Source organism: Ovis aries, chromosome 17 (assembly GCF_016772045.2).
Source record: "Ovis aries strain OAR_USU_Benz2616 breed Rambouillet chromosome 17, ARS-UI_Ramb_v3.0, whole genome shotgun sequence".
NCBI lineage: Eukaryota > Metazoa > Chordata > Mammalia > Artiodactyla > Bovidae > Ovis > Ovis aries.
This window is the reverse complement of record NC_056070.1, coordinates 35,915,278-36,059,456: the sequence shown is the minus strand read 5'-3', so window position 1 is coordinate 36,059,456 and position 144,179 is coordinate 35,915,278. Positions and strand designations below refer to the sequence as shown.

The following is a 144,179-nucleotide window of genomic DNA, read 5'->3' as shown; positions in this document are numbered from 1 at the left end:
GACAAAATAGACCTTAAAGAGTACATGAGATAAGGAAGGACACTACATAATGATCAAGGGATCAATCCAAGAGGAAGACACAAGAATTGTAAATATTTATGCACCCAGTATAGGAGCACCTCAATACATAAGACAAATACTAACAGACATAAAAGGAGAAACTGACAGTAACACAATAATAGTAGGAGACTTTAACACCGCATTCACACCAATGGACAGGTCATCAAAACAGAAAATTAATAAGGAAACACAAGTCTTAGAAGAGATGGATCTCATTGATATCTTCAGGACATTCCATCCAAATGCAGAAGAACACACCTTCTTTTCAAGTGCACATAGAACATTCTCCAGAATAGACCATCAGTTCAGTTCAGTTCAGTCACTCAATTGTGTCCGACTCTTGCGACCCCATGAATCACAGCACACCAGGCCTCCCTGTCCATCACCATCGCCCAGAGTTCACTCAGACTCATGTTCATCAAGTCCGTGATGCCATCCAGCCATCTCATCCTCTGTCGTCCCTTTCTCCTACTACCCCCAATCCCTCCCAGCATCAGAGTCTTTTCCAATGAGTCAACTCTTCACATGAGATGGCCAAAGGACTGGAGTTTCAGCTTCAGCATCATTCCCTCCAAAGAAATCCCAGGGTTGATCTCCTTCAGAATGGACTGGTTGGATCTCCTTGCAGTCCAAGGGACTCTCAAGAGTCTTCTCCAACACCACAGTTCAAAGGCATCAATTCTTCGGCGCTCAGCCTTCTTCACAGTCCAACTCTCACATCCATACACGACCACAGGGAAAACCATAGCCTTGACTAGATGGACCTTAGTCGGCAAAGTAATGTCCCTGCTTTTGAATATGCTATCTAGGTTGGTCATAACTTTCCTTCCAAGGAGTAAGTGTCTTTTAATTTCATGGCTGCAGTCACCATCTTTGGTGATTTTGGAGCCCCCCAAAAATAAAGTATGACACTGTTTCTACTGTTTCCCCGTCTATTTCAATGACCTGATGGGACCGGATGCCATGATCTTCATTTTCTGAATGTTGAGCTTTAAGCCAACTTTTTCACTCTCCTCGTTCACTTTCATCAAGAGGCTTTTTAGCTCTCTTCACTTTCTGCCATAAGGGTGGTGTCATCTGCATATCTGAGGTTATTGATATTTCTCCCAGCAATCTTGATTCCAGCTTGTGTTTCTTCCAGCCCAGCATTTCTCATGATGTACTCTGCATATAAGTTAAATAAGCAGGGTGACAATATACAGCCTTGACGGACTCCTTTTCCTATTTGGAACCAGTCTGTTGTTCCATGTCCAGTTCTAACTGTTGCTTCCTGACCTGCATACAGATTTCTCAAGAGGCAGGTTAGGTGGTCTGGTGTTCCCATCTCTTTCAGAATTTTCCACAGTTTATTGTGATCCACACAGTCAAAGGCTTTGGCATAGTCAATAAAGCAGAAACAGATGTTATTCTGGAACTCTCTTGCTTTTCCATGATCCAGCGGATGTTGGCAATTTGATCTCTGGTTCCTCTGCCTTTTCGAAAACCAGCTTGAACATCAGGAAGTTCATGGTTTACGTATTGCTGAAGCCTGGCTTGGAGAATTTTGAGCATTACTTTACTAGCATGTGAGATGAGTGCAATTGTGCGGTAGTTTGAGCATTCTTTGGCGTTGCCTTTCTTTGGGATTGGAATGAAAACTGATTTTTTCCAGTCCTGTGGCCAATAGACCATATCGGGTCACAAATCAAGCCTCTGTAAATTTAAGAAAATTGAAATCATATCAAGCACCTTCTCTGACCACAACGCTATGAAACTAGATATCAATTACAAGAAAAAAACTCTAAGAAACACAAGCACATGGAGATTAAACAACACATTTCTAAATAACCAACAGGTTACTGAAGAAATCCATAGGGAAATCAAAAAAATTCTAGAAACAAATGACAATGAGAACACAACAACTCAAAACTTATCGGATGCAGCAAAAGCAGTTCTAAGAGGGAAGTTTATAGCAATACAATCCTACCTCAAGAAACAAGAAAAACATCGAATGGACAACCTAATTTTACACCTAAAATAACTGGAAAAAATAAGGAAAAACCCCAAAATTAGTAGAAGGAAAGAAATCATAAAGATCCGAGCAGAAATAAATGAAAAAGAAATAAAAGAAACAATAGTAAAGATTAATAAAACTAAAAGCTGGTTCTTTGAGAAGATAAACAAAATTGACAAACCCTTAGCCAGACTTATCAAGAAATAAAGAGAGAATCAAATCAACAAAATTAGAAATGAAAAAGGAGAGGTCACAACAGACAACGCAGAAATACAAAGGATTATAAGAGAATATTATAAACAACTGTATGGCAATAAAATAGATAACCTGAAAGATATGGACAGATTCTTAGAGAAATTCAATCTTCCAAGCCTGAACCAGGAAGAAATTGAAATTATAGACAACCAAATTACAAGCACTGAAATTGAAGATGTGATCAAAAATCTTCCCCCCCAAAAAAAAAACCCAAGACCAGATGATTTCACAGAATTATATCAAACATTTAGAGAAGAGCTAATACCTATCCTTCTAAAACTCTCAAAAAATTGCAGAGGAAGGAACACTTCCAAATTCATTCTATGATACCACCATCACCTTGATACCAAAATCAGACAAAGACTCACACACAAAAGAAAACTATAAGCCAATATCACTGATGATAGATGCAAAAACTCTCAACAAAATTTTAGCAAACATAATTCAGCAACACATCAAAAAGTTCATATGCCATGATCAAGTTGGGTTTATTCCAGGGATGCAAGAATTCTTCAATATACAGAAATCAATCAATGTGATACACCATATTAACAAATTGAAAGATAAAAACCATACGATCATCTTCATAGATGGATAAAAAGCCTTTGACAAAATTCAGCACCTATGTATGATTAAAAACTCTTCAAAAAATGGGCATAGAAGGAATCTACCTCAACATAGTAAAAGCTATATATGATAAGCCTACAGCAAACATTCTCAGTGGTGAAAAACTGAAAGCATTCCCCCTAAGATCAGGAACAAGACAAGGATGTCCACTTTCACCACTATTATTCAACATAGTTCTGGAAGTTTTAACTAGAAGGAAAAGAAATAAAAGGAATCCAGATAGGAAAGGAAGTAAAACTCTCACCGTATGCAGATGACATGATATTGTATATAGAAAGCCCTAAAGAGAATATCAGAAAATTACTAAAGCTAATCAGTGAATTTAACAAAGTTGCAGGATACAAAATCAATACACATAAATCACTTGCATTTCTATATATTAACAATGAAAAATCAGAAAGAGCAATTAAGGAATCAATCCCATTCACTATTGCAACAAAAAGAATTAAATATCTAGGAATAAACTTACCTAAGGAGATGAAAGAACTGTACACAGAAAATTATAAGACACCAATGAAAGAAATCAAAGGTGACATAAACAGATGGAGAGAGATTCCATGTTCCCAGATAGGAAGAATCAATATTGTGAAAATGACTATACTACCAAATGCAATCTACAGATTCAGTGCTGCTGCTGTTGCTAAGTCACTTCAGTTGTGTCCAACTCTGTGTGACCCCATAGACTGCAGCACACCAGACTCCCCCATCCCTGGGATTCTCCAGGCAAGAACTCTGGAGTGGGTTGCCATTTCCTTCTCCAATGCATGAAAGTGAAAAGTGAAAGTGAAGTCACTCAGTCATGTCTGGCTCTTAGTGACCACATGACCACAGCCTACCAGTCTCCTCTGTCCATGGGATTTTCCAGGCAAGAGTACTGGAGTGGGGTGCCATTGCCTTTTCCAACAGATTCAGTGCAATCCCTATCAAATTACCAATGGCATTTTCACAGAACTAGAACAAAAAATTTCACAATTCATGTGGAAACACAAAAGACCGTGAATAGCCAAAGCAGTCTTGAGAAAGAAGACTGGAGCTGGAGGAATCAACCTTCCTGACTTCAGGTCATACTACAAAGCTATAGTCATCAAGACAGTATGGTACCAACACAAAAACAGAAATATAGACCAATGGAACAAGATAGAAAGCCCAGAAATATATCCATCACATATCGGTACCTTATTTTTGACAAAAGAGGCAAGAATATACAGTGGGGCAAAGACAGCCTCTTCAGTAAGTGGTGCTGCAAAAACTGTACAGCTACATGTAAAAGAGTAAAATTAGAACACTTCCTAATATCATACACAAAGATAAACTCAAAATGGATTAAAGACCTAAATGTAAGAACAGAAACTGAAACTATAAAACTCTTAGAGGAAAGCATAGGCAGAACATTCAATGACATAAATCAAATCAAGATCCTCTATGACCCACCTCCTAGAGTAACAGAAGTAAAAGCAAAAGTAAATAAGTGGGACCTGATTAAACTTAAAAGCTTTTGTACAGCAAAGAAAACTATAAGCAAGATGAAAACAAAACCCTCAGAATGGGAGAAAATAATAGCAAATGAAACAACTGACAAAGGATTAATTTCCAAAATATACAAGCAGCTCGTAGAACTCAATATCAGAAAAACAAACAACCTAATCAAAAAGTGGGGGAAAGACCTAAACAGACATTTCTCCAAAGAAGACATACAGATGGCTAACAAACACATAAAGAGATGCTCAACATCACTCATTATTCAATTCAGTTCAGTCAGTTCAGTCAGTTCATTTCAGTCGCTCAGTCGTGTCTGACTCTTTGCGACCCCATGAATCACAGCACGCCAGGCTTCCTTGTCCATCACCAGCTCCTGGAGTTCACTCACTCACGTCCATTGAGTCAGTGATGCGATCCAGCCATCTCATCCTCTGACGTCCCCTTCTCCTCCTGCCCCCAATCCCTCCCAGCATCAGAGTCTTTTACTCATTATTAGAGAGATGCAAATCAAAGTTACAATGAGATATCACTTCACACCGGTCAGAAAAGTGTGCAAACAATAAATGCTGGAGAAGGTGTGGAGAAAAGGGAACACTCTTGCACTGTTGACGGGAATGTAAATTGATTCAGCCACTATGGAAGACAGTATGGATATTCCTTTAAAAACTAGGAATAAAGCCACCATATGGCCCAGCAATCCCACTCCTAGTCACATAACCTGAGGAAACCAAAATTGAAAGAGACACATGTATCCCATTGTTCATCGCAGCACTATTTACAATAGCTAGAACATGGATGCAACCTAGATGTCCACTGACAGATGAATGGATAAAAAAGTTGTGGCATATATACACAATGGAATATTACTCAATATTACTCCAAAAGGAACACTTTGAATCAATTCTAATGAGGTGGATGAAACTAGAACTTATTATACAGAGTGAAGTGAGTCAGAAAGAGAAAGATAAATATCATATTCTAGCACAAATATACAGAATCTAGAAAAATGGTACTGAAGAATTTATTTACAGGGCATCACTGGAGAAATAGACATAGAGAATAGACTTACAGACATGGGAAGAGGGGAGGAGAGGGTGAAATGTATGGAAAGAGTCACATGGAAACTTATATTACCATATGTAAAACAGCCAATGGGAATTTGCTGTATGGCTCAGGAAACTCAAACAGGGACTCTGTATCAACCTAGAGGGATGGCATGGGGAGGCAAATGGGAGGGAGTTTCAAAAGGGAGGGGATATATGTATACCTATGACTGATTCATGTTCAGCTTTGACAGAAAATAACAAAATTCTGTAAAGCAATTACCCTTCAATTAAAAAAATAACTAAATTAAAAACAAGTACTGTGCCAGCATTTGTTATACCAAAGTCCCTACCATATGAATTACATATATATATATACATATGTAAAAAATTTTTAATGTAAAATCTTTCTAAAAGAAAAACAGATTTATGAGAGAAAATACAAGAAGTAAATAACTTAAATTGGATTTCAGAAGTACCTCTTTGGGACTTCTGTAGGATAAAGATTTGACAGATAATAGGGGATGTAGAGTGGCTTTGGAAGATAGAAGAGATTGCACAAGAGATAAGAGATTTTTTTCACATATGAAACTGAAAGTAGGCCACAGCGACTAAGAGTGCAAAGGATAAATGACAGAAGATACACAGGGACATACCATCTACCACAGGGACATACACAGGGTCTTGTACAAATGCTTGTAAAATATATATTTGTATTCCCAAGACAGTGGGAGGCATCAACATTTTTTCATCAAGGTAGTGGCATGACTTTGACAAAAGTATGGAGTCATATGCTGTAGTTAAAATATGGAAGTTGATTTGATTATGTCAGGTTCAATTGATAAATTGTGAGAAGCTGGTAGGAATGGTAAAGAAGAAATTAGAAGAATCAAGATGTATTTTATGGAAGAACAGTGGAAAATTTGAAAACAGTAATTTTTAAAATGCTATTTCATTATTGAAAATCAGTAGTAGTTGATAACAAGTTTGATAAAAATCTTTTCTAGCAATTATTACATTTTTCTGACCTTCACAAATTTATTTTATTAAAATATATATGACACATTATTTCTTTAAAACTTATAAAAATAATCTTCAAGGTCATCTAGTCCAATGCCCACAACTTAAAAAAGATAAAAAGGTAGATCTAGCTCATTGCTTTTTAGTACTGTGCTTAGTCGCTCAGTTGTGTCCAACTCTTTACAATCCCATGGACTGCAGCCCACCAGGCTCCTCTGTCTATGGGGATTCTCCAGACAAGAATACTGTAGTGAGTGGTCATGCCCTCTTCCAGGAGATCTTTCTGACTCAGGGACCAAACCCAGGTCTTCCACCTTGCAGGCAGATTCTTTACCACCTGAGCCACTCTATTTAAATCTGGAAAATTATAACACCTGAATATTCTGACTTTTAGTGAAATAAAATCTGCCTCTTAATTTTTATTTAAAGCAACTTAATTAATGATTAAGATAAGTAATGTTCACTTGAACTTTCTTAAATGTCAAATCTTGCGCACATGTTTTAAAATGTTTGGTCTTCTTTGTTGTTGCTAATGTGACAACCTAGAATGATATTCTAAAATTCAAAGCAATCACTTTTCCTGTCCTCATTTAGTTTTCTTCAATTTTGACACTTTTACTGACAAAAGTTTATAAAAATCCATCACTGACTCATCTACTCCTTATAAATTTAAATATTAGATTATCTACAAGTGATCTACTACTATTTATATCCTACTTCTCAAACAATTTAATGGGCAATAGTAAAATCGTTGTACAACTCTGTGTTTCGTTTAGTCTGTGTTCTCTTTCAGTTTCTTTTTTATTGTTTCACTTTTAATCCAAATGTTTTCCATCAGTCTTCCCTTCTTATTCTTTAGTTGTTGTGTTCAACTTTTTAACGAACACCTGGACTGGAGCTCACCAGACTCCTCTGTTCATGGGATTTCCCAGGCAAGAATGCTGAAGTGGGTTGCCATTTCCTTCTCCAGGGGATCTTCCCACCCAGAGACTGAACTGGCAGGCAGATTCTTTACCACTGAGCCACCAGGGATGATAGATACACTCTGGACATAGCATATTACCTTATTTAACATGTTTATTCATTGCTAATTACAACCCATTCTTCAGTGGTATATTCCATTCTTTTGCCATATTCTGTCAGTATTTTTGCCTTAGGATATATTTAAATCCACCAGATGGTCAATTCTGAAATCAGATTGATTATGTTCTTTGCATCCAAAGATATAGAAGATCTATACAGTGAGAGGGAAAAAAAAAAAAAAGACCTGGAGCTGACTGTGGTTCAGATCATGAACTCCTTATTACAAAATTTGTGTATTTGTGTGATTATACAGAAGAGGTGACAAATAGATTCAAGGTATTAGATCTGATAGACAGAATGCCTGATGGAGATTTGCAACATTTGTACAGGAGGCAGTCACCAAAATCAACCCAAAGGAAAAGATAAGCAAGAAGGCAAAGTGGTTGTCTGAGGGGGTTTTACAAATAGTTGAGGAAAGAAGAAAAGTGAAAGGCAAGGGACAAGGGGAAAGATATACCCAGCTGCATGCAGAGTTTCAGAGAAGAGCAAGGAGGAAAAGAAGGCTTTCTGAAATGAACGATCCAAAGAAATACAGGGGAAAATTGAATGGAAAGGACAAGAGATCAAGAAAATTGTAAATATCAAGGGAATATTTCATGCAATAATGGGCATGATAAAGGATAGAAACAGTAAGGACCCAACAGACACAGAACAGGACATAGATTAGGAAGAGGTGGCAAGAATGCACAGAAGAACTATACAAGAAGAGTCTTAATGCCCAAATAACCATAATCATGTGATCACTCACCTAGAGCAGGACATCTAGAGTACAAAGTCAAATGGGCCTTAGGAAGCATTACTACGAACAAAGCTAGTGAAGGTTACAGAATTCTAGCAGAGGTAACGAAAATCCTAAGAGATGATGCTGTTTAAAGTCCTGCATTCAACATGTCAGCAAATTTGGAAAACTTAGCTGTGGCCGCAGGATTGGAAAAGGTCAATTTTCATCACAATTTCAAAGAATAGCAATGCCAAAGAATGTTCAAACTACCATACAATTGCACTCATTTCACATGGTAGCAAGGTCTTGCTCAAAATCCTTCAAGCTATGTTTCATTAGTACATGAACTGAGAACTTCCAGATGTACAAGCTGGGTTTTGAAGAGGCAGAGAAACCAGAGATCAAGTTGTCTACATTCACTGGATCATGAAGAAAGCAAGGGAATTTCAGAAAAATGTTTATTTCTGATTCATTCACTACACTACTGTCTTTGATTCTCCATCTTTGGCTGCAAAGAATATAATCAATCTGATTTCAGTCAGGAAGCAACAGTTAGAACTGGACATGGAGCAACAGACTGGTTCCAAATAGGAAAAGGAGTACGTCAAGGCTGTATATTGTCACCCTGCTTATTTAACTTCTATGCAGAGTACATCATGAGAAACGCTGGGCTAGAAAAGGCACAAGCCGGAATCAGGATTGCCAGGAGAAATATCAATAACATCAGATATGCAGATGATACCACCCTTATGGTAGAACGTGAAGAGGAGCTAAAAAGCCTCTTGATGTAAGTGAAAGAGGAAAGTGAAAAAGTTAAAGCTCAACATTCAGAAAATGAAGATCACAGCATCTGGTCCCATCACTTCATGGGAAATAGATGGGGAAACAGTAGAAACAGTGTCAGACTTTATTTTGGGGGTTCCAAAATCACTGCAGATGGTGATTGCAGCCAAGAAATTAAAAGACGTTTACTCCTTGGAAGTAAAGTTATGACCAACCTAGATAGCATATTCAAAAGCAGGGACATTACTTTGCCAACAAAGGTCCGTCTAGTCAAGGCTATGGTTTTTCCAGTGGTCATGTATGGATGTGAGAGTTGGACTGTGAAGAAAGCTGAGCACCGAAGAATTGATGCTTTTGAACTGTGGTTTTGGAGAAGACTCTTGAGAGTCCCTTGGACTGCAAGGAGATCCAACCAGTCCATTCTAAAGGAGATCAGTCCTGGGTGATCATTGGAAGGACTGATGCTAAAGCTGAAACTCCAATACTTTGTCCACCTCATGTGAAGAGTTGACTCATTGGAAAAGACTCCTGATGCTGGGAGGGATTGGGGGCAGGAGGTGAAGGGGATGACAGAGGATAAGATGGCTGGATGGCATCACCAACTCGATGGACATGAGTTTGAGTAAACTCCTGGAGTTGGTGATGGACAGGGAGGCCTGGAGTGCTGCAATTCATGGGGTCTCAAAGAGTCAGACACAACTGAGTGACAGAACTGAACTGAATTTCTTTGATTGTGTGATTCACAACAAACCACGGGAAATTCTTAAAGAAACGGGAATGCTAGACACCTCATCTTTTTCCTATGGGTCAGGAAGCAACAGTTAGAACCAGTTCAAATTCAGTCTTGAATGTTCATTGCAAGGACTGATGCTGAAGAGAGGGAGAGGGTGAGATGATTTGGGAGAATGGCACGGAAACATGTATAATATCATGTAAGAAATGAATCGCCAGTCTAGGTTTGATGCAGGATACAGGATGCTTGGGGCTGGTGCACTGGGATGACCCAGAGAGATGGTAAGGGAAGGGAGGTGGGAGGGGGGTTCAGGATTGGGAACATGTGTACACTCATGGCAGATTCATGTTGATGTATGGCAAAACCAATACAGTATTGTAAAGTAAAATAAAGTAAAAAATAAATAAATAAAGTTCCAATACTTTGGCCACTTGATGCAAAGAGCCAATTCATTGGAAAAGGCCTCAATGCTGGAAAAAGATTTAAGGCAGAAGAAGAGAACAACAGAGAATGAGATGATTAAATAGCATCACTGCTGATTCAATGAACATGAATTTGAGCAAACTCCAGAAAATAGTAGAGGACAGAGGAACCTCGCATGCTGCAGTGCAGGGGGTTGAAAGAATCAGACATGGCTTAACTACTGAACAACAACAACAACAAAGACTTAAATGACGAATAGAAAGTCATGATATAAACGTTTAGATTATCTCACTGAGGATTTGCTATTCCTGTTGAGATGTCATCTGGAATTTTCTTTTTTGGTCACTGTTAAAATGTGGCAGATGCATTTTTGTCCCCTACACCACAATATATTTTTTTTAAGTTCTCCTCTATCTGACTAGAGTGATACTAATTCTGAACTAACAACCATGCTTTGGGGTCATCACAATACTAGAAGAGCTTTAAAGGCAGTACTATGAGCCTTCTAAAAAAAAAATTCCATTCTTCATTTTTCCTTATTATAAGAAACTTGATATTTATAGAGCAGAAAAATAAAGTTAAAATGTTCGGTTTTTCAAGGTCCTAGAAGGCTAGCTACTTAACATTTTAGGACAATCATTTCTGCTATTATTTGACTGAAAATCTTCTATCATAACCTAACACTCTTCTATTGTTGGGGAACAATAAGCTCCCTCATTGTTTCCTCACTGATCATGATTTCCCATGTAGTGTGTGACCAAGACATGCAGTCCTGTGCAGGGTAGGGTTTCATTGAGACATTAAGAGAGGCCAGTTGGCTGACTTCCGTCTGTACACTCTGATCTTTCTCATTTGCCCTCTCCTTGGCTACCTGCCTGGAGGACAGATGGGTTGACCAGAAGGGGAACAGCCAGATTACAACTGTGAGGGGAAACAATCATATGCTAAAAATGGTAGAGAAGGATGGATATGTCATTTCTGAACTATTTTCTTTCATAGTTACTATTTCGCTAGGAAAATAAACCCTCATGTAGGTAAATGAATTAACTTGTATATTTGTTACAATGCAGCCAAAAGCACTGACCAACTTGCTCACTATTCTCCACATAGCCTGGCAGATGATAAACAAAGTTTTAAATTTATCAAGTTAGCAATATATCTTAAGGCCCAGGGGTTAAGTATCTGCCTGTCAATACAGGGGACACAAGTTCAATTCCCAGTCCAGGAAGCAACTAAGCCTATGAGCTGAAACTATTGAGCCTGCGCTCCAGAGTCCATGAGCTGCAACTACTGAACCCACATGCTGTAACTACTGAAGCCTGGGTGCCGAGAGCCTGTGCTCCACAATGAAAGAAGCCACTGCAATGAGCAGCCTGGGCACCACACCTAGAGTGGAGATCCTGCTCACTGCAACTAGGGAAAGCCCGCATGCAGCACTGAAGACCCAGCACAGCAAAAATAGATAAATACATATTTTTAAAGTATTAAAAATAATCATATGTCTTATATTGCTCAGATTAAGAATAAATAATATCCTGTGCTCTTCAGCCCTCCATCTTCCCACTCTGTTTTTCATTTATCACTGCTTGCAGCAAGGAAAGTTTAATCACAGCAGGTAGTTTCAGTATAAAACAAAGTTCTAAATTCTGTAAGAAACACAAACTATATTTAATATATATTTAAGAATTTAAATGCTTCCCTGATAGCTCAGTTGGTAATGAATTCACCTGCAATGCCAGAGACCCTGGCTCAATTCCTGGGTCAGGAAGATCGCTGGAGAAGGGATAGGCTACCCACCCCACTCCAATATTCTTGGGCTTCCCCTGTGGCTCAGCTGGTAGAGTCTATCTGCAGTGTGGGAGACCTGGGTTCAATCCCTGGGGTGGGAAGATCCGCTAGAGAAGGGCATGGCAATCCACTCCAGTATTCTCTGCCTGGAGAATTCCATGGACTGTATAGTCCATGGGGTCACAAAGAATCAGACACAACTAAAAGACTTTCACGTTCACATTCAAGGTATTAAAAGATATCAACTTTAGACAAAATGTCTAGGTAGAAAACACTGTTAATGACCATTTCATGCACAGAAATGAAAACTATATTATGCTTGGTTGGTGCATATTCTTAAGCAAGCTGGTTAAAGTTTCTATCCTTCTGCATCCTCATCTGTAAAATGCTAATAATATTTATATTACCATAATTTCATAATTAAAGCTCAGTAAGTAGTATATGTCAACTTTTTAATATGTTTTCAGACATAGGTATTATTAAACACAGAATATTTGCTAGAGAGCCCAGCTTTGCCCTGGGAGCAGAGGATTAATTTAATTTTTGTACAATTAATCTCTTGCAGGCTGATAAGTCTCCAAGGTGGGAGTTTTTTTCTATAGATGATATTAAAATCTATCTTTATTGAGTGTGCTACTATGAAAAAGAGGTAAGCAAAATATGGGGTATATTTTACCTAACTCTAGAGCTATGCAGAGAAGGGAAATCACGAAGGAAAAAAATAGAGGCTATAGAGAGAAGATCACTTGCTTGAAACTGTAGTATGCTGCATGCTTCCTAAGTTGATTTCCATTTGCATCCCTGCCTGACAGCTTCTAGAGTCTGTAAGGCCCAGAAAATAACTACTTTTCTCTTCAGCTCTTATAGGTAGAGTTCTTGGTGTGTATATACTTAGTCGCTCAGTGTGTCTGATTCTTTGTGACCCCATGGACTGTGGTCGACCAGGCTCCTTTACCATGGGGATTCTCCAGGCAAGAATAAAACTGGAGTAGGTTGCCATGCCCTCCTCCAGGGGATCTTCCCAACCCCTGGATTGAACCCGTCTCCCACATCCAAGCAGAGTCTTTTCAGTCTAAGCTGCCAGGGAACCCCAAGAAGATTGGAGTGGGTAGCCTATCCCTTCTCAGGGGATCTTCCCAACTCAGGGATTGGATTGGAATCTCCTGCAATGCAGGCAGATTCTTTACCAGCTAAGCTACCAGGGAAGCCCTTGGTGTGTATTAGGAACTGCTCTTTGCATGCACTTACTCAAAATGTAAAATGTAGAAATAAAAACAGAATTCTTTTTTCATTTATTTTTGGGGTTTTGTTGTTGTTGTTGTTGTTGTTGTTGTTGTTGTTGTTGTTGTTGTTTTGCAATACTGTATGGATATGGGGATTTTCTACAATATCACTGAAGTCTAATCTCTGGCTCCACAGTATTCAGAGGCTGTTGTGTTGACAGTTATAGTGATTGTATCTTTCATCTTGATGAACACAAAGTCAGTAAATTTTTAAGCTCAGAAGTTTCTATGGTGTTTTCTGATACCTTCTTACTTGTGCCTCAGGTAGAAGGTCCTCTGCACGTCCATTTTTTAAAAATATTTTCATTTTATTTGGATAATTGCTTTACAATGTTGTGTTTGTCTCTGCAGCAGAACAATGTGAATCTCATATATATACACATATCTCACCCTTTCACCCTCCATCCCTCCCTTCTATGTTGTCACAGAGCACTGGTCTAGGATCCCTGTATTATACAGCAGCTTCCCACTAGCTATCTGTTTTACACATGGTAGTATATGTACATATATATATATATATATATATATATATATATATATACACATACATGTTAATGCTACTTTCTCAACTCTTACAACCCTCTCCTTCCCATGCTGTGCCCTCAAGTTCATTCTCTATGTCTATGTCTCTATTCCTGCCCTTCAAATAATTTCATCAGTGTGATTTTTTTAGATTTCATCAGTTCAGTTCAGTTCAGTCGCTCAGTCTTGTCTGACTCTTTGCGACCCCAGGCCTCCCTGTCCATCACCAACTCCCAGAGTTCACTCAAACTCATGTCCATCCAGTCAGTGATGCCATCCAGCCATCTCATCCTCTGTTGTCCCCTTCTCCTCCTGCCCCCAATCCCTACCAGCATCAGAGTCTTTTCCAATGAGTCAACTCTTCACATGAGGTGGTCAAAGTACTGGAGTTTCAACTTTAGCATCATTCCTTCCAAAGAACACCCAGGAATGATCTCCTTTAGAATGGACTGGTTGGATCTCCTTGCAGTCCAAGGGACTCTCAAGAGTCTTCTTCAACACCACAATTCAAAAGCATCAATTCTTCAGCAGAGGAACCAAAGATCAAATTGCCAACATCCACTGGATCATCGAAAAAGCAAGAAAGTTCCAGAAAAATATCTATTTCTGCTCTACTGACTATGCCAAGCCTTTGACAGTGTGGATCACAACAACTGTAAAAAATTCTGAAAGAGATGGGAATACCAGACCACCTGACCTGCCTCTTGAGAAATCTGTATGCAGGTCAGGAAGCAACAGTTAGAATTGGACATGGAACAACAGACTGGTTCCAAATAGCAAAAGGAGTATGTCAAGGCTGTATATTGTCACCCTGCTTATTTAACGTCTATGCCGAGTATGTCATGAGAAATGCTGGGCTAGAGGAAGCAGAAGCTGGAATCAAGATTGCTGGGAGAAATATCAATAACCTCAGATATGCAGATGACACCACCCTTATGGCAGAAAGTGAAGATAAACTAAAGAGCCTCTTGATGAAAGTGAAAGGGGAGAGTGAAAATGTTAGCTTCAATCTCAACTATTCAAAAAACAAAGATCATAGCATCTGGTCCCATCACTTCATGGCAAATAAATGGGAAAACAGTGGCAGACTTTAATTTTGGGGAGGGGTCCAAAGTCACTGCAGATGGTGATTGCAGCCATGAAGTTAAAAGATACTTACTCCTTAGAAGGAAAGTTATGACCAACTTAGACAGCATATTCAAAAGCAGAGACATTACTTTGCCAACAAAGGTTCATCTAGTCAAAGCTATGGTTTTTCCAGTAGTCATGTATGGATGTGAGAGTTGGAATATAAAGAAAGCTGAGCACGGAAGAATTCATGCTTTTGAACTGTGTTGTTGGAGAAGGCTTTTGAGAGTCCGTTGGACTTCAAGGAGATCCAACGAGTCCATCCAGCACTCAGGAGATCAGTCCTGAGTGTTCATTGGAAGGACTGATGTTGAAGCTGAAACTCCAATACTTTGGCCACCTGATGTGAAGAACTGGCTCATTTGAAAAGACCTTGATGCTGGGAAATATTGAAGGTGGGAGGAGAAGCAGACGACAGAGGATGAGATGGTTGAATGACATCACTGACTCAACAGGCAGGAATTAGTGTAAACTCCGGGAGTTGGTGATGAACACAGAGGCCTGGCATGCTGTAGTCCATGGGGTCACAAAGAGTCGGAAACGACTGAGCAACTGAACTGAACTGAAAGCTGTTTTTATGTAGAGGGATCCCCAACCTCTGCATTTAATGCCTGAGTATCTGAGGTGGAACTGATGTAATAATGATGGATATAAAGTGCACAATAAGTGCTTTAATCACCCCAAAACCATCCTCCACCCATGATCAATAGATAAATTGTCTTCCATGAAACTAGTCCCTACTGCCAGAAAGGTTAGGCACTTCTGTTTATTAAATGGACACTCTAAAATTTTTATAGTTCTGCTCCTCCACTACTTAGCCTGACATGCTCACTTTATCTAGAACAACTGCTTTTTATCTAATAAACAAGCATATTTTGATTCTAAAGAGATGTTTCTTTAGTGAATGAAAGCTGCCATGGATTCAACTAAAGGTAAATCAGAGATCCAGAAGGGCTTTTCTGCTACAAATTTCTCTGTGATGAGAAGACATTAACCTCTAAAATGCATCTCTCTGTTCCTACTGGTATTCTTACCACCCTGGTATAACCTTCTCCCAAATTCTGCTAGGATTGGTCTATGTGATCAGGAAACTAATAGAAGTGCTAAAGAGTCAGGTTATAAGGACTGTAGGGAGTTCTCTTGCGGATTCCTTGTTTGCTTATGCTCTTATTCTCTCTCTTTCTTTCCTCACTCACTCTGGGGAGACAAGCATCCCCATTGTGTAAGCAACCCATAGAAAGGTCCATACAGCAAGGAATCCAAACTCCTTGTGCTCAGACCTCTGAATGAGTTTGGAGAAGTGCCTTCAGGAGTGTATTGTCCCACAGATAAATTAAATGTAACACATGACAGACACTAAGTCAGAACCACCCACTAAGTTATGTTGGGATTCTTGAGCCTCAGAGAGTGTGTGAAATAATACACAATTTCCCTAACTGTTAAGGTGCTTTGTTACACAATAGATATCAAATAGAACATATAGATACGAAAATAGATACATGTTTATGTATACACATGTGTGCATATATATACGCATATATATTTACGTTTAACTTTGACAAATATTGCTGATTAAATTTTTTAAGTATTTAAAATTAACACTGATTTCAGCGCAACAGTGGAATAATGATCATATGCCTTAAAGTAACTTAAAGTATAAACACTTACTGCCATCTATTGGTGATTTTAATGACTTGCATGTTTATTTAGTGATGCTTACATTTTTTAGTATGAGCTATATTTGAAATGGGGCTTTCCAGGTGGTTCAGTGGTAAAGAATCTGCCTACTGATGCAGGAGATGCGAGTTTAATCCTGGGCAAGCAGGACCACTTGAAGGAGGAAATGACAACCCACTCTAGTATTCTTGTCTGGAAAATCCCATGGACAGAGGAGCCTGGAGGGCTATAGTACGTGGGGTCACAAAGAGTCAGACACGACTAAGCATGCACATAGGTGAAATACACAGATATATATTCAAATTCTTGGATATCAGCTGTTCTATACTGCAGAGTATTTTGTAATTCATATTATCTAGTTAGAGAAAAACTTATCTTAAGAAAAATATAAATGGGTTAGGTTGCTCAGTCGTGTCCAACTTTTGCAACCCCGTAGACTGTAGCCCATCAGGCTCCTCTGTCCATGGGATTCTCTAAGCAAGAATACCGGAGTGAGGAGCCATTCCCTTCTCTAGGCGATCCTTCTGACCCAGGGCTTGAACCCAGATCTCCTGCATTGCAGACAGAGTCTTTACTGTCTGAGCCACCAGGGAAGCCCCTAAGGAAAATATACATTTGTTATAATGCCAAAACTTCTTTAAAAGTCTTTTTTGCTACACATATTTATATTTTAAGTTCAAAGTCTCCTTAAAGTGTTTACTTTTATGACTTAATAACTTATTTTATGCCAATAATAAATGCAAATTTATTTTCAACATGGTTTTAGTGTAAAGTGCATTGCATTTTCCCCTTAAGGTTTGATCAGCTGACAATGGCTATGAGTAATGAAGAGCTGGTTCATTAACTAAATTGCATTATTCTAAGCAACTTTTAATTAATGGATTTTTATTGAATAAATTGAAATATAATTTATGACTTATGGTATTTATAAATTTCTAATAAGAACACTTAAGTACAAAAATATAAAGTTCACATTAACCATTGAAAAAATACTAGGTAACTCTCAAAACTGAAGATAACGAAACAGAAAAGCATCCGAACTCCCATTACATTCCATGCCTCAACTGTCTTAAGTAATAGAAATCAATGATCAATTTTCACCAAAATTTCATGCAAAACTCTTATCTTTTAGAATAACTGCTCTGATGACAACGGTTAAATGTTTATATTTCATAGTATCAAGTTTCTCTCAGCTGCTGTTTTTCTCCACACAATTTATCTTCTATATTTTTTATTCTGTACATTGTTTATCTCATTTTGAATAGTTGCTAAGTGTTTAATAATCATGATAATGAATTCTCAGAAAGAACAAAGCCGGATATAAAGAAGATGATAGATAGATAGCTATTCCTCTTGCTTTTTTGGGTTTCCCTTGTGGCTCAGCTGGTAAAGAATCTGCCTGCAATGTGGAAGACCTGGGTTCAATTCCTGGGTTAGGAAGATCCCCTGGAGAAGGGAAAGGCTACCCACTCCAGTATTCTGGCCTGGATCCCAAAGAGTCAGACATGACTGAGCAACTTTCACTCCACTTTCACTTTTCACTTTCCTCTGGCAATGATTAGAACAAAAAGTCTAAAAACAATATTAAGTCCAATTCAAGCAGATTGAATTTTTTCTCTTGTCAGGCTGACTTCTACCTATAAATTTGTCTGTCCCAGTAGGCTAGTCACTGTAGATAATTGGTTAGTGTGCTATTTCCAGGCTGAGTAGAACAGTTATGTTACTAAAAGCATTTTTTATAGGCAGTATATTGATATTTGCATAATTTAAGAAAAAATGAATCTTCGTTAGTACTTTTTATCTATGTATTTCCTATTCAATATTTTGATCACTTACTCCTGTGTAGATGACCGGACAAAAAATCTCTTTCATAAGAAAGAATTTGTCTGTATGAGCTTCACATACAGTGCAATGCAGCACATTCATTTTCCTAAAGTCCCTTTTTAGTGCATAAGATGAGGGAGAGTTAGTGAGGAGAAGGAAATGGTAAACCCACTCTAGTATTCTTGCCTGGAGAATCCCATGGACAGAGGAACCTGGTGGACTGCTGTCCATGGGGTCACACAGAGTCGAACATGACTGAAGCGACTTAGCATGCATGCATGCATTGGAGAAGGAAATGGCAACTCACTCCAGTATTTTTGCCTGGAGAATCCCAGGGGCAGAAGAGCCTGGTTGGCTGCCATCTATGGAGTCACACAGAGTCGGACACAACTGAAACAACTTACTAGCAGCAGCAGCAGAGTTGGTGAAGGATATGAAAATGTTGATTGAGAAGAAATTTATGAGGATCCAGTTGACATTATCTTGCTTTTTACTTACACTTTTTGCCAACTAATGGCAATTGCGGCTGAATGAGTCAGAAAGAAATTAGCAAAAACTAGAAGATAATTTCATAATGTACAATGAGCAATTTTCTATGATGGCTCTTTTATAAATGTGGGGTAATACACAAATTTGTCCACAAAGGACACTTCATTCTCCTGTTTATAATTAATTTTGACTTTGTTAACAAATATTTTCTTGCAATTATACTGACCTTACAAATTTGTGTTTCAAAAGCTGGTAGAAATATTTTAACAATAGTTTATTTTGTACTTATCAGTTGCCAAAGAGCACAAATATAGCCATTTTTTATGTAATATTGGTTTTCTAAAATGTCTTATGTTCAAATAAAATGTGAAAATAATTAACTATAATACATATTTTACTACAAATTATACAAAAGGGTACAAAATTTTATAAAAAGAAATCAGTAGAAATATATATACAGTCTACATATTGTATCAGTCTTCATACTTAGTGACTCAACTTGATCAACCACCTTGATACCAGTAATACATCTAATCTTTTAGTTTTTTCTAACTATTATTACCATGTACTGTCAACTATTATGTATGTAGAATAAAAAATAGTTAAAAATTGATGTTAACTATGGAAATCACAATTCTAAATTGTATTAATTATTTAATTACTAATAGGTCAACCTGTGCCACAAACAAATATCTGCATAATGAATGCCTTAGTACATTGAACACATCAGCCATTAATTGCCTAGAACATGATGAGCCTGCTTAATATATTCCAGTAGAAATGGAATCTGGTGTTCCAGGGAAACAGACTAACTATGAAGATGGAGTTACAAGAATCTTTGGCAGCATGGAAGATGTCTTGTGATCATGAAAGCAAAAGCAAAAAAAGCTAAAAGAGATGATGGAAAAAAAGAAGACAAGTATAAAATAAATGCATTTAGAAAGTGTAAATGAAAGAGAGATGTTCCCAAAACATATTGTTATATATCTCAATCTGTGAATCCTATGGGGTAAAGACTTGTTAGGTGAGTGGAAGGACTAGAGAATGTCACTGAAACCAGTTTATGGGCTGAGTTCTTTGGAAGTGAACTGGTTTCTGGGCACTTACTTGTTCATTCAGTCCTCCATTATTTAATTCAACGAGTATATATTTAGCACTTTTCGTATTCTAGACACAGTTCTAGAGTACACAGTACTGAGTATTCCACAGTGAACAAAATATATATCTGCCCTCCTTGAGTTTGATGTTTGGTTAGGTATTGCTTCTGCGCTGCAAGAGTTTCATTGTCAGATGTGATTTATGCTTACCTTACAAAGGATATTCGCCCATGGGGGTGGGCTTAGGTGCAGTATCCACTTCTGAACAACAATCCACTCCTGACTGATACTTGAAGATTGGTCTCTAAACTCAGTTAAATTAGTTACAATATTTATTTTTCTTTGAGATTCCTAATAGTATAGCACCTTAGTGTTCTGCTTGTCAATTTAGTTTGGGGTCTCTTTTTGTAACAAGTCACCTTCAGGCAGATTGTTCCCCAAATTAATAAGACTGACATTTTCGCTTTATGAATGTCTCTGTATTACTATAGCTTGCCCGTATTTTTCTCCTGGTAATGACTTTGATCTCAGAACAGATGGTAGCTAGGAGAGGATCAGAAGAATGATGAGCTTCAATATTTTCATAGTTGCCCTGATGGCCCTTGTTACATAAAAACCCCACCCTCACAGTAAAAGAATTTTCACCTTGAGGAAATGAGGAGAGAGACTCTTTAGTATAAAGTCTTGGAAAGACCTGGGTGTATAGCTTCCCCAGTTATAGGATTATTCTCCTCTGTTTCTGATTCCCTTGACCTAATGACATGATAGGACTATAGAAAGTCTAAAGATAAAACTTCCAGAATCATCTGGGTATATAGGCTCTTGCCTCTATCTCATAAACCTAAATTTAGTAATACTGACAATATTGAACTTTACCACGAAACAGGTGAATTATGAAATATACCCAACCTTCTGCTTTTCAACACCCTCCAACACCACCATTCTGTGTTCTGGGTCATGGCTTGCTACAAAGTACCAACCACTTTTCCCCATATGATGTGGGTAAGATGCACTGTCTGCTCTTTCTCGGGACTTCCATAAGACTCATGTGACACCCTTGTTTGCCTACGACAAGCCCAAACACAGACCTTTTCCCTTCTGCCTGAACATGCTGACAAGGTCAGACACAGATTGCCAAACTCCCTGTATTTTGATGAACAATTAACTGATATTAGAACTTTTACCCCTGAAACAAAAGAGACACAGAGATGAACATCTCCTATAACTAACCAGGACTTCCTCTTTTTGCAAGGCAATTCCAACTGTAAACCACAACACATGTAATGTCTCTATTCTTCCCATAAACAGTAAGCTGAAACCACCTGCTGATACACTGTCATCTCAGATCTGAGGCGCTCTCTCTATTGCAATAGCCAGAAAGAGATCAAAGTCTTTACCTATTTGATTTTCATCTTTGACATGTATTTAGACCAAGGTCTATTGTCCTGTATCAGCTGTGGATGTTAAAGATAATTTTTAGTGAACATCAATAATCATGTACTACTCCAATAACGATAAGATATGACTAATCCAATGAGATCATCTGTAACTGCATCTAGGCTGTGCTGTATGTTTATGGCTAGACCCAATGGCTGCAGAAGGACAAATATACTTCCATTATTTAAGCATTATCACCCGCACCCGTGCTTCTTTTAGAATATTACTAATCTCTATATTGTTTATCTTAATGGTGCTGTTTTTCTTCTACATCCCTCAGATAACCCTTTTTTATTTTAAAAAGAAATCTTGTTTATGCCTGAATTTCACTTCAAACACAGCTACCACAGGGGTTTATCCACCCTCATCCATAGGCAGTATTTAGTGGAAAAACACAATAGAGAACTCTCTCCTCATTTTTGCAAATTGCATGAGAAATTGGTTTATCTGGTCTTTAGCAACCTAAGACTAAATACAGAAATGATTTAAGCAACAGGAATACAAAATTGTGAGGGTTTTTTTTTCCCTGATAGCACTGAGGCTATTGACCTGGAACCTGAATTTTTCTATTGTATTATCATTGAGGCAAACAGAAGTGAGAAACACACTCTAACATATTTACACTCAGCTGTCATCAAGTTTCCACAGAGCACCCTCTCTCCTCTGTGTTAAAGTGTTCTAGGTTCTGAGAGACTGCAGGGAAGGTTTTGGGTGTTTCATCCCCACAACGGACTAGCAGTTTCCCATCCCACACAGTGCCTACATGATTAAGTTTATATAATCATTAAGGAGCTATTCTTTTATAACCACTCTTTCTAAAGAGATGGTTTTGAAAGTAAAATGATAAAATATGTGTATTCTACATATAAATAGTGCCTTCCCAGCAAATATTAGTTCTATTGACGCTGCATGCACACACAACATTTTACTTTTACAATCAAAATAAGAGCTTTGCTGTCATTAGCTTTGTTTTATCTATGCTTTTAAACATTCCAGGTAGCATGTGTTTTCCTCCACTTTAATGTTCTCCCCAAAAGGTCATTTAATATTAATAAATTATATCCATAGGGCAAAGGGAGAGATATTTCCTTTGAATTATTAGCCCATGTTTATCCAAGTCACATTCAGATGCAGTCCTTTCTACAAGTCATTGACATTTCAGGATAAATGAGATAACACATTTCAACGAATACGGGGAAAGTCAATTCACCAGAGGCTAGAGTGAGGGATTATGGGGAAATTCATTTTCCTTGCCTGTTGCCCTTCATTAACAAAAATGAGAAACTGAGATCATTAAAGAGCTGGTTGAAAATTAAAGAGGAAAATAACACTTACCAATAAAGCAACTCTCAAGGAATAATAATAGGATAAATAATGTAATACTCTGTAGGCCTATTTCTTCTAATTCCCATTAAAGCACAAATCTTGGCACTGATAATTCTAGGAAGATTTTTAGAAGGACAACTACTGATTGATATTTTAGCTAACATGTCTTTTGAATTCAGGCATATTTGCCTTATATTTTAAAGAACATGTTGAGAAAATATGATAAAATATACACTGTTTCTCAGGAAGTAAACTCAAGAGAAAGGGCTTTTCAGAATATAATACTACCAATCACTTTTATCTTATAATCTTGTAATATCAACATACAGGGAGAGAGGACTAGTGAATAAAATATGTTTTGTGCCTTCAAGTCACAAGAGAATAACCTGCCTTTCGTCATTTGGTTGAGATCTTGCCCAATAAATTGCAAATCCTCATCCTTTGTTATGTTCTTGCAAAGTCTAAAAACAGGATAAAACAACTGAAAGCTTCAGTATTGTTCTAAACCATAAAGCCTAGTGAATTCCTTCTAGTAGCACAGGTCACAATAACAAGATTTGAGCGACAGGTTTTAGAAAACTCTATAAATTAAATTAATAGACAATTTTAGCATACTTTTAATGCATGATAATTAATGACAACACTTTATAAGATTAACACTGATCAGTAAATAATTATCATATTTTGCACATCTTATGTGTTTTCTGACATTCATGTTTCAGTATGACAATAAATGATGTTGCTACTCAAATTCCTCAGCATTAATAAATGTATCTAGACATTTTTGAAGTAAAAGTAATGCTTACAAAAGGAACAAATAAAAAGGAGCACATTGCAGATTTAATTAGGATTTTTTAAGTAACTCAAAGAATACCTGTAAATGTATTATTGAGTAGTTTAACAAAAGACTTTAATTAGAATGAAAGAAGAAAGTGTGTTAGTCGGGGCTTCCCTGGTGGCTCAGACAGTAAAGAATCTGCCTGCAATGTGAGAGACCCAGGTTCGATCCCTGGATTGGGAAGATCCCTTACAGAAAGGAATGGCAACCTACTTCAGTATTCTTGACTGGGAAATCCCATGAATGAAGAAAGAATAAGACATTAATTGAAGTCAGAATAAATAGAGTTGTTTTGAATAAGACCTAGTTAATGAAAAAAGTTATAAAAATGCATATTATTTTTATATAATGTATATTATTTTATATAAAAATGTATATTGTTTTTATATAATATACAGAAAGAAGAACCCAAAGTACATTCATTTAAAATTTTTCTATCACTGTCCAGGAAACAGAAAGATAAATAGGTAGTTAAGGACCCAGTAGCTGAGTACTTGAAAATGCCCCAGGAAGAGTTCAGTGCTATAGATGAACCTATTCCAGGGCAGAAATAATAGAGATGCAGACATAGAGAATGAACATGTAGACACAGTTGAGGGGAACCGGAGGGTGGAACAAATTAGGAGACTAAGCTTGACATAGATACTCTACCATGTGTAAAACTGATAGCTAGTGGGGAGCTGCTGTACAGCACAGGGAGCCTAGTTTGGTGCTTTGTGGCGACATAGAGTGGTAGAATGCAGGAGGATGAGGGTGGTCCAAGAGGGAGGGGATATAAATATGTGTAAGGATGAGCCGTGAAGAGATACCCCACGCCCAACCAAGGTAAGAGAAACCCAAGTAAGATGGTAGGTGTTGCAAGAGGGCGTCAGAGGGCAGACACACTGAAACCATAATCACAGAAAACTAGTCAATCTAATCACACTAGGACCACAGCCTTGTCTAACTCAATGAAACCAAGCCATGCCTGCGGGGCCACCCAAGACATGACCAAGGTGGGTCGTGGTGGAGAGGCCTGACAGAACGTGGTCCACTGGAGAAGGGAATGGCAAGCCACTTCAGTATTCTTGCCTTGAGAACCCCATGAACAGTATGAAAAGGCAAAATGATAGGATACCAAAAGAGGAACTCCCCAGGTCATTAGGTGCCCAATATGCTACTGGAGCTCAGTGAAGAAATAACTCCAGAAAGAATGAAGGGATGGAGCCAAAGCAAAAACAATACCCAGTTGTGGATGTGACTGGTGATAAAAGCAAGATCCAATGCTGTAAAGAGCAATATTGAATAGGAACCTGGAATGTCAGCTCCATGAATCAAGGCAAATTGGAAGTGGTCAAACAAGGGATGGCAAGGGTGAACATCGACATTCTAGGAATCAGCGAACTAAAATGGACTGGAGTGGGTGAATTTAACTCAGATGACCATTATATCTACTACTGCGGGCAGGAATCCCTCAGAAGAAATGGAGTAGCCATCATGGGCAACAAAAGAGTCCGAAATGCAGTACTTGGATGCAATCTCAAAAACGACAGAATGATCTCTGTTCACCTCCAAGGCAAACCATTCAATATCATGGTAATCCAAGTCTATGCCCCAACCAGTAATTCTAAAAAAACTGAAGTTGAACTGTTTTATGAAGACCTACAAGACCTTTTAGAACTAACACTCAAAAAAGATGTCCTTTTCATTCTAGGCGACTGGAATGCAAAAGTCGGAAGTCAAGAAATACCTGGAGTGACAGGCAAATTTGGCCTAGGAATGCAGAATGAAGCAGGGCAAAGACTAATAGAGTTTTGCCAAGAAAATGCACTGGTCATAGCAAACACCCTCTTCCAACAACACAAGAGAAGACTCTCTACACATGGACCTCACCAGATGGTCAACACCGAAATCAGATTGATTATATTCTTTGCAGCCAAAGATGGAGAAGCTCCATACAGTTAACAAAAACAAGACCAGGAGCTGACTGTGGCTCAGATCGTGAACTCCTTATTACCAAATTCAGACTCAAATTGAAGAAAGTAGGGAAAACCGCTAGACCATTCAGGTATGACCTAAATCAAATCCCTTATGATTATACAGTGGAAGTGAGAAATAGATTTAAGGGCCTAGATCTGATAGATAGAGTGCCTGATGAACTATGGAATGAGGTTTGTGACATTGTACGGGAGACAGGGATCAAGACCATCGCCATGGAAAAGAAATGCAAAAAAGCAAAATGGCTGTCTGGGGAGGCCTTACAAATAGCTGTGAAAAGAAGAGAAGCAAAAAACAAAGGAGAACAGGAAAGATATAAGCATCTGAATGCAGAGTTCCAAAGAATAGCAAGAAGAGATAAGAAAGCCTTCCTCAGCGATCAATGCAAAGAAATAGAGGAAAACAACAGAATGGGAAAGACTAGAAATCTCTTCAAGAAAACGAGAGATACCAAGGGAACATTTCATGCACAGATGGGCTTGATAAAGGACAGAAATGGTCTGGACCTAACAGAAGCAGAAGATATTAAGAAGAGGTGGCAAGAATACATGGAAGAACTGTACAAAAAAGATCTTCATGACCCAGATGATCATGATGATGTGATTACTAATCTAGAGCCAGACATCTTGGAATGTGAAGTCAAGTGGGCCTTAGAAAGCATCACTATGAACAAAGCTAGTGGAGGTGATGGAATTCCAGTTGAGCTGTTTCAAATCTTGAAAGATGATGCTGTGAAAGTGCTGCACTCAATATGCCAGCAAGTTTGGAAAACTCAGCAGTGGCCACAGGACTGGAAAAGGTCAGCTTTCATTCCAATTCCAAAGAAAAGCAATGCTAAAGAATGCTCAGACTACCACACAATTGCACTCATCTCACATGATAGTAAAGTAATGCTCAAAATTCTCCAAGCCAGACTTCAGCAATACGTGAACCGTGAACTCCCTGATGTTCAAGCTGGTTTTTGAAAAGGCAGAGGAACCAGAGATCAAATTGCCAACATCCGCTGGATCATTGAAAAAGCAAGAGAGTTCCAGAAAAACATCTATTTCTGCTTTCTTGACTATGCCAAAGCCTTTGATTGGGTGGATCACAATAAACTGTGGACAATTCTGAAAGAGATGGGAATAACAGACCACCTAACCTGCCTCTTGAGAAATCTGTATGCAGGTCAGGAAGCAACAGTCAGAACTGGACATAGAACAACAGACTGGTTCCAAATAGGAAAAGGAGTACGTCAAGGCTGTATATTGTCATCCTGCTTATTTAACTTATATGCAGAGTACATCATGAGAAACGCTGAACTGGAAGAAGCACAAGCTGGAATCAAGATTGCCGGGAGAAATATCAATCACCTCAGATATGCAGATGACACCACCCTTATGGCAGAAAGTAAAGAGGAGCTAAAAAGCCTCTTGATGAAAGTGAAAGAGGAGAGTGAAAATGTTGCCTTAAAGCTCAACATTCAGAAAACGAAGATCATGGCATCCGGTCCCATCACTTCATGGGAAATAGATGGGGAAACAGTAGAAACAGTGTCAGACTTTATTGTTTGGGGCTCCAAAATCACTGCAGATGGTGACTTCAGCCATGAGATTAAAAGACACTTACTCCTTGAAAGAAAAGTTGTGACCAACCTAGATAGCATATTCAAAAGCAGGGACATTATTTTGCTGACTAAGGTCCATCTAGTCAAGGCTATGGTTTTTCCAGTGGTCATGTATGGATGTGAGAGTTGGACTGTGAAGAAGGCTGAGCACCAAAGAATTGATGCTTTTGAACTGTGGTGTTGGAGAAGACTCTTGAGAGTCCCTTGGACTGCAATGAGATCCAATCAGTCCATTCTGAAGGAGATCAGCCCTGAGGTTTCTTTGGAAGGAATGATGCTAAAGCTGAAACTCCAGTACTTTGGCCACCTCATGCGAAGAGTTGACTCATTGGAAAAGACTCTGATGCTGGGAAGGATTGGGGGCAGGAGGAGAAGGGGACGACCGAGGATGAGATGGCTGGATGGCATCATGGACTCGATGGACGTGAGTCTGAGTGAACTCCGGGAGTTGGTGATGGACAGGGAGGCCTGGCGTGCTGGGATTCATGGGGTCTCAAAGAGTCGGACACTACTGAGTGACTGAACTGACTGAAGGATGAGTCACTTCATTGTACAATAGAAACTAACACAAAATTGTAAAGCAAATATGTTCTAATTACATATATATGTAATATATATGTGTATATATTATGTAAATATATGTATATATTATGTAAATATATATATATATTTAAAAACCTGGATAGGATTTGTTTTCTCTTCAATTGCCACATCTTTCTGATCACTCCTATCCTCTGAAGTCAAATTTCTTGAATACAGAATACCTGAATATAGAATGGGTTGTCCCTAATTTGATGTCTTCAAAAGGCATTTCCTGAACATCTAACCTATTATAGGAGAAAGAAATGGCAACCCACTCCAGTATTCTTGCCTGGAGAATCCCAGGGACAGAGGAGCCTGGTGGGCTTCCATCTATGGGGTTGCGCAGAGTCAGACATGACTGAAGCGATTTAGCAGCAGCAGCAACCTATTATAAACCAGGCAATGACAAAAAACAAATGGATACAAATCAAAAATAATTTTGTAATTTCAGGGTTTCTAAATATTAAAATATAAATAATTAGAACTGGCATATATATGTATACATATGAACACATGTGTGCTATACATGTGTTTATAGCATGTGTATGTGTATTCTCATTAAATCACTGATGATGCACCAAGAAGTATCCAGAGAAGTATATTCGCCTGGAGATCTGTCTGCCTCCCAGAGCGGCAGATTAACCAGCATATTTACTTTTGTAAATTCTTTTAAGTTTTTTGAAAGATCAATTATGAGAACACGTACATGAAATTTTAAAAACCAGAACTGAATTTTTGAATAACAAATGTAGATAATGAGAATAGAGAAATTCCTTTCAGTTTAAGGATGAAGCTCAAGTATTGGTTGTTACATTCAACCCTTAACCAGCTGGATTTTATAGACTGATCCCTGGAACAGAAAGTGTAGCTTCTCAGGTGGGCTGTGCGCAAGTAAAGGAAGTATCTCCACTCTTATTTCTTAAATAAGCAGAAGATGAACAATGCCTTGAGCTCAATTAATCATTATAAACATAAACATGATAGAAATCATTTGAAGTAGCTTCCAAGGTAAATTTCAAAAGTATAAATGCCAGTTTAAAAGTGTTTTCTATATAAGAGAGAAGAATGAGGAAAACTCAAAGCCAAGTAGATTTAAACGTTTTTTAATTAAAAAAATTTTTATTTTAAATTGGAGTACAGTTGATTTACAATGTTATGTTAATTTCAGATGTACAGCAAAGTGATTCAGCCATACAAATACACGTATTAATTCCTTTTCAGATTATTTTCCCATGTAGGTTAATTCAGAATATTAAGTAGAGCTTTATGTACTATATAGTTCCTTGTTGATGATCTATTTTATATATAATTGTGAGTATATCCTAACCCCAGACTCCTAATTTATCTCTTTCCTCTTAAGTTTCTTTTCTAAGTCTGTGGGTCTGATTCTGTTTAATAAATTAGTTTATTTATATATCATTTATATATATTTCTCAGATCCCACATATAAGTGTATCATATATGTCTTTGTCTGATTTATTTCCGTTAGTATGATAATATCTAGATCCATCCATGTAACTGCAAATGGCATTGCTTTATTCCTTTTATGGCTGAGTAATATTCATTTTGTATACTTATACCACATCTTCTTTATCCATTCCTCTGTTGATGGACATTTAGGTTGCTCCCTTGTCTTGGCTATTGCAGATAGTGCTTCTGTGAGCATTGGGGTGCATATATCTTTCTGAATTAAGACTTTCTCTGGGTATATAACTAGGAGTGGGATTGCTGGATAACACGGTAGCTCTATTTTTAGTTTTTCAAGGAACTTTCCTACTGTTCTCCATAGTGGATGTACCAATTTACATTGCCACCTACAGTATAGGAGGGTTCACTTTTATCAATATCCACACTAAGATTTATTGTTGGTAGACATTTTGATGACAGCCATTCTGCCAGTGTGAAGTGATACCTCATTTGCAATTGTGATTTGCATTTCTCTTATAATTAGCAATGGTGAACATATTTTCATGTGCCTTTAGGTCGTTTGTATGTCTTCATTTGAGAAATATCTATTTACATCTGCCCATTTTTTGATCAGGCTTTTTTTTTCTTTTTCTTTTCTTTTTTTTTTTTTTTTTTTTGCTTTTTGTTTGTTTTTGATATTGAGCTGCATGAGCTCTTTCAATATTTTAGAGATAAATCCCTTATCCAGTGTATCATTTGCAAATATTCTGTACCATTCTGTGGGGTGTGCTTTTGTTTTACGGTTTTCTTTGCTGTGCAAAAGTTTTTAATTAAGTTCCATTTCTTTATTCTTGTTTTCATTTTAATTACTCTAAGTTGTTGTCATTGTTCAGTCACTAAGTCATGTATGACATTTTACAACTCCATAGACTGCTGCATACCAGGCTCCTCTGTCCTTCACTATATCCCAGAGTTTGCTCAAATTCATGTCTATTGAGTTGGTGATATTATCTAATCATCTTATCCTCTGCTGCCCCTTCTCTTTTTATCTTTCCCAGTATCAGAATCTTTTCCAATGAGTTGAATCTTTGCCTCCGGTTGCAAAAATATTGGAGCTTCAATGTGAGTCCTTCCAATGCATATTCAGGGTTGATTTCCTTTGGGACTGACTAGATTGATCTCCTTGCAGTCCAAGGGACTATTAAGAGTATTCTTCAGCATCACAATTCAAAAACATCAGTTCTTCAACACTTCTGTGTGTGCTTGCCACTTCTTAATCTATTCTGCATCTGTTAGATCCTTACTGCTCCTGTCATTTATTGTGACCATTCTTGCATGAAATTTTCCCTTGATAGCTACAATTTTCTTGACACTTCAAGAAAGTGTCAAGAAAAAATTATCCTGCCTTTCCCATTCTATTTTTATCCTGTATTTATTTGCATTGTTCATTTAAGAAAGCCTTCCTAGCTCTCCTTACTATTCCCTAGAACTCTGCATACAGTTGAGTATATCTTTTACTTTCTCCCTTGATATTTGCTTGTCCTCTTTCCTCAGCTATTTGTAAAGCCTCCTCAGATGACCATTTTGCCTTCTTGAATTTCTTTTTCTTTGAGATAGTTTTGGTCAGTTTTTCCTCTACAGTGTTATGAACCTCAATCCATAGTTTTCCAGGAACTCTCTATACAAGATCTAATCCCTTGAATCTATTTGTCACTTTCACTGTATAATTGTAAGGGATTTGATATAAGTCACACCTGAATGGCCCAGTGATGTTCCCTACTTTCTTCAATATAAGCCTGAATTTTGTAACAAGGAGCTCAAGATCTAAGCCACAGTGAGTCCCAGGTGTTATTTTTGCTGACTATATAGAGCTACTCCACCATCAGCTGCAAGGAATATAATCAATCATATTTCAGTATTGACCCTCTGGTGATGTCCATGTGTAGAATCATCACTTTTGTTGTTGGAAAATGGTGTTTGCTATGATCAACATGTTCTCTTGGCAAGACTCTGTTAGCCTTTGCCCTGTTTCATTTTGTATTCCAAGGCCAAACTTACCTGTTACTCCAGGTATCTCTTGACTTCCTACTTTTGCATTCTAATCCCTTATGTTGAAATAGACATCTTTTTTTGGTGTTAGTTCTAGAAGGCCTTGTAGGTCTTCACAGAACCAGTCAACTTCAGCTTCTTCAGTATTTTTGGTTGGGGCATAGACTTAGATTACTGTGATGTTGAATGCTTTGCCTTGGAAACCAGTCAAAATTGTGTCATTTTTTTTAGGTTGCACCCAAATACTGCATTTCAAACTCTTTTGTTGACTATGAGGGCTACCCCACTTCTTCTAAGGGATTATTCCCCAAGTCCAGTTCAGTTCAGTTCACTCAGTTGTGTCTGACTCTTTGCAACCCCATGAATCGCAGCACGCCAGGCCTCCCTGTCCATCACCAACTCCCGGAGTTCACTCAGACTCACGTCCAGCGAGTCAGTGATGTCATCCAGCCATCTCATCCTCTGTCATCCCCTCCTCCTCCTGCCCCCAGTCCCTCCCAGAATCAGAGTCTTTTCCAATGAGTCAACTCTTCACCATCTTGTCCTGGCATTCTGTTTGGTTGGGGGCCTTTGGTACTGGCTCAGTCACATCATTTCAATAGCTTCTTTTCTGTCTGGTATGACAGGATGTTGCAGAATCTTCTTGTACATTTTCTAAAACAAACTTTCAGTCAGTCATCCCCTAAGTTATATTTGGAGACACCACCATTTTTCAAAGGGATGTTCATTGAAACTTAAATGGCATTTTCAGGTGATATAGCTAGTCATATGCTTTAACACACAATATAACATGATTAAACTCAGGATCAGAGTGTGTTACTTATTATTTTCTATTATAATCTTAATTTCCCTTTTCTCATTCCTTAACCTGACTCAAAGAAAAACTACGGATAAGAGATACATGAGATAACAGAGTTTCTGGTTTGTTTTATTGTATATTACATATACAATAATCTGAGAACAAAAATATTAAAGTTACAACAATATGATTAATGATAAGCATTTCCTTTGCATGTGTATTCAGTTAGAAATATGAGATTAAATAATCTTTGGAATGACTTGTAAATTTTATGTGATATACATATATATGATATGCTTATGTTATATATATGATATGCTGCTACTGCTACTGCTAAGTCACTTCAGTCATGTCCAACTCTGTGCAACTCCATAGACAGCAGCCCACCAGGCTTCACCATCCCTGGGACTCTCCAGGCAAGAACACCGGAGTGGGTTGCCATTTCCTTCTCCAATGCATGACACTGAAAAGTGAAAGTGAAGTCACTGAGTCGTGTCCAACTCTCAGCGACCCCATGGACTGAAGCCCACCAGGCTCCTCCATCTATGGGATTTTCCAGGCAAGAGTACTGGAGTGGGGTGCCATTGCCTTCTCTGATATATGATATATATGATATGATATATATATATGATATGATATGGATACATATGTATATCTCTCAACTTTTATTTTTACTTAAAATATGTAACTAGAGATCTGTATCTGTTAAGAGCAGAGCGAGTTAGTTCATATTTAACTGACTCTCTCAAAAGTGAAAACTATAAATGTTCAATAAATGAATAAAATTATCTGAAAGAAATAAAAGGTAAATAAATGAAGCCATTCTATAACGGAAAACTGATTATTGATAGACAAGAACGGTGAGTTTGGTTTTCTAAGTGTTTTGGCCTTTAGTCTGAGAATGGGTTACATTTGGCACTTTGGCTAGAGACAGATATTATTTCTCATGTGAAGGAAAGAAGGTATATTTACAGATAACCTCAACACTGAACAATAAGAGGGTACTTTTGTAAAGGAATGAGCTAAGATAAATTGTCCCAAATTCTACGTATAAATTATTTCAAAATTTTCCTTTAGGAGAAAAAAGAAAACTGCTATATTGGTGTCATCCCTCAAATGTCAGCAATATTCACAATGTTCAGAATAAAAACCAGCATTTCTTGACAAACAAATATACAGAAAAACATAACACACTGTGAAAAGAAAAAATAATCAAGGGAGAACACATCTGAGATGAGGCAAATTAAGCACTGCTTAATTAGTTATTATAGCACTGCTTAGTGATAACATGGAAAAACTGCTAATAACAAATGAAAATATAAGAAATAAGCCTAGAAACATAAACTATAGAAGAAACCAAATGGAAATTACAATATTAAAGAAAAAACATATTTTAAGAATAATGGAATTAATTAACTGTCTAATTGTGATAAAAAGGAAAATCAATAAACTTGGAGAGATATATCAATAGATATTATACAATATAAACAGTGAAAAATGCTTTAAAAGAAATAAATAAAAATTAGGAACTGGTGGGAAAATCTTAGAACATTTAGTGTATATATGATGAGGGTCACAAAAGCGAATTCAGAAAAAATATTTGAAAAAATAATGACATAATTTTTCAAATTTGTTGACAGGTATAAAAGTACTGATTCAAGAAGTACTAAAAAAGAAAAAGAAAAAAAGAAGTACTTGCTTCATGAACAGCAAGAAAGAATATGAAGAAAACCATGCTGAGGCACATTAGTGTCAAACAGTTGAAAATCAACATATAAATATCTTGTAAGAAACCACTGAAAAAGCATATTTTGCATACAGTCAAAAACTATTCAAATGATCACTCACCCACTCACCATGCTAACGGGAATTATGAAACTCAGAAATGCAGTGGAACAACATCTTTAAATGCTGGAAATAGAAAGGCAACTGAGAATTCTAAACTGAACAAAAATATCTTTCAAAATTGAAGGCAAAATACATTTTCAGATAATAAAATCTAAGATAATTTGGTGACAGAAATGCTGAAGAAAGTTATGATCATTTTACTTGTAGTTGTATTACTGTGATTTTATTTTCACAGTTGCTGTTTTCTGTGAAAAATTGTTTATCTTTTATTACTTATTTTTATTATTTGTTATATTATTATTCTCTTTATCTGTTATCTTTTATTATTTTTAGATATTTTTCTTGGGTAAAACATTCTATGATTGGTGGAATTCTTAGCAATCTCTGAGCAATATGAATGCTATGGCATGTAAGGCAATTTGTATATTACATCTAATACCAATGGTGAAGTGCTCAGCCCACTCAGCCCCTGAGTGTTAACTCAATAATCTCACCTCAGAGTATGGATCCCTGAACCACACTTGGTAATAAAATAAGATTAGATTTCTTATAAGCAGTACATTTATTTTGTGAGTGCTCTCAGAAGACCAGTGAGGGAAATAAAGTAAGGTGAGAGGAGAAAAGCAAGGCAAAAAATGGGATCTCAGTTGGAGACTTTGTTTCCACTTCAAGACTCTGGAGCACAAAATGCACCACTTATTCAGTCTCACCTTGAGGCAAGGGAGTTGGCTTACTACACCATGCCACTTATTCATTGACTGAGGTTAAAGATGTGATGTTGCGTCTGGTGTGAATACGATGGGGAAGAACCTCTAGGGGGGAATTAGTCAACTATGGATGAAGCATCTGGCTCTTGTATTAAAAAAATACAAGCACAATTTTTTAAGCCTGACTATAAGAAATTATACAGCCTTTCCCTTACAGGCCTCATGGGAGAAAATTGCCCTCCAAATACCACTTTCATATCATCGTGGTAAATGATTAAGTTGACTGTTATTCCATTCTGGTTTATCAGTTTAATGGCCTATTCTGACAGTTGTCAGCTCAGTGCTTTCTACAGTTCAGCTGAGTTTCTGCCAATGAGTACATCCACCAGCTAAATGGAATCTGGGTGAGATGTCTAGGAGTGTCTACATAGCCATTTTCTGCTGTGTTTATTCACTCTGGTTAATGCATCACTTTTGAAATGACTGTTTCTTTTGTCTTCTTAAGTTCTACCACCTCAAATTTACCTGTTAAATAAAGCTAACATATGTGATTTTCTTTTCTGAAATCATTATTTCTGTGCTACTCCAGGTGAATTCTGCTCTCCACTCTTTCCACCCGGCAGGAGTTTCCCCCAGGAAAAGACCTTCGATGGTTTGTTACAAAAGGTCATGTGACGAAAGGGCTTCCCAGATGGCTCAAGGAGATGTGGTTGAACCCCTGGGTTGGGAAGATCCCTTGGAGCAGGAAATGGCAACCCATTCCAGTATTCTTGTCTGGGAAATCCCACGGACAGAGGGGACTGGCAGGCTACAGTCCATGGGGTCACAAAGAGTCGGACATGACTTAGCATGTGGTGAAGGCTTCCCAACACTCTTCAAAACATTATCAGAACCTCCTACCGACCTGTGAATTCATGTGTGCAAACTCCTCCCGCTTTTAGAGTCTATAGACAGATTGTCTTCCCACAATTCCAGTGAAAGCTTGTTGGCTATTTTTTAGCTTTACTGTTTTCAGATTCCCTGTTCCTTATTTCAGCTTCCAAATGAATTTTTACATTATGCAAATTTTGTAGCTGTCAGTAATTTGTCTTCACTTTGGAGCTTCTGTGAAACCATATCACTTATCTTTACTGTACATGTCCATAAAGTTTTAGCTTCACTACCTTAGTAATTCCATCAGCTTTAAAGGAGAGATTTTAAAACATTGTATTTTCCCCCAGAATTTCCCTTGTCTTCTGTTTTGGTCCCTGAGGTTTAAAAAAAATTTTTTTTATTATTTAGGAGGCCAGTGTTCATAAGCGAATTATCTAAAATTAAAAATCAGTATTTACCACCGACATAATCCTGGGATTGTATGAATATAATAAGTGCAAATACTCCTAAATAAGATTAATATATGGACTTGAATTATCTGTACCTATTCAGTGGAATATATTCTTTATGAAAATGCAATTATTATCTAGTTTTAATCCCAATTCTAGTCCTTGCCCATACACCTAATTTTTAAGAACTAATAATTTTCTTTCTATTCTCCAAACGTTATCCCAATATCTCTTATCTTCAGACCTCAGCTAAAGGAGAATTAGATTCTCCCTCTGTCTGAAAAATCCTATCCTAGTCTCCCTTTTCCTAAGCTTTCCAATCTTAGTAGGATCTCAGTTACATTTGAATTTCAAACAAATAAATATATTTTAGTATAAAAATGTTCCATGCGACATTTCACATAAATACATTCTAAAATTTTATTTGTATTTTTTCTGAAATTCTAATTTAACAGGGCATCTGGTATTGTTACTTGCTGAATCTGGCAAGCTTTACCTTTTTTTTAACCATTGAAAATGCATTAAAGACTCAGCTTAGAAGTCACCCACTCAAAAAGACCTGGTCTGAATTTCAAAGTTGAGTTACAGGTCTCTTTGTGTGTAACTCTAAATATATATGCAAATATTCAGACAGTGTCTACTGGATGAATCACCAATACATGTTTACACATAATTTTTTTAAAACTTAAGATTCTGAATATATGGCCATAATTTAATAAAAAGATAGTACAGTGAGGTTACATATAATATTTTATAAACATGGGATTTAATCTAAATTCAGAGTTTTAAAAATAACCATATTTATTCTTTTATTAAATTAAAAGCATAATATTTTCTTGTCCTACAGCTGAACATACTCAAAAACAGGCAATTCTCCTCAGTCAGAAAACCAGGATTTTCCAGCCACTGACACATTTTAATATATCCAATACTGATATCACCCATACTGTGTTTTCACGAGTATAAATTCTCATTCACAAGCAGAAAATAGTCATAAACTTCATAACAAGTGGTCTAGGAGCTAAAGCAATGAGAACAGAGGAGTACCACAAATAATCGTTATTGGCAATCTAATTCAATTCCATATTTCTTTAAGTCATCACTGATTTAAGTTTGTTTTCATTTGAATTGGACAACATTTTTCTACCACAGGAGAAAATTTTCAAGGTTCAATGATTCCTTGAAAAGCAAACATAGCCAATTTTCCCTGAAACCTGATTTTCCACAAGCATACTTTCAGTTGTGCACCTTTTATTGTCAATATATTTATACACAGATGAAGACAAATGAAGTCATATGTATTTTATGTTAAAAACAAACAAACAAACAAAAATCAAGCTCCTTCATATATTGAGAAGAAAAGCAATGATTACTGCAATGTCACTTTTAAATTTTGTTTTCCAATCACCTTTTCTGAGTGAATAAAGCCCTGAGCTGAGTAGTGTTATAAGTTGTTATATTATATTGTCTGTGGGATTGCCATTGTTCAGTCCCTCAGTCCTCTCAGACACTTTGCAATGCTATGGACTGAAGCGTGCCAAACTTCCATGTCCTTCACCATCTCCAGGAACTTGCTCAAACTCATGTCCATTGAGTAGGTGATGCCATCCAACCATCTTGACCTCCTCTCCTCCTGCCTTCAATCTTTCCCAGAATCAGGGTCTTTTCAAATGAGTCAGTTCTTCTTATCAGGTGGCCAAAGTATTGGAGCTTCAGCTTCAGCATCAGTCCTTCCAGTGAATATTCAGGGTTGATTTCCTTTAGGACTGACTGGTGGGATAAAGTTTCTTAATTGTATTGAAGCTACAATGATATGCTTAGGGGGAAAACAGTAATGTAAATTCTACTAAAGTGTTTCTGAGTTTGATTTCCACTTAATCTTGAATACTGAAAAAGTATTTCGTGGATTAAGGGGAAGGTGGATCTAAAAGGAATTCCAGAATAAGGTATGTTACCATACATCCCGCCATGGGAAAAATGATACTGTCAAATGCTGAGGAAACCACCACCAAGAGACAAGTGCAATGAACAGGAACATCCTCTCTCAGAGAACAAGCTGCTGCCTTTAGGTAGGAATTTTTGGAAGCATGGGAGGTCAAAGATTGATGGCCTTTCAAAAACTTGAGTGAGACAACATTAGGTGTCAAATTTTGATAAGATTGCTGCTGGGTTGGAACTTTGAAGGTGTGTTATGGGACTGGGCCCATTTCTAATTACTCGACTGTTTAAAGTAAAAGGTTGTCACCGATTGGTTTGCTTGTAAAAAAAAAACCAAAAAAAAAAAAAAACTTGTCATCAATTGGATTAAAATCCAATATGGGTGACTGCATGATAAATAGTTATAGAATAATTAGTCTTTCCTTAGGGCTGTGGTAATATTTTATTCTCAGTTTCTTTTTTCAGTTTTGCACAGCCAAAGTCAAAGGAGTCAAGGATTGCCCATGACTTCACTACTATTGTTAAAAGGAGGTTTCAACAACTGCTGACAAATATTTTTCAGTTTGAGCATTAGTCAGCATGATTTCATTCCAATTTTTTCTTTAAATCACTTTTTAAATTTTATTTTTATTTTGGACTATAATTGATTTACAATGTTGTGTTAGTTTTAGGTGTACAACGAAGTGTTTCAGTTATATATATATTCAGATTCTGTTCCCATATGGGTTACTTTTTGAATTATCTATTGAGAAAATACCCAGAAGCATTTAAGATTCTGGACAACAAATTTCAAAGCTCTAAGGCAACCATAATAGAATTATAAGAAAATAATAAAAGATTCTGGGACTATGACCCAAGACTTTGTTTGCCTGACAGAAAGCGAGACCCAAAGGCATCCTGTCTAATATAACTGGGTTTCCATTTCTCTAAACTGACATGTAGACTATTTCACATTACTGGTTCACATGAATTATTACCAGTAGAATAGACTCTCCTTTGAACAAAAGAATGAAAATCCAAGAAGAATCTATTGTTCATAGCAACTTTAATGAATAAATTCAAATGGTTTGTACTGCCCTAAAACTTGGGCTCTGCTGTTTGTTCACTATGTCAGCCAAGAGATGGACACGTTCTAAATGACCACTCTCATTAACAAAATTAATACCATTAAATGTTTGTTCCACTAGTGGTAACTTGTATCCCTAGAAAGAGTGATATTAATTTAGATTCTTAATGAAGCATCATCTTCTTAGGGTACTGGGACGACATTCACTTTAAACTGTCTATTTGCCAGACCAGTATACAATCAGTCATGACTCTAAGTTTGTCACTGAAAAGTCTGATTTCTGTACAGAGAAGAGAATCCAAAAGGTGGAATGGTTATCTTTTCAGCCACAGTGATCTTATTCCTAGTTGTTGACATGACAAGCATTATTATATCTTTCTTCATTAGTATATCAACTACCACAAATATTATTATCACTAATGTTAGTATAACTTTCTGACAATTTAGAGAAACACCCACAGATTTCAAAAGGCTAAGTCTTTTGGGGGAATTCGTCTACTTTAACAAAGACATCATACTGCTGCTGCTGCTGCTAAGTCACTTCAGTCATGTGACTCTGTGCGACCCCATAGATGGCAGCCCACCAGGCTCCCCCGTCCCTGGGATTCTCCAGGCAAGAATACTGGAGTGGGTTTCCATTTCCTTCTCCAACGCATGAAAGTGAAAAGTGACAGTGAAGTCACTCAGTCATGTCCAACTCTTCGCGACCACATGGACTGTAGCCCACCAGGCTCCTCTATCCATGGGATTTTCCAGGCAAGAGTACTGGAGAGGGGTGCTATCGCCTTCTCCGAAGACATCATGGACAACATTAATAAAGGCATCTATTTATTATTCATTAGTATATTTATTATTTAAATTTTCTGGGGTTTATATTATTGAATAAAATCTTGCAAACTCCATTTTCTAAAGAAAAAATGGGAGTTATAAATCTGGATCCAACCAGGTTATACAGCCACTGAGTAGTTTAAACATAGAATAGTGAGAGTGAAGTCACTCAGTCGAGTCTGACTCTTTGCGACCCCATGGACTGTAGCCTACCAGGCTCCTCCCACCGTGGGATTCTCCAGGCAAGAGTACTGGAGTGGGTTGCCATTTCCTTCTCCAGGGGATCTTCCCGACCCAGGGATCGAACTCAGGTATCCCACATTCCAGGCAGACGCTTTAACCTCTGAGCCACCAGGGAAGCAAAGTTTAATATAAATAATTATTCATCTGTAGAATAGAAGAGTAACTGAAAAGACAGACAGATGTTACAAAATATGGTAGGGCTAAAGGAGATTATCAGAATACTGTAACACAGGCCTGTATTACAAGGCATCTGAACTGGAAGTGGTCATTATAATTGACAAGTAATTGTAACTGGCAGTGTTGTTGGAAATATGGTCATTGTAATTAGGCAGAAATGTAACATCACCAAGTGCCTGCACACACACCACCACTGTGTCCCACAGGTGCACTGCTCATGGACTTGTGCGGCAGGACCAAGGTAAACAAAACAGGAATTGAGACCAGAAACACTTTCACCTGTAATGTCCTTTCAGCGCCCTCTACTGGACGCAGCCTAACATCAGGCTCACTCTATGGAGGAAATGCCTAGCCAAGTCCATTTTCATAGAGCAGATGATGAAGGGAGAATTGGAGCCGAGAGACAATAAACAGATGGCTACCAGGGGAAAACATATAAAATCTATTCATATAAATTAGAGTTAAAGACATTGTCAGTTAACGGAGAAAATTATTTTAGAAACCACCTTTCTAGTGAAATACAATAACTAGTTGATCAAAAAGTTTTAAGAATTTCAAATACATAAAAGAAAACTAAATTTTAAAAATAGAAAAACTATGCATGGTTTTATAGTTATAAAAATGGAAAATGCAAGAAAATTATTACAATTAGAGAGAGTACAGCAAGTTATCTAAATTTAAGGTCAATATACACAAAATCTATTGTCTTTCAAAATGTCAGCAAAGGGCATCTAGAATTTTACAAAATACAATTTTAAAAAGCAATCAAAAATGTCCCATGTAAACATTGCTCTGAAATAGCTGTGAAATTCTTATATAACAAAAATCATACAACATAAGGAAGTGTAATTAAATGGAAACCTATATCACAGTCACACAGAAACATTCTGTATCACTGAAAAGCAGTACTCTTTTCAAATATTTCATAATTAAAATTCATTTCCAATAAACATTACCAAGTGTTTTTCAGAGATCCAGATTCTAAAATATGTGCATATATACATGCACACACTTATGGATGTGCTCTGCTGTGCTGTGCTTCGTCACTCAGTTGTGTCCAGCTCTTTGTGACCCCATGGAAACTGTAACACACCAGGCTCTTCTGCTGCGGGAATTGTCCAGCAAGAATGCTGGAGTGGGTTTCCGTGCCCTCCTCCACAGGATCTTCCCAACCCAGGGATTGACCCCAGGTCTTCTGCATTGCAGGCGGATTCCTGACTGTCTATCATCTGAGCCACCAGGAAAGCCCATGAATACTGGAGTAGGTAGCCTATCCCTGCTACCAGGGAAGTTCTATGTGTGTGTGTGTGTGTGTGTGTGTGTGTGTGTGTGTGTGTGTAATTGCTTAGGATAGCCAAGGGAATTATAAAGAGAAACAAGGTAGAAAACTGATTAATCAAATATCAAAACACGAAAATTATTATAACTTAGACACTGTGAGGAATTCACAGAGTTATTTGTACAATGATTTTAAAAAATAGGTCATTGAAACATAGCAATTAGCCCAGATCAGAACTCACACGCACATTTGCAGTGTGGTATTTGGCATGTGCAGCATTACTTGTCAATTAGAAAAGTGAATGTCTTCAATGCATGGTCCATATGGGACAGAAAAAATGAAACTTAATGGTTCATTGCCCTCTACCATGTTATGCTGCTAACAAAAAGTCTGATACTTCTTCATTGATGGCTGCATTCTTCTGTCAATATTTATTTTCAGTTTTTTCCTTTAGATACTTCCTTTGGATACTTTCTAAGGCTTACATCGGTGAAAACTCACAAGTATACCTGTAATTGTGATTATTCTAGTTTATCACTGGTTGAGGCTTTTTCTGACAATTTATAGTTTCCTTGGCTCTGACAATTTGACAGCACTGTGACTTTGATTCTTTTTCCCACTCCATTTTTTCTGTTGCCCTCTTTGGGACCTTTAGTAGATAATCATTAAACTTTCCTTTAAGATTAGTCTTCCACTTTTTGATATGTCCTCTTTCTTGTTCTTTTATTTATGTTTTGTAGATCCCTTAAAATGTCATATACAGCCTTTCCACTGATGGTCTCTTTAAAATTATTTCAATTTCTTCCTTGTTCTCTAGATATTCAATTCTCTATCATTTTGGGCTGAATAATCATCTAAACCTCTGATAAAAATATGGAATTTAATTTTCTATTCTACTGTCTTTATTCATTAAGCAAATATCTATGTAGTGACTGCAATTGTCCAGACATTTTTCTGGGACCTCAGGATATGTTAGTACAATATGACATGGTCATTCTCTTCATAAAAGTTAAAAATCTAAACTCCTTAATAATACTGCTACCTCCAGGTTTAATTCCTCAACTTTTTACCTTTGTTTTTCTCTTCTATTCTTTTTGGTTTATTCAGTTTTAAACTTGTTACCAAACCAAACTTGAGTCATTTGCCAGATGCACAGCAAAGCCAGTCTACTGACACCAGCCTGCTGTGCAGAGAAGTGCAGCATTCACTGCGGCGTTTATTGACAAGCAAGGAGAATAGGCAGCTCATGCTCAAAAGACCGGAACTCCAAGATGGCTTCCAGGGAAGGGGTTTTAGTGTGAGGGAGAGTGCGGTGGAGTGCATGATCAGCTACTGCTCAGTTCTCTGGTTGATGTTGAGGGTGATGTTTCAGAAATCTCAATCATCAACCTTCTGATTCTAACTAGTCTAGGGTCTACATGCTGGTGGGAAGCATGCAGTTAGCTTCTTCCATCTTGTGAGAGCTGGGCCTTTTTCAAATAACTCAAAGATATGGCTCAGGACATTATCTGTAGCCCTGAAAGAGGGACTGAAAGTTCTTCACTGTTTTATGGTTTAACTATTATTATTTTGTCTTGCTTGACTGTTTTTCATTGTTTCTGTGGTTGCTCACTTCTCTGACTAAATTTTTTTTTCTTTGAAACTTAGGGAAGGTCTAGGAAGCTAAAACTTTTCTATTAATACAAACAAGATGGGGGAGGGGAGGGCAAAAGGCAGGGTTCTGTCTCTGCGAATATCATTCAGGGTCCTGCTCAGTTTCAAACTAAACATTGGATTTTTGTCATATTTAAGATGAAAGAAATTGACTGATTTCCTAGGTGTTGAGTAGATCCATTTCCTGAATCTAACTCATTTTAAAGAAAGAATACAAAATAAGACTCCATGTATGCAGGTAGTAGGAGAGGGCAGTGGCACCCCACTCCACCACTCTTGCCTGGAAAATCCCATGGATGGAGGAGCCTGGTAGGCTGCAGTCCATAGGGTCACGAAGAGTCAGACACGACTGAGCGACTTCACTTTCACTTTTCACTTTCATAAATTGGAGAAGGAAATGGCAACCCACTCCAGTGGTCTTGCCTGGAGAATCCCAGGGACGGGGGAGCCTGGTGGGCTGCCGTCTATGGGGTCGCATGGAGTCGGACACGACTGAAGCGACTTAGCAGCAGCAGCAGCATGCAGGTAGTGCACATCACCTGGTGGGCTTACATTTAGGATTCAAAGACAGAAAATGAAAAGGTAGACTATGTACAGTTTGTAATATCAAGTATGGAGGTCTTATTCTGGGTCACCAAAACCAGCACTAAAATCTATCATTTCCCTCCAAACAACTGGTTTCATGTTTTAGATAGGACATGCAGGAAGATTATGCAACTATAAAATGAAATATTGCCATTTGCATCAATATGGATAGACATAGAGAATATCATACTAAGTGAAGTGACAGAGAATGACAAATATCATGATATTACTTATATGTGAATCTAAACAGTAATGCAAATGAATTTATCTACAAAACAGAAACATACTCTCAGGTATAGAAAACATAGCTGTGAGTTTATCATGAATGACTATTATGTTGAGGTATATTTCCTCTATCACCTCTTTGTTGAGAATTCCGATGAGGGTATGCTCATAAGATGCTTCTTCTGCATCTATTAAGATGATCCTATGATTTTTATCCTTCATTTTGTTAATGTGGAGTATCACATTGATTGATTTTCTGATGTTGATCCTTGCATTTCTGGAAAAAATTCTATTGACCAGGGAATATGATCCTTCTAATGCATTATTGAGTTCAGTTTGCTAAAATTTTGTTGAGAATTTTGCATCCATGTTCATCAGGGATATTAACCAGTAAGTTTCTTCTTTGTAGTATCTTTGTCTAGTTTTTGTATCAGGGTGATGGTGGTCTCATAGAATGAGTTTGAAGTGCTCCCTCTTCATTTTTGGGGGAATCACTTAGGAAGTAAAATGGCAACCCACTCCAGTACCCTTGCCTGGAAAATCCCATGGATGGAGGAGCCTGGTAGGCTATAATGCATGGGATCACAAAGAGTTGGACACGACTGAGTGACTTCACTTTCAGGAAGTAAAAATGTTAGCTCTTCTTTAAATGTTCTGCATACTTCACCTATGAAGCCATTTAGTTGTGAACTTTGATGCTGGTCATAGCAAACACCCTTTTCCAACAAACAGAGATGGCTCTACACATGGCTATCAACAGGTAGTCATGACAAAAAATAATCATCATAATAATTTTGTTCTTTGCAGCCAGAGCAGGAGAAGCACTGTACAGCCAGTAAAAACAAGACCCAGAGTTGCCTGTGGCTCAGATCATGAGCTCCTTATTGTAAATTTAGGCTTAAATTGAAGAAAGTAGGAGAAACCACTGGGCCATTCAAGTATGACCTAAAAAAAAAAAATCCCTTATGATAATTCAGTGGAGGTGATGAATACATTCAAGGGATTAGATCTGATGGACAGATTGCCTGAAGAGCTATGGATGGATGTTCATAACATTGTACAGGAGGCAATGACCAAAATTGTCTCAAAGAAAAAGAAATACAAGAAGGGGAAGTGGCTATCTGAGGAGGCTTTACAAATAGCTGAGGAAAGAAGATAAGTGAAACGTAAGGGAGATATACCAAATTGAACCCAGGGATCCAGAGATCAAAAAGAGATAAGAAGCCCTTCTAAACAATGTAAAGAAATGGAAGAAAATAATAGAATGAGAAAGACTAGGGATCTCTTCAAGAAAATTGGAGATGTCAAGGCAACACTTCAGGCAAGAATAAGCATCATCAAGGACAGAAAAGAACTAAAAGAAGCATAAAGGATTAAGGTGGCAAGAATATTCAGAAGAACTATACAATAATGATCTTAACAACCAAGATAATCACAATGGTGTGGTCACTCACCAAGAGCTGGACATCCTGGAGGGTGAAGTCAAGCGGATCATAGGAAGCATCAGCATCAACAAAGGTAGTGAAGGTGACAGAATTCTAGCTGAGCTACTTAAAATCCTAAAAGATGATGCTGTTAAAGTGCTGCACTCAATATGCCAGCAAATTTGAGAAACTCAGTAGTGGCCATAAGACTAGAGAAGGTCAGTTTTCATTTCAACCCAAAAGAAGAGCAATGCCAAATGATGTTCAAACTACCATATGACTGCACTCATTTCACATGTTAGCAAAGTTATGCTCAAAATTCTTCAAGCTAAACTTCAGCAGTATATGAACCAAGAACTTCCAGATGTACATGCTAGGTTTCACAGAGCCAGAGGAACAAAAGTTTAGTTGCCAACATTCGTTGCATCAGGGAGAAAGCACAGGAATTCCAGGAAATCATCTATTTCTACTTCATTGACTATGCTAAAGCTTTTGACTGTGTCGATCACAACAAACTGTGGGAAAATTTTCAAGGTACCAGACCACCTGACCTGCCTCCTGAGAAACCTGTACGCAGGTCAAGAAGCAACAGTCAGGACCGGACGTGGAACAATTGACTGGTCAAAACTGAGAAAGGAGTACAACAAGGCTTCATATAGTCACCCTGCTTATTTAACTTATATGCAGAGTAGCATATGAAAAATGATGGGCTGGATGAATCATAAGCTGGAAACAAGATTGCTGGGAGAAATATCAACAACCTCAGATATGCAGATGATACCACTCTAATGACAGAAAGTGAAGCGGAACCAAAGAGCATCTTGATGAAGGAGAAAGAGGAGAGCGGAAAAACTGGCTTGAAACTCAACATTTAAAAAAAAAAAAAAACTGAAAGGAAAACACCAATACAGTATACTAACACATATATATGGAATTTAGAAAGATGGTAATGACGACCCTGTATGCAAGACAGCAAAAAAGACACAGATGTGTATAACGGACTTTTGGACTCAGAGGGAGAGGGTGGAATGATTTGGGAGAATGGCATTCTAACATGTATACTATCATGTATCGAATCGCCAGTCTATGTCTGACGCAGGATACAGCATGCTTGGGGCTGGTGCATGGGGATGACCCAGAGAGGTGTTATGGGGAGGGAGGTGGGAGGGGGTTCATGTTTGGGAACGCATGTAAGAATTAAAGATTTTAAAATTTAAAAAATAAATTAATTAATTTTAAAAAAATAATAAAAAATTAAAAAAATTAAAAATAAATAAATAAATAAACTGAGATTTTGGTGTCCGGTCCCATCACTTCATGGTAAATAGAAGGGGGAAAAGTGGAGACAGTGATAGATTTATTTTCTTGCGCTCTGAAATCACTGTGGATGATGACTGCAGCCATGAAATTAAAAGAAGCTTGCTCCTTAGAAAGAAAGCTATGATCAACCTATGCAGCATATTAAAAAGCAGAGATATCACTTTGCTGACAAAAGTCTGTACAGTCACAACTCTGGTTTTTCCTTTAGTCATGCACTACTGATGTGAGAGTCGGTCCATAAAGAAGGCTGAATGCCAAAGAATCAATGCTTCCAAATTCTTGCGCTGGAGAAGTCTCTTGAGAGTCCCTGAGACTGCAAGAAGATAAAATCAGTCAACCCTAAAGCAAATAAACTCAGAATATTCATTGGAAGGACCATTGCTGAAGCTGAAGCTTTAATGTTTTGGCCTCCTGATGCAAAGAGCTGATTCACTGGAAAAGATCCTGATCCTGGGAAATATTGAAGGCAAAAGGAGAAGGGGGTAGCAGATGATGGGATGACTAGACAGCATCACTGAATCAATGGGCATGGATTTGAGCAAATTCCAAGAGATAGTGGAGGACAAAGGAGCTTTGTGTTCTACAGTTCATGAGTCACAAATAGTTGGACATGACTTAACAATGAAACAACAACAAACATTTCAGCTATGAAGCCATCTGGGTTTGAACTTTAATTTTGGGGGGAGTTTGTTTTATATTTTTCTGATTCTATTTCATTCCTATTAATTGGTTTGTCAAGATTTTCTATTTCTCACTCATTCAGTCATGGGAGAGTGTATGTTTCTAAGAATTCATCCATTTCTTTTGTATTTTCCAATTTGTTGGTTTATAACTCTTTATAGCAGTTTTTTTATTACACTTATGTGGTTTCAGCTGTAACTTCTATTTTATTTCTAATTTTATTTGGGTCCTCTCTTTTCCTTATGAGTCTTGTCAAAGGTTCATCAATTTTGTTTCCTTTTTGAAAAAAAGCTCTTAGTTTTGTTGATCTTTTTGATTGTGTTTTTAGTCTCTATATCACAAAATCTATGGCACACAGAAAAAGCTATTCTAAAAGAAGCTATTCTAAGGGAAGCTATTCTGTTCTAATTAAGTTTATAGAAATACAGGATTACACCAAGAAATGAGGAACATCTCAAGTAAACAGCCTGACTTTCCATCTAAAGGAGTTAGAAAATAAGAGCAAACTAAGTGGCTTACAAAACAGAAAGTTATTTTCCTACAAGATCTCACAGGCTAGAACAAAATCAAGGTTTCAGCAGGGAGCCGAAGCAGTCCTTGGAGCATGTCTCCATGGAGCAGCACACTGGTGCCTTCTCCATGTCATCAGGCAGTCTTCCCTCTGTGTTCTTCTCTGTTCCAATCTCCTCCTCCAATAAGGACACCAGTCATGAAGGATAAAGACTCAACCTAGTGACCTAATTTTAACTTAATTATCTCTTTAAAGGTCCTTTCTCCAAAAAGAGTCACATTCTGAAGTACTAGGGGTTAGAACTTCAGCAGATGGATCTGGAGATAAGGAGGGGGCGTGCACAATTCATCCCATAACAGAAAGAAATCTGTCTCATCTTAAAAGGAATAGAATGTCCCCCAGCCTGCAGGGGGTGGTCTGTGGGAGGTCAATGGCGGCCTCTCAGAGGACATGTGGGAGAAGGGGGTGGGAGGGGGAAGCAGGGGCTTGGTGGTTGGAGGGCAACCACCAGATGTCAAAGAAAAAAAATTATAATAACAACAACGACAAAAGGAATAGAAGAAGGCACAAAGGAGAAAACAGATATGAAAAATAAAGATTAGACATTTCAGTATGTCACAAAATTTTGAAATACAAAATAAATGGGATAAATGTGTGAAGCTAGTATCCTTATAAACTATTCATACAAATATTTTAAAAAGAAATACAATATTTCCAGTAAGAAAAACACGGACAATTCACAAAGAAGGTGGCAGCTGAACAACCATGTAAAAATTTGTTACCTTCACTCGTAATCAATAATATTAAAGATACTTTTTTTTGCCTTTCAAACGAGAAAAACATTTAAATGATACCACTATATGCTGCAGAGAGAGCATGAGCTCAACTATGATGCTTTAAACTAGTTATAAAACTATTTTCAAAAGCAGCTTAGTAGTATGTATCCAAATCTATAAATTATGAAGCTATATTTTTAACTCATAACCCCAATTTTGGATATTTAGTCTATGAAAACCACAAAAAATAGGTTAGAAGCCATACTCAATGCATTATTTAAAACAGAGTCTTCAGTTCAGTTCAGTCGCTCAGTTGTGTCCGACTCTTTGCGACCCCATGAATCACAGCACGCCAGGCCTCCCTGTCCATCACCATCTCCTGGAGTTCACTTAGACTCACGTTCATCGAGTCAGTGATGCCATCCAGCCATCTCATCCTCGGTTGTCCCCTTCTCCTCCTGCCCCCAATCCCTCCCAGCATCAGAGTCTTTTCCAGTGAGTCAACTCTTCAGATGAGGTGGCCAAAGTACTGGAGTTTCAGCTTTAGCATCATTCCTTCCAAAGAAATCCCAGGGCTGATCTCCTTCAGAATGGACTGGTTGGATCTCACTGTAGTCCAAGGGACTCTCAAGAGTCTTCTCCAACACCACAGTTCAAAAGCATCAATTCTTCGGCGCTCAGCCTTTACAGTCCAACTCTCACATCCATACATGACCACAGGAAAAACCATAGCCTTGACTAGACGGACCTTAGTGGCCAAAGGAATGTCTCTGCTTTTGAATATACTATCTAGATTGGTCATAACTTTTCTTCCAAGGAGTAAGCGTCTTTTAATTTCATGGCTTAACTATCCACTAATAGGGAAATAGAGCATCTGCTTTGTAGGCCATTATGCAACCACTGAAAGTGATAACAGGGAAGAAGCAGGACAGAAAATGGTAACAGGGAAGAACGTAAACAAAGATTTTTGGTCTCAGCTGGAGTCTGTGCGGTGCTGAGTGCTGTTCTCTTTGTGACTCCATGGACTGGAGCCCACCAGACACCTCTGTCCATGCAGATTCTCCAGGCAAGAAAACTGGAGTGGGTTGCCATGCCCTCCTCCAGGGGACCTTCCCAACCCAGGGATCAAACCCAGGTCTCCCACGTCGCAGGTGGATTCTTTACTCTCTGAGCCACCAGGGAAGCCCTGCTGGAATCTAGCTGTAGCCTAATGCTTTCCAGAGTTCTGAAGTACAACTCACACCAAAAGAGTTGGCCCCACCTTGACACAAGAAAACAGCTTTTCATGTCTTCACAGAAGCTGGTTGGCTACTACCAGACCAGGACAAGGCTGCTTTCTTTCAGCCGATGGCAATTCCCTGGGGAACAGGATAGTTGGGCAGTATTAAGGAGCTGACACTCAGGATCTCAGAGACACATGCACTGGTCCATGAAAAGGGACATGGGCAGGGCATCCATGGTACCAATAGCTAGCATCTACCATGCCTTGGCATCACATCCTTCTCTTAACTCTCACCAAGGAAGTATAAAGAGAGGGCAAATGTGAAATATCAATAACATACTAATCTTACACACAATGTGGGGACCGGAGCCCCTGGGAAGATGACCCAAGAAGAGACCCAAAGGTAACAGACCACCAACACGGAGACTTTTGCTTCCGTGTGACATAAATGTTTGTTACATATTATTTTCATGTTAGACTGTGATTATAATATAAGCTCCAGGAGGATGGGGATTTTTGTCTGCTATTTACACTTTCTCCCCCTTAAACATTATTATAACACCTATTAACAATCAATAAATACTGATTGAATAAATTAATTCTTAAACACTGAAAAAAATGCTAGTTTTACAGAAACACAGTAAATAAAGGAAAAACAACCTATGTTGAGAGTTCTAGAATTGCAAAACGCAGACTCACGTGGCATAGATGACATGAGTTTTATCTTCACTCAAGACTCTAAGAATCCTAAACTAGCTGAATTTGACACTTTTACATTCAACATCTTTCCACCCTCAGTAAAAAACATTACTTAATATTCCACTCTGTAACTGTAGTCAAAAATATTCACAGTTGGAATTCTAAACAATTCTATACGTAAGACTGAAAGTGTTGCCTACAATGGAAACTTGATATCTTTACTGTTTTCATATAAAGTATAGTAACATATAGCAATGAAAAAATTCAGTATTTTATTGAGTTGAGGCATAACATAAAATACATAAAGTTTTTAAAATGTTTAAGACAAAATACTATTATCATAGCACAAAAGTTAATGAAATATCCTACAATGGTAGCAAAAATGTATAAAGTTCTTTTCTTAATTTAATTAAGTCTCCAAAAGTAGAAATTAAAAAATAATCTTTAAAGAGCTTTATGTAGTTCCGTATAATGTTCATTTTTGTCTTCACATCTAGAAAGCCTTCCTGTGTGATGAGGTGACTGTTAAAATATTATATATTTATTTGGCTTTTAGAACCTATAAAACAATCTTTGAGCTATGACCATAATTTGTATTCTGGTATGATTTGATAGGAACAGATGGAAGAGAATCAGGACAGTAATGAGAGATTTAAACCTAGCTGGTAAAAAAAAAAAAAAATACTTTGAGTATTTTATTGTCTATGAAGAGATGAGGGAGCTTACCAGCCTGTATCCCCTTTCCTAGTAGTCAAGAGGCCTCAGTATTACCAGTGTTCAGCCCACTTATAAGTAAGTCAGATACCGATATATCACAATCTATTCAGTGTAGCAAGTGAATTGAAATGCCTTGATTAAAACAAAACAAAACAAAATGTCAATCAGCATAAGCAATAATGGCAAGAGATGTCTCAAAGGGAAATGAAACACACCTCGTGATTCTTGGCCATGCCTTTTCAGGTACACGACCATTGCTCCATTTCTTCCCATAGCATATCCTCCAAAACTCAGAGGGGAGCTATCAGGCAAGATATGAAGTCAGTTGTTTAGCATTAAATCATCAGAGCCAGGAATTAGGAGGTTATAACTAAGAGCCCTGTATAACCCCCAACTTTAAAAAAAACTCACCTCTGCTGACTAAATTCACATTACTGAAAAACAACAAATGAAAATCTAAGACAGTAAGCAAACAGTATAGTAGATAGCTTTAGAAAAACCTTTAATGTGTTGCTTTGAACAATTCTATGAAACAAATATGTACTGCAATTATATTTTCTATTAACCCATTATTTCATTATGAAATTCTTCATTCAGGGTTCAAAGGTTCTAGGAGTATCAGTGATGCCAAAAATCTAAGAAAATCTGACCAAGTCATAGCTGCTTGCAAAATTTTTTCAGTTTTTTCAAAAAAAAAAAAAAGAATCTCTTCAGCATTTGGACAAGGGAAGGTATGCTACATAGTGATGGCCTTTTCATTTTTATTTTTATTTTATTGGCAGTTCAGTTGGTTTTGACAACATTTATTGAGCACCTACTATGTACCAGGCACAGTACTAGATGCTGGAAACATGAAGATGAATAAGACATGGTCCCTGTCCCCAAGGAGCCTACAGTCTCTTGGAGGCAAACCAGTAGCGCAAAGACAGAGTTTATTCTAAAACAGACCAAAAAAAATGTCAGTAATGTAGTTCATTTGGGGCCTTTAAATACAAGGGCATATCATTGTTTGTAATGTCAAGGCAAACAATTAAAATGAAGACCATTTTCATGTGATAAAACAGTAAAATCATTAAGACCTAACTCTGAAAGATTCACATGATAAAGGTAGTTAATACTTAAAATTTACACCATAGGTTTTCAAGTATTTCATACTAAGAAATATTATTGCCCACAGTTGTGCTATAGTCAAAGCCATAATTCCAGGTTGCTGACTCATTCACATCTCAGCATGCTGGGGCTCAGTTTCTCACTGAGCTTATGAATTAGAATGGCTAATTCTTCAGTTGCTTGGCTCTTGTCCTCCAAAAGTTCATAACGAAGGCTGGAGATATCTTGCTTGATTTCCTTTAATTCACCTATAGTGTTTGTATTAAAAAGCATATGATTGGTCATTTGCTCTTTGGATTTAGGAAGAAAAAAAAAAAAGGAGTGAAATTCATACAACATGAATACATTCATCTCATAATGTCTCCGACATAGTTATTTTGGATTTTTTTTTTCCTTTAAAATGTTTAAGAAATGCTTTGCCTTTAAAAATGCACTGACTTTGGAAAAAGCTATAACAGTAGTCCAACTGTGTTTTAAAAGTTTTTTGTCCTGGTTCAACCAATTTTTAACACAAGGTGATTTATCTGTTGGGGCTTCCCAGGTAGCAGATTTATCTGTTAACTAGTAATCTATAATCAGGATATAATCTATAATCAGGGTATCCCCTTTCTGTCTTCAGGGAGTTCCTCTGGTTCCCTGAGTGTTAAGAGTTGACACTTTTATAGATCATCTCCCATTGCTAGGCTAGAATGGAATCCTATTAAATTGAAACTTTACTAAAAATGAATCAATCTATTTATTAGGCAAATACTCACATGGAAGCAGTATATTTGAGGTCAAGTTTGAAGTAAGGGAAAGGAAGGAAAAAGAGTAAGTGTTTTTCTTAGGGAAGCCGATGGTAATGACTATGGAGTCAAGGACACAGTTTGTGTGGTACAAGCAATGGTGAAATTAAGAAGCTTAGATGTGATACCACTGGCAAGGCTTACACACACAGAAGACTATAGGAAACTTCTGGCTATTAAAACACAACTGTCCCCATAATTTAGCTTGGCAATATTTTGAGAATATGTAGATTACAATTAAAAACTGGATTCTCTTGCAAAGAACTGAAATGTAGATAAGTCATTGACCTTGAAAAGTAACCTTTGGGGCATGAACTTATCTTGAATCCCAGAAATGATTCTTCAAATCATTGGCATTTTAACAGCATTTTATAATAGAATCACATGTAAAATATACCTTTCATGATATTTCCTGGTATCTTTATGATGCTTTAAAGTATAATCCATACTCTTTGATTATATTTAAAAGACAGAAACTTTTAAGTAATCCTAACTCTTCTTCAAGAATACACACAAAAGTTATTGATTCTTTTCATGGCAAAAAAAAAAAAAAAAAAAGTGGAGGTGCTTTTCCTTTCACATATGGCAACAGAGAGGAAATAAACTGATCAAATTTGAAACCAAAAGTCTTCCGTGAAAGAAATGGATTCTCACACCATTTACTATCATAATTGGACCATAAGCTAGTGAGCTTCCTCTTGCCTTCCTACTACCATATCCCTCTTCCTTGTTTTTGAGTTATGGGAAGCCTACACACCAAGTGCTATATTTACCAATACAGGAAACATATTTATTAAATAAGGAGGTTACGTTATATGACACACTCTTTTAGTTAGAACTTCGTCCAAAACTCTAAATTCCCTTTAATTCATTAATTCATTTTCCTCTCTTGTGTAAAAGGACTTAGAAGACGAGTGCTTTTTTCTGAAGTTGTCATGGTGTCCCAATTCCCCACTTCACTTAATTTTTTTTTTGTTGTTTTCAGGGAGGTTATGGCACCAGGGAGGTTAAGGTTTCTGCTTTCTAAACTAAAACTCAATTTCAGTTCTGTCTCTGAGACTGTTTCTGGTGACCATGATTGGATTTTTTGCTGATTCCCAAACATACACTCTTAGATTTCTGTGCTACAAACACATATGGTATTGACTCAGATTTGCAAGGGATTTCTTGCATTAATCAAGTAATGGCTTCAGAGTTCATCAACAGTTTAGTTTAGCCCTTTCTTAAAAGTATAAATAGATCTAACATCATCTCATTGGTGTTGAAAGTTGTAGCTTTCATTAATTTTTTTTTTTTTAAATTTTTGGCTGTGCTGGAAGGCATGCAGGATCTTAGTTCCTCAACTATGATTGGAACACTTGCCCCCTGCAGGGAAGCAAGAAGTCCCAACCACAGAACCACCAGGGAATTCCCTTTAGTTTCCATTTTTAGGGTAACTTATTTTTCCCTGACTGATTTCTTTCCAACCATGGCCCTGTGGTTTGGCTTACATCCCAGCACTTGATGAAAGGTTTTATAGTCCAGACAGATGCGAAGCCTAGGATATACCTGGAAAATAGGTACGTTTAAGTAAGGTGCCAAGAAAAAAGTGAAAAGCAAAAGAGAAACACCATATGACAAAAATGGGTTACAGATTTCTTTCTGGACAACAAGTGAAAATTTTTCTGCAAAAATGTTTGAGCTAACTCTTATTTTACCTGCATCACTGGAAAAATGGTAACACTCAGCTCACTGAAACAGAACTGAAACTACAGACTACTCATGTTACAGGGAATAAAAACTCCCAGCAAGATGATACACTTTACACTCTAAGAATCAGTTAGAGCACTCTGTAGTGACAAATTGTCTCTGACTGACATTTTAAATAACTGTTTATTTTAAGAGGTAGAACTTTAGAAATAAAACATAAGATTTTCCTATCAATCCTGGAAGAACTCAGTTAACCGAGACTGGATTTTTAAAAGTATCCTTCAATATGAAGTTTTCCACTGTTCATTAAATTAGTTGTAAAACGATATTTTTTAAGTTTAAGATGCTTACCTTCATTAACTTCATCATTTTCTTTGTCTACTTGTGCTTTCAAAACATATCGCTTTATAAGTCTTTTCATTATTTGCTGTTGGGCCAAAAAAAAATTATATCACCAATGATACATATAAGTAATCTGAAATCTTATTTTCCAAAGAGCTTTACATACCAGTAAAGAATTCAGAGAAGAGAAACTGTACTAATGAAAGACTCACCCAGATTTCAGAACTTAATCCCTTTTCACCTGTACTGAGTTTTTCTGCATAATCCACAACACTCCCTTGTCCCACCCTTCACCTCCACCCCCTCACCACCAGCCACCCTATTGCAGGAATGCAAGAAGCTTTACAAGAAAAGCTGAGTTGAAAGACTTCAATTCATGATTTTCTTTCATCTAATGATTTCTCTATACAATATTATCATCTATAGACACTACCGTATTGTTTTAAAAATCTATAAACATATGCTCAATACAGAGAATTTGGAGAGTAAAGAGAACAAAAAATAAACAAAACTCATCAATTATTCCACCATCCAAAGATAATCACTGTTGTTATTTTAGTGCATGTTTTTCCAACATCTTTTTTTAATTTTGTATATAAACTAATTACTATATGTATTATGTTTTCTAAATACCACATATTGTTATATTATGTTTTCCTTTCACAGCAATATATACTGCGAATATATTTCAAATTCAATAAATGCTCTTACAAGATAATTTCTTATGCATATGGAAAAAATTAAATTGGAGCCCTACTTCACAGAAGCACACAAAAGTGAATCCCATGTGCATCTTAAATATGAAAAGCAAAGCTTTTAAATCATTTAAAAGAAAGCACAGAAGAACATATTTATAAATTCAGTGCACAACTGGATGTTTCCAAACAAGATTAAAAATTCTAATGGAGTAGAAAAGATTGATAAACTCAACTTCATTACAATGAAAACTTCAGTTTATAAAGATACCAGAAAGAAAGCAAGCTACACACTGGGAGAAAATATTGATAATACTTACAACCTGTAAAGAATTTGGATCCAAGTTATATGAAGAGCTTTAATAAGAAAAACTCAAATAATCCAACAGGGAATTGGGCAAAAAACAAACAGGCACTTCACTGAAATGGAATTGTGAATGGTCAACAAGCACATGAAAACAATCTCAAAATGTCTTCTTTAGGGAAATACAAATTACAATTAAAAGAGATACAGGGGCGTGGGGGAAAGGAGAGTTGGATGAAGGCAGTCAAATGGGACAAACTTCCAGTTATAACGTAAGTAAGTACTAGGTATGTATGCACAGCACAATAATTAATGCTGCAGTACATTATATATGAAAGTTGGTAAGGGAGTAAATCTGAAGAGTTCTCATCCCAAGAAAAGACACTTTTTTTCTATTTCTTTAATTTTGTATCTATCTGAGATCGTGGATGTTCACTGAACTTACTATGATAATCATTTGATTATGTACATAAGTCAAATCATTATGCTGCATACCTTAACCTTATACAGTGCTGTATGTCAATTATATCTCAATAAAGCCAGAAAAAGGAAAAACATGATACAATTTTATATCTAAAAAGGGAAAAATTAATAGATCTTACAAAGCCAAGTGTTGGAAAGGATGTGGATCAATGGAACTTTTGTACTTTACTGGCATGAGTATAAGTAGGTCATTTTGAAAAAAAAATCAGCATTATCTTTTTCTTGAAATACAGTTGATGTACAATATGCTACTAGCTTCAGGTGTACAATAAAGTGATTTAATATTGGTTATTAAAAAATGGTTCTCTTTCCCTGTGCCATACAACATATCTTGGCAGCTTATTTTATACATGATAGTTTGTACCTCTTAATCCCCTACCAATTTGTTATTATCTTTAAAAACTGAACACTTGCATATCCTTTTACCCAGAAAGTCCACTTCTTGGTACAGGGCCTAGAGAAACTCTGCACATGTGGACCAAGAGACAGACATAGACAAGGTTTATAGAAACCTTATCTGAGACACAGAAACCTGGAAACAATCCAAACAAATACCAAACAGACAAATCATGGTATATTACACAATGTAATGCCATTGCGCTCACCAATGAAATTAGTTAGTGGAATTAATGAACCAGAGCCACACACAACAGTACAGATGAATCTTAGAAGCATAAATGTTGAATACAAAATTTAAGCTACAGACTTCATTAAGTATGAAATTATTCTCATAAAGTTTACTCAATAACAAATCCACATAACGCATTTTTCACATAATAGGGCTTCCCTGGCGGCTCAGTGGCAAAGAGTTAAAGAATCCACCTGCTAATGCAGAGACTCGAGTTCGATCACTGGGTCACGAAGATTCCCCTGGAGAAGGAAATGGCAACCGACTCCAGTATTCTTACCTGGAAAATCCCATGGACAGAGGAGCCTGGCGGGCTACAGTCCATGGGGTCGCAAAGAATCAGACACAACTTAGCAACTAAACAACATATATGCAGTAAGCCTATATTTGAAAAGAAAACCAAAGCAAGAGGGTGAGAAACCCAAATTTCAGGATACTGATTACACCTTAGGTAGAGGCAAGGGTGTGGCCTCGGGAGGAGCAGCCGAGCCGATTCGGTTCTCTCTCTCTGGGAGGTGGTGGCTTCCTAGGTAAATGTATAGTTATACGTCATAACTGACTCTGTGTTGCACACATTCTTGTGCATATCTCATAAATCACATTAAAAAGGTAATAAAGGAAAAATGTCTGAACTGAAATGCAGATATAGTGAGGGTGGCAAATATACCTCAGTTTTAAGACAGTAAAAATCATAAACTGATGTGCCCACTAGATGCCAAGGTCATGTTAAAAGGAGACATGCCGGATAATTCAAAATGTCTGTCTCAAACTGAGAAGGAATCCACACTATCAAGAAGGAAAAGCCCATTTCATCAGTCATAAAATATACATAAAATGTGTTGAGTTGTGTGGAATCGGAACCTCAGGACAGACTCACGGCTGGGTGGATCTCAGCCAGGACTCATTCATTCACTCACCAAATATTTAGCTCTGTGCCAGGTACCAGGTGGCAAGAATATACAGAAGAACTATACAAAAAAGATCATCATGACCCACATAACTACAATGGTGTGATCACACTCACCGAGAGCCAGACAGCTCATCCTGGAGTATGAAGTCAATTGGGCCTTTGTTCATCACTACAAACAAAGCTAGTGGAGATGATGGAATTCCAGTTGAGACATTTCAAATCCTGAAAGATGATGCTGTGAAAGTGCTGCACTCAATATGCCAGCAAATTTGGAAAACTCAGCAGTGGCCACAGGACTGCAAAATGTCAGTTTTCATTCCAATCCCAAAGAAAGGCAATGCCAAAGAATGTCCAAACTACTGCACAACTGCACTCACCTCACACACTAGCAAAGTAATGCTCAAAATTTTCCAAGCCAGGCTTCAACAGTACGTGAACCATGAACTTCCAGATTTCAAGCAGGATTTAGAAAAGGCAGAGGAATCAGAGATTAAATTGCCAACATCCATTGCATCATCAAAAAAGCAAGAGAGTTACAGAAAAAACATCTACTTCTGCTTTATTGACTATGCCAAAGCCTTTCACTGTGTATCACAAAAAACTGTAGAAAATTCTTAAAGAAATGGGAATACCAGATCACCTGACCTGCCTCCTGAGAAATCTGTACTCAGGTCAAGAAGAAACAATGAGAACTGGACATGGAACAAGAGACTGGTTCCAAATTGGGAAAGGAGTACGTCAAGGCTGTATGTTGTCACCCTACTTATTTAACTTATATGCAGGATATATCATGCAAAATGCCAGGCTGGATGAAGCACAAGCTGAAATCAAGATTGCCAGGAAAAGCATCAATAACCTCAGGTACACAGATGACCCCATCCTTATGGCAGAAAGTGAAGAAGCACTAAAGAGTCTCTTGACGAAAGTGAAAGAGGAGAGTGAAAAAGTTGGCTTAAACTCAACATTCAGGAAACTAAGATCAAGGCATCCGGTCCCATCACTTCATGGCAAATAGATAGGGAAACAATGAAAACAGTGACAGACTTTATTTTGGGGGGCTCCAAAACTGCTGCAGATTGTGACTGCAGCCATGAAATGAAAAGACACTTGCTCCTTGGAAGAAAAGCTATGACCTACCTAGACGGCATATTAATAAACAGAGACATTACTTTGCCAACAAAGGTCCATCTAATCGAAGATACAGTTTTTACAGTAGTCATGTACAGATGTGAGAGTTGGACTATAAAGAAAGCTGAGTGCCGAAGAATTGATGCTTTTGAACTGTGGTGTTGGAGAAGACTCTTGAGAGTCCCTTGGACTGTAAGGAGACCCAATCAGTCCATTCTAAAGGAGGTCAGTCCTGAATATTCATTGGAAGGATTGATGTTGAAGCTGAAACTACAATATTTTGGCCACCTGATGCAAAGAACTGGCTCATTTGAAAAGACCCTGATGTTGGGAAAGACTGAAGGCAGGAGAAGGGGACAACACAGGATGAGATGGCATCACTGACTCGATGGAGGTGAGTTTGAGTAAGCTCCAGGAGTTGGTGACGGCCAGGGAAGCCTGGCGTGCTGCATTCCATGGGGTTGCAAAGAGTCGGACATGACTGTGCAACTGAACTGAACTGTGTTTGGTGCCATACTAGACACTGCAGCTGCAACAGGGAACATAATCACTGCTCCAATGAAACTTCACCAGAATTCACTATGATGCCTCAACGTATCAGGGATGTGATTCAGTTTAGGGGACAATGTAGGCATAGACTTATAAAAAGAAAAAACAAATGTTTATCAGTTCAAAGCAGCTTCAAAGGCAGTAATACAAATCAGTGGGAAAGAAAAGACTACTCAGCAAATAGCTCTGGGACAATAGATCATCCTTACAGGGAAGTTAAAAAGATAAGCCATAAGGAAAAGGTTGATAAATCTAACCATATCAAGACAGTTTATAATCTTCATACAAGGAAGGATACCAGATAACATGTCATCTTATGTCAAATGGGATTTTTCCTGTTGTTCTAGAATTGCTGATAAACCCAAAACTGATGACAAAGGATGATAAGTACCCCATGGTCTAAGACCATGTTGCCACCTGCAGTTGGAGCCAGCTACCTCCCCTCAGAGAATCTCTAGACCAGTTCCAAACCTACCAACTTGCCTGGACTTGAATGTGTTTGAATTATTTACAAGCTACGGAATCTTGGTGACAATCTGTGTAGTGGAAATGTTAGAATATCTTATAAAAGGCAATAAAAGTAAATTACATAGAAGGTGCTCAATTAATATAACTATTATTCCTTATTAGCATTTATGCTTCTTTTACAAAGTCTTTATTAACCAATAAATAATGCTGGGACTGCAGGCAAGGATCATGAAACTTCTGAGCAATATGTAAAAGTATCATTTAAAATATTATCTCTACTAGATTTCCAATGGAGCCTTTAATCTAAGCTAGTATCAAAAATTAAATTGGTCATTAAGTGAATCATCTTCTTTCCCTTTTGGTTAAATTGCTAACTAATGCAAGGGAAGTCTATAAATTAACTTCCACATTCCACAGGCCTCCTGGAATTACCCATATATCGCTGTATGAGGCTGTGAGTCACTCTTTAAGGGAGACATTGTAACTTTATTCAGTGGACCATGGATATTCTCTGTCCAGGGTATGGAAAGTTTGGTGGTAGTTACCTCAAACATTATCTCCTGCAAACAAAGTTAAGTTCATTTCTCAGTCCTCCATTAAGACTGGAAGAAGGAATGAGATTTGGATGGTTGGATATTTGCTATGCCTTGCCTTTCCAAAAGGCATCAAAGCTTTTCCTTTTATTTGCTTATTTTTTTACTAATTCAAGTTCAATTACAATTGGTGGGACTTTCCTGGTGCTCCTGTGGTTTGGAATTCACCTTCCAATACTGGGACATGGGTCTGATCCCTGGTTGGGGAACTAAGATCCCACACACCTTGGAGCAACTGAGTCCACGTGCCGCAACTACTGAGCCTGTGTGCCACAACTAGAGAGTCTGTGTGCCACAACGAAAGATCCCGTATGCTGAAACTAAGACCTGATGCAGCCAAATAAATATTTAAAAAGTCAACTAACAATTGTTAAGTACTCTATCAGACATCTTTACGTTCATCTTCTCATTTACTCCTAGAGAGAAGCCAAAATTGATTGATACCAGCCAAAACTGATTGACATCCATGCATGTGTCTGTATGCATAGATCCATACATCTATAAAGTATGAATATAAAGTAACAAGACAGGTTTGGACAAACACAAAGAACCTGGAAGTAGAGAGCAGCATTTAGGGGAGGCAAGTGAAGTGAAGTCGCTCAGTTGTGTTCGACTCTTTGCGACCCCATAGACTGTCGCCTACCAGGTTCCTCTGTCCATGGGATTTTCCAGGCAAGAGTACTGGAGTGGGTTGCCATTTCCTTCTCCAGAGGATCTTCCCGACCCAGGGATCGAACCCGGGTCTCCCACATTGTAGGCAGACGCTTTACCGTCTGAGCCACCAGGGAAGGGGGAGGGAAAGGACCTTGTAAATCATGTGTTTTTCATTTGTCATACCACTTATTGTGACATACCCTGACATACCATTGTGCAGCCTCTGAATAAATCACAGCGTCTGTGATTCAGACCCTGCTACTTTTTCCAGACAGCTGGTTTAGTCTATTTTGGGACAACTGTAGCTGTTAAAAAATTCCTTTGTATTGAGCCAAAAGTCTGCTTCACTGTACTTTCTTAACTACTGGTCCAAGTTTTGTTCTTTGGAGAAACGGAGAGCAGATCTGCGTCTTCTTCTACTTAATCAACTGTCACTTCCTCTGCGTTTCCCTGGGTCCCCATACCATTTTATTTACATCTCACCTATACCATGTGGCCATATCCCAGGGCTGTGTGAAGGTCCATCTACTTTTTCTTTCCTTCCCTTCCTCTCCATCTCTGTGCTGCCCTTCCATTCCAGTGGAGAGATCACTGAAGCCATGGATCATATATCTCTATAGTCTTAAAACTTAGGACCATGCATAACAGAGGATATCTTGAATGTGCCATGAAGCTTAAAATGAGTGCCCCTTTGTGCCATGTGCTTCCAGTAAAAATCAAGCCCTCATGGATCAGACCGTAGACAAGCATGCAGAGTAAAAACAGCCTAACACTCTCTGGGCCAAGGCTGTTCCCAAGCCAAAGAGGGCTGGGAAAGCAGAACTGCCACAGAAGAGAGTGGAGAGAAGTCACAAGAGCCTACAGGCCAGCTCTTGTGGCAGAGTCTTAAAATATACTCCCATTTCTCAAAGTCAAATTAGAATAGCTAAGTACTTTTAACTTGAATAGCACAGGTATTCATGAGAAGAATTTAATTATAGCTATCTCTCTAAATCTTTATGTTCTGGAGCTGGAGCTGAAGCTGAAGCTCCAATACTTGGGCCACCTGATGTGAAGAGCCAACTCATTGGAAAAGACCCTGACGCTAGGAAAGATTGAAGGCAGGAGGAGAGGGGGGCAACAGAGGATGAGATGGTTGGATGGTACCACTGACTCACTGGACATGAGTTTGAGCAAGCTCAAGGAGATGGTGAAGGACAGGGAAGCCTGGCGTGCTGCAGTCCATGGGGGTCGAAAGGAGTTGGACATGACTTAGTGACTGAACAACAACAAGCCCTCCAAGTCTCTATGCTCTCCAGAAAAATCATTCCCAGTTTCACAAAAAATTGCTTTATATACATAAAAAATTCCAGCAGGCTATTAATAATTAATGTTAATATAAATAATACTGTCCTTGATCAGGGCATTTTTAAACATTTCCTTTGCTGCCCCTTGAGACACATCTGAATGTGAATGCGTTTTTGTAGTAATTGTCTTGGAGAAGAAACATTCATTCGAATGTAAAACATGTAAGGTGATGACCTGACTGGTGATGGTCACATGTTTTTTTTGAGGGTGGCTGTGACTATTTTTATTTGTTTATTCTTGGTTACACTGTCTTTGCTGCTGCCTGCAGGCTTTCTCTCCTTCTGGTGAGTGGGCTTCTCATTGCAGTGGCTTCTCATTATGAAGCACGGCCTTAGGGGCATGGGTCTCAGAAGTTGTGGCACACAGGCTAAGTTGCTCCATGGAATCTTCCCGGACCTGGGGTTGAACCCACGTCCCCTTCATTGGCAGGCGGATTCTTATCTGGCTGTGACTATTTTTTAAAAAATGTGAAGTCAGATGGCACTGAGCTTTGTTAATACGGTGCGATTAGCTGAGTTCCGTAATGAGAAAGTAACAAAGCATTTCTGTGTATCTTATAAACTAATTATAAAAATAAATTTTAGAGGTATTTCAAAAATATTCTAATCTGTGATAGAATGACTAGAATTCAGTTCAGTTCAGTCACTCAGTCATGTCCGACTCTTTGAGACCCCATGAATCACAGCACGCCAGGCCTCCCTGTCCCTCACCAACTCCCAGAGTTCACCCAAACCCAAGTCCATCGAGTTGGTGATGCCATCCAGCCATCTCATCCTTGGTTGTCCCCTTCTCCTCCTGCCCCCAATCCCTCCCAGCATCAGAGTCTTTTCCAATGAGTCAACTCTTCGCATGAGGTGGCCAAAGTACTGGAGTTTCAGCTTTAGCATCATTCCTTCCAAAGAAATCCCAGGACTGATCTCCTTTAGAATGGACTGGTTGGATCTCCTTGCAGTCCAAGGGACTCTCAAGAGTCTTCTCCAACACCACAGTTCAAAAGCATCAATTGTTTGGCACTCAGCCTTGAACAATATGACTAGAATTAGTGTATTCTAAAAGTCACCCTTTTGAAGGAAAACTCCCCATTTAGCAGATTAAGATCTGGAATTTCCTTAAGGTGAGTCGTATAATCACACTACATGAAACAAAAATTCCTGGTGAAACAAATACACTAGTTATTATCACTCCAGGAGTTCTTAACAGGTAGACTTTATTCTAAATATAGTCAAGACATTTATATGAAGCTTGGTATGTATATAGCTAAGTGAGATCTCTTCCCTTAGTTTCTCTTTTTTCTACTATCACTTTTGGGGAGCTACAGAAGATTATACCACAGGCAGAGGGAATTCACCTCCGTAGAAAATACAAAAGGTACAGGATTCTGGAGTCTCCAGGGATTTAGCAAGAATCATTTCCCATAAAAGCACAGCAATTTTCAATGTGACAATAAACTCAGACATTTCTCCACTTATAATCACTCAAAAGCTATAAGCAAAACAGGAAACAGAAACACTAACTCCTTCATTAATGAGACTCAGAGGAACCCATTTTTTTTTTAGAAAGGTTATGTAAAGGTCAAATGGGGATGTGGAGGCATGCCAAGAGCAGACATTCGTGGCTGAAGACTTCCCCTGACCTTTGATACCAAGTCTTCCAGAAGCTTAGAATATAGGGCTAAAAGGAAAACTGTAAAGAAAAGTTGTATTTGCTAGAAGTACTTTGTCAGTGAGGTGGAGAGTCTGCCATGTGAACAATCATTCAGTGCTATTCTCGACAAGGGAAAATAAAGAATAAATTGAACTCACATACACAACCGTGTGTGTCCATGTGTGCTAAGTTGCATCTGACTCTTTGCAACCACATGAACTGTAAGCCCATCAGGCTCCTCTGTTCATGGGATTCACCAGGCAAGAATAATGGAGTGGGTTGCCATGCTCTTCTCCAGAGGATCCTCCCGACCCAGGGATCAAACCCGCGTCTCTTATGTCTACCTGCATTGGCAGGTGGGTTCTTCACCATCAGCACCACCTGGGAAGCCCCACACGATCCTGTACCTAAAGGCAAATGCCTATTAGCTTGGGATGGGGTCCTGGAATTCTCTGACCCCACTCCAACTTCCTGAAAGCAGTTGGTCTGAGAGGAACTTACTTCATTCAAGACTGAGTAATAGCAAGAAATCTACAGAATCTCTGTACTAAGACAGTCCAAGAAAAAGGATAAAACAAACAGCAAATAAAGAACACACACTAGAAAGTGTGAAAGAAAAGATGAAAACATATAATGTCATTACTAATATATAATCTTTTAAAACTAGGAGCTGATCCTGTCTTGAACCAAGAGCACAAGGAAAATACAGTCAGCCAAAGGAGGAAATTATATTTTTAAGTTTGAAAATCTCAGGAAGAAGAGGAAGAAAACATTAAAATCATCACAGAAATAAAAGATATATTTGAAGCAGTGCATATGAAGATAGACAGGAATAAAAGACAGGATGAGAAAAAAGGAGCCAAAGGGAGAAATGGATAAAAAAAATTTCAAAAGACATAGAGGAAAAGAGATGCTGCAGGCTTCTGATTGGTCTCTTTGAAGAGACTCAAATAATGGAATGGAAAAAATATTTCAAAATATAGTTCAAGGAAATTATTTAGAAATAAAAGGCATGTACTTGAATGTACAGACTAAAAAGACATACTCCATGCCAGAAAAAATGCATACAGATCCAATCTATGGAACAATCAAGTTGTTGGATTTAAAAGGTAAAGAAAATGTGGGCATTCATATCAAAATCTCAGGTCAAAGGAAGAAGCATATGAGAAAAACCATCAGGTTGCCTTCAGATTTTCCATACCAACATTCCATTCTCAGAGCAGCAGAGCAACGTAGATAAATACATAGAGAAAATAAAGTCATTATCAAAGAACTTCACAGCTGGTCAATACGAATATACAGAAAGTAGAAAACAGTTTAGGACATGAAATAACTCGGAGAACATAGTTCCCATGAGCTCTTTTTGAAGAAACTGGTGGAAGACAAATGACCTGACAAAGAGATGAACGGAAAATTAAGGCTAAAAGACAACTGGGGAGTACTGACTCTGTTTAACTAAAGGACTAAAACTTAGGCAAATGGGGATTACAATCCTACAAGGTAGTGGAAAGGATCAGAAAATATCCACCTCCCCCCTCCAGGTATATCACTGGAACATAAGAACTTTTTGAGCTGAAGGCAATTAAGAAGCAAAAACACAGAAAGAGCTCTCTGCCTTCCTCCCATCTGCTCAAGCTGCTGCTGCTGCTAAGTCGATTCAGTCGTGTCCGATTCTGTGCGACCCCATAGACAGCAGCCCACCAGGCTCCTCTGTCCCTGGGATTCTCCAGGCAAGAATACTGGAGTGGGCTGCCAAAGAGCAGGACATAAATTTCCCTTCATGAAGGTCTTCCCCATCCCGCCTCTTTCCCATACCAAGAGGAAGAGAACAACCATCATCACTAGCGACAGACAGGTAGCTCAGAGATGGGTCTGCACAAACACAAACCTCACTCTTCCGTTAATCTCCCCACATATTTACCTTCCCATAATTTACCACCCCTGGGAGCACAAATCTCTCTTCGTCTCGTCACCTCTCCACAAATTCATTGCCCCTTTTAGGATGGTATCTAAGTCCCAAATTCTAACTACCCCTTTGAGTTATTCAAAACTGAGTTCTCCCATGTGTTGGCATTTTGAACACATAAATAAAACTATCTTTTTTTCTCCTGTAAACCTGCCTTTTGTCAGTTTAATTTACAGGCCCCAGCTACTGAATCTAATGGGGAGAGGAAAGATTTTATGCCCTACCCGTGCAATTCTAATATTTAAGTAGCAAAAGCTGGGAGGAGGAGGGGGGAAATGGTGAAAGATAAATACACTGATTTTTTTCATATTTTACCTTGAAATTTATAAACCAAGTAAACAGATACAGGTATGTGCACAGCACCAAGACAAATAATATAATTCATTTCAGCAGAGACTGCCAATTCTCTTCCCTTGATTTTTAGCTCAGTACATGGAGACTAGGAATTAAGACTCATTTCCCAGCTTCTACTGCAGATATGTTGTTTGAGTAACTTTACTGAATCTCCTTAGAGGATCGAGGCATCTTTCTTCTCTATCATTGTCTGACTATATTTTGAAATGCAGAAATAATAGTCAGAGCTCTGGTAGCTTTCTTGGACCACAGATCATGTTCAACTGAAAGCCAATCATGACAGGGTAACATGACAGAAACAGCCTGGGTCTGTGACAGTGGCAGATAGATAGCAGCCCTGGAAGGGCCACCTCCGGAGTTCTTGAATAGAAGAAGGAAACACATTTCTATGTTCTTTTAGCTTATGCAGTGGTTGGTATTTGGTGGTTTTCTGTGATTTGCACCAGCTAAAATTGCACTCATCTCACATGCTAGCAAAGTAATACTCAAAATAGGCTTCAGCAATACGTGAACCGTGAACTTCCTGATGTTCAAGCTGGTTTTCGAAAAGGCAGAGGAACCAGAGATCAAATTGCCAACATCCGCTGGATCGTGGAAAAAGCAAGAGAGTTCCAGAAAACATCTATGTCTGCTTTATCGACTATGCCAAAGCCTTTGACTGTGTGGATCACAATCAACTGCGGAAAATTCTGAAAGAGATGGCAATACCAGACCACCTAACCTGCCTCTTGAGAAATCTGTATGCAGGTCAGGAAGCAACAGTTAGAACTGGACATGGAACAACAGACTGGTTCCAAATAGGAAAAGGAGTACATCAAGGCTGTATATTGTCACCCTGCTTATTTAACTTACATGCAGAGTACATCATGAGAAACGGTGGACTGGAAGAAATACAAGCTGGAATCAAGATTGCCGGGAGAAATATCAATAACCTCAGGTATGCAGATGACACCACACTTATGGCAGAAAGTGAAGAGGAGCTAAAAAGCCTCTTGATGAAAGTGAAAGAGGAGAGTGAAAAAGTTGGCTTAAAGCTCAACATTCAGAAAACAAAGATCATGGCATCCGGTCCCATCACTCCATGGGAAATAGATGGGAAACAGTGGAAACAGTGTCAGACTTTATTTTGGGGGGCTCCAAAATCACTGCAGATGGTGACTGCAGCCATGAAATTAAAAGACGCTCACTCCTTGGAAGAAAAGTTATGACCAACCTAGATAGTATATTCCAAAGCAGAGACATTACTTTCCGACTAAGGTCCATCTAGTCAAGGCTATGTTTTTTCCAGCAGTCACGTATGGATGTGAGAGTTGGACTGTGAAGAAGGCTGAGCGCTGAAGAATTGATGCTTTTGAACTGTGGTGTTGGAGAAGACTCTTGAGAGTCCCTTGGACTGCAAGGAGATCCAACCAGTCCATTCTGAAGGAAATCAACCCTGGGATTTCTTTGGAAGGAATGATGCTAAAGCTGAAACTCCAGTACTTTGGCCACCTCATGCGAAGAGTTGACTCATTGGAAAAGACTTTGATGCTGGGAGGGATTGGGGGCAGGAGAAGAAGGGGACGACAGAGGATGAGATGGCTGGATGGCATCACTGACTCGACGGACGTGAATCTGAGTGAACTCTGGAAGTTGGTGATGGACAGGGAGGCCTGGTGTGCTGCAATTCATGGGGTTGCAAACAGTCGGACAGACTGAGAGACTGAACTGACTGAACTGAATCGTAATTAATATAACACTCTGAGGAGTACTTTAAAATGATACTGGGCACAGGAATGAAAATCGGAACAAATGGAAAGGTAAAAATATTCTTAAAAAGTAAGACACAACATTATAAAGGAGTCAATTCTTCCTAAGTGAACACCATCCCAATAAAAATATCGATGAATATTTTGCAAACTAGACAATCTGACTCTAAAGTTTAAATAGAAAAATAAGAATAATCAGGAAAATTATGTAAAATAAAAATCTTAAAGTAAGGATATATGTATGTGTTTCTCTATATTCTGTTTTATTCTGTTTTAAACTATAATAATTAAAACAATGTGGTCCTATAGAATACTGAAGTCTGAGAAATAAATCTAAGTATACAAAGGAATTTAGTAAATGATTAAAGTGATATTTCAAATCAATAGAAAATATAGATTATTCAACACACCCAGCTGTATGATCATCTGGGAAAAAAATATATCAGGATCCCCACCCACACACTGCATAAAAATGTATTCTACACAGGTTAAATGTTATGATTTAAAAACTGAAACAGGAGAGTACCAAGGAAAATGTAGGTAAAAATATCCCCATATGGGAGCAGAGCATTTGAAACAGGACACAAAATCTGAAGCCATAAAAATTTTGTAAAGTTGACCACACATAATTTTCAAAATCTGGGGGGGAAAAAAAATATATATATATATATGTGTGTGTGTGTGTGTGTGTGTGTGTGTGTGTGTGTGTGTGTGTAGTAAAAAGACACACACAAAAAAAACTGGGGAGGTTACTTACTACAGTATTGCTTGTAATGGTTACATTATATTCCATTAAGTCGATGTATTTATCAGTCTTCTACTGATAGAATTAGAGCAAATACTGGCAATATGATACAAAGAGAGCAAACATTTCTATCAATAGAAGGCTGATAAATTAAATACATCCATATAATGGAATATATTGTAACATTACAAAAGGCTTCCCTCATAGCTCAGTCAGTAAAATCTGCCTGCAATGCAGGAGACCCAGGTTCAATTCCTGGGTGGGGAAGATCCCCTGGAGAAGGAAATGGCAACTCACTTCAGTGTTTTTGCCTGGAGAATCCCACCGACAGAGGAACCTGGCGGGCTACAGTCCATAGTGTCACAAGAGTCAGAGACAATTTAGCGACTAAACCACCACCATTTACCCAAGTGAGGCTTTGGCAGTCAGTGTGCTAAGCAATTCTGTAGAATATGCCGCTTCCAAGAAAATCTTATGAAGAGGACCATACCCTTTAACTGATATTATCATTTATTATAAACTCTTTGATCCTCATTCTTGTGATCTTGTACTCAGCAGCAATCTAAGGCTTTGGTAGTCAAAATGTCAACCAGATGAGAAGGACTATACCCTCTTCTGAGTTAGAAAACAGTGCTGAAATGTCACATTCAATATCACAGTGCAATAAATATTTTGTTAAGTAGTACTGATGCAACAGTGTAGCCTAAGATTCCATTTGAAAAACAGATTACGTGCAGAAATCTACCAGGTTTTTGCACTGTGAGAACATTATTTTCCTAATATGCCGAATCTCCCACTGCTTTCTCCAGCTCAAGGTATATGAAAGTGACCTTTGGAAAATTGTGGCAACACTTTGCTTTCAATATCACAAACGTAGTCTTCTTCTAAAGAAAAGAAAGAAGAAGAACTTGGACTCTGATTTCTAAAGTGCTCTCCAAATAGCATACCATTTTCTCTGTTCCGTTTTGACCTCATAGTACATAGGAAGTGTACACAATTCTACTCACTATTCACACACACACAAGTACATGCAAGCACACACACAGATAACCAGCACAGAGACATGTATGGAACTATGTTCAGATAAAGATAAATGTCGGTGAATGCTTACCTGATAACGTGTTGGCTGATTGAGAATGCTGTTAAAACTGTGTGATTCAAAAACTCTTGAGTTAGACTGAGTGAAGAGGTTTAACTAGGAAAAAATACAATTAACCTAGTAAATTAGAATACATTTATTTGGAAATCATAAATACAATCTACTTTATTCTCCTTGATAACATTTCTGCAGTCAACATTTCCGAGGGACGTTTTGTGGAAGCTGAGTTGATTTCCAAAGGCAAAAATTAATGTGAATAACGTGCTCACATTTATCAAAATACTGGCAGAATGTCCTGTAAGAAAACTATTGAAAAAATATATTATTTAAAATTTTTTCTTGAAAAAACTTTTTTTTTTTAAGTTGGCTGGTGTTAAACAATAGTTCCTGGGGTCCTTGTATACTTTGTCAAAACGCCTTCATGGATTTGGGAAGAAGGTACATGAACCAACTCCGTCTGCTTGAGCCTGATTCCTCTTCTACATCTGAACAGAAACACACTACATGTTCAGATGGTATCATCTGGCAAAACAGGACCAGAACAACATGTCTCGCTAAGTGTCTTGGTCTTAGGCTGTGTCAGTTTCACCACTTTGAACAGAACTGGACTCAAGTATTTGGTTTTCCTTTCTAAGGTTTAACTTTTGAGTGGGTAGAAACAGCAAGCAAGAAGAGAAGCTCCTTACTGTCTACCCTTCATGTACGTGAACAGGGCCTGCATTTTATTTGCAGATATGCTACTACCTATAAGGTGTGATTCAAAGGCAGGTCCCTTTATCCAAAAATACGTACTCACTCAGGAAGAGGCGGGATACTAGAAGGGTAGGAAATGGCACTAATAGGCAATGATTCTCTTGATTTTGTCCTCTTTTCAATAGTGGCAGGAAAAAAACTTCGGGGAACAAAGTTAATTCTATTTTGCCGCTAAAGGTCAGTCTGTCGACTAGCAGGGCTTCCCTGGTGTTAATTCTCCTACTTTGCCACTAGAGGGCAGTCTCTGTTGACACGTAGAGCTTCCCTGGTATTAATTCTCCTATTTTGCCACTAGAGGTCAGTCTCTGATTGTTGACTGCGGTTAGCTGTAAAAGATTGATTTCTTGAGTCTCTTCCCTGTCTTCTAAAAAAGAAAAACAGAAACATAATTTCTCCAATTTTTTTTTTTAACTAAACTCAGGACACAGAGATTATCTATGATGATTAATAAGATTAAAGAGATAAAGGCAGCTCCATGTACAACTTAAAAAATATAATCAAAATGGCAGTTTTTAACCCGCTATGGGGAAATGGGGAGGCTAAGCAGCATGGCTCCTGAGAAATCTGTGCTCAACCTTCCTTCTGTCTCCAGCAACTGCCCTGAGGAAAGCTATTCTTCCTGCCAGTGGTACCATGCAGGCAGGAGAGGACACTCTGAACAGAGAATATCACCTGTTCCCCTCACATCCCTGCAAGCAAGCTGCTTTAAAGCAAACAAACAAACAGGGGTCTAGGTGGCCACATGCCATCTGAATGTGCTCTCTTCAGCCTCTTCGTGTTTCTCCCCTTCTGCATTATGACAATATGAGGAATGAAGTCAGTGAAAGTCAGAAGTTAGTGAAATCAGTTGCCTACAGAAAGAAAACTTGAAGGTGTGACATGCTAGAGCTGAGTTCCCATGCTTGAACAACTTCCTTTTCAAATAATAAAGCCTCAGAGAATAACAGTCAAATCCTCAGAGTAACAAAATCCATTTCAGCAGTAGCAAGAGTCACCCAGGATGGCAATTAGAGCCCAACTCCTTTAAGAGACCAGCTAAGCTGCAGCCAAAGGCGTGGCCTGTGGGGAGGAACAAGGGCAGAAACCAAGCCAGAGCCTCAGCTTCTGAGCAGGAGGTAGCCAGGTCCAGCAGAAAGAGCTAGACTTTGATGCTGGAAAACAGGAACTGCACAACTGCCCTACACTGGCAAGCCCCTGTGACCTTGCATGAGTGAGTTATAATGACTTCAGCTGTCTTATCTATAAAATGGGAGTAATAATAATACCTACCTTACAGCGTTGCATGAGGTTCAAATGTACGGCAAAGCACTTTGTAAACTGTGAATGAGGAAGGGCACTGATATTTGTTGAGGATGAAATTCTGTACATCTCATAGCATCCTCACAGTAATGCTATGAAGTTTTCTCTTTCAGGTGAGACTATTACGGTTCAGAGTGATGAAATGAGTTGTCCATGTTACTTTCTAATAAGCCAGAATTCAAACCCAGGTCTAATGCCAAGGCTCTCTTCCTTACATTATGCTGCTTTTCACTGTATATAACGAGGTATTATTTGAAGTCACAGCCAATCACTGTCATGCAACTTAATATCCTTAAGAGCCCATATTCAGGTCAAACAAAGAGGGTTTAAAAGGCTACATTCTTAAAGAGTAAGATGAAGGGTATTACAAACCTCGGAAATGCACATCGCTTTTAAAAAGTAAGACATTAAATTGTGCTAATCCCATCTTTACCCTCAGCATCAACTGAAAAAATATATATACACTTTATGGAGGTAACACTGCTATCTTGAGGGCTCCCAGGCTATTATAGCTACAGACCATTTTCACAACTTTCAGGCGAAATTGTTCTGTAACCCCATACATTTGGTCTTATCTGTTTCACCACCTATTATTTGAGGTTCTGCCCATATCCTTCTGTCTCCTATGCCAATTCTATCTCTGAAAATAAAGTTCATGATAATAAAGTGCTAGTGTGAAACTCATCTTTGTTAAAATTAAAGTATGACTCAACCAGGACAACTCAAATACAAGCCATTCTTGATTATTTATAAAAGGGAGTTTTAATGGTTAATACATGAGGGTGTTCTAAGCCTGCATCAACTTTATGATATTAAAGGAAAAAAAGATTATTTAGCTCAATAATGGATTTCTACAAATAAGAAGAATATGGTGGTGGTGAACTATATATACAACCAACAGAAAAATTTAAGACTAGAAATATGTAACTTAGAATAACAGCTGAGAAGCATGGAAAACACACAGAAACAAATATTTTCTGACAGTAACTTTTAACAAGTTAAAGAAGTTTTTTGTTTGTTTTTATTTTGGTAGTTTACATGAAACTCTGACTGAAAACAGAGCATAGACTAAGTGACTTCTTGGAACGTTATGAATATTTTAAGTATTAGTCTATGAAGGACTATGGAATGGACAGTTACTTTCAACATCTTCTAAGTTCATGCACCAGACAAACATCAAAAGACAAGGAGCATTTATCTTCAGGTCTCAGTAAGCTTTTGATACCTACCCTGGACTTTGAGTTACCAATTCCCATTTCTATATCCTTCTGTAGTCTTCTCCTTCTGCATTTGGAAAAGTTAATGATCCGCATGATGAAATAAACAAATGACTTTGGACTAGGAACCAGACTGAAGGGTGGAGGTAATGTTTTCCCATCATCAAAGTAAGATAACCAAAGTTTCGAGCGAGCAAACTTCCATTCTACATCACTGTCATCCTGTGTCACAAAAATAGAAAAAATATGACAACTGATTTTAAAAACTAAAGATTCTAGTGATTTATTCCAGTAGGGCCTTACAATGAACCTACATTATGCTTTGAAACAGAAAAAGTGGTATATGTACATTTATCTGCATATAATCTCTATTGGGCTATATAATATTCCAAGCATCGCTCTCACGATACTTTTTTTTAAATTTTTCTCTTCCATATTCCTCTGTCTGTACCCACTGAAATTTAACCAGAATTTTCTGTCTCCCATTCAAAAATAAAAATAAAACAAAGCAAAAAGCACAAGAAAAATTCAGGGTCAAGGAAGGATGAAAAGATTAATTTTTCTCCCCCCACCCAATTCTACATATTCAACAATATTTCCCCACTTTCCCTCCTCATCCACACCCATCCAAGCCAGACTGTAGATATATCATACTACACTCCAAGAGCAAAGAAGATAAATGGCAGTATTCAAATGAACTGCACTTTGGAGTTATGTGTCTTCAAAGGTCACATAAGGCCCTCAGTGGCCTATTCCTGTCTTACAGGGCCTTTCGTTCTCAGTGCTGCCCCCTGGTGGTGGGCATAACCATTCTAACCGGTAGACAGGTGGAGAGAAGAAATAAAGAGCTGGTCCATGGGTGGAAGAAGTTGGCTCAGCCATTTCATCCTGCCCAGTCTACCATTACCACACTGAAGCAGGTGTTCAGAGCACCACAGTTTTCATCTCTGGAGGATCTAACTTCTTCTTTGAGAACACTAACTTACATACTTCTGAAACACAGAGGCTCAGTGGACTTAACAAACAGCAAAGTACTAAAAAGATACAGTACGCTAAACTGGAGGAGATCAGAAAACATACACAGTGATGAAGAAAGGTACCAAATCAAGCGCAATCCAAAGCAAAAATAGATTTCTAGAATACTAAAAAGTCTGACTGCACCAAGACCATCATTAACGTTTGACAGACATCTACTAAGTCCTCTACCATGATCTTTCAGATGGTTCTGAGAGAAGGCAGCATAAGGGTAAACTCCGCTGTGCTCCTAGAAGACACTGGAAGGTGCATTACCACCTATCCAGACGGAAACCACAGAGAAGGGTCCTGCTTGGTGTTAAGCCTCTTTGTAGACAAGGGCAGGATGTCCACCACAGGACACAAAAGCAGACGCGGTGTGCTAGTAGAATGAATTGGTAAGGACAGACACTGTGGGTAGAAAGCAGGCTTACCTCAATCTCTTGATATGAGCTATTAATCATAGCAATGAGCATGTTGAGTAAAACAACGACCATAGTTACATTATATATTCCATATAGAACATATCCTATATTCTCTATGAATTTGTGATCATACTTGAGCACAACAGAAGTGACTTCAGACAATCCAAATATTGACCAAAACAAAGTCTTGAAACTTTCTTCTACACTGTTGAAAGAATAAGGTACACGGTAAATAAATGAACAGTTTTCAGTGTGAAAAAGTCAAAAGTAAAAATAAGTTATGGTCTGAATACTGAACAGATATAAAATGCTATTGTAAATATTATCATAATATCCCAAGTATAATTATTTGGGGTTTCCCTGGTGGCTCAGTGATAAAGAATCCGCCTGCCAATGCATAAGACATGAGTTTGATCCCTGGGTCAGGAAGATCCTCTGGAGGCAGAAATGGCAACCCACTCTGGTATTCTTGCCTGGAAAATCCCATAGACAGAGGAACTTGGTGGGCTACAGTCCATGGGGTCACAAAAGAGTCTAAAATGACTTAGTGACTGAACAATAACACAGTTATTTTATTATGATACTTAATAGAAATTTTTCTCGCAACTTTTTAGAAACTGGTGATTAAATGATGCTGATATCTAGTTTTTCCAGGAGTTATTATCAAGAGAAAATTTTCTGAGCTTGGCAGGTGAAAACAGAAGTAATGCCCTGATACCCATTCCTTTCTCCTAAAAGGATGGAAGTTTGGGGTTTGATTTTGCAGGTGATTTGGAATTTCAAATCAGGTTTTCTGGAACAGACCAAAACAGGGATTAAAATTATATATCCACTTCAAAAAAATTATGTACAAACGTATTCCTTGCAACATGGCAGTAGGGAAGAATGAAAACTACCAAAATATCCATCAACAGGAAAGTGGATAAAGAATTCTGGTACATCCACAAACAGCTATGCAGCCACTGGGGGAAAAACAGATCTAGCTTCATGTGTTTATACAAAATGATATCCAAGATATATTATTAGTGAAAAAATGACATTCAGCAAGTCTGAAATAGTTCACCATTTAAATAAAAAGAAGGGTATACAAATACTTATATTCTTGTTTATGTAAAAAATACCTCTGAAAGCATTCGAAAGAAATCATTGCCTCTGGACCTAAAGTGAAAGTGTTAGTTGCTCAGTTGTGTCCGATTCTTTGCAACCCCATGGACTGTAGCCCATCAGGCCTCCTCTGTCCATGGATTTCTCTAGGCAAGAATACTGGAGTGGGTTGCCATTTCCTTCTCCAGTGGATCTTCCTGACTCAGGGATGAAACCTGGGTCTCCTGCTTTGCAGGTAGATTCTTTACCATCTGAGCCACCAATTACTCCTCTGGACCTAAGGAGAACTAAGAAACCAGGATCCAAGGCTGAGGAAGGGAACAGGCTGTAGATACTGCTCTACATAGATTTTTCACCACAAGAATATATCATCTACCTAAAAACTATACTTCAGTAGAAGTGAAGAGATGGCAACAAAATTAAGGGTTCTGATTCTTTTCTCTTAATATATATAATCTACTTCCTGATTCTTCCAACACAGCAATTAGCAAGTAAGCCCTCACAGACTAATTTGCATGCTTGGATCCCTTAAATGAATCTTGCCTGAATTTGGCTGGTTTTGTCATATACCCAAGCAGTAATCACTGATCTGTGAACTATAAGAATCATCCTTAAACAGCTATACATGTAGAATTTCATTAAAAAGGAGAGTTCAAAAGTAAGTCCCCTTTTTGAAGTAATATGTATGGAAATAAATTTTAAAATTTACAAATTTTAAAATTTGTTAGATTCTAAATAACAATTTTATAGTTTTGTGGGTTTTAATGCTACCTTATTGATTCATTCATTCAACAAACATTGATGGAGCGTCTGATATGTTTCAATAATCGTATTAGACCCTGGGGGCAGAGGGTTGAGTAGAAAGTTTTCTATTCCTGTAGAGTTACTCTCGATTATGAAACATTTGATGGTGAAAACTAAGAAAAGCTATAGTCTCTTTTTCCCTGCCATGAACTTAACAACATCACAACATGCCCCCACCCCTTCTCTTGGTCCTTTGCAAACCTTCTCGCCTCTGACACTGGGAATATAGATTCCCAAGAATCCATACATGTGCGGAGAGGGGGAGCGTGAAAAGGAGAGGACACAGGCAGCTCCTGGCTCCTACTATGAGCAAGAGCCTTTGTACAAATCATCTTCCATGTCCTCCCAAAGGCCTGACTCAAACCTTATTGTGCTCATTTTAAAAACAAGGAAACTAACACTGAGAAATGTGAAGATAATTAATCAAAAGACCACAGCTAGAAAAGAGCAGGCGCTGCATTCGCATCCAGGTCTGCCTGATTTCCAGCCCATGTTCCTTCCACCCTACCGTGCGGCCAGGCCCTCACACGGAGCGGTGACGCCAAGTGTCGTGTATAGAGTGAGTCCTCCCACAGGCCCAAGGGGTGCCACTTGTGCGGGACCTCTCTGGTCCTTTCCCGTATGGGTTCAAACGGAACTTGTTTTTCATTACAATAAAGTGAGTTTCAGTTCTCTTTCACCCCTATTATCGGCTCTATAATAACTACTTGGAAAAATTAATTCCAAAACCATTTAGATGCCTGGAAGGGCTTGATACTCTCTCTTAGTTTACAGGAAAGTCAATGAAGGTCTAGTTCATTTCCCGCTGTGGCACTCCAGGGGACGGAGGGTACAAAGGCAGGCAGGGGAGATTTCTGGTCTCCTCACCTGGAAGGACCACAGTGCAGACAGACGGCCTGCCTTCCTGACCACTGCACAGCAACAGGTGAGGCAGGGTCTGGCAATGTGGACGTCTCCATGCTGAGGGAACTTACAGGGACAATACCTAAGAGGAGTGAGTGCAGGGTGACTTCATGGAAAAGGGGAGCCTGCAGTGCGGACGCTGCAGGACCAAAGGAAGGAGGCGGTGCTACTCTACAGCGGGCTGCACAGCATCAGCTGTAACTTCCTCTTCTTCCTCAACTCCCTGCACTGATTAATGACACACGAAAATAAAAGCCAACGCTCCTTGTTTTTAAAATAACAGGAATGGGTACAAAATGATGAAACTAAATTTAATGTCATAAATAATGTAAGAAATATCCAGTATTAAACATTTGCTACCCAATTCTCTTAAAATAGAGAGTTTCATCTAGGATTTTACCAAATTTTGATCTATTCTGTGATCAAACATTCTCTAAACTCAAAGAAATGTAATCTCACACAAGTACTGTTTCTGCTTTTGTTTTGTTTTTTTCTCCCCATCCCCCCCCTTTTTTTTTTTTTGAGGTAGAGTTGATGTACAACATTATATAAGTTTCAGGTGTACAGCACAGTGATTCATGATTTTTAAAGGATATGTTCCATTTATAGTTATGATGGAATATTGGCTATGTTCTCTGTGCTGGTCAGTACATCCTTAAGCCTATCTTACTCCCAGCAGTTAGGACTTCCTACTCTCGCGCCCCTACACTGCCCCATAACCGGTTTGTTGTTATATTCACTAGTTTGCTCTATTTTTTAGATTCCACATATAAGTGCTATCATACAGTTTGTCTTTCTCTGTCTGACTTATTTTACTTAATGACTCCAAGTCCACCCACATTGTTGCAAATGACAAAATTTCATTCTTTCTTATGCCTGAGTAGTATTTTTTAATATAAATTTATTTATTTTAATTGGAGGTTAATTACTTTATACTATTGTATTGGTTTTGCCACACATCAACATGAATCCACCACAAGTATACACGTGTTCCCCATCCTGAACGCCCCTCCCTCCTCCCTCCCCGTACCATCCCTCTGGGTCGTCTCAGTGCACCAGCCACACACACACACCCCACCTCTCTATCCATTCATCTGTGGATGGAGACTTAGGTTGCTTCTATATCTTGGAAATTGTAAATAATGACTCTATGAACATTGGGATGCACGTATCTTTCTGAATTCGTGTTTTTGTTTTTTTCAGCTATATACCCAGGAGTGGCACTGCTGAGTCATATGGCAATTCCACTTTTTTAAAGAAACCTCTATATTGTTTTCCATAGTGGCTGCACCAATTTACGTTCCCACCAACAGTGCATGAGGGTTCCCTTTATTCCATATACTGGCCAGCATTTGCTATTTGAGGCACTAACTGTTTTAATGGATTTGTCATACTCTTAAAAGCATCTTCATTACAATTATTGAAAACAATTTTTTTTACTTCATCTAAACTTGTTAGCATTTCTGTTAATCATACTTTTTTTAGTAAAATGTTTTACTTACGTGGTAAAAGCAGCATTGACTTTAGCCCCAAGGTAGTAAGAATACAATATGAACATGCCAATCATAAAGGCAAGAAACACCATAATAAAGAGGACCATGAACTTGAATATGTCCTTTACAGTCCTTCCCAGAGAGATCTGCAAGGGGCCGAAGCTCTCATTCGCCGGGAGGATATAGGCGATTCGAGAAAAGCTGAGCACAACAGCTATGGCATAGAGGCCTTCAGATATGATCTGAGGGTCAGAAGGGAGCCATTTATCTCTGGCTACAAGAAGAAAGAGAGAGATTAAAAATGGAACTTTCTATTCACGGCTAACTACACAAAATACCTTAAACAGGATCTGACTTGTAGGTAGGTGGTTATTATCTCAGTTGAAACTGCTCCACGTTTAATTAACTGTCCAGACACTATTTTTCATATTAAACTAGAAACACATGAATTGTACATTCATGTGGTTTCTTTTAATGGAAGAAACACTATTAGAAAGATACAAAACAGACTTCACATTGAGCAGAAACAGAATGAAGTACAAAAGAAAAAAAGAGCTGAAAATGCTTCATTAAGTTCACATTGTGTCCACGATGACAAAACAACTGATTTGATTGGTTTGTCCCCCCAGTTACCAGGTTTATCGACCAGGCATTTTATCATGCTATAGGCTCAGTTGGCACACATGTTCTTTTCCATATTTCATGGGGAAACTAGTTCATCTAACAGCTTATGCAAGTAAAATGTCGTATTACAAAAAGTGAGAATGTCACTGAATCACAATAGTGCTGTCAGCATCATGTCTAAGCAACATAGCTGGTCCCTGGAAAGTATAAAATGCTACTGAAGTGCAAAAATCTTGGAGACAGATTCTAAATGAGGACCCCCAACACGCTTTTCAAGGTCACTTCCATAAGTTCACAGCAGACAACTGGATACTCATTTCTCTGGAAGATCACCTAAACACTGTGTCGTTAATTCTGTGCAAACTGGGTCACTCCCAGAAGGAAGGTGCATTGCACAAACTTCTGACAACAACAAAAATGAACACTTATTGGATGTTTAATACGTAGCAGACACTATGCTTTCAATGACCTTATGGATTTGAGGTAGTCACTCTCTTCTTAAAGATACAGAAATCAAGGCTTAGGTTAAAAACTTGATCAAAATCATCATAAGGAGTGAAGCCTAATTCACAGATTCCCCTTCACAGTCATAAACACACATGAGTAAATTTAAATAAAGAGGTACTGAACTAGTCGTGATATCTGTTACGCACAAATGCAATCCAAGCTAATTCCTTAATTATAAATGGTATTCATTTATTCATTTGATCTGGCTTCACTGGTATATAAAAACCTTTGCTTGGTGACAATAAGAGATAATATGTTTACATTTCACAGTCTGTAAAACATTAATATCTTCATTTATTTATTTATGTATTTAAAACCTTTTAATTTTATACTGGAGTATAAAAATCAAGTGTTGTGACAGTTCCAGGAGGTCAGCAAAGGGATGCAGTCATACATCTACATGCATCCATTCTCCCCCCAACTCCCCTCCCCTCTAGGCTGCCATATAACATTGAACAGAGTTCCCTGTGCTATACAGAATGTCCTTGGTGGTCATGCATACACCTTCATCTTAGAGCAGGCACCCAGTCTTCTTCAACAATGTTAACATGCTGCTGGTATGCATCACGATGTACTTATAAAGAGTCATTCCTCACAGTCAGAACGCATTTAAACTCTACGCCTAACTTTCCTTATCTGTAAAATGAGGCTTATATACTAACTGCTAAAGTCTTTTCCAGGTTTAAGATTTTGCAGCTATATGAAAATTAGCTCATCGCAGCTCCCGTTAGGCCTTAAGGGAAGGGAGGCTAACACTGTTTTACATCGGTGTGCAGTGGGCAGGGATGGCATCAGTGTCTGTGCAAACTGAAGGTCCCTGGTATCTCCCTGCTCTCATAACCTAGAGAAGGCTGGCAGGAACTCCACCCCATGGTGTCCTGAGAAGCACAACATCCTCCCCAGCAATTCTGCTGGTTCTGTGAAGCTTACATGCTCATCGTCACTTTAGCTCCTATTTCCTGCCTCTGCTGAATTTTTGCGCATTTCTGTTACAGCAGTTTTTAGCACTTTTTATTATTTTATCTCCTCTAACCCAAGCTCTCAGGGACTCATCTTTCACATTAAGCAGTTTATCAAGCTATTTTCTCCCCCTCATTACGACAATTCCATGTCCTAAGAATATTTAAGAGTAACTATGTTCTTTGGCTTAAAGGTGATTTTCTTCCACCTTGAAATACCTCCTTTTTCTAGATGTGAAAACTGAGGCACAGAGAAGTAAATTAATTTGAACAAGGTCACACAGCAAGGGAGGGTCGGTGTCTTGATATGAATCCAGTTTTATACAGCTCTAAAGTTCATGCTGTCTCTACTCTCTATACTTTCAACATGCATTTCATATTAAACATACCCTTCAGGGGCATTTCCTTCCAAGATGTGGTTCCAATACCTTCTCCTGAGACATAAGAGGACTCTGCGCCTGATAACTTACCGTAAGTGAAATACTGTATCTCTGGTGGTAGCGTAACTTCACTGAGGTCACTCTCTTGAACATAACTGTCCACATACTGTTGTGCCTTTGTTGCCTGAAGGAAAGCCAGGAATCTGGCCGTGAAAGCAGCAATGAAGATAGAGAGCATGCCAAAGTCCAGGACGTTCCACAACTGCAAAATGTACTCCCTGGGTCCTTCCAGCCAGAGCTCCTTGCACTCAGACCACATCATTCCTGCCAGAACACACACATGTTACAGACAAGAGTTTATATCTTGGACTGAGAAGCTAAGAGTCCCCACCTATAAAATGCCCCATGTGTAAAGCACGCCATTAAGTACCATAAAGCACTGACCTGACTATAGCCCATAGAAGTGCTGGGCAGAGTTACATGAAAGAAGCTTTGACTAAAGCAATGATTCACTCCACCAAGTTAGATTTTGGTGAAATATAGTTATAAATGTGGCACCAGAAACGGTGCTACGCTTATGGGGGTAGGGAAGGAGGGAGGGAGGGAAATAAGAAAGGCTCTTCAAGTCAAATGATTTTGCCCCATGAAACACATGGAGGAAAGGAGAAAATTCATCTTTATAAAATGGTTAATTATCAAATAATGGTGATTACTGGAGAAATAAGCCCTTAATTGAGAAACCTACTATACACTTTTAACAAGAACAGTTTTCAGTCATCCAGGAACACTTCCCTCATTCCTCTACCCTCTTGTCTCATCTCAGCTTCATGATGAAAAGGTGAGGAATTCTTGGAAAATTAAGCAGGAGGCCCTATGGCATTATGAAGACACTGAAAGCAGAAAATATTCTGGGGAAAGAGGACAAAATATTTCAATTTAACAACTGTTTCCAGATGGCGCCAGTGGTAAAGAACCTGCCTACCAATGCAGGAGGCGTAAGAGATGAGGGTTTGATCCTTGGGTCGGGAAGATCCCCTGGAGAAAGGTATTATCCTTGCCTGGAGAATCCCATGGACAGAGGAGCCTACCAGTCCACAGGGTGGCACAGAGTCGGACAGGACTGAAGCAACTTAGCACACACACATGCCTGGCTACGTAAGGGGAAAATACTATAGAGTTTTCAAAAGAAATGTAGTGGCTCAAAATAAAATTCATAAAACAATTACTTGACCCACGTGAAGACCATAGGAGTTAATGAGAGGAGAAGCAACCTGTTAATTCAGGAATTGAGATGAAACCAAGAAGCATGCTGGGTGAAATAATACACAAAACTGACTTTGGATTCGTGATCAATCAATAATATGGTTTCAGTCTCCATTTTTTTAATCATATTGCTTAAAATGTTTACTTTAACATAGCTGCTGTTCAAAATGAGCTATTGTGGGACTTCTCTGGAGGTACAGTGGTTAAGATTCTGTTCTTCCAATGCTGGAGGCACAGCTTTGATCTCTGGTCAGGAAAGTAAGATCCCACATGCCTCACAGTTCAGCCAACAAAAAACAAAGAAAAAAAAAAATCCCCAAATGGGCTATTGTGAGGTGAAGTAACAAACATTCCTAAAATGGAAACTCTCCTTAAAAAAACCTCTGAAACTAAAGCAATAAATGTTCTTTAATCATCAGTTAATGGCCACTAAGTTATTGCAGAACTACTTCAATTAAATGCTTGATTATCACAGTGAGTCACATTTTAAAAATTGCATTTTATTCAATAATTGAAGTTGGATTTCTGAAACATGATATTAATATTAATGCATTTATAATTAAGCTCATGTTACTCATAAAATTTGTGTTTAGTGGTAAGGGATATCCGTCAGCATCATCAAGCTGCCAAATTATTCCATTACTTGCTATTCTCTTTATCGTACAATGGTGATGTTGTCACCATATAACATACCATAGAATTTTAAATAGAAAATGGCAATCATGATATAGATGCTATTTTTGGTAGAAATTAGAATACTCAAAATAAAAGGCTTACCAAGAACCCAGACCATAATGAGCATTTCAGTCCAAGTGAACTGTGTGGTTTTCACCCTGAAGATCTGTTTGGGATAGTCAATAACAGTGATGTTTGGCAATGTGGTGATTCCTTCAAATCTGTCTGAGGCGTTGAAAACAAGCAGGCCCAGGAAGATGATGAAAGAAGCAGCGTGTGCTACAAACTTCATAAAAGGACTTCGCAGAACCTTCCCCAGCTGTAATGAGGCCAAAAACAAAACAATCCAAAACCTTTAACTTTAGAAAATCTGGCTTCCACTTATGAAAGCTACCATATACATAGGATTTTTTTTAAAAAGTGAAGTGAGAACACTCAAAATTCTGCTTTTGTTCTGAAGAGCTAGCTAAACATTGTGAAAATTACTCCTTTTAGGGGATGTTTCCTTTAAGAATAATTTAAGAAGTCTTCAAACTGCATTGTTTCTAAATATCCAATTTGTCTTAGGATGTACTTCAGTCACAGATGCATTTCTGGAAATTACAAGGCATATACTTGTTATTCTTATTTTTATGTGAAAGACTATGAAGTGTCAAGGTTTTTAGAATCTAGGAAAAGAAACTGCAAATTTGTAATGTGTGTATTTTTTTATAACTGAAATGTTATGAAGAGTTTATAGACTCATTCATTTATAATTGAAATGCCATGATGTGTTTGTAGCACATTACAAACCCTTTGAAGATAAAAAATACTTATTACCATGAAAGTAAACTTTTGTTCTCACTTCTAAATATTCCAAAATCAATTTGTACTCTGTACAACATAAAAAGGCAAAAAATATTATAACCAATATAAACACTTTATCTGTTACTATCCAATAAAACAGAGAGATACCCAGTAATTAAAACCTCTAAGTAGGTTAACTTAATTAAAAGTCATCCCTGGTTTCGGAAAATCATATAACCAGTGAAATAGCATTTTTAAAACTCACTTTATAATGATTTTAAGGTAACTCTTTTAAAATCCCCTGTGACATAATGTCCTTAAGAGCTCCGTGTTCTAGTGGAAGTAAAAAACAATTCCTCTGTTCCAAGGGTTTCTGCAGTCTAAGGATTAGGCACATTTGGTAGATTCATCAAATAAGTTCTCTATTCTCAGACCCTACTTTCCAACTCAGTGTGTGACCTTAAAAAGCACCAAGGTTCACACTTAAAAGGCTGTAACTTCAAACAAATGTTTTTGTATATCCAGAACCTTAATTTGATGTCAACAAATAACCAAAGAATGTCAAGCATTTCTGGGGTTGGACATGAATGCACACAGACAAATGTCACATTTTCCATATTAGACATAGAAAAATAAACCGCACATTTACATATCACTGTGCTGTTCCACAGCTGCAGAGAGGGCATGTCCGGGTAGTTTATCCACAGCACAAAGTGATTTGCAGGGAGCTGCCAAGTCTCTTTTCCTCTAAAGGCTGATCTTTGAAAATGTTAAGTAACATGGAAAAAAAAAGCAGTCTGCCTATCTTAAAAATGGGATACATGTGGAGAATTCTTACTATACCATCTTTTCACCACAGGATAAGTGGTGTATGGCAGGTATAAATGCGGGCTCCAGGAACAACTCAATTCCCTCCTTTCCTTTCTCTGTTGGGCAGAGTCCACACATCCTTAGCTGTGCTAAGAGAAAAAAGAATGGACTTCAAGATACCTACATCAAACCCAATATGTTTTAACTGAGTGAGTGGCCCTAAGAGACACATACAAATAAACCCAACCTTTCCAATTCATTTCCCCCAGAAAGGGGACGTTATTTGAATGGGATACGATTTTTGCTTTAAATGCACGCTCTCTCCTTATCTATAAAGTTTTTAGTCTTTCATGATTTTGTATTATCAGAATCATGATTCAAAACAAAGGAACTTAGTTGAGTGATCAAAACTGATCAAAATGACAACCTTTCTGCCTTAAACTACATGGGCAGCTCAATGATGAAGTGAGATGGATGAATATTCTCACATATATGGGCCTGAAGCAGGACTCTGTGGGGGAAGACAGTTAGAGAGATGACGGATTTCCAGGGTCACTCTTAAGTGGCCTTGATTCATTTGGCCTGAAACTGCCTCCATTTAAACAAAACCAGATTTGGGAATATAAAAACAGGATTAAAGGATCTCAGAACTGCTGCCTCTCCCTGGCAGTGCCCTTCATTAACGGAACACGGATTCTGTTAGCGTGACTCCTATTCCTGTCCACATCTTATTTAAGGGATCTCTTAGGCACAATTAAATGGACTGTATACTGGCCAAGTTGAGAGGGGGATAAAGGTCGTGAACAAAAATGATTCAAACAAAACTAAGAAGATAAAGAATCTAAAAAAATCCCAAAGCCCCCAGACCCCAATTCTACATTTTTGTTTTTAATCTCCTAGAGGAACAAAGGCTTGGGGAACCTGGCATGCACTCTCTTGAAGACTTTAGATGATACCACTGTTCACAACCATGTTTCACACACTCAGTCTCAGATCTTTTTCACAGGTTCAACCAAGCAGCCTTTTCAGTTTTCAAGTTAACTGTCTCTTGGAACCACCGCAGTAGGGCTGTTCCTCTTCTGTAGGCCAGCCTGATGGACTATTTATTAAGCCGGCAAATAGGACACGATTGCTCCTTCACAGAAGCAGCTTTTCCTCCTCCCTATCAATGTGGTCGGAGATTTTTATCTTAAAAGCCTAAGTATTATATGCCTGTGAATAGGACCTATCCCACCAGGACCAAATCCTTTTTCATCCCTTATTAGAACTAATCCAGTCATTAAAAAGCAGAATTGATGCTCTTGAGTCAATTAACATTCAGCTGCAAAACTGATAAGAGCCTTAAGCAGGAAGCTTTTTCCTTTTTCATCCTCAAAGGACATGGTACACCAACCACAGAGGAAACAGGGGTGGAAAAGCCGGTACCCTGCTGCAAGGTGCGATCCAGTAGCCGATGGCAAGAAACGGAAGGCCCAAGGCCACAACCAGCACCACCAGACACTTGATAGCTACCGTCTGTTCCCGCAGGCCTGAGAGGTTCTCGTACCAGATTGTCAAGAGCTGCTGCTGGCAGTTGGGGTGAGCCACGAACTGTTGGTCGGGACAGGGAGAGAGGAAGAGAGAGAGGTAGGTTACCATGTCATTGTCAACAGTCCAGCTACTCTAAAGCAGGTGCATCCTAGAGATATTAGTGCATATCTTTCCAGAATATAGGCATTGGAAGGTTCTGGCAATATTCTTTACCTTCCCTCTGTTTTTCAAACTTGCTTCAGAACTATTACATGAACTAGAGTGGAAACACAAATGATGTTGTTCTTCATCATAATTCTTTCTGATAGAAACTCTCCATATTCACTGGAATATGGGTGACATGTGCTTTTCTTTGGGGAAACATGTCCCATCTTGCTGTCTGCCAGCTTGCTTGTATTCAGCTCAAAATGGAAAAGAAATCGTTATTTGGTTTATTGGACCCTATGGCTAAACGAGAAATGTGTTTTTGTTTTGTGCGTGCACACGTGCGTGCTCAGTCCTGTCTGACTCTTTGCGACCCCATGGATCATAGCCTGCCAGGCTCCTCTGTCCATGCGATTTTCCAGGCAAGAATACTGAAGTGGGCTGCCATTTCCTCCTGCAGGGGGTCTTCCCACCCAGAGATGGAACTTTTGTCTCCTGCATCCCCTGCATTGGCAGGCAGGTCCTTTACCACTGTGCCACCTGGGAAGCTGGATTTATTGTTTCATGAGCAACTCCTCAACTGCTACATCTATGAAAAATGTAGACATGATGTGTCCTATGTGTATGTATGTTCCACCATAGCAAATATGCAAAAGATCTGCAAAAAGCCAATGAATTTCTGAATATTATGCTTAATCCACATTTGCTGTGCTTTATTCAAGGAGCAGAATGTATCTGTAAAAAGGTCCCTATGTCAAAAGGTGCCCATTTGTTGGATATGCCTTTCTTTGAAAGGCCAGGTGTACTCTGCCCAAGCTTCAGGGTCACTCACAATCCAACTATGAGTGTTGATATATTTTTTAAAAAGAGTGCTTAGCAACAAAAAATGAAGGAATCACTATCTTCTATATAAATGCAATAAATAACAAAGAACCTGTTAGGAAGTACTCGTGAAATGTGAAATGTTTTTTCAAATTCTGAGATGCAAAGAAAGCAGCTGCAGTTCCTCCTAGGCATAGCATTCAACTCTAATCAAGTTCCAGGAAATTATCTGAATGCTTTTTACTGACTCTAGGCAATTCTTCTAGTTACTTGGGTATTTTTCAATAGCATACCTACAAGGAAATAAACAGGTCTTCACTCAGTGGTGTATAGTTTCCAATCAGCTGTTCTAATTTTAAAACAAGAAGAGAAAAAAAATAATAAAACCTCTTCCCCTAGGGTGGGCGGTAAAGGTACAATTTTCCCCAAATCCCCACTCTTTCTCCCAGTGTGCACCCGCCCTCTGGGAGATCCACTGACTTTGCTATGACAGCTGCCAACACTGTGCAGAGGTGGTGAGGATGAATTTACAAGTATCAGGTTTGACATTCATAACTGAATTTTTTCCCCAATAACACAAACTAGTAGGACTGGGGAGATTGAAACTACTAAGAATAAGGTCCAGTTTTTTCCTTTATTGTTTGATGAGTTCAATGCAAAGGGGCATATTTTATCTTGTAAGTTCCTTTCAATTCAGTTATAGAAATCCCAGATCCAGAGGCTCACAGGTTATTGCCAGCTTCTAAGCATATATTAGATCTTCTTCCCAAATTCAAGATTCAAGAATTCTCAAAGTTCTAATTTTTGAAAACAGTATTTCAAGACCAGTGCAGCCATTATTTAAACTCATGATGAAATATAATCAAAGTTGAAAGCTTCCTGGGGGTCTAGGTAACAATTTCCTGGGATTCTTGCTGAGAATTTCTCCAGATTTCTACCTGTGCTCTGTACTCTACTGGACCATTATATTCCTGCTTTACCCTCTCCTTCTCTGTTAAAAATCCTCATCTCCTCCATGGTTCTTAAATGCCTGTCTCATTCATTAATTCATTTTATTCTTTACAATGTCATAAATCCTTCATAGGTGCCAGGCGGGTGTTCAGTATTTGGTACAAGATGAAAAGGGAACATCTGTGTTTCAGTAAGTCATAAATGGTCCCTGCTCTAGGGTACACAGTAAGCTCTACATAAATGTGAAAAAGTTATTAGAACAGAGACTTGGAGTCCATGTACTTGCCAAGATAAACAATCAGCATTTAAAACAGTCTTAATTTTGAATGTTGGTCCAAATGTCTTGGGGTCTGGATGATCCCAAGCGGGATAGATGTAAATAAAAGGCAGTCCCGTGACTCCAGCCAGGCAGCTTAGAAATGGGATGGTATGTTCAGAGAAATCTACAGGTGGAGAATACAATGTCATCAAACCAGATTAACACTTGGGAAGTCAACATGCATTTTTTTTCTTTTTTTAATAGGTCAAGGTTTCTATAAAACAGAAAATCCACATGAAGTTAAAAGACACTTGCACATGTGTTCGTATGAAACTGATGGACACATTTCCCTTTTGTGATTTTCCAGCTTTTCTTTCTTAGCTTTCAAACTCCTGAGTACAGAAATATTAATGTTATAGCATGGCTCCCTCTTCTTGCTCTCCATCCTTGAGCTAATCTTTTACATTTAAATCTGTAAATGCTTTATGGCATTAATTATACTGTACAAGGTTTACAAAGCTCTAAAGACTTGTTGGAAATCAATTGTTTACACATGGCCTTATGGAAAGATCAATCTTTGACCTGGTGTGACTTGTACATTACAATGCAAACACTTAATATATGTTAAATACTAGCGAAAATCATGGTGTTTGTACTTCATTTATTATACTTTAAAATTCAGCTTAAAATTAACCTTTAAAATTCAGCTTAATTCAGGTGTATCTCATAGTACTAACTCTACCTTTTTATTTCTTTTTAAAAAATTTTATTGGAGTATAGTTGACTTACAATGCTGCATACATTTCAGGTGTACAGCCAAGTTAATCAGTTATACATATACCAATTTTTTCTTTTAGAGTCTTTTAAAAAATAATCTTATTTAGTTATTTATTTTTTGGCTGTGCTGGGTCTTTGTCGCTATGTGGGCCTTTCATTAATTGTGGTGAGTAGGGGTACTCTTTAGTTGCAATGCATGGGTTACTCATTGCATGTAGCTTCTCTTGTTGCGGAGCACAGGCTCCAGGACTTCAGGCCGGCCCATTAGTTGTGGCTCCTGGGCTCCAGAACACAGACTCGTTAGTTGTGGCACACAGACTTAGTTGCTCCGCATCATGTGGGATTTTCCAGACCAGGAATCAAACCCATGTCTCCTGCATTGGCAGGCAGATTCTTTACCACTGAGGCACCAGGGAAGCCTTTTCTTAGGTTCGTTTCCCATATAGGCCATTACAGAGTACTGAGTAGAGTTCCCTGTGCAGCAGTTTCTTATTAGTTATTAATATCTATTTAATATATAGTAGTGTGTATATGTCAGTCCCAGTCTCCCAATTTATCCCTTCCCCCTCTTATCCCTGTTAACCATAATCTTGTTTTCTGGTGATTGAGATCATAATACAGCACCATATGGCATCTGTTGTTTCCTTTTAATCCACGGAAAGAAGTCACAGTTTCCTTCGATGATTTAAAATCCTAATACAAGCACACAAGGAACAGTTTTTAAAAGAAAATAAAACCAATATAATAGTAGTAAGTGAGGGCAAAGAAGCTAATCCCCTTAGGAGATGAGTTTTGCTGTTTTCAATGACTTCAAAATAGAGCAGCAACCTTTATCTCTTAAAACTGTTTTACCTCCTAAAAAACCTCTTTGTGCTGCCACACCAGTCATAGCAAGCTGAATAAAATTTGTATGCAGTTTCCTAACTTCAGTGGACCAATAAATTGAAACCATTACAGAAATAATACCCTTATTTGAGGTTTTCTGATTTAAAGGGAAAATGCCTGACATACAAGAAAAATCTGTCTTTCAGTGGAATAAAACTACTGGAGCATAGAGAACAAACTTTATTCCCTGCCAAATAACTGATAGATTATAAACTGAGCCACCAATAGGGGCAGCTGATAAATTTCAACTTAAATAAAATTCACATTACACTGTCTTCTTTATCAAATTAGCTTTTCCAAGAACTATATTCACGGGAATACTGTTGTACAGAAACATGGTAGGAACACTCTGTTTTTGTTTTTATTGCTGAAGCCACAGTTTATAATATTTAAAAGCAAATATTCTTGTGAACAGAAACTAGGTCATTCAGCTTTTTAAAGTTCTTTGAATTGTGAAGAACTCTGCTGTACAGTAAAGACTGGCACAACATTGCAAATCAACCATGCTTCAAAAATATAAAAATTTTAAAAATCCTGAAAACTTATACTGTACATGTTTTCTATATTTCAAACCTACTAAGTGCAAAATGCTGCTACCAGAAGCTAACCGCTGTTACCTCTCCGTGCCTGGGCACACACCTGGCAGAGGTCTTACATGCAGAACCCATTCCCGCTCTGGCCAGCACATTCAGCCCAAAGTCTCTGCAGCGGATTTACCACTCTTTCATTGCATTGCTCAATTTCTGGACTTTCTTTGCACATTTTCTGCAAATACAGTGGATAATTGTAGGTGTCTATATTGCTGCATATCTCTTTTCTAGATGATCTTGCCATAGTTAAACCTAACCTCACTGTTGGAGGAAATAGAGGAAGGAGGAAGAACTCAGGAAAGTTCTCCTCTTCCTCAAGAGCTTGATTTTCCAGATTCAATGATCCATCAAGTTCTGGTATCCTTTATCTTTGTCACAGGCTTCCTTACAGTAGACAAGGCTCACCTGAGGTAGGTAGGACTCCTGTTATTTCTATGGGTGGGTATGGATTGATATTAATCCACAAGTCAGAGGACAGAGGTACAGTCATAATTAGAGTTTGGGACTTCTGGGGGGCAAACAATCCATTACTCTAACTGGAAAACAACGAATGCTTTTGCTTAAAAGTTACTTTTCTTGTACTTATTTTCAAAAGAGCAAATTTCACCCGCCACTCTGTTCCATTCTCTTTTGTAGAATAATGTGTGTAACTACAAACAGTAACAACATTTACTATCTTTTAGTTGTATGATTTACCTTAGAGACCCCTCAGAAGTAACTCAGAGATGAATAATCTCCAACATCTACTCCCTCATAGAGAATGTCTTATTGTTTGTCCCCCATCAGTACTATAATTGCTCATTTCATTAAAAGCACTGAGAATTGCAATTTTTTATAATTTTTAATTTTTTAATAATGTTTGTGAGGGCAGATGGTATTTATATGATAATATGCATCTCATATTACTAGAGGGTCTGAAATTTTTAAATACATTTGTTAGCCATTTGAATTTTCATTTCTGTGAATTACCTACCTATACAAGCTTTTGCTTATTTTTCTACAGACCTCTGGAAATTTTCCCTATAAATTTGTTTGTGCACTTTGGTTATTAAGAGTATCATTCCCGGGATTTCCCTGCTGGTCCACTGGTTAAGAATCTGCCTGCCAATGCAGGGGACATGAGCTCAATCCCTGATCTGGGAAGATCCCCCATGCCTCAGAGCAACTAAGCCCCCATGTTACAGCTACTGAACTCATGCCTTCCAGGGCTGATGCTCTGCAAAAAGGGAGGCCTGAGCACCACAACTAGAGAGTAGCCCCTGCTTGTGGCAATTAGAAAAAGCCTACATGCAGCAATGAAGACCCAGTGTGGCCAAAAATAAATAAACGATTTTTTTAAAGGGAAAGGAATGACCTGTTTAAAAAAAAAAAAAAAAGAATATCAATCCTGTCTCTCTAAGTTATAGTATAGGAAAAAATTTTCCTAGTTTGCCCTTTACCTTTTTTTATGATCTTTTTGATGTACAGAGGTTTTAAGTTACATATGGTCAAATAATTTATATTTTTGTTTTCTATTTTTTCTACTGCTTTTATACTGAAAAAAATCTTTTCTCACATAAACGTTAAACTCATGTTCAGACTTCAATTCAGATCTTTTGTGTTTTCATTTTCTTGATTAACTGTCATTGAGTCTCTAAGGCCTGGGTGAACTCATAGTGATTCCTAGGGAAGACCTAAGCCCTGGGAACTCTGAGCTTAGAAAGAACTCAATAGACCTAGAATCACAATTAGAAGCAGATATTGAAAGATGGTAGAAGAGACATCTTGAGTTTCTTGCTGCTGCTGCTGCTAAGTTGCTCCAGTCGTGTCCGACTCTGTGCAACGCCATAGACGGCAGCCCACCAGGCTCCGCCATCCCCGGGATTCTCCAGGCAAGAACACTGGAGTGGGTTGCCATTTCCTTCTCCAATGCATGGAAGTGAAAAGTGAAAGTGAAGTCACTCAATCGTGCCCGACTCTTAGCGACCCCATGGCCTGCAGCCTACCAGGCTCCTCCATCCATGGGATTTTCCAGGCAAGAGTACTGGAGTCGGTTGTCATTGCCTTCTCTGTGAGTTTCTTAGGGGAATCTAAATAATTTAGCATTATATAAAACTGGTTTTGTTGATGAAATTATGGACTGATTTGAATAATTTGAATAATTATGGACTGATGTTTATTAAATTACAAGGGGAAAAAATTCACAACAAAGTATTTTGAAATCCCAATGCCATGCATGTAGCTATGCTCTATTTCAGTGCCATAATCTGTAGGGTTCATGAATATTACAACCCAAGAGGTTATTTCACTAGGGGACTAGAAAGGAGATGATGGGAAAAGGAAGTAGCCAAAGTGGATGGAAGTATTTTTGTTCCTTGCTAAATGGAGATGGGTGAGTGTTGAGTGAAGAATGAAGGAAGCTTCAGGGAGAAAGAAAGAGGATCTAGGGCTTTGGGGGGCATTCCAGAATAAAGTTCTTATATACATTTATTGGGTGAAGATTCCAAATAAAAGATTTTAACTAATACTCATTTTATAGCATAAAATAGACAAAACCAGAAGTACGTGCAAAGTCCTAAATCTCCTTTCAGTTCCAGATACATTTTGCTGTTGTTTTCTGGTGGTTAACTGACAGGAAATTTATTATTAACTGACACCTCATACATTGTAACCCTACACATCAATTCATTTAAAATTAACATGCAAGAAGACATTCACTCTGGAAGACAGCTTGGTTAACAGAAGCATATCTGTAGATGAGCTGTCTCTGCTAATATGACACTTTGAAAGCAATGACAAAGAACCAGTGACAACTGAAATCAATTCTCTCCTCTCAGGAGCTAAAGGCAAGAGATGCCTGTTGCAACGTCTGCGAATAAATGTCTAGTTTTCTAAAAACAGTTTAATATCATCTTATTCAAAGCTATCTTTTTCTTCCAGTACAGCAAAATGTCAACTAGCATGCTTGCTCTGAGAGGGGCCAGTTAAGCCAATTCAATTACCTTGTTACTGACAATTTCTTGAAGTTATTTTACACCAACATTTAATGAGAATCTTCACATTTCACTTCTTATTTAGTAGAGGGGAGATCTGTCATTAATCGATGACTATAATTTTGTGAACACAATGTGGAAGTTCTCTACATTATGGTAGAACTGTGTACACACACACACACACACACACACACACACACACACAGATTCCCCCATGCTCACCTGCTGCTAGGGTGCAAACACTGCCCTAGGTCCCCCTGGTCAGAGGCGTATGTACATACCTTTGATTTGGAAGGAGCCTTTTACAACAGGCAGGACTCAGGAAGTCCTTTCTGTTGGTAGGGAGCTGACCCTCTGCAGCAGAGGCAGAATTGTTCTGTTTGGGTCATAGAAACCTCCTTACCAAGTCAGTTCTGGGCCTGGCTCTGAGCAAGGTTTCTGCAAACACAGCTTAGATAATCTTGCTCTTCCACCTCTCAAAGATTCTGTGAGCTTGCTAATATTTCTTACTCAATTCTTTTCTGTTTAAATTGGCTATAACCTACCACTAAGGACCAAACCAGCACAATAAACATGAAATGTCTTTGGTAACTAAGAACTGAACTTAAGCATCATCATTCTTATTTATTTATTTTGACTGTGACAGGTTTTAGTTGTGGATCTAGTTCCAAAACCACGGATTGAACTTGAGTCCCCTGAATTGGGAGCACAAAGTTTTAGCCGCTGCACCATCAGGGAATTCTCAAGAGTCATCATTCTGAGAATGAATTTTCAAATGCAGAAATGTGATTAGCTAATAATTCCTGAGCAATCACCAGGTATTAACACTATGTCTGTGCTAATTACTTGACTTGCATTAGCTCACGTAATCCTTAAAACAACTGAAATAGTAGTTGTCTCCACTACCAATAAGCAGAATGAGGTTTAGATTGATCAAGAGGTTTGTCCTGTCACACAGAGAAGACAAGTCAGGACTTGAACTCTTGCAAGTTAGCTCCAGGGTCTGCCCTCTTAAACAGCACCCTACACTGCAGGAACAAGAGAAGATTCCACTATACACAGATTGACCAGTTCATGAAACTAGATCTGCTCCTGACAATAACTTACTTTTTCATGATTTAAAGTACAAAAATTCAAGTTATGTAAAATATGCATAAATGATTAGATTCTGAATGGCTGAGATTTTTATTATAAGTAGAACAGCATAACTATAATTGATATGAATTATTTAAAGCCCCACACAACTAGCAAATACACATATGTAACAGTTCTATCTGAAATACCCAGAATAAAAAAAGTAAGTATAATTTTTATTTTTTTGGCAACTGCGTAAAATTCCATGTATGATCTTAGACATGTCATTTAAGTCTGGTGAACCTCAGTGTCCTTATAGAATAGAAGTCTCATCATCAAACACCTATTTTATAGATGAGATGGATAATCACAAAGGCTTGTCACAAGGTTAGCATTAGAACCCATGTAACAGTGCCTTACAAAAATGTATACAAGTAACAGATTTTATTATCATTAACCACATTGCTATGAGCAGTTTACAAAGTTCTTTTGCATATTTTAATCCACTGAAATCCCACCAAAACCCTGATATAGGTAAGTGGTATTATTCTCCTTTTATATGAGGAAAATGAAATTTAAAGAAGTTTTATGATTTATCCAAGATCCGACAATGGATAAAAAGTGGAAAAGACTGGAGCTAGGTACTTGACTCACAAGTTCACGATGATACCATTTAATCTATTTCATAAAGGAAAACAATCTTTTTGTCAATAACATCTATTTTTATTATTTACAAACTTCTCCTAGGATTATGGCATAGTTTTGGGTTGCAAAGAGTCAGACACGACTGAGCGACTGAACTGAACTGAACGGAACTGATATTACATGTTTATTCCAGTATGGAGCTGGATGAAAGTAGGCCACTCACCTTTTTGACTTCATACTTAATGGCAAGTTTGACCCGACTCAGTGAAGCTTTATGCCTGTGCATCTCCAGAGGATCTGCCGATTCCAGGTCTCCATTCAGAATGGCTTCTACCTCTTCTGAGTCTCTGCAAAGATCCAGCACACCCACCACAAAGTCTTTGCATTGCATGGAGAGCTTCCGATAGTCATTCTAAGAACAAGATGGTTAGAGTTTAATGCAGAGAATGTGCTTTAGTTCAGTGGAAAGTGTTCAGGGGTTTTGTAAATTAGAAAAAGTCTACCTAACTCTGGGCAGGAAGTTTTAGCCCCCAGGTAGACGCAAGGTTTGTTGAGTTAGATACCAGCTGGATTTGCTTCCACCTCCCTGCTTAGCCAGGACCTAATACACAGAAGACAGTTCTGAAAATGGTGTGCAAGTAAGTGACTGGTTTTCATTAAGAAATAGTGGCTAAATGCTTAATGCTGAAAGGCCAAAGTATCAAAGAGAGTTGTGTCTCTCTTGTAGAAACAAACAGTAGTTTTCTTAAAGCCAAAACAAAGCCATTTCTATGATGAAAATTCCTTAAGTGGCAATCTGACACAGAAAATTGACTATACATGAAAATAACCCGTCTGGTTTACTATCCATTGCCTTTTTGGAGACAGCACTTTTCAAACTGTAGTCCTCAGGCAAGCAGCCTCAGTGGCACCTGGACATGTGCTGCTGCTAAGTTGCGTCAGTCGTGTCTGACTCTGTGCGACCCCATAGATGGCAGCCCACCAGGCTCCCCCGTCCCTGGGATTCTCCAGGCAAGAACACTGGAGTGGGTGGCCATTTCCTTTAGAAACATAAATTCTCAGACCCCACCGAAGACATCCTGATTAGAAACTGACGTTGAGGGGCAGCAATGTGTTAACACGCTCTGCCAGTGTTTCGGACACACATTGGTGTTTGAGAATGACAGTTTACAGTGAAAGCAAAGAGGAGGGTAGGTGCCAACACAGAGGATATTTTTTTCTTGTTTGTCTGAAGGGCACATTATCATGTCCTGTAGAACTAGAAGGAGAGAAATGTCTGATTATATATAATTGAATTCTCAAGGGTTGCAGAATATCAATACCTGAGAGAAAATTTTTCAGGCCACTGGAACTAACACCTTGCTAAAAATAATCTGTGAATCTTTAATTTCATTAGCATATTTATATAGTGCCATGGACTGGTAGAAGGCATTTGTCAGAATTCCTTGCTACCTTCTGAATGGAGCTCTATTTCCAGTCCACTGGTTCCAATCCAGGCATTAATGACCATCTCTCAGGAAAATGCCTAACTTCTGCAACCTCCAGCTCCACTTCTACAACTTTCACTAAAATCAGGGAAATGAATCAGATGATCTAGTTTGGTACACTTGAGGAAAATAGAATTCCTCATTTCAACATGTCCTGAGATACTGTACATGTCTGATAACTGGGTAACATTTAGGATGGCAGAATTTCTAGGTTTCCAAATATCATACTTTAAATATTTAAATCATCTTCTTACAACCTGAAAATTTTCCATTTTTCCCCTTAAGTAATTAACTTGATTTGTTGTGCAAAAATCACTGCACCAACTAAAATAAACAAGAAGAGGAAAGACTGTTTAAAGGCTACACAGACTAGAATAGTTTCCATTTCAGATATCAGAAATTCAGATAAAGAAGAGTTGCAGTTAATCCTTTTCCCCTCTAAAGGGAACAAATAAAATGAATAAAAACTTCAGTCTTTGGTTTCCATTCAAGTTTGGTACCATGCAACTGATAAAATTAATAAAATGTTCAATCTCTGGTTTCTATGCAGAGTGTCAGTTAAATATCCATCTGCCTTCCATTCCTGGAAGACTAATGAAATATTTTATTATAGCACCCAGAAGAAGTATTAAATCCATGTCTGTTTCCATATAAAGCTCCCCTTTCAGTACATTTTTTAAATGAAATTTCCTTCTGTTACTCGTCAGTTCAGACTGTTCTATAAGATTTGATACGACACAGGATGGCCAATTCTCCATTGATCAGAAGTAAAAAAAGACTTTTTTCTCTTCTCGAATAAAACATAGAAACAACTTCTGCAGTAATACCCAAATAATAACTCATTATCTTTAAAATTATAACCTGTAAATTTTCTGATATTAAAGAAAGCTTTGTGTTTTTTTCACATCCACTAAAAGATCAGTCAGGAAGCAAAAAACAAGTAAGCAAGTTGCAACGACAACACTTTATTTTCATAACAATTTAATCATTTCGTCCTGGAAGAAGTCTGCTATCCAAGTACAGAAAATAATCAGAGCTGGAGGTAATGGCGATTTCTTCTATTGGGCCTAAGGAATACCATTTCGCCATATGCAGAGCGCTCAGGGAACTCTGGCAGCTGACTCCGTCAGTTCTTCCATGAGGTCCTGTCTCTCACTACTTCACAACTCAGACCTTTTGTCTGGTTCAAATTTTCTAATGATTTTCTCTAAAATTAGTTTTGCTTGATTATCTTTATTGTGTGACTTTTCCATTACCATGGTCCTCCTCAAATTTACCAGATGGGTCTGCAGCCCACTTTACAGAGCAGGAGGCCTGCTCTAGCCAGAGGAAGAACAATGAAGCCTGGGCCTCGTCACAACCTGTCTACAGGTCTCAGCAGGTTTTTAACGTTCATGGTTTAATCCCTTTTTATTCTTAACAGGAAAACTGAAATTCAACTCTCAGCAGGTTTGCTCCTGTCAGATCCTTTCCCTAATAATAAAAGAGGCAGGACAGTGTAGTGGTTTAAAGGATAAATCTAAAACCAGACTTCCTGGATTTGAATACTGGTTCTGTCACTTCCCGAGTTCCCTGGTGGCTCAGACGGTAAAGCATCTGCCTACGATGCGGGAGACCCGGGTTCAATCCCTGGGTCGGAAAGATCTCCTGGAGAAAGAAATGGCAACCCACTCTGGTATTCTTGCCTGGAGAATCCCATGGACGGAGAAGCTTGGTAGGCTACAGTCCATGGGGTCGCAAAGAGTTGGACACAGCTGAGCGACTTCACTTCACTTCTACCACTTCCTAGCTGTGTGACCTTACAGAAGGTGAGAACTCTCTGATGAGAATAAGCCTATCTATTATTGCTGTTGGGCTTCCCTACTGGCTCAGGTAAAGACTCTGCCTGCAGTGTGGGAGACATAGGTTCAATCCCTGGGTTGGGAAAATCCACTAGAGCAGGGCACAGCAACCCACTCCAGTATTCTTGCCTAGAAAATCCCATGAACAGAGGAGCCTGGCGGGCTACAGTCAATGGGGTCGCAAAGAGTCAGACATGACTGAGCAACTTAGCACAGCACAGCAAATTATTGCTGCTATGAGGATTAAATGCTTTGAGTGTGCTTGGTACACATCAACTACAGAATTGCTTCCATGTACAGCATGTTACATAGAAGAGCTAGAACTGGGACTCAAGGCACCCAAATCTAGGCTTAGCAGATGGTATGTTGGCTATTGTCTTTGTTTTCTCCCTTGTAAAATGAGAGGTCTGTATAGGTGGATGATTCCTAGAGTATTTTCCTGCTATCAAATGCTACCTTGCTTTTGGACTACATCCATTTTCCTCTTCCTTACTGTCCTACTGTGATATAACTTGAAATTGTTTTTCTACTTTACAAAAGGAAAATCTGAGGCACAGGGAAAGCACAATGCCTTTTTTTTTTTAAGTGCATCATTGATTCAGAATTAGGAAATTTCAGCTTAATAAATGGCTAGCTTCCTAGCCACTGACATTTGGAAGATGAGACATGGAGCTCAGCCTCTCCAATACTCTGTTTCTCAGAATAGCTTCAGACAGCATTTGCACATTGAAAATACTTCTTTAATAACCTGTCACCAAGCTGTCCTCCATTCATCTATCTAAATCTATATCCTAGAATGTCCAAACTTGGGATAATGACCTTCATATGTTTTTGGCATCATGCTGCCTGTATTCTTCAAGGACCTTTGAGGACTGCACGATAGCTGAGAACCTTCTCTGAAGCACCTAAGTGACGGCAGTCTGAGGGATGAGATACTGGGTCTTAGAGGCCACTGATAAGATGAATACTCATATGCATTTGAAATGGAAACAAAAAATCATGTCTTTCTCACTAGGGAATGTATTTTTTTTTTCAGGGCTAGTACTTTAAGCTCAAAGTCTTTACGGAAAGAATATAATGAACACCATGGAATAGGGCAGATTAAGTATTAAGTGACCCTGACTTAGAAGCTTCACTTTCTGCACTTTCAAGGGAGGCAGTCTCTGGGTCAGTGCTGTGAAAGCACTATTTTTTCTATCTAAAGTCCTGACAGATGGACATGAGTGTCGGATGAGATGGCAAAGTGATGAAAAGCAGACAGATAAGAAAAGTAAAGCATAAAATATAAGAGAAGGATAACAAGGACAAGTGAATATGTGAATGAAAAGGAACATTTAGTCAGGGGAGAGAGACTTGTAGTCCTTTGAGATCATAACTTACAAAGACCTGGATGTATTTTGCCTCTGAAATGGTTACACTACACAAACACCTTCCATATAATTCAGTAAAAAGGAACCATGAGATTTTGATGAGTTTTGCATATCCTTAGATAGCTGGCAGCTTTATAGATGCTTTCCTGAACTCAGTTGTGCTTTCTCCTCTTTTTGCCTCTTCATTTGTAATCATTTCCCACCTTTGAAAGGTTATCAGAGGTGACTTTTTATGTTAGGGTAAAGGAGATTTCATGTATTATCAATATGGGTTTTAGTTGGTATCAAGGGGAGAACTATGAATAACAAATTTTCTTAATATTATTTCACTGAGGCTACTTCTCTGGGCAGAATTACATATGTCACCATCTTCTGTTAATTATTGAAACATAATCTAGGAAAATATTTTCAGAATTTCTTATACAGACTTTCAGTACATACCAAGCAAAATGCATAAAAACAAGGTTTGAGTGACCCTTGGAATAGTAAAATAATAAATTTAGAATTACACTTTTTATGATAAGAAAGTGTTAGTCACTTAGTCCTGTCTGACTGTTTGCAACCCCATGGGCTGTAGCCCACCAGCCTCCTCTAATCATGGGATTCTCCAGGCAAGAATACTGGAGTGGGTAGCCATTCCCTTCTCCAGGGGATCTTCCCCACTCAGGGATCAAAGTTGGGTCTTCTGCATTTCAAGCGAATTCTTTACCATCTGAGCCACCAGGGAAGCCCACACTTTTTATTACTATGATGAAATAAAGTGACATTTAGACTTTTATCTGAATGCGCTTCTATTCTTTTCAAACAGAATTGGAAGTTAGGAATTTGCTCTACCTGAGTTCTGTGAAAAATAAAAATAAAAATTCATTTTAGGTATAAGGAAATAAATCTTTTCAAATACCACATAAGGAATCTTTTCAAAGGGAGTAGATAGATACTGGTGATACTTATTTTCTTCTTTGTATTTTCCCACATTTTCCAAATTTTTACAATAAATATGCACAGCCTTCATATTAGAAAGAATTTAATGGAATAACAAATAAAATTATACTAAGGCCAGATCTCCACCAGCACAAGATTAGTGTTAATGGATGTCGAGGAAATCTGGTATATATGGAAGGGAAAATCCCCACAAAACTTTCCTACCATTTTCTTTCAACTAGTTAACTTGAATTATATTGCTAGTTGCATTTGTGTGACTCTCAATAAGTATGAAAAACTTCAGTAAAACCTAAGAAACAGAATAGTCACTTTTTCTGTGATCTGACACCACAACATTAAAGAAAAAAAAAAAAAGATTAACTCAGCATCAAAAAAATAATTCAAGGAAGTGATGCCGAGAATCATCCTCTTTGGTGGATAAGAGGAATCGAGAGCCTGCTAGAAGACAGTCTTACTTTCACCAGATCTACAAAGTCTCCTCCTGCCCTAGATTTAATAGGCAGAACCATCTGAAATGCATAGGAAAATGTAACAATTAAAAAACGTTCCACTATTAATGTATAGTTTTTAATAAAAATAAATAATACTGTTGACTGGAGATGATGTCCAGAAAACAGTTCACTCATAAAAAAAATCTACTAAAGCAAACCACTTTTCTGTCTTTACATTTCTGGGTTGACCTAATGGCCACAGCTCACCATTCTGAATATTGTGGATTTCATTCGTGGATTTCAGTTGCAGCCACTTTTGTCATAAATAAAATGACTTTAGTCATTCATTTAAAATTTTATATTAGTCATTTGACTTAACTAAAGGGATATACAAATGTTTCTGCCAATAAACAGTGCATACAAAACTATTTCTATATTGGGTGACACCATACAACTAACAACAAAAGAGGAAAAACTGGAAAGGAAGATCATAACCAAATCCCTCCTTCAACAAAAGAGAAGTCTCGTGTACTATTTAACACCTATCCAGAACGCAGAGCAGCACAATCATTTCAGCTCTCTGATCCAGTATATACCCACTTCGAAAACAAATGTATCACAGCACTGGGCTGAGAAGACAAAAATGATCAGATCATTTCTGAACGACGCTCCCAATCCCTTGAGATTTTAGATCCACTGGACAAAACTAATTTGGGAGCAGACTGCAGAAGGCACCTCGCCGGGAAGTGGAAGAGCTCGCGGAGCAGCCGCGGTGGAGAGCACAGCTTACCTTGAACTCCTTCTCTATGTTGGCCAGTTTGGCCAGCTCGTTGCTGAGCTCCAGGGCAGTGAGCACAGGGTCCTCGCTAGACAAGGACAGATAAGCTGGACTGGCCAGCCCCTTGTAGGCATTGATCCTTGAGCGCGAGTGGCTGAAAGAGTCGTGCCTCTGCTTCTCCGTGCAGTCCCCGCACTTGCAGAAATAGTCATGCGGCCGCTCGATCCTGGCGCCCTTCATCAGCAGCATATGCACCACCTCGTACTTTTGGCAATGCGCCGCCAGGATGATGGGGGTGATGTCCGGGGAGAAGCGTGTGCCGTCCTCGTCGTAAGCGTAAAAGTCGTCGTCCTGCAGCTCCTGCTCGCAGGGGCTCAGGGTTAGGCGCTTGCTGGCCGCGAACCCAGGGTGGTTGAGGATGGCCTCCACGATGCGCACGTAGCCCTTGCTGATGGCGAGCAGCAGGGCGTCGCCGATGCGTGCCAAGTTCTCCTTCTTGAGCAGCAGCTCGGTCACCTCCAGGTGCTCATTGCCCACAGCCAGCTGCAGCGCGTTCTGGCCCATGTAGTCCACGCAGTTGACGTTCAGCGTCTTGGACTCCTCCAGCATCTTGCGCACCACCGGGATGTTGCCATACTCGGCGGCGTCGAGGAAGCGCTCCTCCTCCGCAGTGAGGCTGGTACCCCGGTCGTTGAACATGAAGGCCGGTCCCCGGACGGCTTGGCGCCGGCCCTTCTCCCGCATCACCGTCTTGCGCCTCAGGGATGGGCTTTCCTCCATTGACCTAATCAGCAGCAGCAACAACAAAACCCCAGCTGTTGAATATTAGGGCATATTGCTTCTTCCCACATATCGCGCCATTTCTGGAGTACAGGTCACACACACGGCAGATCTGTGGCCTGAGGACAGCCAGGTCAGATGCTAAGCCTGAAGTTTACACCTGAACCTAATAAGGGCTGCTAGAACCCAGAAAGCAGAAACCCTTCAGAACAAGAGCTCTTGTTCCGCAGAGCAGCCATCACCAACCTCTTTGGCACCAGGGACCCGTTTTGTGGAAGGCAATTTTTCCACCAGGGTGGAGGGGATGGTTTCTGGATGATTCAAGCACATTACATCTATTGTGCACTTTACGGCTCACCTAATGCCCTGGCTGATCTGACCCGAGGTTGGGGACCCCTGCCACAGAGAATGACATTCATAAGGAATAATAGCATAAACGATTTCCAGGTCTCCCTTTGTGACCCTGGTAAAGACAGGACTCATCATACCTGTGGGAATAAAGTTAACTGCTGCTTTAAAAAGTCTTGAAAATAGGGGCAAACAGGTACTTGGCACCAAAGCACTAAGCTTGAAGGCTAAAGATATTAAATTTTTCAAGAATTAGGCCAGAACAATCCTCTCAAGTCATTGCATATTTTTAACTAAATAAGATCATTGACACACACGCACAAAGTCCAGTATTTAGGCCAAGCACTATCTTTCAGGATCTTAAGATTTTCTATCTTTTCTATTACGGGTATCCCAACCTACTCCCCCACCCTCCAAAAAACTTAACAAAATTCTTTTTTTTTTTTTTTTAATGACACAGACAAGATGTAGCAATTATAAAATGAGAATTCAGTCAATTTATTTTTTGAAAATTATTGCGCCTTTGTAACAGGAGTTGTTTAATGACCTATATTATGTAGGTCTCTTTGAACTAAAAGGATATATAGTATGATTTATGGTTTAAAAAATCACAAGTAGTACTTTATGAATAAGGCAGTGTTAGTCACTCAGTTGTATCCAACTCTTCGCTACCCCATGGACGTAGCCCACCAGGCTCCTCTGTCCATGAAATTCTCCAGGCAAGAATACCGGAGTGGGTAGCCATCCCTTTCTCCAGGGGATCTTCCCCAATCCAGGGACTGAACCCCAGTCTTCTGCATTGCAGGCAGATTCTTTACCATCTGAGCCACCAGGAATAAAGCAACAGGGCACCAACTGTGTATCCAGAACAACGTGCACTGAGATCCTAACACCTACCATGTTAGTTAAGATTCAGCTGTATTATAAAAGCCATGTCATTAATTGATGTGTACAGCAATTTGAGTTCATTTTTTAATTTCTGTGATGCTGGGTAAATAATTTCATTTCCTTGTGCTCCCTTACCCCAGATGTAAAATGGAAATTTATAAAAGGCTCCCAATTTTCATCAAGAGCTCATGAATACAAAGCATATGGGGAAGTTTTGACTCTCTAAAAATGATGCTAAACAAGCAATATAATTTTTAACATTGTGATTATTTTTAATATTTCAACGGCTATTGTTATAAGTACACATCTGCACCTTAATCCAGTTCTAACATTCTTACTGTTTGAAATGACTAAGGTAACTTCATTTTAAAAAATCTGTGATTTTTGTCTTTTGTATGAATTAAAGGTACCAATTAAATTCTTTTCACATTACTGACCTTTGAATAAGAATAAATAAGAGTTACAAGTTAAAAGTGAACAGCTGGGGGGAAAATGCTTTCCTTGTGTAATGCATATTCCAGAAATACCTTCTACTCATTAGCATTCACATAGTCAGGGGTTGAAAACTAACTTGAGAAGACATTGGCCTCCCTCGGGGTCTGGAAATGGACATTAAGGAGCATCTCTAGCTGGTGAATTCAGAGGTGGGTACTAGCATTCACTCAGTTCTTAGCTCTGTGGGCCTCAAACTAAGAAACGAGCACTGGAGCTGCTAGCAGAGACTTCCCAGATAGAGACCAAAGAAATGTGGCCAGGCAAACCTACAGAAGTAAGGAAACCAAAGATGTTCCTGGATAAGCTTGTAAACTTGTCCAAGGGCAGGGGTGCTGTGACTGACCCCTCGTTCTAACTGCTCAACTAGTGTCAGGTGGTTAACTTTAGAAAACTAAATATATACACAATCATATATATACACATACACATGCACCCATACACACACCTGTTTGTGGGAGTTTCTAGAAAGCAATACAAGAAGCCTTTCATTGTATTTATACCTGGGGCTCTGGGGAGTAGAACTAAGGAGACACAGGAGAAGGGGGAGTTTACTTTTAACTTATACCCTTTTACACATTTTGAATAGTTTTAACCATAGTTGAATATTTTTATTAAAAATAAAATTTATGTTTAAATTTAAAAATATCGTCATCCCTTACTCGACAAAAGTTTAAAAAATATAAGTACATACCAGCAATCATTATATTATAATGCTTCGGAAGCTAAATAAATGCCATAAGTTTTTGTTGTTCAGTCCCTAAGTCGACAGTGTCTGACTCTTTGTGACCCCTTGGGCTGCAGCACACCAGGCTCCTCTGTCCGTGGGATTTCCCAGGCAATAATACTGGAGTGGGTTGACATTTCCTTCTCCAGGAGATCCTCCAGACCTAGGGACCGAACCCTCATCTCCTGCATTGGCAGGTGGGCTTTTTACCACTGAGCCACGAGGGTAGCCGAAATGCTATATGTTTGACCACTATTAATAGGTGTGATGTATAAGCATAGTGGAGTGAGGTATGTAAACTATTCGGTGTGTGTGGGAAATCAATATTTTACTATTAAACTGGCACTCTTCAAATGGCTAGAATTTCCATCTTGTATAAATGATGAGTTTTGTGCTTACCATTGATAATATATTGACATTATTCATGACTACAGAATACATGTGTAGAATATGTTAAGTCTGTGGAATTCCAATCTGTCCCAGATGAGTTATCTTTGGGGAAATAAACTCATTATTCAAGTGTCACATCTGACTAGAATGGGGGTTTTTACCTAATGATTGCTACCCACAAAAAGAATCACTCATAAAACCCTACCTTTTCTCCCCAAAGACAGTGATCTGAAAATACCAGAAAACTGTCTTTCAAAATTTTTTTCTTTGCATTTCTTAGCGAAGTTTTTTTCCTAGTATCTCTTCTTCTTTTGGAACCTAAACCTCCGTTTTGTGCATTTAAGCCAAAATGTGGGGTTTTAATACTATACAACACAAGTCACATGAGTCATTTTGATTTTGTCTTTAAAAGATTCTAACACTGAGTTAAGTGTGAAGTAAAAATTTTCAGCTGGAACAAATTATACTGCTATTTCAAAATAAAAGTACTGACAATGCTACTTGTTTTCATTTGTGAATCCACCTAAGAAGTGTCTTTTTAAAACCTTTCCTTACAGTATTAAGATATGCTTCATTAATCCGGACTAATAAAACGATATGAGTCACAATCAATTCCCCCACAATGTATAAACGTGGCCCAAATCTCAGATGGTCTTGACAAAGCATCTCCTCCAGGATGAGAAGTAAAGAAGGGGTAAGAGTGAATGGGAGAGGATGTCTAACTTTAGTAATGCTAACAATAAAATCATTTTGCCAGACATATTTTTACCTTTAAATCCCCATGCAATGGATCGATTCATCTAGCACTGCAAGGGTACATCAGATAGGGCCTTCCTTCTGGTAAGAGCTTTGGAGAACCACTGACCTAAATCAATTGCCCTACAAGCACCAGGTGCAATTTCCTTCATAGCTGATACAGATGGCTGGTAACATTAGATTGCTATGGACTGAACTGTGTGCCCCTACACATCCACATGTTGAAGATGTAACCCCCAGTGCAGGCTTCCCTGGTGGCTCAGTGTCTGAACCTTCCTGCCAATACAGGAGATGATTCCTGAGGTGAGAAGATCCCCTGAAGAAGGAAATGTCAACCCACTCCAGTATTCTTGCCTGGGAAATCCCATGGACAGAGGAGCCTGGCAGGCTACTGTCCATGGAGTTGCAAAGAGTTGGACACAACTTAGCGACTGCTGCTGCTAAGTCGCTTCAGTCTTGTCTGACTCTGTGCGACCCCGAAGATAGCAGCCTACCAGGCTCCGCCGTCCCTGGGATTCTCCATGCAAGAACACTGGAGTGGGTTGCCATTTCTTTCTCCAATGCATGAAAGTGAAAAGTGAAAGTGAAGGCATTCAGTCGTGTCCGACTCTTCACGACCCCATGGACGGCAGCCTACCAGGCTCCTCCGTCCATGGGATTTTCCAGGCAAGGGTACTGGAGTGGGGTGCCACTGCCTTCTCCGCAACTTAGCGACTAAACAACAAAACCTCCAATATGGTATCTGGAGATTAGGTCTTTGGGAGGTGATCTGGGATAAGGCTATGAACATAGAACCCTCACGATGGAATCAGTGCCCTAAGGAATTAGAGAGTTTGTTTCCGGCTTCACCCTCTCCTTGTGAGGACATGTGAGATGGCAGCCATCTGCAAGAACCTGACCATACTGGTACCATGATCTCAGACTTCTGGCTTCCAGAACTGTGAGAAAATACGTTTGTGCTGTTTAAGCCGCCCACTCTGTGGTACTTAGTTATGACAGCCTAAGCTGAGTAAGACACTGACCATGTATCTTAAGGCAAAAAGATTTTTTTTCATGGTTTATGAAACAAACTTTGGGTCCTTAGTAATTGTCCAAACACTCAAGCAGATAAAAAGTTCTTCCTAAGAAGTATTTTTCCACACCCAAAGACAATCTTTTGCTCCATTCTATTTAGCGGCAAAAATACAGGCAACACTCAGTTTTCATTCACAACTTTGTCATCCACTCCTCTGATTTATAATGGCAGGACATGAAGCCCACCTGCCTAAGATTACTTGGAGAACCTATTAAAATGCAGATTTCTGGATCCCATTCAAGATGAACTAAATCAGAATCTCTCAGGGGTGGGGCCCTGCAATATGGGTGGAGGCTGGAATATGTATATTAAATGAGCATCCTTTGCAATTCCTATACACACTGAAGGTTGGAAACTTCCAGTATGAAAACAACATAGCTATCCTGGATCAGTGATCCCAGACGAGGAGGCCTGTAAACACTTGTCACACTAGTCCTGCCAAAAGCCAAGTTGGAATAACATGTTTGAGCAGTGCCAGGTAAGGGACAACAGCCTTACATTCATTTAGATTCTCTGTCCTTTATTTACCACTTAAAACCTGATCTTCCTGTACCAGATCCTTCCTTCCAGTTCTCATTGACAACACTAGCCTCCAGATCTTAAACGCATCATGGCTGGATAATTACAACAGCTTTCCAGCAGAGATGGCATGAGAGAAGGCGACTAAACTTGACTGAGTACCTGGTGTATGTGCTTGTCTGTCATGCACTATCATCTTTACTTCTCCTAACGTTGCTATGAAGCAGCTATTATTTTTCCCCATTTCATAAATAAGAAAACTTATTAAAGAGTTCAAAAGAAATTGGGCTCAAAAGAAATTGGCCAAGATAATACAGAGAGTAACACCCAAGACTGGGATCCAACCTAGGGCCCAGTCTGACTCCTGTTCTCTCTCTCCTGCTGCTTCTGATTTCCTCTTTGTACCCCACAGCCACGCCCAGTAGCTGGTGCTGCTTCAATTCTGCTTCAATTACCATCACACTTCTCTTAAAAACAAAACATAAAAACAAATGAGGTCCTCCACCTGGTTTTCCAGGATGTTGACAGCCTGCCTCACTCTCCCTAACCGACCTTCTTTTCCTTGCTCCTCAGAGTCATTCTTCACTGTTCTACAAACATATTATATTGCTTATTTCTGTACTATCAAGGGTAGTAAGTGTATTATTCTGCTTATTTTGGTTCTATCAATGGTATTTCTATACCATCAAGGATATTCTTTGAAAAATTAGCAAAGTGTTTTTCTCTTTTGTAAGATCTTTTTACAAGATCTTGGCCCTGGTTAACTCGGGACATCTTGCTTCAGCCTTGGAGGTAAAATGTGGAGTATAGAGTTGGGTGGGTTTAGGGGAAAATAAGATAAACATAGGAGGAGTGCACAGAGAGAAAGGTTTGTTTGTTTTTTTTTTTTTTTTCAAGAAAAATGGGATTTTGCAAGCAGAATCTGGGAAAAAGGAAATTGTCTTGAGGAAGGATTTGCTTAGTTCCTTTATGTCTCTAATTAATTCTGACAGAACCTGATCCCTGACGGCTCTCATCACGTAGACAGGATAGTTCTCCCACTTTTATCAGTAAAGCCACGATGCTTACTGTCCTGGGAGAAGAAAGAAATAACAGAAAGGAAGTCAGAGCCAAGATGTGGTCCAATAAAGTGAGGAACCACTGAGGTGGAGGGGCGAGGGGTGATTCGTGACCCGCTTGTTTGATCTGGAGATCAGAACAGTCCTGCCTGGTTATGTAGGGCATGGTTTGGGCTTTCTCAAGCCACCCTCAGCTCCCATGTAGTCTGGACCCTGCACTGAGGGCCAGGGAGCCTGCACCAAGACTAGAGATGACCGCTGGTGCTGTAAGACAATGTTGCAGCTGTTATGAGAGCTCTGTACCCCCAGGAGCTGAGCTGAAACCACATACACCAGAGAGAGCACGTTCAGGTGGCAAAGGCGAGTCAGCCAAGATCAAGTCACTGCCACTGATAAAGCAGCACCCAAACAGATAATGAACACTGCCTAGAAACCAAAAGAGTCAGAGAATCCCACCCTTTCGCCCCTCCAAGGGACACATAAACTCCCCTCTGCCAAAGGCCAGATGCTCCTGAGAAGAGCAGGGGAAGGAGTGGCTTTCCAAGAACATGAGCAATCTTACCCAAGTAAACAAACTTACTTTATAGAATCAAACTAAGATGAATGAAACTGGCCTCACAGCATCTCTCCTGAGTGCCCTGAACCAGGGATGGTCATGCTGACCAGAAAAAGACTGCAAGGAGACTGCAGGGAGGAATCCATAGGCAAAGGTCCCTTAGAAACCAGCTCACAGCCAGGAAGACACTGTCCTAGTTGACTACATCCCTGTGATAATGTAGGGCACGCCCTCCCTTTTTATTAACTTACATAATTGCTTAATTAACTGCTTAATTTATTGATTGCTTAATTTACTTGTTGAATGAGAATACATGTCTGTTTAGCAAGCAAAAAACAAAATAGAATTTGAAAAACTAATTTAACCCATAGAGTGAACATTTGGTCACCTTTCTCCCCTCGTCAGCAGGTGGGACGCTCGGGAAAGGCCTGTTCGGCGAGCTACATGTTGCTGCCCATCCAAGTTGTTCTGCTGTCTTGTTCCTGCTACACTTGCCTCTGGGATGGTCCTTTTCTTTCCATCCTGGGCATACTCTTATTTTGGCCCTTCACCAGTTCAAATCTCTCCTATCTTCTGTGGTCCAGCTTGCATCACACCTCTGAAAACAGAGGGTAAAACTTCACAGGATTAATAACTAGAAGACCTGCAAGGTTCTGTCCACTTTGGAACCTTCCTGAAACTATTCTGGACCATTTTAGCCTGACCATTTGTACTACGGCTAATCTGCCCATAAACCTATACATTTTTTCCCCCTCTCCTTGATTTTGTCTCCTGTGATATTCATGTCCCCTAAGTTTGATTGAGAATAAATACCCTATACTTCCTAATTTTTCACACTTCTTAGCCACCTCTATAGTGCCTGATATAGCACATTATATGTTCAAAAATACTTGTCAGCTGATGCTAATTCTACAGATAAAGTGACTCACTCAGAATGTTAGCTTCCTTAAGGTCACTGAAAGAAAGACAAATGAGAGTTCAGAGGTTCTCTCAGTAGTGTTTCTCTACTTTACCGTGGTGTCTCTAGGGAACAAGAAAAATGAATAACAAGTTGCAAATCAAAATAGCTCTATTAAAACACATGCTTAGGATCTTCCCTGGTGGTCCAGTGGTTAAGACTTTGCCTTCCAAAGCAAGGGGTGTGGGTTTGATCCCTGGTTATGGAGTTAAGATCCCATGTGCATTGTGGCCTAACCCTCTGCACCCCGCAAACCCATAAAAACCAGAAACAATATTGTAACAAATTCAATAAAGATTTAAAAAACGGTCTACATCCCCCCAAAAAAAATTCTTAGAAAAGTATGTGCTTAGCTTATGTGTTGGAAAACTTTGGTTCTATGAAAACAGTTTATAAAATGGCTCTTCGGATTTAATCACAAATTCTTCAGCACTCAGCAACAAATGACTACGAGTAAAGACGTCACTTCAAACCTTTTCTTTAAATGATGTTAAGAATTCACCAGCTACTCAATCCATCTAGCAAAGTAAACACCATCACCAATGTGAGCTAAAGCAGTAAGAGTAACGGTCAAATTGCTTTAACTATTTAGTTCACTACAATGAAGAAGCAGAAGGTGCCCACAGGCTAGGTTCCAGTCTGTCCTTCTGTGAAGGGCAAAAAAAAAAAAAAAAAAAAAGGCAGAAGGAGCCTTGGAAGATAAGTAATGAGAAAAGCACAGAGGAGGGGGGACAAGTGTTAGAGAGCAAGCACCATGTTAGTTCTCGTATTGGGGATGGTGATAATTGCAAGTAGTAATGAAGGCGGGAAGCAGCAGGCACTGACAAAGGACAAGACAGTCAGGGATGAAAAGTCAAAAAATAGACAAACCCCACAGTCCCCCTGGCACACGGCACCTGTCAGTCAACGCAGCTGCCCCTGGAGACACCTGACAGCTACACTCTATGCCTACATGTGAGTGTGTCTGGAAAAAGGAAAGGGCATCTGACAGCCTCGATAATGTCATCAAAAACAAAGCGTTTTGAAAATCTCTTACTCTGTGTATTGAGGAGGCAAAGAAGTAGAGGGGGGGACGCTCTGAACTTGAGTCGCCCCAAGGGCACCAGCGTGCAAGGCTGGAGGAAAGGGGCCCAATCAGCTCGACTGTCTCGTGCAGGGGGACAGCGCTGTGGGTGCTGCCATGCTTGCACCACCTCCTGCTCAGCCTGCATCTACCGGCACCAAGTGCGGCTCAACAGCTCGTTGTCCCGGAAGCAACCAAACCAGCAAGATGAGGCACTCCACTTCAGAAACAGGAAAGCATCACTTCCATGTCTAAAGGTTCCCACCCCAGAGAACAGTTAACATGTAGAGATTCCAGCACTTACAAGTCGGGAGAGATATTTGAGTCTCCACAGTAATTAATCCCTGAGAGTTTCTGTTGGCCAATGTTATCTTCAGAATTCTCCATGTATCATTTTAATAAATCTATTAGACATCTGACTAATTTTGGTACATGTCCTAGGGACTAAGTCAGAGACAAGAAGCTTTGTTGCAGGGAAGCTCCCATCTCTGCTCTTTATCACTTTCCCTGTCCTCTCAGGAAAGCTCCCTGTCCTCTCAAGGGCCACTGACCCTTGAGCAGCTGAGACCAGAAAAGAGAAAAACCATTTAAGAGTGTGCTCCTCCCTGTAATGGTCCACTGGGAGCAGGGGTAAGGACCCCTAACCACTACCTGCAGGAGTTCTTGGTGATTCTTCTTAAACATATGTGCCCCCCAAAACATTCAAATAAATGCCTTCTAGAAATTAGATGTTTCTATTTCCGGGAACCACATTTTGTGTGTAACTCCACTGACTATTGAGTTGCTTTATGACTGTCTGCTTTCATGCCGGTCTCCTCAACAATAACTGTAACATATTAATGATCCAGGAGAAAAACTGTCTCTGTATTCCTGTAGGCCTGACTGTTAGTACATGATTGATGAATATCTATCTGTTGGAGACATAGATAGAGACTATGACAATATAGAGACATATTTAAGACTGAAGGCTTTGAAAGCGGACATTCTTCAGATTAAAGGATACCCTTGGTCACATGAGATAATGTGTGGAAGCAGTGGTGGAAGGGAATTTGGAGTAATTCTTCTATAAAAAAGAACACTGTGAAAACTTTAACATAAATTAATTATCAGGAATTAAAGTAATATAAACAATCATTCTTCTTTAAAAGCAGATTTCTGCTTAATCACACTTAATTCTTAATTACACTGCAAAAAGTAACTGATGAATCTTATAGTTCTTAATTTTAATCTTACATAAAGTTATGTTTTGTCAGGATAATCTGAGGGCAAACAGAGGATGCATCTTAGAATTAATGAGCTCTTATAGTTAATAATTAAGCTTATCTTCAAAACCAAACTCATTAATTAAACTCAATATTTTCTAAGACAAATTATTATTATTTCAGGAAGATTAGTGACAATGAAATTAGACGTGAAATACAAATTCAGTCTATAACTGAACAAGAATTGAGACAATAATGAACTCAATAATAAAATAAAAAACCTCTACTGACCCGAGAAGTTTATATTTGTCTATTTATATTAGTCACTATCAGTTATATATATATAAACCTCTAATGTTATTAAAAACAAAAAGATCTTGTTTTCTACCATTATCATCCATATCCGAAGTCAAAAGTCTGAGGGTTTTAGATTTCGCTCCCATCTCATCACCCTGAGATCTAGTTTTCAACAGAGAATCCATATACATCACTCCTATTTGACAAAATATATGCAGAAATGCAAAACTGGTGTAAAATATTTTGTACTGTCATGCACTTTCCTCAACAGGTCATGTACCTGTGGACATTTAATTCTCATTTTTTAAAAAAGGTTTATCCTAGGGCTAAATTCATACTGTCACCTATTATTTGAATAGTGCAAAGAAAAGGGAGTTTTCTTTTGAACAGGGACATTTTTTTTGACTAGAAAAGTATAGACAAATATCCCCAACATAGATGTTAATTTTTTTTTAATGCTATAACAATCCTAATTAATCTCACAAAGTCACTTCTGAGCCCTTATGCATAAGTGTGAAGCTGGCAGCCATAATTCCCAACTCCGGACCTTCTGTCTCGGGCCAGATTCCTCTGTGTACACCCTCCACAGGCCACTCATCTGGCTCCCCTGCCAGGCTGACTCTGTAGTGTTGACTGCCTGATGAGGGCAATCTCAACCCTGAGCCAGGAAGTTGAAAGCATACCTTCCTATCTAGAGCAGAGAGCTCTGCAAAAACAAGTGTTTTCCTCCCATTACATTTCCTATGAAGTTTTATAAGGATAAAACATGAACAGACAGACATTTGCTACCCTAGCACAGTAATGAACAATTCCTAAAGTTCTAACCTAGTGTTCAGATGATGTCCAGGATCCTTTCACCTCCTTGATATTAAGAAAAGAGAACACTATCAGTGATATTTGGCAGGGGGTCAACTGTTCCCCGAGATATTCTTACCTCCTCTCTCCCTGCCCCTGCCCCATTCTAAATTCTCCTACTCAGCTTACAAACTTTCTCCAGTTGATCTGCCATCAGTAGTCAAATTGGAATGATGAATTAATTGAATCTCATAAATGAGTTAATACTTAATTTCCTGTGTTGCTCCTCCTAGGAGTAAATGCATCTCAAATTTCTCTGAGGAAGAGAAAAATGCTTAACCCAAACAAGCCCACAGTGTCAACAATACAGGAAAGGGAACTGGGGATTTCAAAAGGCCGGGGACTGCTGGAATTCAATGTTAACCTTCAGTTTCAGTTTTTTAACTTGTTTAAGAAGATGCCGGACTAGATGAAATCCTTTTTGACTCAGACATTCTTTTCTTCTTCAAAACACTGTACATCCAGTTAAATTTGGGAAGTGTGGTTCTAAGATGATTTCAGGTAGAGCACTTCAGATGATTGACAAATCACACTATAAAGGTTATAGTCTACTCCATTTGTCTAACAAGATCAGTCATAATTAGTCTTAAAAATTAATTAATCTTCCTTCTTCCATCTTGGTCCTGTTAATAATTTTGTCTTCACTTAGGCTTAAAATGAACACCTGAAACACAATTGTAGGGATATTTGCTTTCAAGATGATGGAATAAAGGCCTTTCTCATCCCTTCACCTCTTGAAAATTACCCCCCTAAACAACACAGATAACAAAAAACACAAATTTCATCTTCCATGAGATCAGAAGTACTACAATATATGAAAAAGACATAAGTCAGAAAAATGGTGAGTGATTTGACAGAGAGAAGGAAGGTCCAACCAGAGTGTTTGTAACAAAAAGCAAGCTGGTCCACCCAATACCAGAAAAGACTTGGAAATTAAAGGCAAAAGAAATCCCACAAGAGACAGGGCAGGAGCCTAAAATGGAGGAATGAGTTAAAATTTTGTATAAATGGTACATAGTAACCCTGCCCCTAGATTGCTGACCTCCAACTGATATGATTAAGTGACAATGCTCCCACATCCCCATAAGAAATATAAGATATCAAATCTCTGGAGAAATAGTAACAGAGATTCTCTAAATGTGGAGATACCAGGCCCAGGGGAGGCTAGGACCCAAGAACAGGGGGATCCCTGGCCAGTTCAAGAATATTAACAGCCAGGTTTAGTATCTCCTAATCAATAACCTCAGATATGTACTCTTGCCTGGAAAATCCCATGGACGGAGGAGCCTGGTAGGCTGCAGTCCACTGGGTCGCTAAGAGTCGGACACGACTGAGCGATTTCACTTTCACTTTCATGCACTGGAGAAGGAAATGGCAACCCACTCCAGTACTCTTACCTAGAGAATTCCAGGGATGGGAGAGCCCAGTGGGCTGCCGTCTATGGGGTCACACAGAGTCAGACACGATTGACGTGACTTAGCAGCAGCAGCAGCATGCAGATGACACCACCCTTATGGCAGAAAGTGAAGAGGAACTAAAAAGCCTCTTGAGGAAAGTGAAAGTGGAGAGTGAAAAAGTTGGCTTAAAGCTCAACATTCAGAAAATGATGATCATGGCATCCAGTCCCATCAATTCATGGGAAATAGATGGGGAAACAGTGGAAACAGTGTCAGACTTTATTTTTTGGGGCTCCAAAATCACTGCAGATGGTGACTGCAGCCATGAAATTAAAAGACGTTTACTCTTTGGAAGAAAAGTTATGACCAACCTAGACAGCATATTCAAAAGCAGAGACATTACTTTGCCAACTAAGGTCCGTCTAGTCAAGGCTATGGTTTTTCCAGTGGTCATGTATGGATGTGAGAGTTGGACTGTGAAGAAGGCTGAGCGCCAAAGAATTGATGCATTTGAACTGTGGTGTTGGAGAAGACTCTTGAGAATCCCTTGGACTGCAAGGAGATCCAACCAGCCCATTCTGAAGGAGATCAGTCCTGGGATTTCTTTGGAAGGAATGATGCTAAAGCTGAAACTCCAGTACTTTGGCCACCTCATCTGAAGAGTTGACTCACTGGAAAAGACTCTGATGCTGGGAGGGATTGGGGGCAGGAGAAGAAGGGGACGACAGAGGATGAGATGGCTGGATGGCATCACGGACTCGATGGACGTGAGTCTGAGTGAACTCTGGGAGTTGGTGATGGACAGGGAGGCCTGGCGTGCTGCGATTCATGGGGTCGCAAAGAGTCAGACACGACTGAGTGACTGAACTGAACTGAATCCTTTTTGCCTTGAGAAATTTTTTTAAAAAGAAATATTTCATCTCTGAAATAAAGACAGAATGCTATAACAAAGAAATACTCATTAGACAAAAAGAGCTCTTAGAGATTAAAAATATGATAGACAAAACTGAAAAAAAAAACAGTGAAAGTTGGGAAATATAGTCAAGGAAATATCTCACAAAGAACAGAAAAGATAATCACTGGAAAATATGGTAGAAGAGATACAAAAACTAGGGGATCAGTCTAGGAGATCCAAAGTCCAAATAACAGAAATTCCAGAAAGAAAGAAAAAATATGAAAATAGTGCATAGGAATAATAAAAGGAATAATACAAGAAAACCTCTCCAAACCAAAGGGCATAATATCCATATACTGAAAGGGTTCATCAATGAAGCATTCACTGAATTAAAAAAGACTCGTATCAAGGCATCGTTTAGACATTTCAGAACAACACTAATGAAGAGCTCAATCTAAAAGCTTCCTGACGGGGGAAAAAAAAAAAAAAGGATTAAAAACGACAAACAAACCAAGTCAGAGGCTTTTAGAAGGGATGTCTCCAGAAAAAACACACAGAGACTAAAGGATTTAGCTGAAGAGGAAAGAACAAGATAGAGAAAATACGCCAAGAAAAACAACTAATTATAAAAGAAAAGAAATGTAATTATACTGTACTACTTGACTCTGCAGTGAATAATAATTACATGATCAAAATAATGAATTATTAACCACAGATTGTGATAAATCATGTGATGGAGGATGGGGGAGAATTAAAGTTATAAGTGAGTGAAATTTTCACCTGAGAATACTGATGCTATCTAAAACACATGAATAACAAGAATGCGATACTTAAAGGAGCTGTAAGTGTAATGAAACGGAGGGGACAGGAAGAAAAAAGGAAAAAAACCAGGGAACTGTCATGGGCTTGCTGTTGATCTTATAAGCATTTTTTTTTTAGCATTAAGTTTTAAAACTGTATTCATGCATTACTTTGATACTATACAAAAATAATTTTGGACTTCCTAGGTGGCGCTAGTGGAGATACAAGAGAGGGGAGTTTGATCCCTGGGTCAGGAAGATACCCTGGAGACGGAAATGGCAACCACTCCAGTTTTTTTGCCTGCAGAATCCCACGAACAGAGGAGCCTGGCTAGCAGTCCATAGGGTCACAAAGAGTCTGACACGTCTAAAGTGAAGTAAGCAAGCAAGCAAGAATAATTTACAAAAAAAAACAGCAAAATGACTCTATCTTATACACAGTGAAATTACTACTCTATGGGATAAACTAAAAATACAACTCAAAATTTCAGATTATTAAAGGTCTCAAGTCTAATATTCATTGGAAGGACTGATGCTTGAAGCTGAAGCTCCAATACTTTGGCTACCTGATACAAAGAGCCAACTCACTGGAAAAGACGCTGATGCTGGGAAAGATTAAAGGCTGGAGATGGGGACCACAGAGAATCTGAGATGGTTGGATGGCATCACTGACTCAATGGACATTAGTCTGAGCAAGCTCCAAGAGATGGTGAAGGACAGAGAAGCCTGGCATGCTACAGCCCATGGGGACACAAAGAGTCGGACATGACTGATCGACTGAACAACAACAAATCTAATGTTGTGCTGTGCTGTTCTTGAATATTATAACTGAAGAGAAACCTGCCTCTTCCTTAACAATGCTAGTCCAACTTTGGTCCTTAAAGTCCAAATTTCTCTCTCTGGAGATTCTACAGTGACTTGGCAAATCTCTGATTTCCACTGCAGTGGTGGGAAGGACATTCTACTTCCAGTCAGGAACCCAAGCCAACAGGTACAACATTGTTCTCAATCCCACAGCAAAGCTAAGCCTAGGTTTAAAGATTGTCATGGGCCAGCACCACAGAAACTAACATTCAAGTAGATAATCTGAGTTACAAGGCACTGTGTGATCATCTTCAAATCTCCTATCAGACAAAGTTGAGCATCAGACACTCTGGTATTTTTTAAATCTCCTAATCACCCTGTGGCTTTATTTTATATAATTTTCAAAATAAAGATTGCATATATTTATGGTATATAATAATAGAATTTGATATACATACACAGTGGGCCCTTGAACAACATGGATTTGAACTGCGCAGGTCCGTTTGTACACATTTTTTTAAAAAGTATATTGGAAAACGATTTGGAGATTTGTGACAATGTGAAAAAAAAAAACTTTGCTGAACTCTGTAGCTTGGAAATACTGAAAAAACTAAGAAAAAGTTAGGTATGTCATGAAAGCATAAGATGTATATAAATACTAGTCTATCCCTTAAGTGGGCATAAGATGAGTGATATTTAATTACAATATGCTTAAATAATTAAATAATATACTTTCAATATGTTTAATAAAAATAATTTTAATTTTGTTACTGCCTTATAACTCTGCTTTCAAAGAATTACATTATCATATAGTATGCCCCTGTCTCTCTCCCTTCCTCTCTTCCAACTGGAGAAACTGCAACAACTTATCACCACAGGTAAGTGGTTTTTAAAAAAAAATCATGTTTCCAATACTGTATTATGAAGATGGCGCAGTAATATTGTATGCCATAAAAATTTTGCAATGGTTCATTCTTTAGCCAATAGGCAGGGCTGCTGTGAAGCAGCTGTATCAATTATATCAGGCTACCCTAAAAGCAATCACACTGCTGCTTCTTTGTTATCAATACAGGAATCATTACACCTGCAAATAAATATGAATTTTTTTCACATTATTTTTTCACTTTTGATATCCAGTGTTAGTAATACATAGAACGTCTACAGTATTTTGTGTCATATAAGACAACACTGTTGTAGGTACTGATAGATGATTAATTTTGTAAACAGATGACATAAGCATGGTGTCAATACATACAGTGCAATACTGTAAATATAAATTTTCCTTATGATTTAAAAAAATAATTTATTTTTAATTGAAGTATAATTGCTTTATAATTTTGTGTTTGTTTCTACCATATAACAACATGAATCAGCCACAGATACACGTAAGTCCCCTTCCTCTTGAACCTCCCTCCCACCTCCAACCCCATCTCAACTCTCTAGGTTACCATAAAGTGTAACCCTGGATCATACAGTAAATTTCCACTGGCTATCTAATTTTACACATGGTAATGTATATGTTTCAATGCTACTCTCTCAATTCGTCCCACCCTTTTCTTCCCCACCTGTATCCACAAGTCTGTTCCCTATGTCTGTGGCTCCATTGCTGCCCTGCAAGTAGGTTTATCGGTACCACCTTTCTATTAACAGATTCCATATATTTGCATTAATATACAATATTTGTCTTTCTCTCATTTATTTCACTCTGCATAATAGGCTCTTTCTTGATAACATCTTCTTGCTCTAACTCACGCTACTGAAGAATGCGTGCTTGTGTGTGTGTGCTCAGTGACTCAGTCATGTCCAACTTTGGTGACCCCAGGGGCTGTAGCCCTCCAGACTCCTCTGTCCATGGAATTTTTCAGGCAAGAAATCTAGAGTGGGTTACGCATTTCCTTCTCCAGGGGATCTTCCTGACCCAGGGATTGAACTAGCATCTCCTGCATTGTCAGGCAGATTCTTTACCACTGCAGCATCTATTGAAGAATACAATTATATAATAAAAAAAACATACAAAATATGTATATTTTGTACACATAAACAATGTCTATGTTATCTGCAAGGCTCTGGTCAACAGTAGGCTATACTAAGTTTCAGGGGGAGTCAAAAGTTATACATGGATTTTAGACTGGGCAGGGCAGGAGGTTAGTGCTCCTAACCTCTGTGTTATTCAAGAGTCAACTGTACAATAGAGAAATGATTACTACAGGCAAGGTAATTAACACATCTAGCTCCTCACATAGTTATCTTTGGGGTGTGTATTAATGAGAAACCCTGAAATCTAACCTCTTAGCAAATAGCCAAAATACGGAAACAAAGTGTCATAGACTATGAATGGAAAAAGAAACAGTGGTATATATGCATGCAATGCAGTATTATTTTGCCTCAACAAAGGAGATACTGCAATTTATGACATGGGTGAACCTGAAGACATTAGGCTAAGTGAAATAAGCCAGGCACAGAAAAAAAAAAAAAAACCGGCATGACCCCATTTATATGTGGAATCTTAAAAGTCAAATACATAGAAGCAGAGAGTAGAACCATAGTTACCAAGGGCTGGAAGGTGGGAAAATTGGGGAGATGTTGGTCAAAGGGTACAAAGTTGCAGTTATGCAGGACAAATAAGCCTGGAGATCTTATGCAGAGTGTGGGGACTATAGTTAATAATACTCTATAGAATACAGATGCTCTGTAATTGATTTACTAATTAATCTTTAGAAACTGACTTGACTTCACTATGTATCAATTTCCTCATTTGCCAAATGATAAAACCTGCTTTAAAGAGGTGTGATTCAAGTTAATTCATATAAATGACAGCATGAGGTATTACATAAATACAAATTACAGCTTTTATTATGACAAATTTTTGGCAGCACGTCTTCAAGAAAAACTAAACAGAATCTTTTCTTCTTTTTTTTTTAAGTATGTTCATTGCTTTTCTTTTTTTTTTTTTTTTTTTTTGGTCTAGCTGCTTGCAAGTCTTAGTTCTCAGACCAGGAATTTAACTAGGGCCACAGCAATGAAAGCACTGAGTCCTAACCACTGGACCACCAAGAAATTCCCCACAATCTTCTCTTGCAGAAGCCTTTTCTCTTAAAGATAATGGTGCTGAGAAATCTAATGGTTTCGTGCATGTACAAAAAAGTGTAAAGTGTAAGGGATGAGTCTTCTTACTAAACGTAGACTCACAAAGTTTCTCTCTCTCTCTCTCTCTCTTTTTTTTTTTAATTGGCCAAGCTATTCAGCTTGTTCCCCAACTAGGTACCGAACACTGGCCCTTGACAGTAAATCCTAACCACTGGGCCGCTAGGTAATTCCCACAAAGTTTCTCTCTTGATTTACCAAGTGTTCGCCAACTGTGGGTCAATTCTTCCCTTTTCATTTTACTTTTAAACTTTTTATTTTATATTGGAGGATAGCTGATTAACAATAGCTGTGATAGTTTCAGGTGGACAACAAAGGACCTTAACCTTACTATTCTTCCCTTTTCCTGAAACTCTCTCTCGGCAGCCTTGCTTTTGTACCACCTGCTGCTTCATCTTTTTCTGTGTCTTTTGCTTGCTACTCTTTCTTTTTGCCCCTCTAAACAAAGAAATTTCCCTCAGAAAACTAACTCAGGCTTCCTTTGTTTTTCTCTTTGCACTCCTTCCTTGGGCAATATCATGAATTTACACAACTTGAAACCAATTCCCATCAGACAGCAGACCCTCAAATTCTCTCAAGCTTTAAACTTGCATTCCTTTCTTCCTGTTTGATATGTATTTGAAAATTATCTGAAAAGTCAGATCATTTAGTTTCTTTTTTTTCAACAATGACATCATGATCTTATTCATCCACATCAAAATCACAAAGTCACCTCTGACCCTGCTTTCTCTTTAAATGCCTCATGGATGGGCAAATTCCCATAGATTCTTTCTGGGTATCCCCGCTTCCTATCTCTCCCCATTCCATCCCACCAGTCCTACACTATCACAGATCCTAATCTCAGCCTGGAAAGCTACAGTAGTTTTTTAAGGTATTTACTTACATTCTGCCAATTGCCACTTCAATCCATCCCCTTCTCAGAGTGACTTGGATCAAACCTTTGCTGCTCTGAAGCAATCAATGACTCCCTATTGCCTCTCCTTGACATACAAGATCCTGTACATGAATGCCCCAAACTAACACATCCAGCTAAATCTCACTGCTCTCTTTCACACAATCTATGTTTCAATAAAACTTAATATTCCCTGGACATCCGGGGCACTTTGGAATAGGGGTGGAGTGGGGTAGAGTGCTTGAATTAACTGCCCACTCTCTTTCTGCCTCTGATCTTATTTACCTTTTCAGGCTCATAAAAGGTTTTCTTGATTTCTCCATAATCTTATGTTGTCCATTTCCTCTTGGCACTTGACTCTGCAGAGCTCTCTCCTTGTATGTATGTATTTATGCGCTCATTCTACTCTAATAGCATAATTATTTATCCCGGCTTCATTTACACCTCTCCCTTACGAGATTTTAAACTCCTTGAGTGCAGTAAAGTTGTCATACTCATCTTTGTGGCTTGCTGTACCTAGTCTGAACTTTGCACATGTAAATGTTTAAGGAATGTCTTCAGATTAAAACTCACAAGAACTGACTTCAAATGCTTTTGGAGTTCATTAAATATTTTTTAAAACTTTCAGACTGAATTAATCATGCAAACAGTATACTCCTTGATCCTAGGTTTGCAAACAATTGGGAAAAGGGAAGTCTTGGCTTGAATCAATGGCTCTATCAAGAGTTTTATCAAAGGATAATTTTTTAAAAAAAAAATTCTTGCTAGTGATATAGCAGATGACACTATTCCCCCTGATTCAGTCTATTTAAAATTCCCAAATGGAATACTGGAGCATGGAGCAGTGAAATGAGCAAAAGGGTTATGTCAAGGAATCTTTTTGGTAAAAGTGGGAGTCTACCCTCAGCATCCCTCTGACTGTTAAATTTGGCTGTTCTATTCTGGTCATTCTGAAAATGACCCTGGGGCTTTGACAGACTGGATATCCGTCTCCAATTCCGTCCTGGGGCTGTGTTCACTGTCTGAGCTATTAAACTGTGGCCATATTCCACTCAAAGTTGGAATAAACAGATAATCTCTGCTACAAATATCAAGTTAGTCTCTGCTATTACCAAGTTACAGGCCTGGAAAAAACATGAAGAGCTTGCGGCTCTACCTTCAGAAGGAACGTATATTAATACGTATCTCCGTCACATGACAGTCTTTTCAGCCGCTTTACAAAGTAAATATACAACATTTACCTGTTGAGTTATGTAAAGTCAGCAGATAGCCAAGAAAGATGTTCTATTATCAGTTAGACCGCAAGTCTACATTAGAATTTGTCCTAGCGCTTTGTGTGATTGACCTCAAACTTCAAAAAGCAAAGTGTGTAATCTTTGCTTCGCCCTACTTTCTCAGATAAGCGCGCTCTGGTGTCCCATTTAGTGTGGATTTAAGACAAAAGAAAAATAATTAAAGAATCAAGAAACTGAGTTGGGTTCTAAAAACCAGACTGGCAAAAGGGAATATGGACAATGTCTTAAAACCTTAGGGAGGTGGGGAACAGAGCTGGCCGGGGCTTTAATCTCAAAGAACCTACCTTCCCTCCATTTCCTGGGCCATTTCCACTCCAGGCTAATCTTCAGCAATAACTGAACCACGTTGGGATGCGTCGCTCATTTAAAATCAGAAACCTTTCCCAGCCACTGAGTTCTCCTTTTAATTAGGCCGGTCCAGCCGAGTTAGGAGCGGACACTGACCAGCTCAGCCTTGCACACTATCCTGCCGGGTCGAGGTCGCCCCACAGGCTTCACACCGTAGCTGTGTGCAGCTCGCGGGCAGCAGGGGGCGCTGCGGAACCTCCGTCCCTTGCCCGGAGAACCCCTTCCCCGGCCCAAGTGGTTAGTGCCGCCCGCAAAGACTGGCCCCAAGGTCTCTACCTATCTGTGCGCTCTTCCTAAAAAGACAGTAAACCCTGCTAAACGTCCAAGGTACGTGACAAAAGAAACAGAGAGCATGCACCCTAGAAAACTAACCAGTCTCTTCATCCTCTCTGCGTCTCAGAGAGGCTGTTTCCAAGATTTGGAAATTAAGAAAAGTTGTTCTTGCTCAGGCATTAAAGCGCGGACCTCTACCTTCCTTTAAAAAAGGAACAGTTACTGACCCTGAGCCTCCTGGGAACTCCAACCAAGTAGCTCTAAGGCGGTTCCCGCGGCGCCCCGCGCTCACTCTCCCCCGGGAGACCCGCCGGCTTCGGCTCCAGGTTAGCCCCGACTGTGAATGGACGGTCGGGAAAAAAGGCGTCCGGGCAGACCTTCCACCCACACACTCTGTACCACACACCGTCCGCTCCCTTCTCCCCACGGCCGGAAGCGTCGGAAGAGACTCAGGTTCCCGGGGTGGCTCCACGCTGAACGCCGGGGCCTAAGCACACCGTCCCCTTCTCTGACCTGCCGGGGGCAGTTCGGGGACCCCGGGGAACATTTTCCGCGAGGCCCCCAGCCCACTGGCGGCTGTGCGCGCATCCTCGCTTGGAGGAGAGCGGGCGTCTGCTTACTGGACAGCGTGTCTGGCGTCCGTTGTTTCCATCCGCGGGGCTGGTCCGTGCGCTGGAGCCGGGACAGAGACCCCAGCCACGCCTTCGGGCGTCCCCGGAGTCCCTCCACAGAGCAGGACCAAGAGAGGCGAGACCCCAGCTTAGGTCTACCGCCCACCCGAGTTGCCCCGAATAGGACTGCCACGGAGGGTGGACTTTGGCGGTCCGGGGCACAGCGCGGGGCTGCCGGGGCGCGCCTGCCCGCCCCCCCCGCCCGAGGCACGGGCCGCGGGCCAGCCTGGTACTCACATGTCGGGCCCCGGCGAGAAGGGCGGCGGGCAGTAGGCGCGCGGTCCCCGCTGCGGGGGCGCCGAGCGCGGCTCTAGTCCCCCGTTGACGCCCCTCCAGCCCCGCCGGCGGCGCTGCGGCTCCGCGCCTTCGTCCTCGCCCTCCTCCTCCTCCTCCTCCGGCGCGGGGAAGGTCACCCTCGCTTGCTCCTTGCACTTCCTGACCTTGCTGGACATCGCGCCGGCCGCGGTCCGAGCGCGAGGATGCCGGCCGCCGGCCTCGGTCTCCACCGCCGCCGAGGCGCGTTCTCCCCGCGGCGCCTTTTCCCCACCTCCAGCGGGCCCCGGGCGGCCCCGGGCGGGGAGGCAGGAAGAGAGACCCGCGCAGCCGAAGACCGAGCAGTTAGAGGCGGGAACCAAAGCCGGGTCGCCGGCGCGCACCTTCAAACCGCGGGGGCAGCAGCCGCGCCCGTGGCCGCGAGGAGGAAGCTCTGGGCCGAGCGGGGCGCGAGTGCTGGGAAACGCTCTCCTGCCCCGCGGCGCCTGCGGCTGCGGTGCCTCCGCGCCCGTCTCCTGTCTCCGACAGCATCACTTGCTAGGACAGTACCGCGGCTGAGGGCGAAGGAAGAGAGGGGGAGGGAGGAAGGGAGGGAGGGAGAGGAGGGGAAGAATCAATTCCTTATCAGACAGCGAGAACTGGAGAGGAAAGCCGACATCAGCAGGCAGGGCATAAAGAAATCAGAGAAACTTCCCTCCCTAATCTCTCCTTTCTCTCCCAAAAGAGCCCTGTTCCCTTTAGACATACAGGTTTCCCAAGGAAGGGGGAAAGGAAATAGTCTGGCTTGTTAATTTTCCTGCAATTGTATTTACCCTAGTCAGCTTTATATTTCTTTGAAGAGGCACATTTGTTCGTTGTGTTATTCACTCTAAAACTTAGTTGAACCTACTGAGGTTTTAGTACATTCCCCTGAGTGCTAAGAATGGTAATGTTTTAATCGTGCAGAATGCTTCAGGTAAGTTTTTTGTTTGTTTGTTTTTTAATGAATCTCAAAACATCTAACAAGATTTATATACTTTCCAAGAAATATTTTCTGAAAAAATTAAAAGTATCCTTTTTAAAACGTAAAAATTGCCTTTAAAAAGATTCAAGAACAGTATTTCTTCTGGGAGAAAAAGCCTCATGGGATTTTAGGCAGAAGGAATTTTAAGGATCAAGAAATTTATCCCTTTAGAAATAAGAAATATTATTTTAGAATATTATTAGAATTATATAAAATTAATATTACTAATTATTATATATAATTAATATTATTAAATAATATAGAAGAGTATTATTTTAGAACTAAGAAAACTGAGCCCTAGTGAGACTGAGTAAACTACTCAAGATAGGTAATAGAAAACTCAGAGCTAGGCAAGTGTATTTTCCAAAGCTTTCTAGTGCCTCAAATAAACACTTTCCAGCAAGTCCAACTTAGAAGAATCACAAATGTACCAGATATGCTATGATGAAATAAGATACTCATTTTTACCTGTATCCAATTACACTATATTTTTTAAAGAAAGCTTATTCTCAAATTTAAACAAAATACAAGGAAATTTAGCTCTTTTGAATTATAGTCTTAAAAAGTAGATAATATATTGTGTGTTTTATTAAGATGATAACGTCTGTATGTTTAAGGAAGCAATGGTATTTATATTTATTTATACATCTGGTACAGAAAAAATAAATACTGCCTAGTGTCTTACAGTTGGAAGCACCTTTCCCATACTAGCACATATAGAAGTAGAAGTGTTAAAATCGTCATAGTGCAAGTTTTTAGACCCCTGCAGTATTTCTAAAGCAGGACTGCTTTCTGCACCGCCAAACCACTGCTTCAGTTAAGGCTTTATCATCCTCCCTGCCATCCAGTATTTCTGCAGCCCACCTTTTCCCCAAACCATTTCATTCTCCAGGCTACTAGAGAGATCATGCTCAGAACAAGTCTGATCATGACTTTTCACTGTAAAAATCTCTGGTGGCTTCCCACTGCTTTCAGGTTAAAATCCAAATTTGGCATACCCAACTCTTTGTTCAGTTCAGTTCAGTTCAGTTCAGTCGCTCAGTCGTGTCCGACTCTTTGCAACCCCATGAATTGCAGCTCGCCAGGCCTCCCTGTCCATCACCAACTTCCAGAGTTCACTCAGACTCACGTCCATCAAGTCAGTGATGCCATCCAGACATCTCATCCTCTGTCGTCCCCCTCTCCTCCTGCCCCCAATCCCTCCCAGCATCAGAGTCTTTTCCAGTGAGTCAACTCTTCGCATGAGGTGGCCAAAGTATTGGAGTTTCAGCTTTAGCATCAGTCCTTCCACAGAAATCCCAGGGCTGATTTCCTTCAGAATGGACTGGTTGGATCTCCTTGCCATCCAAGGGATTCTCAAGAGTCTTCTCCAACACCACAGTTCAAAAGCATCAATTCTTCAGCGCTCATCTTTCTTCACAGTCCAACTCTCACATCCATACATGACCACTGGAAAAACCATAGCCTTGGCTAGACGGACTTTTGTTGGCAAAGTGATGTTTCTGCTTTTGAATATGCTATCTAGGTTGGTCCTAACAAGGAGTAAGCGTCTTTTAATTTCATGGCTGCAGTCACCATCTGCAGTGATTTTGGAGCCCCCCAAAATAAAGTCTGACACTGTTTCCGCTGTTACCCCAACTATTTCCCATGAAGTGATGGGACTGGATGCCATGATCTTCGTTTTCTGAATGTTGAGCTTTAAGCCAACTTTTTCGTTCTCCTCTTTCACTTTCATCAAGAGGCTTTTTAGTTCCTCTTCACTTTCTGCCATAAGGGTGGTGTCATCTGCATATCAGGTTATTGATATTTCTCCCTGGTCTGACCCTAATCTTTCAGTCTCTCCTCCCAGCCTCCCTCATATCATCCTAACTTCAATTATCCTGACCTTCTCACTCATTACCTGACATTCTAGCCACTTTCCTATTTCCTACCTTTGTCTGTGGTATTGCTGTGATTGAAACGTCTCTCTCCCTTCATCTACTTGGCACACTTTTACTTTTTACTAAAGACTTAGACTAGGTATGGCATCCTATTTGATACCCCTCCTGCCTTCCAGTGAAGTTCCCATAGCCCTTGGCACATTGTCATACTACAGTCTTACCAACAGTGATAGCACATTGAAATTAACTCCTTATATGCCTGTCTACTCTTAAGACTGTGAATTCTGGAGGATCGTTTGGGGTCTTATTTACCCTTGAGCTTCTTGAGAGTTCCTCTTTTTTCCCTTGCATTTAGCTCAGTACCTGATGCACAGAACAAGCTCAAAAATGTTTGTTGAATGAATTCAGAAAGTCTATAGGTTCTTTATAATTATGTTAGCAAGTGTCTGAACTGCTTTTAAGAGGCTCTGGATTGAAACACTGTGGGAGTGCTAGAGTCACAAGGGTTTACTCTTAGTGTGGTATTAGTTTGCCAGGGCTGTCACAGACTGTAAGAGTGGCTTAAACAACATAAATGTGTTTTCTGACAGTTCTGTCACCTGGAAGTCTGAGATCAAGATGTTGACAGCGTTGGTTTCTTCTGAGACCTCTCTCCTTGACTGTCTTCTTCCCGAGTATTCATTTGGCCTTACTCTGTCTGTGTCCTGATCTCCTCTTCTTAAAAGTACACAAGTCAGACTGCATTAGGCCCCGTTGTAATGACCTTATTTTTAGCTTAGTTACCTCTTTAAAGATTTGTAATCAATTATAGTCAAACTCTGAGGTATGGTAGTTAGGATTTCAACATATAAATGAGGGACGGGGACACAAGTCAGCATATAAGACAAACCATCTCTCCTGGGCTGAGGGAATTGTTCCATCCAGAGTCTGCCAACATTTTTATTCTTAAGAAGTACATTCATGAGATTAATGAAAACCCAGGGGAGAGGAAATCTAAAAGAAAGTAGGTTCTTAGAAGAGAGAGAAAATATGGACCTCCTTGGCATAAACCAGCTTTGTCTTTTTCATTTGCTTCTGTAAAAGAGGATCTGCCACTGTATATAAGTTGTTGGCTGTCTGTGTACTCATGAAATCAGTGTTTACCTAACATACATTTGAAATCCATTACTCCTTTGGAAAACAACAATGACAAAATCAGTATTCAATATTCATGAAATCAACTGTTGAGGCAAGTTATTTTCAAGTAGAGATGGTCACTAAGGCAGAGAAGAAGCTAAGAAATGCTATACCTTCTATAAAATCTGTTTTGCACTTGATGGCAGGCTTTGTTCTCTGTTTCTCTATCTCCTCTCTCTCCCTCGGTCTTCTTCCAGGGTTGTCTGTAACACACCTACTAAGAAGGCCCTGTTGAGCAGTAATTCTTGCATCTTGGGATTAAGGTTAGACTTAGCAATTTTCTCAAGGGAGGAAGAGCATGGACAAAGTGATAATATTCCAAACAGTGCACATTTTTTCCCTCCTTAAGGATAGACATTCTCTTATAAGTGGATTTTGCTTTGCTTTAAAGAAAAATAGACTTTTTTTTTCAAAGAAGTTTTAGATTCACAGCAAAAAGGAGTGCAAAGTATAAAAAGTTCTCTTATACCTCCCACCCTGACACTTGCATCTTTCTGTGTTAGTTGCTTAGTCATGTCCGACTCTACAACCCCATGGACTGTAGCCCACCAGTCTCCTTTGTCCATGGAATTTCCAGGCAAGAATACTGGAGTGGGTAGCCATTTCCTCCTCCAGGGGATCTTCCTGACCCAGGGATTGAACCCAGGTCCCCTGCATTGCAGGCAGATTCTTTACCATCTGGGCCACTAGGGAAGCCTTGACACTTGCATAGCCTCCCCCAATATTAACACTGTTCACCAGAGTATTATAGTTGCTACAACTGATGAACCTACAGTTACACATTTTTATCATCCAGAGTCCATAGTTTGCATTAGAGTTCACTTTTTGTATTGTATATTCTATAGATTTAGACAAATTTATGATGACATATTGATATATCCATCACACAGAGTATTTTCACTGCCTTAAAAATCCTCTGTGCTTTACCTGTTCATCCCACCCTTGCACCTAACCCTTGACAACCACTGATTGTTTTATTGTCCCTATCAGTTCAGTTCAGTTCAGTTGCTCAGTCATGTCTGACTCTTTGTGACCCCATGAATCGCAGCACGCCAGGCCTCCCTGTCCATCACCAACTCCCGGAGTTCACTCAGACTCACGTCCATCAAGTCCATGATGCCATCCAGCTATCTCATCCTCTGTTGTCCCCTTCTCCTCCTGCCCCCAATCCCTCCCAGCATCAGAGTCTTTTCCAATGAGTCAACTCTTCATATGAGGTGGCCAAAGTACTACAGTTTCAGTTTTAGCATCATTCCTTCCAAAGAACACCCAGGACTGATCTCCTTCAGAATGGACTGGTTGGATCTCCTTGCAGTCCAAGGGACTCTCAAGAGTCTTCTCCAATAGCACAGTTCAAAAGCATCAATTCTTTGACGCTCGACTTTCTTCATAGTCCAACTCTCACATCCATACGACTACTGGAAAAACCATAGCCTTGACTAGAAGGACCTTTGTTGGCAAAGTGATGTCTCTATAGTTTTGCCTTTTCCAGAATACAGTATGGTTGGAATTATACCATTGTATATGTATGTAGCCTTTTCAGATTGGCTTTTTTTCACTTAGATTAAAATTCTGCCATGTCCTTTCATGGCTTGAATGTTCATTTATTTTTAGCACTGAGTAATATTTCATTATCTAAATGCACCACAGTTTCTATATCCATTCACCTATTGAAAGACATCTTGGTTGCTTCAAAATTTTGGCACTGATGAACAAAGCTGCTATAAATAAGTATGTGCAGGTTTGTGTATAATAAGTTTTCAGCTCCTTTGGGTAAATATCAAGCAGTGCAACTACTGGAAATGGTAAAAGTATGTTTAGTTTTGTAAGAAACCTCCAAACTATCTTTAAAAATGACCACATCATTTTGCATTTTCACCAGCAGTAAATGAAAGTTCCTGTTGCTCCACATCCTTGCCAGCGTTTGGTGTTGTCAATGTTTTGGGTTTCGGCCATTCTAAAAGGTAAGTAGTGGTAGATCATTGTTGTTTTCGTTTGAATTTCCCTGATGAGGTACGGTATGCAACATCTTTTCATGTGCTTATTTGCCATCTGTATATCTTCTTTAGTGAGGTGTCTGTTAAGATCTTTGGCCCATTTTTAGTCTTGTTTGTTTATTTTCTTATCATTGAATTTTAAGTGTTCTTTGTGTATTATGGATAACAGTCTGTTATCAGATTGTCTTTTGCAAATACAGTAGCCTTCTCTTATTTGCAGTTTCACTTTCCATGATTTGAAAATATTAAATGGAAAATTCCAGAAAACAAAGTTTTGAATCGGAGGCTTTTCTGAGTAGCGTGATGAACTCTTGCATGACCCCACTCAGGACGTGGTCTGTTCCTTCATCCCGCTGATTCTGTTAGTCTATTAAGAGCCATCTCAGTTATCAGATCCACGGTTGTGGTCTCGCAGTGCTTGAGCTCAAGTAATCCTTATTTTACTTGATAAACACCTCAAAACACAAGAGTAGTGGTTCTGGCGATTTGCATATGCCAAAGAGAAGCCATAAAGTGCTTCCTTGAGGTGAAAAAGTGAAAGTTTTCAATCTGAGAAAAAAATCGTATGCCACATTTGGTAAGATATACGGTAAGACTGAATCTTCTCTTCATGAAATTTTGAGGAAGGAAAAAGAAATCTAGTTTTGCTATCACATTTCAAACTGCAAAAGTTATGGCCACAGTGCATAAGTGCTCAGTTAGGATGGAAAAAGCATTGCATTTGTACAATAAGCTATTTTGAGAAAGCTTCAACAATAATAAAATAGAATGATTATAACAATATTCTGTGATAAAAGTTATGTAAATATTGTACAATAAGCTCCACATTTATATAACTTTTATCACAGAATATTGTTATAATCATTCTATTTTATTAGTTATTGGTGGTAATCTCTTACTGTTCCTCATTTATAAATTAAACTTTACTATAGGTACGCATATGTAAGAAAAGACTTAGGGCTGGGTACTATCCGTGATTTCAAACATCCATATCCCTCAAGGATAAGGGGGAACTACTGTATTTTCTCCCAGTCTGTGGCTTGTCTTTTCAGGCTCTTGATTCTTTGCTTTTTACAGGCAATATAAGTCATTAATTTTTCTTAGCAGCATAAACTTATAATATGGGAATGCTACATATGAAGATAATTGAACCTGAAAAAAGAGTATCACTGAACGTATGACGCGGTAGTTGGTACTCTCATGACTTTTACGCAGAATCAGCAGTGTTCTATTAACAGTGTTTCACTAATGCTTGCAGCCTAGCAGGTCTCAGGGAGTTTCCTATCTTAAAACATTTGTCTTGAAAATTTGTTCATGGGTCACAAGTTTGGAACTCCAAATTTACTTGATCATAAATATAAGGTTTAAGTGATGATTGTATATTTTAAACAGTTCACAAATGCTTACTTAACTTAAACTGGTTTCAATGACTGTATACAGAGATATCTAAGAACATATACTCTGGGCCAGAGGCCTGGAGTCAAATCCTATGTCTGCTACTCTGTGGCTTTAGGAAAGCTACCTTACCTCTCTGAGCTTCAGTTTCTTCCTCTGTAAAATGAAGATAGAATCATAGTACCTATTTTATAAGCATGCTATAAAGATTCTAATGTTAATTGCATGGAAAACTTACACAAAAGATATTGTGTAAGAATCATATACTATTAGTTCACTATTGGATTGAAGTCTGAAGTCTGGGTCCTAAGGCAAGGAGCTGCCATGTCTGATTTAGATACCTCACTATATAAAAGCATTTACTAAATCGTGTAATTGTACTTAGTAAATAGCATTTACTAAATTGCATAACTGTTGACTTGCTTGTCTGTCTCCCCTACTGCTAAGCTCTATTGAAGGCAGGGACAGTGTCTTATCTGACACTGTTTCACTGTGTAATCATAAACCTGGAAACAGCAAGTGTTCAATAAGTGCTAACTAGTAATAGCAGCAGAGTGACAGTTGCAGCAGCAGATATTCAGAAAATATTTATGGAATGAAAATCCAAGTATGAGGAGGAGAAGGGGGAGAATGTCCTCTGCTTTGGGCACAGTGCCAACTTCAAATAAAAGCTGAGAATGGGCAAAATTCCTCTTTGGTATCTTCCTCGTCTTTTTTTCCTCCAACCTTATGGTGCCTGCCTTCTCTGGCACCTATGGGCTCAGTGATTTTATATGGTTTGAATTATCCCACAATGTTATCTCTCTGGCCTGCTATACCCCAAAAGTGCTTCAACCTTTATAATCATCCTTCTATCCCCTGCCAGTCAAAATTATTCTTGCTTCAGGGCAACCAATCTCAGCTAGCTGTTAAAGGGAAAGTGTCTTATACAAATGCATGCTAATGTGTGTGAACAGTTGAGAATCTTTAATCCTCCAACAAATTTAAGTTTTTCAAAAATTGCAATGAATATCCATTTAGTGGAATTATTAGCTGTGTATTAAAGTGAAGTGAAAGGAATATACTTTTTTAGAGGGATGGGAAGGGGTGAGAAACTGCCAAGGAGTAGGCTGGTGGAGGAGGAAGTTCCCTACAGGGTTTCTGACTTTTATCTTCCCTGTTACTAAAGTTACCATTCCCAAACGTTTTATATTTGCACCCCCCGCCAAAGCCTTTTCCTCAGAATCGTCCCACTGCACTGTCAAAAAAGGGTGAAGTTTGAGGGAAGTGAAAGTGTTAGTCGCTCAGTCATGTCCGACTCTCTGTGATCCCATGGACTGTTAGCCTGCCAGGCTGCTCTGTCCGTGGAGTTTTCCAGGCAATAATACTGGAGTAGGTTTCCATTCCCTTCTCCAGGGGATCTTCCTGACCCAGGAATCAAACCCAGCTCTCCTGCACTGCAGGTAGGTTCTTTACCGTCTGAGTCACTAGGGAGCAATTTGAGGAGGGAGTGGAAAATGGACTAAGAGGCACAGCTAGAGACTTTGTAGTAGTGGTGGTGGTTCAGTTGCTAAGTCATATCTGACTCTCTGTGATCCCAAGGACTGTATCCTGCCAGGCTTCTCTGTCCATTGTCCTCTCCAGGCAAGAATATTGGAGTAGGCTGCCATTTCTTTCTCCAAGGGATCTTCCCAAGCCAAGGATCAAAGCTGCTTTGGCAGGAGGGTTCTTTACCACTGATCTGCCTGGGAAGCCTCCTAGACTTTACGTATGTATAGCCTCAATCTTGAGAAAATAGGGACAGAAATGTGTTATTGTTGGAAGACAATTCTCCATGAATGCCTCCTATTTCTATACATCTTGCAAGCAGACACAGAGTCTGCCTTTGTTCTGGAATATCTTTGCAAGGGTGTTTGTAAAAGGCCAACAGCTTTGGAAGGCAGAGATAGTGTCCCTTTATGGACAAAGAGTAGGTTTGTTTACTGTCCAGTATAATAAAGATGATGCTCCCACTGGGCAAAGGGCAAACAGGCTTACTGATCAGTATAAAAGATTTGGTTGCCCAGATATGGAGTTCCTCTCAAGTAATGCAACCCATTGCATGTACAGGAATCATCTGGCCCCCTTTCTGTCACTTTGTGGATGTTGACACTCTGGAAACTGGCACAAATGCTGATGCTCCAGCTACTGTTATTGCTGTGAGCAAAAACCGTCCTTTGTTTCTGGTCCAAGAGTTTTGTGCCTTCTACCAGCATCCATGAAACTGTGATTGACCAAATTGTTAGCTTGCAAATAGTATAATATCTCAGAGTTCTTGACAATTATTATATTTTGCAGATAAAAAAATCCACAGTCCTCCCCAGAGCAGTAATCTCCAAGAGTAAATTAGGTTCTGAAAGAGGTTGGAATAACTTTCCCATGGGAACAAATGCATTAACTTATTAATTAATTTTTCAATGTTTGCTAACGATTTTTTATGTGAAATCAGTACTGAAGGAAAGCAATACCCTCTACTTAGTAAGATACAGACTTGATGAGTGCTTACAGTTTTGTGTTGACAGTCTGAGGATGCCTTGACGCTGCTACTCAGCCAACACTGCTACTCAAGGCTTAGAATGCTGTTGTGTTTGAGACTTGAGGAGAGGTGAGGGTGAATACTTAGCTTTCACTTCCTTGACCTCTGTCTGCATGTACATGCAGAAATCAAATCTGTCCAGCCTCTATTTTTGGCATGGGCAAGAACAACTCTGCTTCATCCTAATCCTAATGATTCCTACCCACCCCCTTCCAAAGCCTATTTAAAGACATGTTCCTCAAAGTTATATTTGTCCTTCCTTGAGGGAAGAAAAAAGTACCGATCACTTACAAATGGGAAACTGGCAGTAACGTGTCTAATTCACCTGTCAGATAGGGAGGTTGAGAACATAGGGTAGTTCAAGTTTTCCAGTCATAGTATTTTCACCATTAGTGAAATGAGCTAAGTAGTCATTTCTTACTCATATTATTCTTTGCAGGGTGAGTCCTTAGAACACAGTAAAAAATGGTGATTAAAACTAACGTGCAGTTTTCTTTCCTTTTCTTACTCATATACTTTTTCATGTCTAATTTATTCTGTGCGACATGCACATCACTTTCAGGCTGCAAATGCAATCCCATTCTAAGGTCTAAATTATTCAGTAACAGAATTAGGATTAAGTTGTCAGTCTCCTTATTACCAGTTAGCTTCCTTTGTTTGGTTTAAAAGCATAAGTATCTACTCACCACCAGTGGAAGACAAGAGACTTGACTTTTGGACACTTAATCAGATCTAACTAGGTATGGATTTAGGGAAGGGGAAGTGGGTCTCACTTAAACATTCTGCATGTGTAAAGGACATGTTTCCCCTTTGCTTTAAACCAGGCCCTTACTCCTCTACCCCATTTAGCTGTCCCTAATCTTCAGATGTAATTCCTTTATCTTGTAACTCAACTTAGGCAAAGTTTGCATGCCTGCACGTGTGCCAGATGGCTTCAGTCATGTTTGACTCTTTGCGGCCCCATGAACTGTGGCCTGCCAGTCTCTTCTACCCATGGGATTCTCCAAGCAAGAAAACTGGAGTGGGTTGCCCTCCTCCAGCGGATCTTCCCAACCCAGGGTCTCTTAGGTCTCCTAAATTGGCAAGCGGGTTCTTTACCACTATTGCCACCTGGGAAGCCCAGGCAAAGAGTTAAGAGAATACAAAAAGAAAGAGCAATAGAAGAGAAGACTTATAAACTTTTCTACTTCTTTCTCTTTGTATTCACCTAGAATAATTTATCTTGAAAATATCTGAAATACCCACATTCATGGGATGCTCAGTGGACTCATTTTAATGCAAATTTTGATTAAAAATTAAAGTTACAAGATAGTCACATAGCAACATAAAACATAGCTAAATTATTAATGCTTTTAATATAATATTATATTAATAGAATGTCTTTAAGTACTTTAGGGATAGAGGAAATGGAGGATATTATACTGTCTAAAAAATCATGAACTATGGATTTGAAATATATCTGAAAGAACATCTAGTCTGATCACCTTATAGTACTTGAATCCCTCTGTGCTATCCTGGCTAAATGTTTGAATATATATATTAATGTCTTTATAATGTCAACAGTTTTATCCACTTACCTCTGTAGAGCAATAGATCCTTTTTTTTTTTTTTTTTTTTTAGTGCAATAAATCCTTTCTTAGAGTTTCAGATGCTGGGGGAAATTGTGTAGCATATGTCATTTTAAAAAAATTAATATATTTTTAATTGGAAGATAATTGCTTTACAATATTGTGTTGGTTTCTGCTGTACAACAATGTGAATCAGTCATGGCTTTATATATATATCCCCTCCCTCCAGAGCCTCCCTCCCAACTCCCTATCCCACCCCTCTATATCGTCACAGATCACCAGGCTGGGCTTCCTGTGTTATATAGCAACTTCCCACTGTTTGTCTATTTTATACATAATAGTGTATATATGTCAATGATACTTTGTCAATTTGTCCCACCCCAGCTTCTGCTATGTGCACAAGTCCATTCTCTACATCTGCGTCTCCATTCCTTCCATGCAATAGATTGTGTGGTTTACATCTTAATCAATGAGTCAAGGGTGTCCCAGGTGGTGCTAGAGATAAAGAACCTAGCTACCAATGCAGGAGACTTATAAGAGAGGCAAGTTTAATCCCTGGGTCGGGAAGATCCCCTGGAAAAGGAAATGGCAACCCACTCCAGTGTCTTGCCTGGAGAATCCCATGGACAGAGGAGCCTTGTGGGCTATAGTCCATGGGATTGCAAGAGTCGGACATGACAGAAGCGACTTAGCACATGCGCACACAATGAATCAAATCTGTGAGTAACTGCCCTTATAAGGAAGGTTGTTGAATCTCTTTGCAACAGAATAAGTGTTCAAAGGGAGAGTTTTAAGTGATGCCTATGAGGGTTCCTGGGAAGAAATGTTGTTCAATACCACCTGCAAGGACTAGAAAAGTCCAACTGGACATGCACAGTCAAATGGGGACAACTGAGTCTCCACTGAAAGTTTGGGCTTTTAAAATGTAAGCGTTGGATACAACCTGATCTGAACTTCTTAGGATTGTGACTTGGAGGTGGAAATGGAGAGCAATTATAGGATCCGTGTGTGTGTATGTGTGTGTGCTTAGTCACTCGACGTGTCTGACTCTTTGCAATCCCATGTACTATAGCCCACCAGGTTCCTCTGTCCATGGAATTTTCCAGGGAAGAATACTGGAGCGGGTTGCCATTTCCTACTCCAGGGGATCTTCCAGATTCAGGGATCGAGCCCTGTAAGGATCTACATTATTGTAAACCAAAGAGAAGACAGATTATAGTTTTTGCATACACTAGATTTCAGTTTGACTATAGATCAGGAAAAATAATTGAAAGTGAAAATCAATTGAAAATATAATTGAAAATGAAAGCTTTGAAGCTTGGCTTAAATTTGATTTCTCCTGGAAAGGGAGCTTTGTTGGCAATCCTGTGAAGGTTCCACTTGCTGCAGGGTCCAGGTACAATAACAAAAGAGCTGTTATCTGTATCAAACAATTCCTGCACACTGAAGTGTTCCTCATAAATGTTAGACATTAGTCTCAGCTACTGAACCGCAGAAAGGAGTCACTTCTTTGGGATGTTTTGTTTGTTTCATGTGGACTCTTTTCTCTGCTCAACTGTTTAGCTAGCAGCTTCAAATTCTGAAATCCCAGGGGAGAAGGAGGCTTCTCACACATCCAAAAGAACATGGCAGGCTCCCAGACCGTAAATGGCTTCAATTTTCATGTAAAGCCAGCTTAGTGAATCATAGGTGGATTCTTACCAAAAATGCATTGATGGGCCTATGCCATCAATAACACCTTATTTAAAAATAATCAGCTTATCCTTGGCTAGATATAGTATGTATAGTGTAGCCAAAAACATTAGAACATCAACAGAGACACCTTTGGAGGTAATTCAGGAAAAACCCAATATCCACAACTGAACTGATTTCAGAAGGAATAATAAAAGCTTGTAATATGGGGTGAACCTCAATAGAATGATGAGCTTAAATTAAACCCTCAAGCAAAGAAAAGTGAGATGTCCACGACTTAAAACCCTTCAAAGTTTCCTCATTGACTCCAGATAATGTCCTTTACTTCACACTTAAGACTCTTGATGATCTGGCCCTTGCCTATCTTTCTGGCCTTATTTTCTACTCTCCTCCCTTTGAGACTTTGTGTATGTGTTCCCTCTGCCTAGATTATATCCATTCAAAAAGGTTAATTAGCATTATTGTCCCCCCAACTATATGTCCCTCCTTGAATGTCTGCCTGGCAAACCCTTCAGCTTTCAGAACTCAAAAGTCCCCTCCTCCTTGAAGTTTTGCTCCTCAAGGCAAGTTAATAACCATATTCTTACCCTTTTAAATTGTGCCACGACTGTACTTTGCACACAATCTGGTGCAGACTTGTACACAACCCTGGTAGAACCATACAGCAACTTCTTTTTGAGAGAGTAAAAAAAATTACACAAGTGAACATATTCTAATTGTTGGAAGTTTTTGCCTTTTCAGAAATAACTATAGTAGACAGTTAGGGACATATTTTTTCCAAATTTTGTTTCTTTATACTTATACACTAGATAGGCAATTTAGTGTAGTTAAAAACACAGACCTTGGAGCCAAGGTGTTTAGGAGAAAACTCAAGCTCTACCCCATAACATTTTGGGGTTCTTGTGCAAATTACTTACACTGTCTGTGTCTCAGTTTCCTTATCTACAGAATAGTAATAATGATAATTCATAGATGATTGAGTTAATACATAAAGCACTTAGAATAGTGCCCTGCATGTAGTATACTCTTTAAAGTGTTTGCTGTATATGTTATACAAGTATTGGTTTTTATGATTTTTTAAAATTATATAGAGGAAGTTATAGATCAGGAAGTTATAGATATGCTTACTGTTCTGCAGCTTTTAACTTTGCTTAACTATCTACCCTATATTATAATGTGAATTTACTATATACTGATCCTAGGAAAGACATAGGGCAGAAGGAGAAGGGGACAACAGAGGATGAGATGGTTGGATGGCAACACCAACTCAATGGACATGAGTTTGAGCAAACTCCAGGAGATGGTAAAACATAGGGAAACCTGGCGTGCTGCAATCCATGAGGTCACAAAGAGTCAGACATGACTGAGTGACTGAACAACAACAAATTTAACCATTGATTATATGTTTTATTTATTTATTTTTTGCTTTTCTGGGTCTTGGTTACAGTATGTCAGATCTAGTTCCCCTGATCAGGGTTGGAACCTGGGCTCCATGCATTTTGAGTGTGGAGTCCTAGCCACTAAACCACCAGGGAAGTCCCTAAGATAGGGTTTTACCCACACGTAAGTCTACCTGGAGTATTCCTTCTTCATTATGTCCTAAACTTACCATTGATTATTTAATTTGCTTCTAAGTCAATTGCTACATGACAATATTTTGCAGGAAAATTCCTAAAATTTTTGAGTCAAAGTATATATTCACTTTTTGTTTACTTAGATATTATGGAATTTCCCTATAAAGAGTCTGTAGTCAGTTTTTAAATTCCCATTTGCAGTCCTGACAAGCAGGGGTCAAAGGTGAGTCTAGTACACATTCAGTAAGACACATCTCCCAGGTCACACAGCCTCGTCAGTAGGTGTCAAGAAGGCTTGGAAATAGGGTTTCTCTGGTCCCTTATCTCTAGCACTTGAGGTCATAAATGAGCCCTGAATATACTGCAGACCTTCTTTCCCTGCCCCTCACATACACAGCCTTCCTAGGACCCCACTATCTGCCTTGAGTCCACTAGGACTGTCTCCTATGTCTAAGTGTTTATGTCACTCACCATAAGAAACTCCATATTCCAGGTCACCCCTTCTGTCTCACCAACCCTGCTCATTTCTACTTCTAACACCCTGTCTCTCACACACCCTTCACAAAAGTGTTGAATCACATTAAATCAAGACCATAAATATCAAATGGGCTCTTTGGCTGTCTGACCATCGCAGTGTGGAAGACAGTGGTGGATGGAGGTAAGTAGAAATATGTGAAAAGTTATGTCTTACATTGGGGAAGGGTAACTGTATGGATTAACTCTATAAGGTGATGAAAAATAGACATTTAAATATGCATTATTGGGACTTCCCTGGTTGCTCAGTGGTTAACAACCCACCTGCCAACATAGGAGACACCAGTTCAAACCCTGGTCTTGGAGGATCCTACATGCCGTGAACAGCTGGGCCAGTTGGCCACAACTATCTCTCAAGCCTGTGCTCTGGAGCCTGGCAGCTACAACAACTGAAGCCCATGTGCCCAAGAGCACTACTCAGCAACAAGACAAGCCTCTGCAATGGGAAGCCTGTGCATCACACTAGAGTGTAGCCCCCACTCACTGCAGCTAGAGAAAGCCAATATGCAGCAACAAAGACCCAGCACAGCCAAAATAAATAAATAAAACTTAAATATGCATTATTTATGAGCAACCCTAAAGGTTCAGTGGTAAAGAATTTACCTGCAGTGCAGAAGAAGCAGGTTTGATCCCTGGGTTGGGAAGATCCCCTGGAGAAGGAAATGGCACACACTCCAGTATTCTTGTCTGGGAAATCCTATGGAAAGAGTGTCCTGGTGGGCCACAGTTCTTGGGATTGCAAAAGAGTTGGAGACAGCTTAGCGAATAAAGAACAACAACAAAAAACCTGCTGTTTTTACAAATCATTCTCCCTTCCAGGTATTAACTCTTGAGGACTGTATTTATTCATTCTTGAGTTCTAGCAACCTATTGCTCAATAAATGCTTGGGAAATCATTTCTGACCAGAACATTCCTTTGTTATAAGTAATCATATAAATTAATACAGATGGTGGTGGGGATGGGAGTGATGGTGATGATGTGGGTCTAGACACTTTGTAAATGTATTTTATCTAAACATATTCCTCTCAGAACTTTGATAGTTTTTATGTCCTTATTAAGCAACAACTGGTTATAATTACAGGGATAGGTTTACAATCTTAATTCTGAGAATATTGTGAATTCTTTAGTCCTAGATTCTTTGTGAATTTCTTCATCCCATTGCTTAATTCCATTTTGTTTCTTTTCCTCTTGATACTTTTTTTTTAATTTTATTTTACTTTACGATACTATATTGGTTTTGCTATACATCAACGGGTGTACCTTCTTTTATTACCCTTTTACTTATTGGTCCTTATTTAAGGTATAAAGCTACTTCAGGTGCAACAGATCAAATTGGATAAAAGACTGATAATCTTAGTAATAATACGTTCCCTTAAAGCCTTTTTTATTAATAATTTGATGTTTTATCTACTATTGAAATTTTGGATTAAAAAAAGATCACCAGCTATTAGTAGGGCTAACCAGTGAAAAGAAGTAGAAACAAATAGTCCATGCACTGATTCCTTTAAATGGCATATTCTGAGATATTTTTGAGTTTTTTTCATCCATCTGTATTGATGATAGTTATTTTTTAGAAATCTGACGTTGGCCTGTGATAGATGGTCTCGTTACACTGAGAATTAAATAAGTATGTAATTATAAACTAGAATTTTAGGCTTTAGAAAAGCAATATAGATTTTTACATGTGACACAAGTTAAGACTGAAATTGAGCAATGATCATTTATTAATTCATTCAGCATTTATATAATTTATATAGAATGCATTTATTTTCAAACTTTCCTAAATTAGCTAGAATTCTTCTCATATTTCTTTTTTAGTAACTCACTAAGATACAGAAAATTGTGCAGAAAATAAATGCAGGGCCTTTTGTTTGCTCCATTGTTAAATGATTTAAGGCTTTGATTATCTAAAGTCACTGTGTACCCTAAAAATAGAAATTAGTCACTTTATCAAGGCTTTTTTTTTCTTGAAAAATCTTAGTATTTTATATCTTAGCCACACTTCAAAACTCAAGAGGTTAGTAATTTTCCTACATGAAAATGTAATGTATGTAATACATGATTATACAAACCCATTTTATTTCTTAATTCCATTCCTTGTCTCTTTTAAATTAAATGTCCTGCCTTATCAGAGCTTATCAACCAGTCACTTGATTAATTGTTAATTGCTGTGTGTATTTGATATGATATGAACATGGATAATCACAGTAGAATAATTTATAATGGAAAAAATGAGAGACAATAAGATTTTGGCAAAGTAATTGAGGTGCCCCCATAAAATGGAATACTATATTGGCACAGAAGTCATATTATAAAAGAATGTTTATTGATGGGAAAAAGTTCTATACTATTAAGTAAAAACTGTGGACCATTGAATTTTATGTGTAGCTTTATACAGTTTTTTTTCTCTTACAAACCAATATAGGAAAAAGACTAAGAATTTTCAGTTATTTCCAAGGGCAGAAGAGGTGTAGGGAAAAGACTGAAGATCAGTAAAGTGAAATCGCATTTAAAATAGAGTTGGGAAACCCTGAACGAGCTCTCAGGATCCTCTCACAGCTCACTCTACATTCCTGGGCAGGAAGAAGATTGTTTTACTACCCTAGCAGGAAAAAAATGGAGAAGGCAATGGCAACCCACTCCAGTACTCTTGCCTGGAAAATCCCATGGATGGAGGAGCCTGGTAGGTTGCAGTCCATGATGTCACTAAGAGTCGGACACGACTGAGCAACTTCTCTTTCACTTCTCACTTTCATGCATTGGAGAAGGAAATGGCAACCCACTCCAGTGTTCTTGCCTGGAGAATCCCAGGGACAGGGGAGCCTGGTGGGCTGCCGTCTATGGGGTCGACTGAAGAGACTTAGCAGCAGCAGCAGGAAAAAGGAAGATTTTTTTTTTTTTTTCCTTGCTCAGCAACAGCCCAGCCAATGAGAACTGCAACTTCTCAGTTAATGGGCAGCTGTTACCACCTGACCTGTCCACCGTTGAATTTCCACCAATGGACTTTCAGGTCAAAGTGGCCTC

General features: G+C 39.0%; 1 protein-coding gene across 21 annotated transcripts; it reads right to left on the bottom strand.

Moving 5' to 3' along the window:
• Positions 1-50,804: 50,804 nt before the first annotated feature.
• On the bottom strand, positions 50,805-126,320 carry TRPC3 (transient receptor potential cation channel subfamily C member 3). 21 transcript variants are annotated; one of them, XM_060401068.1, is made up of 13 exons: positions 125,746-126,320; positions 103,038-103,809; positions 96,400-96,588; positions 86,953-87,117; positions 84,034-84,250; positions 82,084-82,317; positions 79,533-79,797; positions 75,229-75,424; positions 73,793-74,002; positions 72,534-72,581; positions 70,524-70,607; positions 55,206-55,281; positions 50,805-52,628 (listed from the first exon to the last, which is right to left on the bottom strand). In XM_060401068.1, the coding sequence occupies exons 1-13, from the start codon at positions 125,958-125,960 to the stop codon at positions 52,486-52,488; spliced, it is 2,814 nt and encodes a 937-aa protein (XP_060257051.1). In that variant the 5' UTR covers positions 125,961-126,320; the 3' UTR covers positions 50,805-52,485. The 21 variants fall into 21 exon arrangements, with proteins under 21 accessions (XP_060257051.1, XP_060257053.1, XP_060257055.1 ...); XM_060401070.1 differs by having other exon boundaries at positions 87,040-87,117; XM_060401072.1 differs by lacking the exon at positions 125,746-126,320 and adding an exon at positions 124,501-124,698.
• Between the last annotated feature and the right edge of the window lie 17,859 nt (positions 126,321-144,179).

Coding starts and splice junctions, on each gene's coding strand:
- TRPC3 (XM_060401068.1), bottom strand. CDS start 125,960: ATGTCCAGCAAGGTCAGGAAGTGCAAGGAGCAAGCGAGGGTGACCTTC. Junction 82,318..84,033: donor CATTATGGTCTGGGTTCTTG/GTAAGCCTTTTA, acceptor GTGTTCTGGCAG/GAATGATGTGGTCTGAGTGC. Junction 70,608..72,533: donor ACCTCATGCAACGCTGTAAG/GTAGGTATTATT, acceptor ATTTTTTCCTAG/TTAAACCTCTTCACTCAGTC.